This window comes from Myotis myotis, unplaced genomic scaffold, assembly GCF_014108235.1.
Source record: "Myotis myotis isolate mMyoMyo1 unplaced genomic scaffold, mMyoMyo1.p scaffold_m19_p_9, whole genome shotgun sequence".
NCBI lineage: Eukaryota > Metazoa > Chordata > Mammalia > Chiroptera > Vespertilionidae > Myotis > Myotis myotis.
The window spans coordinates 7,329,018-7,473,196 of NW_023416401.1; the positions used below are offsets into that span (position 1 = coordinate 7,329,018).

The 144,179-nt window shown below is 42.3% G+C and overlaps 1 protein-coding gene, 1 long non-coding RNA gene and 1 pseudogene across 4 annotated transcripts; 1 reads left to right on the plus strand and 2 right to left on the minus strand.

Annotated features, from left to right (window-relative positions):
• Positions 1 to 15,377: 15,377 nt before the first annotated feature.
• On the minus strand, positions 15,378 to 18,125 carry LOC118663809. The gene is made up of 3 exons (XR_004970147.1): positions 16,069 to 18,125; positions 15,715 to 15,774; positions 15,378 to 15,434 (listed from the first exon to the last, which is right to left on the minus strand). It is a non-coding gene; the product is annotated as an uncharacterized LOC118663809 (long non-coding RNA).
• Positions 18,126 to 19,065: 940 nt separating this feature from the next.
• MBD2 (methyl-CpG binding domain protein 2) lies at positions 19,066 to 69,784 on the plus strand. Of its 3 annotated transcripts, none has more exons than XM_036321822.1 (7): positions 19,066 to 19,274; positions 19,514 to 19,726; positions 36,961 to 37,120; positions 46,854 to 46,991; positions 62,455 to 62,545; positions 63,831 to 64,008; positions 67,988 to 68,114. In XM_036321822.1, exons 1-7 carry the CDS (start codon positions 19,081 to 19,083, stop codon positions 68,112 to 68,114), a joined length of 1,101 nt encoding a protein of 366 aa, XP_036177715.1. In that variant the 5' UTR covers positions 19,066 to 19,080. The 3 variants fall into 3 exon arrangements, with proteins under 3 accessions (XP_036177715.1, XP_036177714.1, XP_036177713.1); XM_036321820.1 differs by adding an exon at positions 69,327 to 69,784 and having other exon boundaries at positions 19,090 to 19,726; positions 67,988 to 68,110; XM_036321821.1 differs by lacking the exon at positions 46,854 to 46,991 and adding an exon at positions 69,327 to 69,784 and having other exon boundaries at positions 19,073 to 19,726; positions 67,988 to 68,110.
• LOC118663155 lies at positions 33,172 to 33,380 on the minus strand (annotated as a pseudogene).
• Positions 69,785 to 144,179: the final 74,395 nt, after the last annotated feature.

Here is a 144,179-nt window from a genome sequence, read left to right on the forward strand (position 1 = left end):
TTGTTAAGTACATACAGTTACATTTGAATAAGTAAAATGTAGAAAATCATGTGACTTCACTGTACTCCAATGGAGAAAGTAAATAGGAACTTTGCTAAAAGGGTGACAGGAGAATTCATTCTTTGAGATTACCTCATAAGTGATAATCACTAAAAGGAGGTCCTTTCGTTAGTTAAGCCATTAGACCCTGTTTTATAATTACGTTCAGTAATCATCGACCACATGCTTGCCCATTCATCTATCTCTAGTCTAATACATAGCTCAACAAGGAAATGCCTTCCTTACTTATAGTTGAGGGAATGGAGGCTCAGACAAGCTAGTAACTGGCTGAATCTAGGCTTCAAACTCAGATCGGACTGTCTCCAAATTTCTGTTTCTATTGGTTAACTTTGCAACAAATTCTACGCTTAATGAATTATGCCACAGTAAGATTTCAGTATATTTCTTTTGACATATTTGAACTATCCTGTTAATTTTAAGAGGATATGTGATATTTAATATGAAAATTATCATGTATAATTATATTTTCTCCAACATATAGAAATATATATGAAAATCCAAGGTCTTCTAAGTTAAGTTACTAGGTTTTGTTAGTAACAGAATGTATTTAGTAAATAAATTATATATTTCGTAAGTACATTAACTTAACTATATTAAGAGCCTAGAGTACCTTTTAATAATGTACAGGACTTCAGTACACTAAGTGTGTTTTTTAAAAGCCAGAAGAAAATATCAGTCATCTAAAGGAGTCCCCAAAGTTTACTTTAAAAGTCTTGGGCCCTTTATTTACCATTCGGAATTACAGTGAAAAATTCATGATAATATCCGTGGCACAAAGTTACCCTTTCAAAGCAGAGATAAATAATCAGCTCCACTCTGATCTCATTGAGTCCTACTAAGACATTGAATTACGGATTTTGGGAATGGAAAATATTATTCAGATGAGCTTTTATTCTGGAATGCAGATGCTCTATAATTGGATTGGTAGGCAAAGATCATCCCCTCGATAAAGAGAAAAAGAAAACTTTGTGGCTGTTGTTGCTTTCACCTTACAATTAAAAGCGACATAATTAGAGACTGTACTTTAGCACCCTGTTATAAGATACAGGTTTAAACCTATCCCTTATGTCATGAAACCAACAAGTTTCATTCCCTGCTCCCAGCAGCCCTTTTCAGTGAAGCTGAAACGCATTATAAGGGGTTCTGAGATGCTCTTTTGCCCGAGCAGACACTGTTCTCTCAAACTCTCTGATAAAAAGAGCACATCAACACTCCTTATTTAAGTTTTCCAAACTATAGCATGACCTAGCTCAGTGGTCGGCAAACCGCAGCTCGCGAGCCACATGCGGCTCTTCGGCCCCTTGAGTGTGGCTCTTCCACAAAATACCATGTGCGGGCGCGCACGTACAGTGCGAAGTTGACTTAAAACTTTAAGTAAAATTTATTAAGTTAATTTTAGGGAACGTTGTAGGGGCGAAAGAAGATGAAGTGTCGAGGATTGAGAAAGGTATGTTGAAATGGTTTGGACATATAGAGAGGATGAACGAAAGGAGATAGACGAAACAAGTATACAAGACGAGTGTGGGTGAGAGAGTTGGAAGGGGTCGACCTCAGCGAACGGACCTCAATCAGACTGAGGACGTTTTTAGCAAAGGCCAGCTTAGGAGTACCCTAATTAAGTTAATAACAATGTACCGTACCTACCTATATAGTTTAAGTTTAAAAAATTTGGCTCTCAAAAGAAATTTCAATTATTGTACTATTGATATTTGGCTCTGTTGACTAATGAGTTTGCCGACCACTGACCTAGCTGATCATTGTTTCTTAAACATTCCTGATCACAAGAACCATCCAGGTGCCAGTTTAAAATACCTTTTCCTAGGCATGTCATCTGCAAATTCTAATTTAATAGTTTGGGGTGGAGCCTGAGGACCTAAATTTTAGACAAATGTCACAGGTGAGCAGGCATATTTGAGGGACAAATTTTAAAAAATAAAGTATCTGTTACTCCTATGGAGTGTTATTAATGACAACTGGAAAGAGTAGGAACGTTGCTATTAGACAAACTTCAGGCTTCCTCATTTACGAATTTTTTAATTTCTCCTTCAATGTCTGTTTTAAAGGTAATCATAATATCTGTCTCTCAAATGTATTGTAAGTATTAAATATGAAGGAGCTGGGCTCTTGCTACACATTGTGTGGTCTGTGGACCAGTCAGTAGCAGTCACGAAAAGTTGTTAAAAATGTGAGACTCTCAGGTCCTGCCCCAGACCTGCTGAATGGCAATAGGCATGTTAAGAAGAAGGAAAAAGTAACTGTGTGTGGTGATGGATGTTCAATTTATTGTAGTGATCCTTCTGCAATATATACAAATATGGAATCATTATATTGTACATCCGAAACTAATATAAAATGTCAATTACATGTCAATAAAGGGGGGAATAAAAGCAAATTAAGTCTCCTTCCCAAAAAGAAGATGCCTGGATGATTCATATGCACATTAAAGTTGGCCAAGCGCTGACCTGGTCAATGAGGAAGTATTCAGGAAGTGCTAGGTTCTTTCCTTTTCATTATATTCACTGCACTAATACTTTCAATTCAACTGGGACTCATTGACTGTCACCACCAGTTCTCACTGTTGGTTTAAACCCATCAGGTCCACTTCCAGCCCTTGCACAGTGGAAAGGCATTCACGAAGAAACAGATGCATGGGCTGGAGGTTAAGCTACTGCAAAAGGTAACTGAGGATTTCATGTTCAGGGGTGAAGACGATAATGCGCATTTTTTAGCCTTCTCTAATGATTATTTCTGAACTGGTATGTGCCTCGCTAATACTTTCCTACATAGCTTTCATACCATTTAGCAGTTGATACTAGCAGGAGAGGCCTACAGCTAATAACTAAACTGGTCACTGCTTGAACAAAAATTTGAGGAAGGTTTCATAAAGACCTTGAGGTTTTTTTTTTTTTTTTTTTTTTTTAATCTTGTTTTGTTTTCACTTTGAGAGTTTATTACTGAGCCCTACAGAGTCTGGAGAGGAGAATTAGGTAGAACCTGTCTTACTGCATCAAAGACATTTTCAGTAATTGCCTGCATTGAGATGTACAGTACATGTTAGTACATGACAAATGAAAATGAAGACTCTATTTTAAACGCTGGGGGTGCACTCAGGAAACCATGAAAAAAAGCCTGGCTGCTGCATTAATATTTTAGCCAGAGTGCTTTTATTAAAACAGCAAATACATTTTGTTTGATGTTTAAAAGTAAATATTTATTTTGGGAAATAGGAATTATAATTCTAATTTAAACCTTAGAATTTTAATCTAATTCTCAGATTTTATTATCCTTATTATCTCATTGAATTCTCACATTGACAGATATTCCACAAAAATGTCTGGTGTTTCTTAAAAAGTGTGCTCCCCAGAAGGACTTATTGAAATCTGGTGTTTGTAAGTGTTCCACTGCTATCAGCGAAACTCGGTACTTGATATTAATAAAGGGAAGAAAGCATAGGGAAGTCAGACATTGCAAGCATGGTTACCTGGGAAGCTTCACCAGGAATCTACAGCTTCACATAACATTGTTCCTCCAAGGGAATGAACACCCCGCTTCCCGTATCCAGTACTGGATTGTTGGAGGCAGACGGGAGAGATAGGCACATGTGCAGTAGAAGTCAGGGTGGCACAGGGGAGGTGTGTGCCTGAAGTCTAGTCTGGGGAACAGTGGCTTGCCCTGGGGGGTGGACTCCACCAGAAGCACGTGAAATCTTGGAACGTTAATTGGTTAAAGAAGCTCTTGGTTGAAATTTCCAAAGCGTTCCCTCTCTCTTGTTCTCTCTTGCTCCATGACCTGCATTCGCCTGTGCATTCACCCATTCTTTCTCCATAGCCATGAGGCCTTAGCAGCCACATGGTCCATGGCTGTGCAGACGCCACACGCAGGATGTTTGACTGGACTGGACTTTAATATGGAGCAGAAACTATGGGCAGTGGCCTTTATTCTGGTCCTAGTGAAGTCAAGATTGGACTTCTTCTATGATGGGACGGCTGGAAAGGGGACATTGGAAAGCCAGGGGTTTATTTCCACCTGAATAAATATTAGCCATCTTCCCATGCATGTCTCAGGAAATTCTTTTCCTCGAGACATCGCAAGAGCTCTATCACGGATCTGTTCCTTACACAAATACTCATTTTGATTTTTCTTTTTAAACTGGTGAATACCTATTCTCAGAGGCTTCTGATTACACTGTGTTCTGCAGCTAAGCCCGCAGCCTGACTCCAACCACAGCCACACCTCTCCCGTTTTCTGGGCTCTTGAAGAAGTTGGTAATATGTGTTCTCTTTTATTATTCCTAACTTCTTGGGGAAAGATATGAGTCGTGAGAGAGTAGAGCACCAAGTTGGGTATGCGTAGAATTCCACACAGTAGGTCTTTGAATTTACTGACCATTCTTTGCCATATTGTGGAGGAAAAGCTTATTCCTCTCCATTTCAATGAAATAGATGCAGCAAAGGAAATAAGACATGCCTTGTTTGATTTTGAGAAAGTAAAGAAGGAAGAAGCTTCTTTCACTAAAATCAATGGGTCATTGAAGAATTAGGGCTTCAAGAAAGGGACTTTGTACCTAAACTCACAATATAAACCATCCTTCATGTTATGGGTTGAATTGTGTTGAATTCATATGTTGAAGTCCTAACCCCCAGTACATCAGAATGTAGTCTTATTTGGAGATACAGTCTTTACAGAATTAATCAAGTTAAAAAGTCACTAGGTAGGTCTTTCATCCAATATGACCAGTGTCCTTATAAGGAAAGGCAATTTCAACACAGACACTCATAGAGGGCGGATGATGTGAAGATAGCCATCTACAAGTCAAGAAAAGGGGCCTGGAACAGATCCTTCCCTCACAGAAGGAATTAAACCTTGCTGGCATTGATTTTGGGATTCTAGCCTCAAAAACTAGACAATAGCCCTACCTGGTTTGGCTCAGTGGATAGAGTTTTGGCTTGCCAACTGAAGGGTCCTGGGTTTGATTCTGGTCAAGGGCACATGCTGAGGTGCAGGCTTGATCCCCAGTTGGGGGCGTGCAGGAGGCAGCCAGTTGATGATTCTCTGTCATCATTGATGTTTCTATCTCTCCCTCTCTGAAATCAATAAAAATATAATTAAAAACAAAACAAAACAAAACTAGACAATAAATTTGTTTGAGCCACAGTTTGTAATACTCTGTTATGGCAGTCCTAGTGAAAAAATGTACTTCATGAGTCATTGGGAAGGGAAAACAGCAGTGGATGTTGTATCTGTCAGGATTAGGGCAGCTAAGCTATCTATTTATTATGTGCTTAGAGTATTAAAAAAGTACAAGACTACCGATTTAGTTTTTTTTCTCTTTATTTTAACTTCGTCTTGTTTTTAGATTGATGATAATAACTGTGTGTATGTTATCGTTCTATTGCCACAGTTCAGGAATGCTTTCACCTGTATAATTTCGTTGTCAGTATGAAGTAGTTTCTCATTCATTAACTCTGCTGATCTTCAAAGAAAACTTGAGCCAGACAGGAGCTTTTCAGATCACCCTCAAGAATGGGGCCAAGTACCAGGACAGAAACACCCCTATTACCTTCCGTCTATGACCTCTGCTGATGTCCCCATATCCTTATGGACCTGGGTGGTATTTATTCCCCAATCAGGAATAATTGTGGCAGATAACAATAGAAAGTACCTGTTCTGGATTGTGCAGAAATTGGTTATCTGGTGAATCAGGGAAGAGGCTTAACTAAGGCCAACCTTACAAGGAGAAGGTGAAATCCGAGGAGCACATCACAGATGTCATGTCCTTCCAGTATCTCCAAGTCCTGCCCAAGTGCCTGAAATTCCCACTCCTGGGAAAGGGTCTTGTAGAGGACCCTTATCTACACAGAAGTCACTGGGATTTCTGAAATGTATAATTTGTACTGGTTTTTATATCCCACAGGAGGTGGCAAACTTTTTTTCTAAGGGCCAGATAAATATCGAGGCTTTTCAGACATAAGGTTTCTTGGTGTCTCCCACAACTATTGAGGGTTGCTGTTCTAAGTGAAAGCCATCACAGCCAGCACATAAACATGGTGGTGGCTGTGCTCCAATCAAGTTTTATACAAGTAGACACTGAAATGTAAATTTCATGTAATTTTTATGGGTCAAAAATTATTCTACCCCCCCCCCCCACACAGCCATTTAAAAATATGAAAATCATTCTAAACTCATGGGTGCTAGCTACAAAAACAATCTGTTGGCTGGATTTGGCTCATGGGTCCTGCTTTGCCAACCTCTGATATAACATAGTTCTCCACCAAACAGTGGAAACCCGTGAATTCATATTTGACATAATTCTTAAGGGTCATCTAGTTCGATGACTTTGAGGGGAAAACTGTTTAGAAGCGGTAGGGACCTTTCTTCACATAGAACTGCTCAGTACATCCCCCCAAAACAGAAGCTGCTCCAGTTGAATGGGTGCAGGATGGGAGGCAGGCCGAGAGCAGCTCTTGCTTTGCTCTCCTGGGCTTGAAATACTTTTCCAGAATCCACATAACAGTCTTAAAGTCACTAATTTATAGTCTAAAACCACAGATTTTCAAGGAGTAGTCCAAGATGTCATAGCTACTTAGAGGACAACTGGAGACTATAATGCAGGTCTATTGATCTGTTTATGAAATAGAATAGGAAGTCTTTCTCAGCTCTATTACGAATCCTGCTACATTGTTTAATTGCTAAGTAACTATGCTCCTATTGCCCTCCCCCTTTTTATTAACTTTTAATTGTGAAATAATTTTAGACCTACAGAAAAGTTGTAAAAATAGTAGCTAGTATTCTCATATATATAGTAGGAAGAACTCTCCTGTATGCTTTCCCCAGATTCATTAATTTTAAAAAAGATATATTTTTATTGATTTCAGAGAGGAAGGGAGATGGAGAGAGAAAGATAGAAGCATCAGTGATGAGAGAGAATTATTGATTGGCTGCCTCCTACATGCCTCCTACTTGGGATCAAGCCTGCAACCCAGGCATGTGCCCTGACTAGAATCGAACCATGACCTCCTGGTTTATAGGTTGATGCTCAACCACTGAGCCATACCAGCCAGGCTATTAATTTTTAACTTTTTGCCATGTACATATATACACACATTATTTTTTTCTGAACTATTTAAGTAGGTTCCATATATCATGCCCTTTACACTTTAATATTTTGGTGTGTATCTCCTCAATTTTATCACTCATTTTGGCATATAATTTTGCAGCCATAAGCCTTTTTTATTGCAATTTAACCATCAAGTTTATATCTTTTCCTAGTCTTAATTCTTTCCAATATAGTACCTATTTGTTTATTTTTTGTATGCTATTGATTTTAAAATATTTTTTTGTCTATGATTCTCTTATTGTACCTGGCTAAGTAGTGAGAGTTTCCCAGTTCCTTGTCTTCCTCATGGCTTTTCCCCCTGCTGTTCCCTGTACCTTATCTCTACATTTCTGGTAAGGAGTGGCCATAAGTGAATCATAGCTTTGCTCGACACTACGGCCTCAAATGTACCCACCCAGAGCTCAGCAGTTATCTTTTTAATCCCTCATAATTACCCCTATATTCATATCACAATAGAGCACTGGTCATTTGGTTACTTTTATTTCTGATGTTTACTTTTATTTTGAGTTTAGCGTGGTCTGAGTAACTAAGGGAAATGTCACTAGTAGAAGTACGTAATTCATGCATATCATCATTGATTCCAAACAGTTTTGCTTTCTCTTGTGTTTTTGTGCAGTTTACTCAGGAATTTGCTGAGAAGACCTGAGTTCATGTTCCAGTTCTGCTATTTATCAGATCGGTTATATTGGCCAATCACCTAATTTTCCACGACCACATCTAAAATGATACCTAACCTCTCTGTCCTGCAAAGACTTGCCTTGTATCCACCAGGGATTCTTTTGAGGATAAAATGATAAAGTATATGTGAAAGAGCTTTTTAAGAAACAGCTGAGTATTTCAGAACAGTATATAGTTCAAGTATTCAAAGTTGGAAGGGGTCATAGAGATTATCCAGTCCACTGGGTCATTTTACAGACGGGGGAGCTAAAAACCAGAAAGATTAAAACACTCGTTCACAGTCAGTGAGCTGTTTGGCAGAACCAGGTTTCCTGGTTCCTAAACCAGTGCTTTTCAAGTCTCAGCAAACTGTCTTCCTAGACAGAGTCTACCTCTTCGGCTGCTCTCCGTCATCCTCCCACAGGATGCTGTGATGTGAAAACACAACCCAAAGATCTTGTCAAATATTTTAAAAGTACCAATTGTGTAGAGTTTAAATAAATAGGCAAGTTTCTATCTCTCTCCCCCCTCTCCCTTCCTCTCTGAATTCAATAATAAAAATATATTAAAAACAAACAAACAAACAACAAACATTGGACAACATGAGAAGAAAATAGGCAAAAGATTTGAACAGGTGCTTCACACACAAAAAAAAGATGCTTAACATCATTAGTCACTGGGGAAATGTCACTTAAAACCACTACACACCCATTACAAACACTAAACTTCTAATGACTGACTATACCAAGAGTAGATGAAGATGTAGAGCAACTGGAATTCTCACACATTGTTCATGGGAATGCAAAATGGCGGAATGACGTTGGAAAGCTGTGGGGCAGGTTCTTAAAATGTTCAACATAACGCCCATGTGTTATTCCATTCCTAGATATTTACCCTAGAGAAATGAAAACATATGCCCACATAAAGACCTGTATGTGAAAGCTCCGATCGGTTTTATTTTTAATCGTCAAAAGTTGTAAACAGCCGAAGCCGGTTGGGCTCAGTGGATGGAGCGCCGGCCTGCGGACTGAAAGGTCCCAGGTTCGATTCCGGTCAAGGGCATGTACCTGGGTTGCGGGCATATCCCCAGTGGGAGGTGTGCAGGAGGCAGCTGATCGATGTTTCTCTCTCATCGATGTTTCTAACTATCTCTCTCCCTTCCTCTCTGTAAAAAATCAATAAAATATATTAAAAAAAAAAAGTTGTAAACAACACAAATGTCCATTAAAAATGACTGGATAAAGAAATTGTGATACATCCACATGGTGGAACACTATTCAGCAATAAAAAAAAGAATGGATGATTGATGTTCACCACAGCCTGGATGCATCTTAAAAGGAGTAGCCGAGAGAAAGAAGCCAGACAAATAAGAACACATACCAGATCACACCATTTATATAAAGTCCCAGGATATGTTAATTAATCTGTAATGACAGAAAGTAAATCATCGGTGCTCTGAGGAAGGGGGTGGAAGCAGGGAGGGATTACAAAGAGGCAAAGAAAACTTTTGAGGCTGATGGAAATGATCATTATCTTGACTGCGGGATGTGCAAATTCTAGCTGCTTAGGTGTGTGTGGTTTGGTGCACTTTTATTACACTCAGTTAGACGGAGGGGAAACACCTTGAGAAGCCTAACACTTTAGGACATTTGCATTTAGGCTCTTCCTGGCTGCATTCCCGGGGAGGCGATTTTTGTGACTTAGGAGGCATACTGGTATACCAAGGAATGTTCTGTGTTTGGGAAATTGTATCGTGGGTTTTATGCAGCCTACAGTTAACGAAAACTACAGTTGACAGTTGAAAGAATGACATTGCGTGGTAAAGTGCCTATCATCAGATCTTGGTGGTAGGAGGCTTACTTATTCAGATATGAGTCTTACTCAGTGACACACGACGGGCTATTGTGTGTCTTTGAAGGAGAGCAGGAATGGCGTTTTGATCAGGTACAATGAACCCTGAGCTGGAGGCGGTGATGCCAGAGTGGGTGGGTCTATAAATGCTCAAATTATATATCAGCCCCATAAGTCCTATTACAGAAAGAGGGGAATTAAATTACTACTTAATCAGGTTCATTTACCAACTGTAGATCCAGCCCTCCCAATACTATCTTGTTCAAACTCTTTTGTGGCTTTCAAACCTTCTTAAAGTCATAGACTCTTTAATCACACAAAATCCCGCTCACAACACCACCCTAATGTAGATTAAAAAGATGAAACTTAGGACCACATCTTTATTTTATAAGGTTATATTTTAAATTCTTATCAATAAGTGCAATGTAACTAGAGAATAGTAACCTAATAGTTGCCATGTAGGTTTTGTGGACAACGCTTGCTGATTTATCAACTTCAGTATCCATTTCTGTATCTTGTTTGGTTTGCAGAGTTTTCAGAAATTCTACATTCATAAAGATAAGCAATTTCAATTGGTATATGTTTTAAAATCAGTGCCCATTGTAAACTGAATATACTCTTCAATTAAACTGACCCAGAAGCTTGAGAGGAATAAATGTTTGCCTCTAAGAGGAATCATTAATATCAAATAACTGCTTTCATCTCTTACCAAAAAATGCAGGCAAGAAGCACCGAAAATATTCAGTACGTGTTAAAATGATTTAATATGAACATATCACAACTTAATCTGCTGTGCATTTACTTGTTATTGCACAACTTTTACTCCATGGTAAGCACACAGAATGCAGACGTACCTGAGCCTCTCCTGATATTTCACAATAGTGCATACATGTTGTAACAGTGTTTTTACTTATACAATTTTATGTGCCCAGACATGTGAAGCTCTAAGTGAAAACTGAATAGAGAAAAAGCTGAGTCAGAACCAAGTAACGAACTCAATAGCCAGGGAAACAATACAAGTTCACGTATCTAATCCAGGTCAAGATGAAGGGGTTTTGTAGATGCAATTAATGTACCTGATTAGTTGGCTTTGAGTTCATCGAAAGGGAGATTATCCTTGGTGGCCTGACTTAACCAGGTGCACCCTCTAAAAGAAGGTCTAGACAAACCAGTTTGGCTCAGGGGATAGGGCATCGGCCTGCGGACTGAGGGGTCCCGGGTTCAATTCCGGTCAGGGGCATGTACCTTGGTTGCAGGCACATCCCCAGTAGGAGGTGTGCAGGAGGCAGCTGGTCGATGTTTCTCTCTCATCGATGTTTCTAACTCTCTATCCATCGCCCTTCCTCTCTGTAAAAAATCAATAAAAAATATTAAAAAATAAAATAAAATAAAAGAAGGTCTAAAGATCAGAAGCAGAAGCCAGAGACTCTTCTGTGGGTCTTAAATAAATCGGCCAACCTAAGTTCTACAGCTACATGGACGAAATACTGCTACCAAGCACCTGAGCTTGGAAGAAGAACAGAGCCTCAGACAGACTCTGGCCTCAGGCAACGCTTGAATTCGCCAAGAGCAGAGGACCCAGTTAAGCTGCGCCCCATGGCAACTGTGTGATAACGAATGTGTGTTCTTTTTAGAGGCTACCTTTGTGGTAATGTGTTATCCAGTAAGAGAAAATGAATGCAGGTGCTTTATTCCCAAGCAAATAAGTACTGTGAACTCTTTAGGGCTATCATTCAGTGTTAAAAATTCTTTAAGCTCAAAGAGATGTAGCTGAAAGTAATTTCAGATCAGAAAACTCAGGTAAGCTAAAGAAAACACAATATGAAGAGTCATTCAAAATTATATAGCAAGAATCTGAGGAAGGTAGTAAGTAACATCCTAAGCTCCATGCAAATATGAGTTAAGCCAACTGAAGATGGCCGCCAATGAATTAAAAGTTGATTTATAACATAATTGACTGTGTTTTACTATCATTAAAAATTTTTAGCTTATAGACTTGAAAATATATATGAGTTATAAAGGCAAAAAATATATATAACTTTATAGTGGAGGAGCTTGCCAGATACCACCTTAACCAAGTGACCAAAGTTAACATCACCAGTAATGGGGCACACTGGAATCCTGTGTCAGGGAACAGGATGCAATGAGAAGAACACAGCATCGCTTCTGCAATGTCCCTGCCCAAGATGCACCTTACCTAAATTTAATTATGAGGAAACATCAGACAAACCCCAATTGAGGGACATTTTACAAAATAACCAACCTCTTCTGTGGCCAACCTAAGTTGAGATTTCTCTCCAGAAGCTTCAAGGTCATAAAAAATCAACAAAACACTGAAGAATGTTCCACAGTTGAATGAGACTAAAAAGACACGGTAGCCAAGTGCCCTGTTGATTTTGGACTAGCTCCTTTTGTGATAAAGGACATTGTTGGGAGAAGTGGCAGGACTTGAATGGGAGTCTGAGGGGTATGGTCATAGATCAATGTTAGTTTCTCGATTTTCACGGTTGGCTGGCTGTTCTAGAGGAGAATGTCCTCGTTTGTAACAATTACACATTCAAGTATTTGGGGTTATAGGACATCATATTAGCAATTTACTTTCAAATAGTGAGGCCCACCTGGTGAAGCATTTGATGTGTAATCAATTGAAGGGCTTTGTCTGATTAAGATACAGTGAAAAGGTACCATAAGAACCTAAGAAGGGGGTTGTCTGATCAAAATGATAGAGAAAACATCAGGGAGTGTGGGCTGAAAACTCTAGTGATTGTAGGCCTGATACACAAAATTTGTGCAAGGGGCTCGGCCCTTGCAGCCGAGGTGGCTGCCTTGGCCCTCGCAGCCCTGGCTTCATCTGGAAGGTCGTCCGGATGGTCGGTCATTCTGCTATTCGGTTTGCTGTCCAGTCTAATTAGCATATTATGCTTTTTTAGTTCAAGGAAGAGAAGTCAGTAGTTTGGGTATTGTGCTGCTTCTATGGGGGTGAAAATGACATATGGCTTGATCTGCCTCTGGTTATGAAGAGAACTTTAATGGAATATTAACATTTGACAGTGTGATTATCTCTTTTATTACTACAAAACAATTATTTCAGTAGGGACATGCAAAAATTCCACCTGTAATGATCCCCCCCCCCAATTCATGTGAATTTTGAATGATTAAACAGCACATACTCTAAAATGAGATTTCTCTGGCAAAGAAAATTCACATTCTCATGATGGTAACAAGAGGTTCACATTCCAAAGAATGTTCAGAGATTATTCCCTTATCTCATCTGTTCCATGATAAAGTAAGGTTAGGCAAAAATGAGACCAGAATAAAATTATATTTCTTTCCAATCAAATTACTGATTTTCCTTGTGTTCCCCTCTACCCCTGCAATACACACCCCATGGAAATATCAAAACCTTCTTCACTTTATAGGAAAACTAGAAGCCTGGTGCATGAAATTTTGTGCACTGGGCAGGGGTCCCTCAGCCCAGCCTGCACCCTTTCTTAGTCCGGGAGCCCTCAGGGGATGTCCCACTGACAGCATAGGATGAGCAGGCTGCAGTCGGACGTCCTTAGCAGAGGCAGGAGAGGCTCCCGCCACCGCCCCTGCGCTGGCAGCCATCAGCCCAGCTTGTGGCTGAGCGGAGCTCCCCCTGTGAGAGCGCACTGACCACCAGGGGGCAGCTCCTGTGTTGAGCGTCTGCCCCCTGGTGGTCAGATGCTCATAACGACCGGTCATTCTGCTGTTAGGGTCAATTTGCATATTACCCTTTTATTATATAGCATTATATCAGTATCTTATCCTTCTATCTTATTAGACAATTCAGATCTTATAATCTAGTCATTATTCTAAATTTTGGATTAATTCATTTGAATATTTTCCAAACTTCTCAGAAAAAAAACACATGTTAACATGGCTTTGAAACATAATACTTAAAAATGACAATTTTCAGCACTCACATGATATACTACTAGAAGGTAATGTGTCTTTCTACTCTTGTTTTTAAACAGAGAGGGGCTTTGTTTGTTGTTTTAGCCACTTCCTCTCTTCTCTTCCTCTTTGACATTTTGCTGCCTCCCTTGTCTATTTATTCTTGATTATTCTTAATATATCCTTGATTATTCTTGGCCATGTTATAAAGACTAAGAGTAAAAACCAGGTCCACAGAGCTGGGTGGGGGGCAAGGAAGAGATCCTATGTAATCTGATCCTAATAAAGTAGTTTAGTCGATTAACTTTTGGGGTTCAATAAGAAGCCCATTAAGCTCTCACACTATATGATAACCTCTGGCCTAGACTTTCTCTTTGACAAAGGAGTTATTTTGGACATTATCTTTCTTTTTTATTTTTAAGTTTTTATTTTATTTTATTGATTTCAGACAGGAAGGGAGAGGGAAAGAGATAGGAACATCAATGATGAGGGAGAATCATGGACCAGCTGCCTCCTGCATGCCCCCTATAGGGGATCCAGCCTGCAACCCAGGCATGTGCCCTTGACTGGAATAGAACCCGGGACCCTTCAGTCAGCAGGCTGACGCTCTATCCACTGAGCCAAACCGGCCATGGCTGGACATTACATTATCTTTCTTACTCCTTTTCTTATTTCTCAATTGAATTCACAACTCAAGAATGATAGAGGGGTGCTTGGCCTTGGGCCCCTCAAGACTTGAAAAGTAGCCAATGAGTGTTTGTTTTTTTTCATCTGGAGAACTGCTATAGGGTGTCTATAGTAGGATGACCTTGCCAATGTTGCCGAAGCCATGCTGGCATCGCAGGGTGGGAGTTAGCTCCTGTGGTTAAATCTTGTAAGTTGGCGACGTTGCCAAAGGAGAGCATGCAGAACGGAAGACCAGGTACCTCAGGGTAGAACCTCAAAGAACACCATCATTTGAGGAACTATCCAAGGAAGAATATACATGAAGGCAACTGGAAAGTAACAGATAGGAGAATCAGAAGCGTTTGATGTTTCATAAGTCAAAGAAGGAAAGAAGTTCAAGAAGTAAGGCATCACCAGAGGTGAATATTAATTTTATTACATAGGAAGAAAGGATATGCAAATTAGAGCACTTTTTCCTCAAACTTGAGAAAATACATACTCCTTTTACAAGGAAAAAATCACTTTGGACTACCACCCCTCCATGCTGAGTTAAATTATTGTTCTAATGTTACTTAAACATGTGAAAATATGAAACTTGTTTCAACTTCATTATACTTCTGGTTTTTATGTAATTAAAAATTAAACAAATTTATGTTAAAAACAAGTAGATTATCAAATAAATAGTCATCAAATTAAATAAATTTACTATTCGGAATGGTCCCCCCCAGAAGCCAAATCACTCATCCCAAAGTGAATATGGTATCAATTGCAACTAGTCAGATAGTTTATTCTTGTTTTTCAAAAATTTTGTGGAATATATATCATGAAAGACTTAACACAAAATGAGACTCTATTTCTAAACAATTATTCCTGAGTTTGTATATTTACCTGCACTTACATATTTGTCTTTGACTCCAAATAAGTTGACTCCTCCCCATATTCTATGAAATTTTATATACACACGTTTATCTCAATGTCTTTTTAAACATTTTTTTACATATTTTTATTGATTACAGAGAGGAAGTGAGAGGGAGAAGAGATAGAAAAATCAATGACGAAAGAGAATCATTGATTGGCTGCCTTCTGCACGCCCCACACTGGGGATTGAGTCCACAATCCAGGCATGTGCCCTTGACTGGAATCGAACACCGGACCCTTCAGTCGCCTAAGACCATCGGAAAACACATATATAATTACATATTGTTTTTGTGATTAATCACTATGCTTTAATTATGTTCAATTTGTAACAATGAAACTGGGGGTCACCACAACATGAGGAACTGTATTAAAGGGTCGTGGCATTAGGAAGGTTGAGAACCACTGACTTAGAGGAAGCAGCAAGTTCACGGGTGAAGAAACCAGAGACAGTAGGAGCAAGTTTGAAAACAGTTAAGCAGACAAGCTCTCAACTGAGAAGGATGTGAGACATTGGGAAAGCCACTTACCGCAGGAGGCGTCCTGGCGAGATTATTTTCTGAGTTACTCAGTAACGGCTCCTCCTCCTCCTGCGAACAGCAGCCATAGTCAGCCCTTAATTCTCCTGGATCATGTGTCCTAGACTTCTGGTGCTTTGCAGAGACAATGAAGGTTTAAAACCCCCATTTAGCCTGTTAAATGGTGTCTTAGGGCCTTGAAACCTAAAGATCATTTTCTTTCTGCTGGTAGAACTGTGCTTCCTATTTTAGGAAGTTAGATCAAATAAGCATCTCCCCATGTTTTAATCCTAAATACTTAATAGTACCAGCCACTTGCCTATGGCTAACGTAACAACTAGCAGAAAATTAAAAAAAAAAAAGTACCAGACACTGTCTTCGGAAATAATTTCCTTTTGGTTCAAAATGCGCCTCTCCTTGTTTTCTCTTGCCTTTCGGGTAATTCACTCTTCTCAGTTTGAACTATGCAGTGTAAGAGTCTCTGTAGTCACTCCAAGTGGAAGGCAATTAAAAAAAAATCTTTATTTATCCTGCAGGTACTTGAAAGTGTCATCCGGCCTCCTGACATGCCACACCAGGAGCGTTTCGTCTTAGCTGGGAATTAGGTGAACAGTAGTTGGGCCAACTCAGTGAATCATGCAACCTGCTAATCGGAGCTGGAAACGTTTTGTGGCTGTGCCCTTATTCCACTGTAAGGTCTTGATACATTCTGACCACACTGTTTGAAAAAAGTAAGTTTTCCCAACATTTAAGTCCTTCTTTCATTTAGTATCTTATCACACTCAAAATTTCAAATGCAGGTTATATATTTGTCAAAATATACGGATCTCAGAACCAGCCATTATCTCCCAACAGTTCCCGAATTTGTCTTATTTTTCTCAATAAAAAATCCAAACGAACACTTATTTTTCTTGAAAACCACCTTTTCGTTAATGGCTTAGCCTCAAATTGACTTGGTAAACAATAAAAAGAATATTTTTTTGAAAACAAGAGTCTTCCAGGGGTGACAGTTGGTGTTTCAGCACCTGCTTTACACCTGGGAGGCTCAGATCAGAGGTGGTTAAGTCTCTATTGTTTGTTTAATGGACCAGATTTCAAACATAATTCCCTCTTGTCTTCCTCTTTTTCCAAATGGTGAGGCCAGCGAGACCTTTCCCACTGCAACGGAGATAAAATTGAAAAATGTTGTCACAACTGTACTGAGAAAAACAGTGTTGCTATTCTTCTTGGAGGAGTGATGTAAAATGCAGTTCTCCAGAATTACCAAAGTTTATTATTTGTCCAGTATTTTAAGGGAAACAAAGGGACCCATCTCAGGTATTTAGCATCTGTTCTCAGTACCTTTAGGCTCTCAATCTAGTTCCTGAATTTAATCAGTTTTCTTCTTTTATTGACAGAATAAATAAGTGATGTTTTGTCTGTTTGTTTCTTCCTTTTGCTACGTTGCTTTATGGCATCATAGCAGAAAAATTCAAGTGTGACCTAAAAAGCTTTCGAAATGTCTAAATGAGATTTTTCTTAACAGAGGGAACATTGAACTAGATCTACTAGGATTTAGCAAATGAAATCTGGTAGTAGGAGTCAAAGTAATTACCTTAAGTTGGTGATTTATTTATTTAAAAATGCTTTTATACTCACTGTATCATTTGATCTATACCCTTGGTAGACATAGCTTGGAAAGGTAAACATTTCCAAAAGTATATCTTTTCCCACCTATTGCCTCAATTACCATTTCTACCTAGATGTTTGCTTGTGTACCCTTTAGTTTTAATCAGGTGTAATAATCAAAGCCCTTTTTCTTACAGAGGGTTTGCCATCTAAACTTCAATCTCCTATTTCTCAGACTTTTACTCCTTCATCTGAGCCTTAATGTAGGTGTTCCTTAAGATCCAGTTATTGGTTCTTTTTTCTTTTCTTCTTCTTCTCTCTTTTTTTTTCTCCTTCAACTGTCACTTTCACAAGGTGCCTTCGGAGGTGCACAGGTAGATGCTCAACCACTGAGCCAGGCTGGCTGGACTGCATCAGTTTCTAATCAACTTGGCATTATTCATTAAAAGTCACTTATGAATGCGTGTGCAGGTCCAAATAAATTCCACACAGACTCCTACAAGTTTGTGACAATGGGTTAACTTTCAACATAAGGGAGTGTTTACCAAGCCAAAGGCCACTGATACTTGCCAAAGGCCATTAGTCGAGGGAGTCCAAATTAGGAGAAGATCCTGAAATTTGGTAAATTTTAGACGGATTCAGGGATTCTGGTCTTTTTAAGAATTTTGAGGTAAACCACGTACAGCTGGAGTTAAAGTTCCAAGTTGTCATTTTCTTACATACATTCAGCCTTACCAAGTCCTAGGACAGTGATAGCGAACCTTTTGAGCTCGGCATGTCAGCATTTTGAAAAACCCTAACTTAATTCTGGTGCCGTGTCACATATAGAAATTTTTTGATCTTTGCAACCATAGTAAAACAAAGACTTATATTTTTGATATTTATTTTATATATTTAAATGCCATTTAACAAAGAAAAATCAACCAAAAAAAATGAGTTCGCGTGTCACCTCTGACATGCGTGTCATAGGTTCACCATCACTGGTCTAGGAGGATCATCAGTCAGGCTTTGCAGGGTAGTGATACTAAAGCAGTGGTTCTCAACCTTCCTAATGCGGCGACCCTTTAATGCAGTTCGTCATGTTGGGGTGACCCCCAACCATAAAATTATTTCCGTTGCTACTTCATAACTGTAATTTTGCTACTGTTATGAATCGTCATGTAAATATCTGATACGTTACAAATTGAACATAAAGCATAGTGATTAATCACAAAAACAATATGTAATTATATATGTGTTTCCCGATGGTCTTAGGCAACCCCTGTGAAAGGGTCGTTGGACTGCCAAAGGGGTCACGACCCACAGGTTGAGAACCGCTGTACTAAAGGGACACTGACTCACTCCTTCCAACCGGCTGGCTGGCAAGCTTGGATGCAGAGAGACAAGAAAGGGCATCTGTAACCCCGTTCAATGAACAATCGAATTAGTGAATATAAAATATGAGACATATCTTGTTCGTTGTTCAGTAATTGACAAGCAAGCGCGGGTAAAACCACCAGGCGGGAGCTGAGCCATCTTTGAAGCACCGGCATCCGCATCACCTCTGACATCCCTCCACCAGGGACTCCGAGTCGACCCGCCTTCCGGATCCGCGCGCGGGGCGGGGCAAGAGCCGGAAGGGCGCGGCAGGGGGCGGAGCGAGTGCCGACGTGGGGGCGTGGCCTCTAGGGGGCGGAGACAAGATGGCCGCCCCTAGCGCTTGGAGGACCTAAGGGGCGGTGGCCGGGGCCACGCCCCGGGCGGGAGGGCCGCTCTGTGCGCGTCCGCTCTATGATGCTTGCGCGCGTCCCCCGCGCGCCGCTCTGCGGGCGGGGCGGGTCTCCGGGATTCCAAGGGCTCGGTTACGGAAGAAGCGCAGCGCCGGCTGGGGAGGGGGCTGGATGCGCGCGCACCCGGGGGGAGGCCGCTGCTGCCCGGAGCAGGAGGAGGGGGAGAGCGCGGCGGGCGGCAGCGGCGCTGGCGGCGACTCCGCCATAGAGCAGGGGGGCCAGGGCAGCGCGCTCGCCCCGTCCCCGGTGAGCGGCGTGCGCAGGGAAGTCGCTCGGGGCGGCGGCCGTGGCCGGGGGCGGTGGAAGCAGGCGGGCCGGGGCGGCGGCGTCTGTGGCCGTGGCCGGGGCCGTGGCCGGGGACGGGGACGGGGCCGTGGCCGGGGACGGGGCCGCGGCCGTCCCCCGAGTGGCGGCAGCGGCCTTGGCGGCGACGGCGTCTGCGGCGGCGGCAGCGGTGGCGGCGGCGCCCCCCGGCGGGAGCCGGTCCCTTTCCCGTCGGGGAGCGCGGGACCGGGGCCCAGGGGACCCCGGGCCACGGAGAGCGGGAAGAGGATGGACTGCCCGGCCCTCCCCCCCGGATGGAAGAAGGAGGAAGTGATCCGAAAATCTGGGCTCAGTGCCGGCAAGAGCGATGTCTACTACTTCAGGTACCGCCCTGAGGGGGGGAGGGGGAGGAGGGTTAGTGGTGGCGGGGTCAGGCCGGGGTCAAGGGTCAAGCGCTGCCCTGGGCCGGGGGGAGTCCAGCTGAGAGCTGGGGTGTCCTAGGGAAGCGGCACCGGCCGGCTGGCCTGGTCGTCGAGGTGCCTGAGCCCTGGGTGCGAGCTGAGCCCGGTGCAGTGAGAGCCCAGAGCCGGGCGTCCGCGGTTGCAGGTGTTGGAGACGGTGGTTGGCGAGGAAAGGGTTCCTCTGGCGGCGATGACCCGCCGCTGAAGGGTTAAAAGGAGGTGCAACTCATCGAAACTGTAAACCCCAGTCACGGTTGGCTCCGTTCCCAGCCGTCGCAGACGCATCCCCGCCAGCGTTGAATCATGCACACGTGCAGGAACGAGCCCCCGGGGAGCGGGGCTTCGGCCCCCTGGTGGGTCCGGGCCAGTGACCTGTCAAGTGCCTGCAGCCCTTTCGGTGGGTGTCGCAGGACTTGCACCCGTTTGAAAGCTAAGCACTGTCCTAAGCAGTGAGACTCCTAGACCCCAATTAGCCTCCCGGGGGAGGGGGGGCATGTGTCAATGTCTGGGGACGTTTTTGATGGTCACCCCTTGGAAGGGGCAGCGACCGACATCTGGTGGGTCGAGGCGAGGGATGCTGCCAGCTCTTCTACAGCACGCAGGGTGCGCCCCAGGGACACTGGCGCCACGGTTGAGAAAGCCGGGTCTGAATGATGAAGGCTTTCAGCTGGACGTCGTCCTGCTGTCCATGTCATTAGTTTGGATGGCCCAGGGAGATCAGGAAGATGCCTGTGGCTGTTGATACCAGTGGAATTTTCTTATCAACACATTGACTCACATTTCTTTATGAGTCTTCCCACTTCCAGGACAAAGTGGGAGCATGTTCTATTCAGTGGCTTTGCAGGCTGTGTTTGTGGGCTGATGGAATCATTTTTCCAGGAAATAATATTTGGGTGTTACAACCAGTTGTCAGCCATTTGGCCATTAGAATAATATTTTGAAGGGTTTGCATTCTTCTGACCTTGAGTTGGTTAATATAGTACCCCTGGGAAAACATATTAAAGTGTATGTGTATATGAATTGCAAATACTCATAAGTAGATTTAAAAGGTTAAAAAATATACGCATGAGTATGGGTATATACATATGTGCATACACAAGAATGTGATCACTACTGGGATCACATGTAAATATGAAGGCTGTATATTTCTGATAGTTGCTCAAGTATATGGATGAGTAGTTTCAGTAAATTCATCTCTTCAAGTAAAAAAATTAAAGTGGCTTATTAGAACTGTTTTGTCAGTTTATCTGAGACCACTTATCTTGACATCGTAAAAGATGAAAAACTTAATCATTCAAAGATGGTTATCTTGTTTTGAATTTTCCCATCATTAAATATTAAATGTACTTGAATAATACTAAGAAAGTAAATTGTGGAACAAATTCTTACTCCTCTCAAGTTCACTTGTTTGTTGTAGTGATACTCACATTGTTCCCTTTTGCGCATTCTTTCATTAACAGCTCCTTCTGTTTTTCTAAGCAGGTGGTATGCAAGCCTTCTTTCTGAGAACTTGGGGGATAGGAGGCTAGTCTATCCTCAGTAGAGCATATTAAACTCAGTTGCACTCTGTGATGTTTCTCCTGGGATATGGGTTGTTTGGCTTTGAGATGACGTATTTATTCAAACTAACTTTTGGTTTTTGCAAAGTTTTTTTTTTCCCCCCCTTGCAGTAGTTAGAAAAATTATTTCAGAAAATAGATTACTGCATTCTAATTTGTGGTCACTTAATATATTTTGAACGTGTTGTAAATTAAAAAATATATTTTTATTGTTTTCAGAAAGGAAGGGAGAAAGAGAGAGAGAGAGAGAAACAGCAATGATGAGGCCGAAACCCAGGCATGTGCCCTGACTGGGAATCAAACTGTGACCTCCTGGTTCATGGTCGATGTTCAACCCCTGAGCCACCCTGGTCGGGCGATGTGTGTAAATTTTTGACGTTTACTTTTTTTATACAAACTCAGTAGATATTTTATGGTAGAAAACTGATATAATTTAAAACAACTTTTCAAACATTCGTCGAAGACAAATCACAAACCAGTATAGTGGTAATTATTCTTTTTATGAGACAATACAACGTAATATGCTTTTTACTTGTTCATGCAAAATTAAAGGACACATTGCATAGATTTGTGCCACATGTTCTTGGTTCAGGGCTGGAAAGAGTGTTGTCTGTTCACTACCTACAAAGTGTGAGTTCCTAGGCAGGGTTGTAACACCCAGTCTTCATTTCCTTCTGAGAGGTTAAACTCTGAGGTGGGAGGACATGTGGTATGTGATACTGACTTCCACTTTCAGTGATGAATGTGGAAGGTCACCTACTTGTAGCGAAGGTGAACACATTTTTCAATCCGCAGTGTCACTGCTTTGCATATTACCATCCCTGTATACACCCGACCCGTTAAAAACCAGTAGCTCAAAACACCCACCATATCGTTCATAGGTGGTTAAGCGTTAACTCTCCCGTTGGCAGTGTGAACACCTGCACCAAGTTGTACACACTGATTCTAATAATGCTGACTCCTGAATTAGCCTGCCCCTAGGGAGGTTAATTTAGAGAAATCTGTGTTAACGCAGGGTCTGTCTTAACACTTATTAGTTGGACTTAAGCTCATCAAGAAAGCCTCACATTTTGGTAGAATGGTTTTTGGTTTCCTGAGACTGCCAAGTTCTAATAGGAAGGTGTGCCTCCGGTTGCCAGTTAAGCAGTATAATTATGCCTTCTGTCAGGACTACTGATAGTATAGTGGCAGTTCATATATTATCACCCAAAGTTTGTTTTTCAAAAGGGTGTGGTTTGATAAAGTGTTGGATCCACTGGTACAGTTCCTAAAAAAGTTCGTTGCCATTATTTGAACTCATGATTTGAACAATCATTTTACTGGCAATGGAACCCGAGACTCTTAGGTGCTCGGCTGACACTGTAACCACTGGACCACACTGGACAGGGCTCTCGACTTTTGCTTATACCTGGGTTAAACACCTGGGAGTCATGGGCAGCTGTTAGAGCTGCTGCTGTAATATATCATCTGGATGGATATTGGAAACATAATAGTAAACATTTTGACTCTTACCAAATTATGATGTATTCACACCTGATCACTTCTCTCAAAAGAAAAGACAATGGAACTAGAGGACAATTAAACAAAACAAAATAAAATAATCATAGGGAGCCAGGTGCATGAGGAGAGACTAGAGATTTCATCTTGATCTGGAGAGAAGAGGACTTGGACACAAAATAATTGAGGTCTATAAAATCATGAGATACATGATGAAAGTAGGAGTCTAGGGAAGGCAGTAGAGCACAGGAGCTAAGAGGTCTGGAGTTGGTATTCTAACTCTGCACTTCCCAGTGGTGCAGCCTTGAGCTTGTCACTCACACTTCCCAGGGCTGTAGTTTGTTCCTCCCTTTGTAAAGTGGTATGGCTGTACCTCTACCTGCGTTCTAAGGATTCAGTTCCAGACCGTTAAAATCAATACATAGAGCTCTTGAAGCTTTAGATATATTTAAGGACCAATAAGGAAAATGATTCAGTAACTCAAGATTTATGTGTTGAACATATGTAAACAGATTTGAAAAGATGTATAGCAATGTCCTGGCAGGGTAGCTCAGTTGGTTAGAGCGTCATCTCTATATGCAAGATTGCAGGTTCAATGACCAGTCAGGGCACATATAAAAAAGCAACCAGTGAATGCATAAATAAGTGGAACAGCAAAATGATCTCTTCTCTCTCTCTCTCTCTCTCTGTCTCTCTCTCTTTCTCTTTCTCTTTCTCTTTCCCTCCCTCCCCCTCCCACTCCAAAATCTAAATAGAATAAAATCTAAAAGTAAAAAAATGTATAGTAAAAGTTGTAAAACAAAATCTCGTTTGTTACTGAAGGCTAGTATGGTGCTTTAAGGGCATGATTTCTGAATCATTGAGAATTTCAAAGTTCAGCATCTCCCCCCCCCCCTTTTTGTCTTAAAAAAACAACAACTCATGTAGTCTTTGTTGGAAAAAAACTAGCTGAGTAAATCAAGGAGAGATCCATTGCCACAGTTCTTAAATATTAAAATGTCCGACTTTCAATAAATGGTCCTTCCAAAAAAATATATATTTTGGATCATTTGTGTGTCCCTGTATTACTTTCATGTTCATTTCCATAGAATCTGTGGCTTTCTCACAAATCTCTTCCCCCCCATGCACAGTGCTGAACACACGGATGCTAAATAAGTGTTTACCAGTTGATATGACAGTTAAAATTTTGTAAAAGAAGTCTTAAATGGCTTCTTAGCCGTTGTTTTATATTACCTGTGGTGTTGTGCTAAGATGGAATAGATTGAGATATTTTACTAAGTCCATCTATTTTCAAGTTCTAATTTTTATCATGTTCAGGGTATCATAGAAGGACAGAGAGCTTTTTTCTTTTTTAATGTTAGAGATACAGCTTTTAAAAAAATATTTTTAGTGATTTCAGAGAGGAAGGGAGAGGGAGAGAAAGATGGAACTATCAATGATGAGAGAGAATCATTGATCGACTGCCTCCTGCACGCCCCCTACTGGGGATCAAATCTGCAACCTGTGTATGTGTCCTTGACCAGAATCGAACCTGGGACCCTTCAGTCCGCAGGCCGACACTCTCATCCACTGAGCCAAACCAGCTAGGGCAGAGATACAGCTTTAAAAAAAAAAATTAGAGATTTAGTCTCTCTTCATAGCAAATAAGATGCTTATCAGAGATACTAGAGGCCTGGTGCATGAAATTTGTGTACAGGGAGTGGGGTGTGTGTGTGTGTGTGTGTGTGTGTGTGTGTGTCAGCCCAGACTGCACCCTCTCCAATCCAGGACCCCTTGGGGGATGTCCGACTGCCAGGATTGGGCCTAAACTGGCAGTTGGTCATCCCTCTCACAATCTTGGACCGCTGGCTCCTAATTGCTCATCTGCCTGCCTGCCTGGTTGCCCCTAACGGCCCCCCTCACCCCCCGGCCTAATCGCCCATCACTGCCTCTGCATGCTGGCCTGATCACCCCTAACTAACCCCCCCAGCCGGCCAGGTCTCCCCCAACTGCCCCCTCCCTGCCCACCTGGTTGCTCCTAACTGCATCCCCCTCCCCCTGCCGGCTTGGTCGCCCCTAACTGCCCCCCCCCTTGCTGGCCTGGTCGCCTCTTACTGCCCCCCCCTGCTGGCCTGGTCGCCCCCAACTGCGCCCCCCCCCCCCCCCCCCCCGCCAGCCTGGTTGCCCCACACAGCCTGCTGTTCAGTTGTTTGGTCGTCCCTCACCCCCCTGCTGGCCTGGTCATCCCAGGCAGCCTGCTTGTTCAGTCATTTGGTCGTCCCTAACTACCCCCCCTGCCGGCCTGGTCGCCCCATGCAACCTGCTTGTTCAGTCGTTTGGTCGTCCCTAACTACCCCCCCTGCCGGTCTGGTCACCCCATGCAGCCTGCTGCTTCAGTTGTTTGGTCGTCCCTCACTAACCCCCCTGCTGACCTGGTCATAGGCAGCCATCTTGTGAGGGCTTGAGGGTTAATTTGCATATCACCTCTTTATTATATAGGATTACGTAGGATAGTGAAAATGGTAGAAAAGATACTCATAAGGCACAGACACAGTAAGAAATCAACATTCAAATTTTACTGACTCTATAGTGTATATAGGATTTAGTATAAAGTGTATAGTGTATAGTATATAGTATAGGATCTTATGTAACTTAATTTTATGTGTATGCAGTGTCACAGCTCTCGTAATTTTGGCAGCTATTAGTATTATTTTGCTAAATGCTTTTCAGTATTATCTGAAGAGGGAGAGAAAGATGGAACTATCAATGATGAGAGAGAATCATTGATCGACTGCCTCCTGATCCTTATAGCCCCATGAAGCATAGTACAGTTATCTCCAATTTACATATGGGGAGTTAGGATGGGGGAGTGAAGGAGTGTGCTCGAGGTTGGACTGCTGCCTAGTGCAGAGTTGGAGTCCTGATGTAGGTGGTTTAACCCCAGAACTCTTACCCACCCTGTTCTGCAGCCTCAAATAGAGCTCCTTACTCATCTTCTTATTGCAACATCTCGTGCATAATCCGCTTGGGATACTACTCAAATAATGTAATTATGTATTATTACACTTGCATCTTAAAGTTGACAAAGGGTAAATTTTAAATCCTATTTGGCAGTGAAGACGTTGGACCAAAAGATGATCTTCTAGCCCTGTAATATTGAAAAGGGAAAATTGCCATTAATTAAAGCAGTTTCATTCTGGGTAATAGACGTGATCATTTTTGTTTAGAAATGTTGCCCTTTTCCTCCCTCCTCCCCCCTTTTTCAAATATTTAACTAGGTTGACCCTGTTATTTCTCAGATGTTCAGATAGGCAACACATTTCCTAAGGAGCAAGCTATAGGTCTTCATTTTAAAGCGTTCACTGAAATGAGGTGAAATCAGTTGTAACTCGCAGGCTAAATGTGGCACATTGAGATAGGTTTATATGTTCCTGCAAAAACACACGCTTCTTTCAGAGTTGACGTACAGTTGAAATAGACCTTGCAGACCAAAAATCTTTTAGTTGGAAGAAGGAAAGAAATGCAATATTAAGCATTTATTGCATAATTGAAAGTTTGACTTGCTTTTAGTTTGTTTGTTTTTTTCCTTGATAATTGTGTGTTTAAAGCCTGGACCCATAAATAAAAGACATATAAGTCTGGTGGAAATTGTGCTCTGATAACTCTTTGTCAGCAGTACCAGTACATCTTTTAGTCATGTGCTAGAGAAATTTTTGTTAGGGTGCAACATTGCCATCTGTCCTACGTCTGATTTTTAGAATCTGCCATGCAGAGTCTTACCTGCCATGACTCCCACCACAATACCTGCCGTAGAGGAAATACGGAGCTTAAAGGGAACTGACACACTCTAAAAATAATCTCCAACAAAATTGACAGATGATATTTTCAAATTGCTTTAAACATTCCATTTGTGAAACAGAATCATAAGTTGGTTTTAATAAATGGAACAGAAACAGGTGATTTGCAAGGGAAGTGATACTTTTTAAAAAAAGATTTTATAGAGTGACTAATAGAAAATTCATAACCTTTTATCCTATGTTTGAGATGTTCTCAGACTTGCATGATGAATTTGAAATACATCATCAACTCTCATTTCCTGGGTTTACTGTTTGGCTAGGAATATTCATACGCTTTTCAACTCTTGTTATTGATCTTTTATTGTTGTTTGCCACTTCCACGAAGAGGTGGCTAGGAAGGTGTGAAATGAAGTTTTACTTAATTTCATCAGAACTTCAAAAAACTAAAACTTCCTAAAGAAGGAAAATAGAAGTATGGAATAGAATGAAATTTGAATAATATCTGTCGACCTTATGATTTTGTCTTGTCTTGTAATTTAAGTTCAAACTAATTTGTTTGGGAACTTGATTACATAAGCTGTGTATGAATATAAGTAATAGCAAATGTAATTTAAAATTAGATTTTAAAATTGAACACTTAACATTTGTCAGGAACAATTGTGAGTGATTTGTAAATGTGAGGAAGAAGAACATCATCCTCTCAGAGATTTTTAAATAATGTATCTTGATATTTTTTCCTTGTTCTTTTTATGCTGGAAGAATCATAGATTAAGGCAAGGATGAATGTCCTTAAAATTCTTTTTAACATGTGTGCAATGATGTATGCATCTCTTTAAAAAGGCCTATCTTGGAGGCCACTAGCCTCTTCTTTTTTTTGAAAATATAGTCTGGTTTGGGGTATATTTAGCTATCTATTTTTTATTATGGAAAAGTTCAAACGTATGCAGAAGCAAAAGTAGATGGGAAAGTGTAATGAATCCCCCCTGTGCTGAGAAGCAGATGGAAAAGTGTAATGAATCCCCTATGTGCTCATCAACCAGTTGAGCATATGAATGAACAACTTCTGGCCAATCTTGTTTCATCAATATTCCCCCCCCTTTTTATTTTGAAATCATTCCCAGACATATTTAACTTCTGACTTTTCCACAGCAGTGTCCATTGTCCAGTTTAACCAAAACAGCCAGTGTTTTTCTTTTCTCTTTGTTCAGAAAGTGAGTGTACTTCTGAACAAGGAAGATTAAAAAAAAAAGAAGTATTTTTTTTTAATGGATCAACCTGGCTTTTTTTGTTTTTTTCTGTGATATGGCGATAATAGAACTTGCTACCAGTAACACACGGTATGTCGTTTTTGTTACGTAAATGCTAGTTTAAGGAATGAGAATGATTGGTACAATTTGAATTATACTTAAGGTCTTTTACTACTGTTTAAAATTGTATGGTGATTCCTTAAACATTTATGTTAAAAGAAAAAATGGAATGCTCTTACATTTTATTAGTATCCAAATTGTAAACAATTTTTTCCTTATTGATACTTAAAAAAATAGTTCTCCCCCCCCCCCCCCCCAGTAAAGAAATTCTATTTAAAAAATTTTATTGATTTGAGAGAGAGAGAGAGAGGAAGGGACAGAGAGAGACAGGCAGACAGACATTGACTTGTTGCTCCAACCCATCCTTGCACTCATTGGTTGATTCTTGCATGTGTCCTGACCGACCCCATCTTGGTGTAAGGGGACGATGCTCCAACCAACCAAGCTAACTGGCCAGGGCTAAAGAAATTATTTAATGCTCAAATTACTTGCCCAAACTTCATATTCTTAAAAAGAACTTTCCAGTTTTCAGAGGAAATATTAAGCTTGCATACTTTAATATTTATATTTTAAACATTATAGGAAATTTCAAACATATATGTAAAAGAGGGAATCACGTTAGAAACTACCAAGTAAGTACAAAGGTTGCCCATCTTATTTCATCCATGCCTCAATCTGCTACTCCTGACTCAGTCTGCATTATTTTGAAGAAAATTTGACATCATTTCATTCATAAATAATGACTTTAGTATGCTATTTGTGAAGATAAGATTTAAACTTGTGGAAGTTTTATAACCATACAGAACTCAGTATTTTGAAACTAGGATATAAGAGATGCCAACAGGCAATTCATAATTATTTGCCTGATACAGGGAGTAAGCTGTATGGTTTCGTTAAGGCTTATGGAAGAGGTACAGGTGGATTGGTATTTCTGGTCTCTTTGGAGTTTGCGGTAAAGTCATGCATTATGGACCAGGTGAAATACATGGTTCACAAAGGGCTGAAGAGGGAAACCATTCAGCCGGTTCAGGATAGAGTGAGTAAACCAATGTGGTTAGAGAAGAGGTCACTGGGTAAGAGGAGTGGAAAGTAGGGTTGAAAGGTTAGGAGAAGGCTGGAAGGAAAAGGATCTCAAATGCAGGTATTTGGCTCCCTTTTGCTAGTGAGTTGAAGTCCATTGTGGGCTTCATCGGATAGATTGTAGTGGTGTTCTAGGAAGAGCAATCTAGAGAATTTAGAATGCAACGAGACTTAGCAAATAGAAAATCAGCCTACCATGGTGATTTAGACCATGATAAATAATAATAAAAACCTAATATGCAAATCGACCAAACAGCAGAACAGCTGGTGGAACAACCGGTCACTGTGACGCGCACTGACCACCAGGGGTCAGATGCTCAACGCAGGAACTTCCCCCTGGTGGTTAGTGCACCATAGGGGGAGTGCTGCTTGGCCAGAAGCCAGGCTCATGGCTGGTGAGCACAGCTGTGGTGGCGGGAGCCTCTCCTGCCTCTGCTGCAGGCAGGCGGTAAGGAGCAAGGGGTCCCAGCTGCTAGAGGGTGCAGGCCGGGCTGAGGGACACAGCTTCCCCGACCCCCACCCCTCCAGTGTATGAATTTTGTGCACCGGGCTTCTAGTGATAAATAACTTAGGCAGTGGCAGTGGAAAGGAAGGATGGATTCGAAGGTGATTATGGAGGAACTGGATGTACTAACTGGTTAGAGATGAAAGATAATAAGTAAGATAAGAGTAGATAAAAGCTACCAGGAACAAACTATAAAGGAGGGCTCAGGATGGTTCATTTTAGGCAAGGTCTACATTTAAAGGTTGAGGGAGTGGAGAACTGACCTGTAGATTTTTCTGCATGTATGTCATGTAGTTTTAAAGCAGTGGTATTATTCTTTGAATTAATTGGTTTTCTGATTATATGTTTTGTATCTGAAAAGGGTTCCCTGACCTAATTCTTATGTGCATGTGGCAGCTTCCCCACACCAACAAGCAAGTCTCAGACCCCAGCAGGGTGTTCAAGAATTCAACTCAATTCTGACACTGTGTACCTGGGGATAGATCCCGTAGGTTAGGGGCTCAGTCCCACCAAGCTGCCTTCCACTTCAGATGCCAGGCACAAGCCCAGGTTGTTACCTGAACTTCTGACCATCTATAAATCAGAGGTTCTCCTCTATTAATTTGCTAGAACGGCTCACAGAACTGAGGCAAACCCATTCATTCACTAGATCATTGATGTATTACAAAGGATATTAAAGGATGCAAATCAGCAACTAGATGAGAAGATACACAGGGGAGGTCCTGAAGGAAAGAGCTTCTGTCTTGGAGCTTGGGGCATGTGGAAGCTTTCTGATGCCCCAACGTGGAATTCTCCCAGAAAATGCTGAGGAGCTAGATGTTTATGAAGGCTCATGACCCAGACATAACTAAGTCATTGGTCATTGGCAGTTGATTCAACCTGCAGTCCCTCTCCCCTCCTCATGTCAAGAGGTGGGACTGAAAGTTCCTATTCTCTGACATGGTTGCTCCTGTTGGCAACCAGGCACCATCCTTGAAGGATCCAGAAGTCACCTCAACAAAACAAGAGACACCACTAAGGGAATTCAAGGGATTTGGGAGCTGTGAGTCAGGGAAGGATGAAGACCACATGCATATGAAATAACCATTGTATTTCTTATAAATTGCAGTATCACAGTACCTAAGTCCAAAAAGATAACTTTAATTGCAGATGTTTAGTCTTAGCTAAAATTTGATTTCTGGAGACAATAGTTATTTAATGTTAGAGAAATCTCTTTTTTTCAATACTTATTCTTGTAAGTAACAGGTAAGCTTTAACATTTAAGGAGGCAGAAAAAGATAGAAAGTTGATATTTCCTTACTCTTAAACTTTTCCAGTGCAGCTTACAGCATTTTCAGTGTGGAGATTTTCATTCCCTGTGCTCCCTGATATTGTTGGAGGGTAGGGCACCACTGAGCATGCTCTTTATCTTTAGTCTCACAGGTAACCACCTGCCATCCACAGTGCTACTTGCCCCTCATCGTCCAGTTCATCCTATTCCACTCAGATTGTTGCCCTCCCTCACAGTTCATCCCGTTATAAATTCCTTTGACGATATATTTGTGTTTGCTCAGACCTCTGGTCTCCTCGTAATGGTTTGACTAAATATGATTATTCATACCAAAGTAACATGCAAAAATGTGTTCTGTTCTACTCGAGGAGTGTTTTCAAAGTGCAGTTCCACATGCAAACAGTGGGCCTTCGTAAGGGGCAATTAGTATATCCTAGACCAGTGGTTCTCAACCTTCTGGCCCTTCACTTTTTATTTTTATTTTTTTTAAAATATATTTTATTGATTTTTTTACAGAGAGGAAGGGAGAGGGATAGAGAGTTTGAAACATCGATGAGAGAGAAACATCGATCAGCTGCCTCCTGCACACCTCCTCCTACTGGGGATGTGCCTGCAAACAAGGTACATGCCCTTGACCGGAATCGAACCCGGGATCCCTCAGTCCGCAGGCCGACGCTCTATCCACTGAGCCAAACCGATCAGGGCCCTTCTGGCCCTTTAAATACAGTTCCTCATGTTGTGACCCAACCATAAAATTATTTTCGTTGCTATTTCATAACTGTAATGTTGCTACTGTTATGAATTTGTAATGTAAATATCTGATATGCAGGATGGTCTTAGGCGACCCCTGTGAAAGGGTCATTCGACCGCCAAAGGAGTCGCGACCCACAGGTTGAGAACCGCTGTCCTAGACTTTCACAGCATGTTAGAGTTGTCTAGCCCAGATAACTAAAGATAATTATGATTACAGGTGAATTTATAGGGTGACAGAATGTGAATACCATTAAAGTGAGGTGACTATTATTTAAGTATTACTGGTATCTCAATTAGCGTGTTTTTTTTTTTTTTTTTAATTTAAAAGCCACATGCCAAATAAAAAAAAATTTTCTTTTACTCTATATTTAGAAACCTCTAAGATAGAGTTTGGTTTAAACAGTTTAGTCAAAATGAAAGCAAGCAAAGACCGTTCAAGTGATGAAATGTTCTTATATGAACTGGAAAAATACAACTCATTGATTTTCACTAGATTATTTTCTTCAGGGCACTTAGTGGGTAGAAGTTAAAGGTGAGATCACAAGTTGGTTCAGGATTGGCATATCTATGGGGTAGTTGATAGGGAATGTTCTTTGTGGTCGAAAGTGAAAATATTAGTATTTCATTACTGGGGTTAGAAGTAGTCACTCTGGACAGAGAAAACTGAAAATGACTAATATCGTTCACTAGTCTACTAGAGCTTTAAAAAAAAAGTAATTTCCCTAAGTTACATTTTGATGCTCTTAGGTACATTAAGTCCTGGTGTGCTTGAGACCGGGACCCACAGCAGCCATCTTAGAGTGCAGGCACCTGATAACTTTGTCACTCTGGGTGCGACCAGAACTTAAATGACGTATCATTTTTGTGTGTTCATCTAGCATTTACTTTCTCAGCCACTTCCAGGGTCATGTTGCTACTGTGTAGATGGTCTATATGTGATGGGCAGAATTCCTGCATAACTATTCTCTTGGGGCCTCGTCTTTTCTATGATTGGCTTCATCTTCTGCAGTAGAAGGTCCCTGGTCTTAAAATCCACTGGGACAGCCAAGCCAACTTAAAGCGCGAAGCACAAGCGATAGCAGTTAGGGGAAGCAAATGCCTGTACCACGATTCTGAAGGCAATAGTGTGTATGACAGTACCTGTAGCTATTCAGTATAGATGCTTCATAGATGTCCATCTTTATGACAGGGGGTAGGGACTTGGGATGGATTAGATCTGACTGAATACTAGTTGATATTTCTACTTTCTTTTGATATGCTAATAGTTAAAACTTGATTTCCACCATTTTCCTTCCTTACTCATTTAGTTTATCTGTAGAGTATGTCCGTCCTTTCTTACAATGCATACTTCCGTTTGATTTTTAAAATCACTAAACATAGGAACTATTTGAAGCCATACTAAATTGCTCACTTAGATCATAGACTGCGCCATCACTTTTCATGAATATAGCCTCTTAACTGAGGTTTTCTTTTTTTTTTTAATGCCATTCATCAGTCATAGATTTATTGTCGCTTGCCAGCAGCTAGCAGGGGTGGAGGATACACAGCCACGCCTTCCTGCAGAGAGAGGTGCCACTGGCCCCCAGCAGCATTTACACACGTTTCACACAGGGCAGGTCCTCATCTCCTTGGCAGGCAGCTGCACGTCTGAGCCTCAGTTGTGCCCCTCTCCACCTTTGCACAGGGTCCTTGCACCCTTCTAGCACTCTGCCAGGGCAGCAGGGGCAGCAGCTTTTCTTGCAGGTGGTGCATTTGCATCGCTCGCACTTGCAGGAGCCAGAGCAGGTGCTGGAACCACCAGTAGGACAGGGGCTGGACTCAGGGTCCATGTCCAGCAGAGATGCTCCTGGAGAGGGTGAATTGGCTTCTCCCAGCAACTGGATGCTTAATGGCGTCCTTAAGTATTTAGATTTTTTTACTTTGGGAGAGAAATATCTACAACTGGGAGATCTCTGATGAGTTTTGTTCTGTAGAGGAATGTTAGAGTGAGGCTCTCGTATGTAGATACTACTACATAGCAGGTAACTGGCATTTCACCTGTTACATAAGGAACTACTTATTGCAGGAACTACTAATTTGTGAAATTAGTCAATTGCTTCTTTAAGAAATGACATTCTAGTTAGTTGTCTCTAAGCCATATCCTAAGAATAACAGTGCTTATTTTTTTTGGTAGAAGTTGCTACCTTAACATTTTCATCATTTGAAACATTAGTCTGTGAAAAGAAAATACACTCTGGAACTCAGCTTTTTATTGCATTTCCTAGAGGCCCAGAGCACGAAAATTTGTGCGGGGGGGGGTCCCTAGCCCAGCCTGCCCCCTCTCGCAGTCCGGGAGCCTTTAGGGGATGTTCTACTGACAGCTTAGGCCCATTCCCCGCAAGGAGTGGGCCTAAGATGCAGTCTGGCCTCCCTCTGCGGAAGGCGACGGGGCCGATCAGGGGAAGGCACTGCCACTGCTGGCCCTTGCAGCCGCCACGGCTTTGTCCAGAAGGACATTGGTCTGTCTTGTCTAATTAGCATATTACTCTTTTATTAGTATAGATGAGATCTTATTAGAGAGATATCTGATTGAAAATTTTCATTTTATTTTTTTGGAGAGGTTTTTTTTTTTGCTTCTGAGGTATGCTAAATAATTCATCAAAATCTTTTAAAAATATTTTTATTGACTTCAGAGAGGAAGGGAGAGGGAGAGAGAGATAGAAACATCAGTGATGAAAGAGAATCATTGGTGGGCTGCCTCCTGCATGCCCCCTTCTGGGGGTTGAGCTCACAACCTGGGTACGTGCCCTGACTGGGAATCAAACTGTGACTCTTGACTCATAGATTGATGCTCAACTACTGAGTCACACCAGCCAGACTGCCAAAACCTTTTTTACCAGTAATTGGTATATCTAATTTTAAGGACTATATGGCTATTTTAACTTAATTAAAATTAATTGTAGTTATATATGTGACATAATAACAGAGAAATCTTTACCAACTTTTCAAATTAATTTGGGTCTTTAGGTAATATTTCATTTCTTATGTGGACTAGATTATTCACGAAAATATTTTCCAGTTTAATTTTTTAAATTCCATGCAATATAACTTTTAAATAAGCATAGAATTGGCCATTTCAGTGTGTCTGCAAATGAAAACCATATTTTTTTACTGTTCAACTGATACAAGTTTTTTGCTTTCAGGAAGTTACTTTGTTTTGTGCAAGCCTGTATAAATTGTGTTTGAGGGTTTAAAAGGTGGCATTGTAATTTCTGGTTGTTTTGTTATAAAGAAGTATAATGGCAAGGATAGCAGAATTATTTCTAATTAGGATTGGAGAATCACAAACAGCATTATGGAGGAGATGACATAGTAGTCGGGCTTGGAGGATTTAATAGTTTTATGACAGGCATTGCTTATGCTCATCCTTTCATCTGGAAAGACATGCATATTTTCGTGACTTTGAGTTTGGAATTCAGGGTACCCAGGGCTGGTGGGAAAAGGGTCTAGGAAAAAAAAAAACATCTTAAACAGATTGAAGGGTTTTGATGTGTTATTAAGGAGGTGAAGCTGTATTGTCAGCATTGAGGAGTCTGAACATTTAGAGCTTGACACTGGATGTGTGGCTGAGGGATGAGGCATTGTGATTACCTTCTAGCTTGAGGATTAGGTGCTAGGTGGGCAGTGATGCTGCAACCCAGGGCAGTACAAGAAGATGAGGGGTGGAAGTTTGTGGTGGGGAGAGATGATTCAAGTTTTGGACAACATTGAGGGTTACAGGCTATTTTATTTTACGATACTGAGCATATTTTGAAATCTGGGTTAGAATGGGAGTTGAGGCTTGCTTATACATAATCTTAACGTCCTTTCCTCTGCTGTTCTTGTTGTCTGCTTTGTTCTATTCTGTTACTTCTGGTTGTTATTTTCATCTGTAGGCAGAATTCTATACATTGAATTGTGTTTCAGGAATGCTTACGTCATGTGATTGTGGAAAAAGAATGTTGATCTGATCTTCCATTGTCTTGAAGTTGGTGGCGGCAGAATACCAGAGTTTGTGACAAAGAGGGGTGTGTTGGTTTGGATTTGACCCAGAGAGAAGTTTTGCTGTTCCAGGGGAATATTTTATTGCTTAGTTTTCCAGCCTTTTCTCTTCTGACTTCCTGTTGAATTATTTTTCTTCTATAGTAGTCAGTTGGTACAAGTTTAAGTTCTAAATATAACATGTTGTCTTTGGTGAGAGGTATTCTAGAATTCTCACAATTCACTTCTGGTTATTTGTCCCACTGATTTTAATAGTTTATTCTAGCACATTTGGTCAGAAGATTTAGATAAGACTTTGGGGCAATGCCACACAGAGAATATTTTTTAGAACATATCAGTTTAGCCTTCTCTGTAATCCTAGCACTTTTGTGATTTTCCAGCTTTGACAATATTTCTTTTTTTGTTGTTAATCCTCTCCCGGGGATGTTTTTTCCATTGGTTTTTAGAGAGAGTGGAAGGCGGGAGGTGGGGGGGGGGGGGGGGGGAATGGAGAGCCCTTCTTTACAGTAGGGTTTTGGCTAACAAAACTAATGTCAGCATTGTATAAACACATTGGCAACCCCCAACAGTTTTCCTTTCAGTAGTTACTTTAGGGAGCATTAAATATTGTCAAAATTAAATTTTTTTTTTTTCTATTGTAAATGAGTTCAAATTGGTAGCCCAAAGATATATGGATTCTAAGTTTTGTGTGTGTGTGTGTGTGTGTGTGTGTGTGTGTCTTTGTTGTTGTTTTTGTTAATTCTTGCCCGAGGATGTTTTCCATTGATTTTTAGAGAGAGGGAAAGACAGAGAGAAACATCGATGTGAGAGAAACACATTGATTGGTTGCTTCCTGCACAAACCCCAACCAGGGCCCAGGCCGGAATGGAACCCAGGACCCTTTGGTCCGCAGGCCGATGCTCTATCCACTGAGCCAAACCGGCCACTGCTGTGTATGTGTGTTTTTAACAAAGGTGTTGGTTTCAGAAGAGTTTGTGCTGAAGTTCTTTCTGATTACTGCTGACGTTGTGTCTGTAGTATTTACAAAAAAGTAGCATTTCAAAAGTCAGTTTGGAAAACAGTTTGTGAGATTGAAGACAGTTGCAGGGTGCACGTTGTGCTGTGCAAGCGATTGTGTTGGGATTCTGTCAGTGGTTGCTGAGTGAGTGCCCATTGGGGTGACCTGTAGTAACACCTGCTACTACAGGTGGTGGACCTAGCGAAGTGTTACATTAGGTGGCACATGATCTCTTTATGGTGAAGTTACTGAGTTCCTCTAACACTCACATTTAACATGTTCAGTTGTGATGTAACAGTTGGGACCAGGAAGGACAGTATGAAAAAAGTTTTATGTAGAGTGTAGGGTAAATGTTGCTCTATTTTGTACAATTAACATTATCTTTCTTCTAGTCCGAGTGGTAAGAAGTTCAGAAGCAAACCTCAGTTGGCAAGGTACCTGGGAAATACTGTTGACCTCAGCAGTTTTGACTTCAGAACTGGAAAGATGATGCCTAGTAAATTACAGAAGAACAAACAGAGACTGCGGAATGATCCTCTCAATCAGAATAAGGTTGGTTAACTTACTTATGACATCTGCATTCTATTTCAAGAGCTCTCTAAACAACTTTCAAATATAACACTGAGATTTTAATTGTATGTCCAGTTTTTTGTTTTTTCTCCTCCTGCTAAGCATTTTGACTTATAAATCTGATTAATTTTCTGGTAGTGCAGTCCTTCCAGAGGAGGAGCCTATGTAAATTGTACACAGTTGAAAACACATTTCAGTATCTCTCTAGGCCAGCATACTTTTCGCATGTTGGGACTATTTACAAAATATTTCTTTGTCGATGTTAATTGTCCACCCCCCCCCCCCCGCCCGCCCCCTTAAAATAGTTCCTGTTGCCAAAAAGAGGCAGCATTTTAATGTGGCATGTATTCTTACCATATAGTTTATAGTTACCTATTCATTTTCAGGATTATGGTTTGAGAAAGGGGAGTTTTTATTTTGACTTGTTGAGGATAATGACTTTCAAGAATGTTCTCATCCTAATACAGTGATTAGAGATTTTCCCATTAGCTCTTATTTTTAGGTTTAGTTGATGGTTTGTAGTATAGGAATTTAAACAAGTAGCATTTGAATTATAATGTTAATTTAGTTGTATTAATGCACCCAATATCTTTACAAAAGCACCTTTAACCCCACCCCTCCCAAGGGCAACTTATCTTATAACCATTTTTTCTTAAAATTTCTTCCTGTAAATTCCATAGATATGTGTGTATGTGTGTTGCCACTACCATTGTCTCACACGGACGGAAAATGGTGAAGGGAAAGGAAGGGCTTTTCTTCCCAGGGATGTGGCTGACGTAGCCCTGCCTGCACTTGGGAGCCCCGAGGTGGTGGTGTCCAGGGCAAGGGCCTCGGATCCAGGCCCGTGGATTGAGGCCCTGGCTCTGCCACTTACGAGCTCACACAGACCCGGGCAACTTCCTTACGCTGTGATGGCCTCAGCTGTCTCAGTCAGGTAGTAGAGTCCTTCCCTTAGTGAGCATTGTGAGGGGTGAAGAGGAATTATATGAAAACATCTCCCCAAGTATTTGACCCATGTTAGTTCCTTTCCTGCCCCTGTGCACCTTTCCAAGCACTAAGCTACCTCAGTGAGCAGTGCTGCCTGGTAGCCAGTGCAAGGAACTTTCTGCCCAAGCTGTTTTCCTCCTCTTCTTTCACTTTTCCTAAAAGGTATGGGGTCTCTGTTTCATATCTCTTTATTCAGAAATCAGCTTCCTAGTTTGTTTACAATAGTTTAATTCCAAAAGCTGTTACGGAGGTTAGATTGCAGTGTTTCCTCGTCTGTAGCCTTGGTTACCTTGCACAGGTTCCCATGGGACATTGGCAGGTACCTTGTTTAGAGAGGCAGGGTGGGAGGCGGGGCTGAAATGGTGTGACTTTAGTTTGATAGTTAAGAAGGTGTTAAGATATGAAGAGTGATAGGAGTAGAGGGAGCTCATGTTAGTAAAAATTGGGACCTTGAGTAGTGTATAGGCAAAGCCGTGTGAGTTCAGCTTAAAGAAACCTTTATTCTAGGTTTATTTTGCTTCTTAAATATACGAAAACAGCCTTCTAAAAACTCTAACCACGGTGCTGGTATCTATTGAAGGGGCTCACATATTTATGGAATGAGTGGACCGCTTTCAGACTACCTTGTTGTTACCAGAATCATGGTTAAGCTACCCTAAGTGTCATGTGAAGATAAACTTCCTGATAGTTATGATTCACTAAAACCAAAACCTAATTCGTCTCTTTAGTTTGTGTGCTCCTTTGCGCTCTAGCCATGCGGACCGCTCCTGCACCGTGGCATGTGCTTTCAAGATTCTGCTTGCTCATGTGCTGTGTCCTCTGCTTGGAATGCGCCCCCTCCCCCTCTACCTGGCAAGCTCCTCCTCCTCCTCATCCTCATCGCGGCCCAGCTCCATTGTCTCGCCTCTGTGAAGCCTGCCCTGCGCTCTCCAAGCAGAACAGCCCCTTCTTCGTTGTGCCCCCGGTGCTTTGCTGTGGTGTTTGTGCTTGTCTGTCCGCGTCAGTACGCTGTGAGCTCCGTGAGGGCAGGGACCGTGTCTTCTTTTTGTGGATTCTGTGTGTGCTGTCCAACACCTAGCACGCGGTAGGTACTTAATACATGTTTGCTTCATGTTTATTTGATTAATATCTACCTCATTCCAGAAGTTCATAGTGGTCATAAATGTTTATTGAATAAATTAATGTACTGTACATTTTTTTTGGAAATGCCTTTCATTGTCATTGGTTTCTGAAGATATTCTATTAGTTTAAGGGAAAAAGACTAGAAAAGATTTAGAAGTCATCAACATCAAGTTGATATTTAAAGTCTTGAGCGGCTTTCTCAGAGCAACACTCTGCAGAAGTAGTTTTGTGCTGATGGGAATGTTGTCCCCACCTGCCACATGTGGCTAGTGTCACTGACTAACTGGACTTCTGATTTTATGTAATTAATTAAAGTTTAAAAAGCCACATATTTCTAGTGGCTACCATATTGGACAGCACAGTTCTCAATCCTCAATAGGTACATAAGAAAAACAGAAACTTTGCTTTGAAAGCTACATGTCATTTTGGCATTTATGCAAGCTTTTGTTTTTCAAAGAGGAGATATTTCAAGGTTTCAGAGGTAGTCTCAACATTTTAAGAAGAAGTTTGTTTCTTAAAAAGATTGTCTGTTTCTTTAAAAATTTAATTGGAGAACACTAGGATTGGATAAAGAAGAGTATAGTGATTCTTAGTGTAAGATGTGTTTAAGAAGTTTGGTTTTGTTGCTATAAATTCCTTTTATTTTAATGTTTCAGGTGTGTAAACACTAAACTCAATTCCATGTGTTTCCTGGCTCTTAACATTAAAATGTTTATCAATTAAAGCTACAAACTAATAAAATTCAAACTCCCTAACAATATAACATATGATGTATTTTACAAATTCCTTACAATATTTATATGGCATGGAACAAGTTATTTTTTACCTGGGCTTGTCAGTTCTCCTAATACCTTGGAAAGACTCAGTTCTTTCACTACATTTCTCTATTCACACCAATTTAATACATTTTGAAATAAAGAGCATCATCTTCTCTTGAATGGAATTCATTGTATAAGTCTGTCATTCATTTCTCAAACTATCTTGGTGTATGGTAATATGCAGTTGTGATTATAATTCACACAGCTTTGCATTCTGTACCCCTGTGTCCTAGGTAGTCAACCAAAAGATCTAGCAGGTGCTTGTTTTGAGTATCTTCAACAAAATACTAAAAATAAATTCTTTTAGAGAGTTAATATATCATGGGGACAGCATCTGTAGTTTGAGAAACAGGTGAGCTGCTGCGATGATGGGCATCCGGTTGGGTATTGGATTCTATAGAATAGGTGCAATATGGAGAACGGGTTAGGAAAAGGGGAAACTGAAGTAGAAAAAGCAGTTTGGGCTGATGTAGTCTAGGAAAGAGATGTCTTGAATGAATGCTATAGCAGGAGGCATGGAAAGGTGTGAGACTCAAGAGAATTAGCACATATAAGTACCTGGTGAGTGGAGGAAGAAGGACTTGATGCCTGCTACAATTCTGGCTTGAGACATTCGGGGCAGTGGTAGAAAAAGCTGCTGCTTTCTTAGAATTTATGTCCAATGTGACTATAAATGATAAACCTACCCTGTTAATTGTTGTCTTCCTTCTACCCCTAGAATGTAAGTTCTGAGGCAGGGATTTTGATGTTTCGTTAACCATTTGTACGCCATTAAGTGTCTGTAGACACAAGCGGCGGACCTTTTTAAATTAAATTCAAAATACCGTTAACAGTTAACTGGTTAATGACTGTATACCCTGCATGCAGTAAGTGCCTGACGGATAGTAGGCACTCTATTTGTTCAGTGACTGAATGAATGAAAGCTGCCTTAGCAGCAGCAGCACTATACTACATGTGTTACCTCATTTGATCTTTATGAGAATCTTACAGGTAGTTGTTAATCCTCATTTACAGATGAGGAAAGTGACCTTGGGAGAAGAGTCTGTTTCTCAGGTTGCGGCATGAATCTCTCTTGAGGGCAGGTAGTATATCAGAGCCAGAGAAATAAAATGCTACTTGGATGGATAAGTTTCATTAGAACATTTGGGAGGTAGAGCAACATTTTTACATTAAAACATTCATGGCTAATTTTTTAAAAAGTACAAAATTTGCATGAATTTTAAAGATAACATATGTAGATAGAATATACACAATTCGGAACTGTTATACAGTAGCTTTATTTAAAGACAGGCTGAGAAACGTGGTATTTAGAATATACCGTGTAAGCCCCTGCTGTTCCAGCTATGCTGTGTGAAGGCTTTCCCTGGTATCACCACATGGCTGGGTTCTAGTTGTTTCTGTGTCCTGAACTTTCACATATGTATGCTCCAGTTGATCTGAGCATGAACCTGAGAGAGGTACAGGGTCCTTTTTGCCCAGTTCTTTCGTAGTCAACCTTCAGTTTTACTGAAGGGCACATGTACACTTCCCACTTATTCACAACACTACCAAGGTACCAAATTGTCTCCAATAAGGGGACAATTTGAAATATTGGTGTTGGTATGGAAAAACGAATGACTTGACAACAGTGAAGTCTTTTTGCTCGCACAATTCTTTGCAACAACATTTACAGAGGACTGTGTAGAGGTTGATTTTTTTTCTTACTAGTGTAGAGGTCGATTATTACAATTTTTGATGGTGCACATTTTGTCCTGTAACTCAAAAGAAGTTCAAAAGAATTGAGTGACAGAAGAAAAGTCATTCTATTTACTCATTTATGTGAACAAGGGTTCTTGGTGGTACATTAAAAAAAGAATATAAATAGAATTGACACTAACTCTTGACCCATTTTAGCAATTAATAATATTCAAGGCCATGAAGTTATTTTTAAATAACTTCTTAATATATTTATTTGATTTTTCACCTCTTATATTTAATAATTATTTGTTAAAATGCAATTTATTATTTTTGGTCAGTAATATACAAATAATTGTAATAAACCAGAATAGATTTAGTTATTTTTATCATTAAGAGCTCTATGGTCATAGAAAGTTAAAAAAAATAATTTCATGAGATAAATGATCAATTAAAGGGTTTCAAATTTAAAATAGGAAATAACACTGGGAATGGAATTACTCAAAGAGAAAAAGGAGGGAAATAAAATATATAACTTCAGCTTGTTCATGTATAAATGGTTGATGGTGGAAATATTTAGATACTGCTGGATATATTTTAAAGTGATGCAGCAGTTTATTAAAGTGTCAGTGTTTAAATACTCCAGTAAGTGGATCCTTTGAAACTATTTCCATTAAAATATGAAATATTCTTGATGTCAACTTTAAAATGTAGGTGGTGTATATATATTTTCAAAACAGTTTTAGGGGTTAGGAATGCAAATAAAATGTTTGAAAACCACTGGTTTATGACATGCACTCTTCACCCATCTCCGGTTATCCTGTTTTCTAGCCTTAATCTAGGGAACTGGAAGGCTGCACACCGGTGTGGTCCCTTTCAGACTCACCTTCACTGTGTGGTCCTTTAAGTGTTCTTTTCTTTTTTTTTTTTTCTTGAGGATTTTATGTCTTCATAAGGCATATTGATTTGTCATTTTCTTGAGGTATCTTTGTCTGATTTTGGTACCAGGATAATACTGGCCATAAAACCCACATACCTGAACTTGTGCCCATAAAATTTTGCTGGGGTCCAACCCCAGCAGGTCCAGGGGTTCCCAAAGGTGTAGACGGAGTCGGCGAAGAAGGAATGACACGGAGACAGCGTTCAGTTGATAAGCAGCCTAGCCAGGATCTCTAGCCAGGATCTCCAGCCAAGTTCTGTTCAGGATCTCCAGCGAAGTTCTGGTTAGGATCTCCAGCCAGGTTCTGTGTCCATGTTCTCTTGCTAGGTTCTCCAGCCAGGTTCAGTAGCCATGTTCCCTCGCTAGGTTCTCCAGCCAGGTTCTGTCCAGGTTCTCCAGCCAGGTTCAGTCACCAGGTTCTAGTCAGGTTCTCTTGCCATGTTCTATCCAGGTTCTGTAGCCAGGTTCTGTCTCTAGGTTCTTCAGCCAGGTTCTCTCGCTAGGTTCTGTCTCTAGGTTCTGTGGCCAGTTTCTGTCCAGGATCTTTTGCCATGTTCTCTCCAGCGAAGTTCTTCTGTCTCTAGGTTCTGTGTAGGTTCTGTGTCTAGGTTCTGTCCTTTTCTTGTTTTTTATGGAAGGTCATTGAGGAAAGAGAAAGCATTTGAAATCTGCTTAATATTTGTTGTGATGTCAAGTACCTATAATTTTTTTCTAGATTTAATATCAGGCCAGCTTTTGTTTTCTTCATTAATTGGTATACTTCCTCCTTCCTAATCATGATATCTATATAATTTAATCTTTTTTTACCCAGGCCCCAGAAAACACACATCCCTATTTGATGCACAGCTGTAGTGTCAATTACTATTAACCTCTTCAAAAGGAAATTTTACTCCTTGTCCTTGATTTTCTATTTTTAAAAATTAATGTTTACATATTCTTTCTGAGTGTAAAAGAGCCACCTCAAGATATTTCTTGGAAAGAGATGAAGTAAAAGATTTAAAAAAATTATATTCTTGGCACCTTGGGCAATAGAATAGATCCTCAAAATTATTTGAGTTATTTGAATACTTCCAGCCTAGTATGCACATTATTGTAAAATACATTAAACTTTGATTTGAGGACTAGTCAGTATACTGAGAAAATTTTTTATAGGTTAGAAACTTTTAGTTGTAACATTAAAGTGTGTTTTTGCCAGTTTAATTTTATAATTTAAGGAACTTTTTTTTCTTATATTGAAAGGGAAGATTTCAAATATATGTATGAATAGTTTTAATCTTTGTCCTATCAAAAAAAGTGTTGCCCTGGACATGTTTCTCAGTGGTTAGAGTGCATCCCACTCCCCAGGGTCAAGGGCACGTACTTGGATGGCAAGTTTGATCTGTGGCCTGATTGGTGCCAAGGGGGAGGCAACCAATTGATGTGTTTCTCTCACATCAGTCTGTCTCTCTTTCCCCTCTCCCTCCCTTCCAGTCTCTCTAAAAAATCAATGAAAAAAATATCCTCAGATGAGAATTAACAAAAAAGAGCGCGCGCACACACTACACACACACACACACAACCACCCGCAAAAAAAAGTGTTTGCTTTATAGCTCCTGAGTTTATAGCAGATTGGTAGTTCTCAAAATTCAGACACACAACTGGGCATGAATTAAAAGTGACTGGCAGTTCTGAGGGGAGAGTGGTAATAAAATGTACTGTTTTTGTGACAGTTTCTGGGAAAACCAGTTAGTCCAGCTTTTCAGATTACATGATACTGTTTGGGAATACAAACTTAATTAGTAAAAAATTCTTTCTTCAGAGCTTTGGAGGCCAATTAAAAGGAGAAAAACCAAAAAAAACAAAAGATCAAGAGGAAAGTAACAGCACACTCTTGAGTAATCTCTTATACCACTGGGAATGAATTGTCTGTCTCAATGTTAGACAATAGAAGTCAATTGTATATTTTGAATATTTTTAGCCAGCTTTTCTAATTTTTATTTATAGAATCAAAAACATAAGTTAACAAAAAAATAAAAAAAGGCCAGTCTTACTATTGTAGCACCAATAGTTTTATGTTGCATGCTTCCTTCCAGTCTGTGGATTCAGAATTCGCAGTTTGGGGTAGTCTTTGCTGCCTCCAGTCATCCTTTGTAACAATGAGAATCCTACTGGCTTGACCTTGTTTGCTCATACAAGCAATTGAGGTATACTTTTGTGTCTCCTGATGCCATCTTTGTTCTAATATGAGCAGAATATATTTTTTTTATTAAAGAACAATTACAAAACCAAAGGTATTGTTTAGTGGTATATGCTAATTATAACTAATTAGTGACAGGAAAAGTTCTCCATAAGCATTTATGTGTGGAGCTCTTTAGGATTGAATATTGATTGTTTTATAGAAGGGGTGGCTTCACTAAGGGCCTCAGGATGCTGTCATGAATCAGAGGTTTCACAGAATTACTACCAGGAGAGCTTTTAAAAATACACATTCCCGGGTCTCACACTTTTAAAAATGACATAATAAGTGGTTATTTTGCAGCTTATTGGCTAGGTTTGTACAGTTCTAAATAAAAGTTTTTTTTTTTAATTCATAAAGATAAGAAAGCTAAATACCTGAGAAATAATATTGTTGGTGTTATTTAAGATGAATATAGCTCATAAAGGTAAGCACATGCAGTGAGAAAAAAATGAGTGAGATAAAGGAATAATGAGCATGCCCAGTGCATACAGAGGAGTGTGTGTGTGAGGGTTAGGGTGGGGGAGGGAAGTGGAGACTCATGTAAATAGTGGGTCCAAATAATACTGTAATAATTGTCAGGTTAATTTATTGTGATGCTTATTTTTCTAGACATCATTTAAGCAGAGGTCACAAACTCCATCCCCACAGGGCTCAGACAGGTAACACAAAGGGAGTTGTTGAGAAATTCTGCAAGGACCCTTGACACCTCAAGTGGGCAGCCATCGCTAGTTAATCGTGGCCTATTGTGGCTAAATCAAGTCCAGTATTTCTAGATCTCTGAGTTTTTTAAAAAAGCTTGAATTCTGGATTTCATGTGGTCTCCAGATTTGTAGCTCTCAGCTTAATTTACCAAAGACCCCCAAAATGGAGCAGAACATGACTATGGGTTAAGCTCGGTTTGTATGCTACCAATTTGCAGTCTTTTAGTAGAAATGCAGTTCCCAGGCCCACCTCATACCTACTGAGTTGAATCTCTGGGATTGAGTCCCAGTGGTCTGTGTTTCAGTAACCCCCCTGGGTGGTTCTGACGAAAGCTCAAGTTTAAGAAGCACTATTTTGGAGTTTGAAAGTTGAGATTATAATTTTTACATGGATCACTAGTGTAAAGATAAAAGTTCATTGACTATCCTATCATTTATCAAGTATATTTCTATATTAAAAAATAGCAAATGTGTGTTGTTTTTAGATATATATGACCTTTTATGTTTTTTGCCATTATCACATTTTGTTCTTTTACTTTCTCACTTCCCCTGGCCAGCCCACCCCACCACCCCTTAAAGTATTGCAAATGAACTTAATGGCGATTCTGTGCTTCATTTTGACTTCATAGAACACATTTTTCTAAATTGAGTTCTGTTTGCTGGAATTAGAACTTCCGTTTCTAATTACCTTTCTGTAAAAGGGAAAGGTTAATTTATGTGGTTTTATGAGAGCCTGGCCTCCTAAAAGCTGACCAGGTTGTTTGTATTTTAATGGCCAAGTACTAGTATGCCATCATTTTCTTCCATTCTCAGAACATAGAAATGACCACTGTCCTGGTTATTGTTCTGAAAGCTCCCCTTCCTTTTGTATAACCCAACTTTAAACATGATCAAATTAATTATGAATTTTATAGAGAGAAGTTTTTTACATTTAAAAGTATAAAGTTTTTATTATGAAAAAAATACAGGGTGGAGCAAAAGTAGGTTTATAGTTGTAAGTACAGGAAACATGAAGTTTATTCTTGTATTTATTGCATTATTTTCCATATGAACAACTGTAAAGCCAATTTTGCCCCACTCTGTATGTCTTACATAATAAAGTACTAAAACTGTACTTTAGAGTATTTAAAATACTGATTTTGAGAAGTTTGGAATAATCGGATTTAAAGTAGTGGATATTGGATTAATAAGAATTCATCTACATAATTATATTTATGTATAACATTTTTTAATGAAAACATGCTTATATCCACAGGGTAAACCAGACTTAAATACAACATTGCCAATTAGACAAACAGCATCAATTTTCAAACAACCAGTAACCAAAGTCACCAATCATCCTAATAATAAAGTGAAATCAGACCCACAACGAATGAATGAACAGCCACGTCAGGTAAGGATCTAATTAGTTCTCCAATTTCAGTTTTCAGAAAATTCTGGTATTTTTAGCAGATATAGTTTAAGTAAATTCTGGTTAAGATGGAATATATTTGGAAAGAAAATTGTTTTATATCCTAGGCAATTACATGAATGCTGGAGAAGAATGAATAATTGAATATTTAGGTACAATGTTCTAAGAAAAAAATTAAGTTAATTCCAAATGAATCTAATATTATAGACTACATTTTTGTGCTTTGTGTGGTAATGTACATCAGACTTGATTCTGCTCATCTTAGTTTTTTAAAGATTATCTTTCTAGGGATAGTATTTCCTAAGGGGATGAAGGATGCAGTTTGTCTTTAGTCTAAAAATCTTTTATTTGGAAACTACTTTTTGTTCTGATTTCTTACTACATGAAAGCTATCCCTCCCCTTTTGAAAAACAAACTTTGTAAATATGGTGAATTGTCCTGTGACTTCCACTTTTGTATAAATTGGATGTATTAGTCTCTTTCTTTATTGCCTCAAGCTGTATTCCACCAGAATCTTTTCTTAGGAAAAAGTGTTATCTGAAAGGCCTCCCTGCTGCTTATAATGCACATAGCCAGGGAAGGGAGTCTTCACTAAATGCTTAAACTTTCCAAGTAATCTTGCTTATTCATTCCCTAATGATGGTAAGAAAAAGTTCAGGTACTTTGTGAATTTTTAGTAGCAATTAGGGTGAGGAAATGGAGGGAGAAACTTCTGTGCATTTTTTTTCTCTCCTTTCTCTGCCTCCTCGCACTTAGGATGAGAAACACTGATTGACCTACACCGTTATCTTGTGCTCTCATATTCCCCTTTTAGATGTCTCGCTCCACTTTTTCGTTTGAATTTTGTTTTTCGCTAGTCCCTCAAGTGTCTCATCTCCAGGCTTGATAAAGGATTGGGCCAAAACTTTCAGACAGTTGCTCTAGGAGAAACTACATAAAGAAATTCAGTTCCCACATCCTCTGTAGTGTTTTTTCCTCTTCAGGTGAGCCAGGAAAACAGAAGATATTTGGAGCCACATTGGATCAGCATCTTGCTATAGATGTCTCAAGATTTGAAGTTCTAAACTTGCTTTACTGTTGGTCCCCAAGAGATTCAACAGGGGCCATGTAAGTGTATCACATCCAATATAAAAGATGCGTACCTGCATGTGCCTGTAGGCTCTTGTCACCACTTAGGTTTTCTCTGAGCCGTTCAGCTTTTTGTACCAGGCTTTTCCCTTCTGTTTTACTACGGTGCCCGGAGGTAGTTACCAGACTGGTAGGGTTAGTGTTTTCATTACAAAGGCAAGGACTCTGCCATTCTGAACTTTGCCCACCTTGATAAAGCCATTCCCTGTGCTTGTATTCTTTCTTACATACTCTCCAAAGTCTTGAACATCTTGTCCTTTGGCGTTTTGGTGATATTAAAATTGTTTTCTTGTAAAGATTTTTGTTGAAAAATTTGAAAGTATGTAATTTGCTAAGCAGTTTGCTTCAAAAAGCCCAAAAGATAAAGAAAGTGGAATAACTAAAATATTAGTCCCATGTTGGAAATCTGTGTTGTCTTATTGAGGACAGATTGTATTTAGTAGATTTTATTCTCATCTTTTCTTTGCCAAATCATCCTTAGTATAATCTACAAACCCAAATATTTTTGTTAAAGACCAATTGAGTAACAAATTATGGTCATTTTAACAGTAATTTAATTGTTTTCTGCACCTAAGTTCATCAGATTTGAAAAACGAGTAAATATATTTGCTGAGTGTTCATCTGGCTGTAGAGATATTGGTGACCTAGATTTTTGAAGTTGAAGTAACCAGATCAGTTGCTCTTTATTGGTGTATTGAGTAGTTTCAAGTTTACCTTCTTTTATTAAGGTTTATGAGATTATTCTCAAATGAAAAGAATGTAAAAAAACACACAAACCAAATCCTACCTCCCAAACCCCCCCTTCCCCAAAAAAGCATGCCATTTTAACCAGATCTTTTCAGGGTTTATCTATCTTGTAGCTTGCATAGACAGGGAGGGTTAAAATTATTTGGGAGGCTACTTTTCTAAGAGTTTGGACTGCTTTTTCACTTTATCCTCATGTCACCTGATAATTTTGGCTGGATATTTTTGATTATTCTAAGACATTAGTTGTCTTTTCCCTTCTTTATCTTCAACATAAGAATTGAGATAATATTTAACTACTATTTCACTAATGGGATTTCAAAATGTTGGATTGTGCATTGTGCAAATCTGACAAAATAGTAGAGAGACAACTTTTGTGTTAATGTTTTTAAAATTATGCTTTGTGATTCTGACTATTCCAGTTTAGACTCAAGTTTTTTTAGTAAAGGAAAACTGTTGATTTTAATTGTGTTTTAACATACATATGGCAGATGACTGCTAATCATGTTATTATTGAGGAGATAGTAAAAAATACATAGGTAAAAATGATTCTTCCAATTTTGCTACCTTTTGTATAGCTTCATTGAACTAGATTGGTAATATAAATTACCAAAAATTCCACTTGGAGAAGTTATTTTGGTCATAGAGTAACTAAATTAGACAATGAGGTTTCTATTTTTGAAGTTTCTGTAGATATAAATGTTTTTATTCTTTAACCATATCATGGTCTCTTAATAAGATATTCGAGCTAGTGGTATTATAATTTTAAAGTTGAATTTTCAGACCTAGAACTAGGATTAGATTTTTGTGTCCTAATCGAGGCTCTACCTTGAATAGGTTTGAAGTGCTTAATTTAGATGTGATGCAATCATAGAAGTTAATAACTCTGTCTGATGTAACAGACATCCTATGCCTAGATCTGGCAGTCTAATTTGAATTCTGTAAAATAACATAAATTATGAATTTCTAATGCATTGAGTCCTGGAAATGCTTTAGCTTTAAAAGTGCAAATTAGGGTATGTAACCAAATGTGCATTAAATAGAATTCAGCAGAAATTTCTGCCTACAGTTAAAATACACGGTAGAGATGGGATTTGTAAAACTTGGTTATGGTAGGGTAACTAGCCAGAGGGTTTTATATATACTATCATCATATTTAATGAGTGCTCTTGTCTTTTCGTTAGTGTAAAAAGAAATCTGGAGTGGGGTGGAGGGAACTCTCTCAGCTCTAAGACTGTTACCCCAAATAGACAGGCCATTGAGATGTCCTTGTTTGGACCAATATGTAAAACACGCCAAAGTCTTTTAAATCTAACTGAATTGTGATTTTGCTGTTAAAGGTGTCTTTCCTAGCTTTCTTCTTTCACTATCTGAAAAACTCACACTTCTGTTTCTTCCTTATTTCTTTGATGCCGTCATATTTGATACTTTCTGGTCTCATGCTATTATTCTCTTTTATCAAATCAAAGAAATTTCATCTTTAACCCATTCTTCCTTTTAATTATTAGATTATAGGGTACTGATAGCTTTGGGTGTTTTTGATAGTCTTTGAATATTAATTACATTTCTTACAGAATAGTCACTTTTTTATCAAAAAGTAAATATTTAAATCAGTGAAGTAGATTTAAATCTTCCATTTGATCCTAGATTTTTTCTTTTATTTTGTTTGTTAATTTTTCTTTCAAAGTATATGAAACTTTTCTTCTTTCCAGAAGTCTGCCTCTTTTAGGATGACTTTTTCCCCAGCTTTTTTGAGATATAATTGACATATAACATTGTGCTAGTTTAAGGTATACAACATGATTTGGTACACATATCCATTGCAAAATGATTACCACAATAACATTAGTTAACACATTCATCACCCACATAATTACCATTTAAAAGTATATTTTTATTGATTTCAGAGAGGAAGGGAGAAGGAGAGAGAGAAACATCAGTGATGAGAGAGAATCATTGATGGCCACCTCCTACTCCCCCCCCCCCCCGCCCCCTCCGCCCCGCCCGCCCTGGGATCAAGCCTGCAACAGAGACATGTGCTCTTACTGGGAATTGAACTGTGACCTCCTGGTTCATAGGTTGATGCTCAACCACTGAGCCACGCTGGCTGGGCTAATTACCATTTTTTTGTCGTGTGGTGGTGATGAGAACATTGAAGATCTCTCTCAGCAACTTTCAAGTACACAATACAGTTTTGATCATTGTAGTCACCATGCTGTACATTAGGTAGCCGGAATGTATTCATCTTATAACTGAAAGTACCCTTTGACCAACATCTCCCCACTTCCCCCACCCCCTATCCCCTGACAGTCACCAATATACTCTCTGTTTCTATGACCTTAGCTTTTTTTAGATTCCACATGTAAGTGAGATCATACAGGATTGACTTTCTTCACTCAACATAACGCCCTCAAGGTTCATCCATGCTGTTGCAATGGCAGGATTTCCTTCTTCTTTTTTTAATGACTGATAATCGTGTGTGTGTGTGTGTGTGTGTGTGTGTAGCTCACGTTTTCTGTATCTATTCATTTATTGATGCATACATAGGTTCTTTCCATGTCTTGGCTTTTGTGAATAATGTTGCAGTGAACATAGGGGTGCAGAGGAACAGATGCCATGTTCTGTGCTAGTTAAAAGCATGATTCTGGGTGATGTTGGAAAGCTGTCATGTAGAAAGGGTCAAATAAATAGGATAGACAGTGCTATAGGTGTTCAAGAAGGGTGAGGTTACTATAGTTAGGAGGTTTGGAGAAATCTTTAGGAAAGATGTGGGAATATGCTGAACTGTACAGATTGAGTGGGATTTAGAAAAGCAAATGGGAGGGAGAGGACATTCCAGTTAGGGAAAGTAGTGTGCTGAAAGCTGTTATATGGGAACTAGAGGCCCGATGCACGAAGATTTGTGCAAGAAAGGGCCTTCCTTCCCCTGGCTGCCGGCACCGCCTTCGCTCTGGCCAGAGCCGCCTTTCCGCCTTCCCATGCTGCCCAGAGGCCCGGAGCAGCTGGGGCAGTGCCTGAGTATGCAAATTAACCCACCATCTTTGTTGGGTTGATTTGCATACTCACGCCTGATTGGCTTGGTGGATGTCATGAAGTTACAGTCAATTTGCATGTTTCTCTTTTATTAGTGTAGATGAGCAAGGGATGAGGAGACAAGTTGGTTAGAGATCAGGGTTTTCATGGGAAGTAGTGGGAGCTGAGAATGTTGTCAAGGGTTTCCTTAAATAGCAATCTTTACAAAAAGTTCTAAAATATTATTTGCTTTACTTTTAAGAGAAAGAAATTTGAATAGATAAATAAAAGAAAAATACTCATAATTCCTTTTTTATAATATAACTAGAGGCCTGATGCATGAAATTTGTGCAAGGGGCTCAGTCCCTGCAGTCCCGCCCCCTGCCCACTGGTCATTTTGGAAGGTTGTTCTGCTGTCTGGTCTAATTAGCATATTAGCTCTTTATTATATGGGATTACAATAGAATTTTAGCATTTTATAGTCTTTCAAGATTTTAATGCTTCTTTTGAAAACATCATAAATATATGCATACTTTAAAAATTTTTACCTATTACATTATATACATTTTATCCATGCTTTATATAATTTGCATGCATTGTTCTAACAACTGTGTGTTGTGCTAACATGATTTACTTAACCATTTCCATATTATTTCCAATTTTTCACTATTATAGGTAGTACTCTAATGAGTAACCTTATGTATACATATAAGTTCCTTCCTATGTTGTACAGTGTTTCCTTGGCTAAATTTCCAAAAATATAATTAGTTGACTATTAATGATTTTTGAAACCTTTTAATTTGGTTATACCCAAATTAAAAGTCTATTGAAAAGTCCTGTTCATTCAGTTTCAGCTTTCCTTCTGTGGCACTGAGTATTACAATACTTTTTCTTTTTGGTAATTTCATTTTAAATTTGCATTTATTAGAGTAGTTGTGAAGTTGAACAGACTAAAGCATTTGTGCTAAATTTTGCAATTCAGATTTGCAAAATTAAGCTTTCTTAACAAGATTTGAACTCAATCTATACATTTGCTTTTCCCCATAGAAATTTAAACTCCAATTTTGTCATCAAATTTGTTAAGATGACATTTATTATTTAGAAGTTAGTCAGTTATAATGGGTTATGCTTTGTCTTATTTGATACTTATTGCCTATAATATGTAAAGTGTCCCCTCAGGAGTTCGACTGACCAGGAGTTCGATTGCTCGCTACGACGTGCACTGACCACCAAGGGGTGGCGCGGAACGAAGGAAGGCCCCAGCCAGCAGCTGGCAGCCACTAGGGACCCTACTTGTGCATGAATTTTGTGCACTGGGCCTCTAGTCTTATAATAATATTAATATCTTTTTTTTAAATTGACTATTGGTTTATTTTTTTTAAATTAAATCTTTATTGTTCAGATTATTACAGTTTTTCCTCTTTTTTCCCCCCATAGCTTCCCTCGACCCAGTTCCACCCCCCTGTCCTTACCCCCCTCTCCACTGTCCTTATCCATAGGTGTACAATTTTTTTCCAGTCTCTTCCTGCACCCCCCACACCCCTTTTCTCCCGAGAATTGTCAGTCCACTCCCTTTCTATGCCCCTGATTCTATTATATTCACCAGTTTATTCTGTTCATCCGATTATTTATTCACTTGATTTTTAGATTCACTTGTTGATAGATATGTATTTGTTGTTCATAATTTGTATCTTTACCTTTTTCTTCTTCTGCCTCTTCTTAAAGGATACCTTTCAGCATTTCATATAATACTGGTTTGGTGGTGATGAACTCCTTTAGCTTTTTCTTATCTCTGAAGCTCTTTATCTGACCTTCAATTCTGAATGTAGCTTTGCTGGATAAAGTAATCTTGGTTGTAGGTTCTTGCTATTCATCACTTTGAATATTTCTTGCCATTCCCTTCTGGCCTGCATAGTTTCTATTGAGAAATCAGCTGACAATCTCATGGGTACTCCCTTGTAGGTAACTGTTTTTCTCTTGCTGCTTTTAAGATTCTCTCTTTGTCTTTTGCTCTTGGCATTTTAATTGGTCTTCTTTGGATTCCTTTTGTTTGGGGTTCTCTGTGCTTCCTGGACTTGTAAGACTATTTCTTTCACCAGATAGGGGATGTTTTCTGTCAGTATTTCTTCAAATAGGTTTTCAATATCTTCCTCTCTCTCTTCTTTTGGCACCCCCATAATTCGCATGTTGGTTCGCTTGAAGTTGTCCCAGAGGCTCCTTACACTATCTTCGTATTTTTGGACTCTTTTTTCTTTTTGTTTTTCCAGTTGGGTGTTTTTTGCTTCTTCGTATTCCAAATCTTTGACATGATTCTTGCGATCCTCTAGTCTGCTGTTGGATCTCTGTATAATATTCTTTATTTCAGTCAGTGTATGCTTAATTTCTAGTTGGTCCTTTTTCATATCCTCGAGAGTCTCACGAGATTTATCAAGGGTCTCACTAAATTTATTGGCGGTTTCTAGAAAATTCTTGAAAAACCTTATAACTGTGGTTTTGAACTCTATATCCAGTAGTTTTCTTTCCTCCATTTCTGTCATTCGTGACCTGTTTCTTTGTCTCCACATTTTGGCTGTTTCCCTGTGTTGATGGAGTGGCTTTGTGTGCTAGGTGTCCTATAGGGCTCAGTGGCTCAGCCTCCCCAATTACCTGAGTTGGACACTCTTGGTTGCACCCCCTTGTGGGCTTTGTGCACAGTCTTGTTGTAGTTAATCCTTGATTGTTGTAGGTATCGCTGGGAGGAATTGACCTCCAGGCCAGTTGGCTGTGAGAATGAGCTGTGTCTACAGTGGGAGAACTTCTGTGCTGGAGACTCCCTTATGGGGCAAGACTTGCTTCAGTGGGGCTTTGGTGCTCACTGAGTCTGCCCCCTCAGTGTGTCCCTTATGGATCTGAGGAGTTGTAATCTGGATGGTCCCACTCTGACCACTTGGTAACGGGCTCTTGGATCTAAGGAGGTGCTAATTTAGCCTCTGCCTGAGGCTACCCAGCAGGAGCTACAGAGAGATCTGCAGATTCCTCTTCTTTGTTTGGGGTTTGGAGGTTCCCAGATGAGGCCCAGCTGTGAAGCAGTGCAAGCTGCTTTGAGGTCTTGGGCCTTCTTTTGTATGTTCTGGGTCTCTCTAACCCAGCTGCAGTTTGTTAGGTGATTTTAGATTGCAAAGGGCCAGGGCATTTATATGCAAAAGCCTCTGTGCACAGCTTGGGTGGGGCGCGGTCTCAGGGAATCAACAGGATGGAGCAGACAGCTATGGCTGATCCTCGGTCCTACCCTAAGAGGCCCCGCGTCTCAGTGTCCCGGTAATCTCTGCAAGCACCTCTGAGAGAAAGCCGCCCTCGAGTTCCGCCCGATGCCAGACAGTCCAGTTTCTCCCCGTATGAGTCTGGGTCCCCAGAGACTCACCCGGAACTGGAGTTCCGAGCCGTCGGGAGCTTGTGTCTCCCTCCCAGTTGCCAGCCCTTTCCGCGTGAGCCTCCATACCCCTGCACTTTACTTCCGTACCTCCGCTGAGTCTCTGTGCTTTTCTCTCTCCTTCTAGTTGTAGAATTTCCACTCAGCCAGCCTTCCTGTGGTTCTGGATGATGTCTGTTTTGTCTTTTAGTTGTATTTTTGTAGTGGTTGTGTGAGGCAGCAATTTCAGGTGTTTACCTATGCCGCCATCTTGGTTTCTCTGTACCTTTTTTTCTTAATGTCTATATTTGCTTGTTATTTCTTTGCTCTTTTTATTTTCAACTTTCTGAGCCCCTTTATTTTTATATAATGTTTCTTGCATAAAACATAGAGTTTATTTTTCCTCCCATCTGATCTGACAGTCTTTTTCTTTTATTGGTGAGTTTTCCATTACATTTATTGATAGTATGGGCATGTTTAGTCTTGATTCTATTATTGTGTTTATATACCGTTTCTAACATTGTATTGTCATTTTCTAGTATTTCCATCTTTGTTCTGTGGTATGGGTTTCCCATTTAAATCCATTCTTCTGATAATTTTGAGGATTTATAACCTGATTTTAGTTCTAGTGGTTGTTTAATGTCATATTTCACAGTGAGTACATGCTTCTATTTCTTGATTTACCAGTATTAAAAAGGAAGTAGTATCTATTGATATCCCACTTAAAAAACTAGGAGTTAACTCACATGATTGAAGTTAGTTTCAAGAAAGCTTTTCTAAAGGCCATCTCTTCTGATAAACAGTAAAGATAATGAAAGCTCTCTCTCTGTTGCAGATCACAGTTCCTGCCAGTGAGTGGGTTTGAAATCATTAATTTATTTATTCACCAGCATGTATTGCAGGTTATATTTACAGGTGCTGTATAAATGCAAACATCAGACATGCATCCTGTCCTCATAAAACTTTCAATATAATAATGAAAAAGCATACTGAACAAATGATTCCAAGTGGAAATGTGACAAACGAGTGAAATGAGGGAGCATGCCTGTGTCCCTGTGTACTGATTATGTATTAATGAGAAATTACTGTGAAAACTTTGCCTGTGGGAGCAACACATGAAAAACTTGTAGGCCTCACGAACGAGCACTCTTACTCCAGGGCAGTGGTCGGCAAACCGTGGCTCGCGAGCCACATGTGGCTCTTTGCCCCCTTGAGTGTGGCCACGAAGTTTCAGTTGCAATGTACGTGTGTACCCACACGGGTATTTTGTGGAAGAGCCACACTCAAGGGGCCACAGTTTGCCGACCACTGCTCCAGGGTCATCTGAGGGTAATGGTACCCCTGGAGGCATTTGGCGGGCGTTACGTGCCCACTCTGTGAGTTAGGTAGCATCATGAGAGGATTTAGACAGACAGCCACAGCAGATGGCAACCGCTCCCTCACCCTCCTCAGCTCTTTTGTGCATTTGCTTCATTCTTCCATCCTCTTTAGCCCTAAATGTTATCTGTTGCCTTAACAAGAGATCTCACTGTAATTTTCACCACCACATGAATCAAGTTTTTCCTTGGTTCACATCATCATTTTCTTGTCATTGTCTAGCCCTTTCTTCTTAGGCCACTCTCACAAAACAAGGGGCCAGCTTATGTTTGTCTTTTGATGTTTGGTGGTCATGGTATTAACTTAGTTAAGTTGGGTTTTGCTGACCAAAATTAGACAGCTCATATATCACATGGGGTTGATTTGGAGAAGAGCAGTGTACACACTGGACAGTGAATTCCTTCTGGGCAGGAAACTGCATCCCTGTGCACAGCCCTGCCCCAGCGTCTTGCATCTTTAGCTTTTCATGAGCCAGGGCCTATGAAGTGCACATTTTGTGGGTTTTGCGTTAGTCAACAAATATATGACAAGGTCCTTTGTTCTTTGATTAGATTTAGCCAAAGCCTTAGGAAAGTGAATAATATCTTTATTGTATTTAGCAGCAGAAGTATCCTGAGCAATTCAGTAAAATATTTATATTTTTCAAGAATTTTCTCATGTTTTTGTCACTATTTTGATAACCTTCTGAGACAGATTTAGGCAGTTACTGGTATTTCTATTTTGCTGGTGAAAATACAAAGAAGTCAAGTGACTTACCTAAGGCCGCACATCTGTTTAGTGGTTGAATCAGGAATACAGCTCCCAAACTGGTGCTCTTTCTGTTCCCTGCACTCCCTTCGCTGGGCCACAACTTCATCCGGCCCGATGCGAGTGCCAGCTGTGTGTCTAGCATCATGCTCTTGACAGATGAAGACTGTGCCAATTGAAACTCTTAAAATGGTGAGAGTTGAGCGTTAACTTTGGTTCTTCTATTTTACAAAGTATTAACACTTTTGTCTTCATATACTTTAAAAGGTATATTCCATCTTAGGCATTTTAAGTATTTGTTTCCATTAGAAAAATGCTAGTAGTCTTATTTCTTTGACAATTACTGTTAGAAGTTTTAACTTTTAATGTTAGGAAATACAAAACATATAGAGAACCATCAGAAGTGGCAACTTTCAGAGTCTTCTGACAGCCCGAGATTGCAACGGTGAAGTGTGGCAAAGGGGGCTTGAATCAATCAGGAGTTGGATTTGGTAATTAGACCAATTGTGACCTTGGGCAGGTCAGTGTTAATACAGTAGTAGGAGTGGAGTCCAGGTTTGAAGGAAAAAGATGAGTGGAACTTGAGGAAATAAGGCAAAGTTTCTCTTCCAGTGGAAGGGGGAAGGCAGAAATGGTTTGAGGGAGAATTGGTGTGAATAAGGGCAGTTTTCAGGTTATCAGAGTGTGCGTATATTGGTCACTTCAGGGGAAGAAGCCCCAGGAGAGGAAGAGGGGAGGGAAAAGGTGAGAGGAAAAGTTGGGCAAATTGATGAGACAAGATCCGCAGGAGGCAGGAGAAGCTGTGACCCAGAGTCAAGTTTGTAGTTAGAAAGGTAGTGGAATACTCACTCCTCGCAGTCAGGAGGTAGGTCAGGAAGTTACGCTAAAATGGTTCAGAGGAAGCCTGAGGTAAGGGAGGGTATTTGAAGAGGCTCAGGGCTTTAGGCTTGAGCTCCTAGTTTTCCTAGCCTGCTGTGGAGTCTTGACTTAGAAGCTAATAATCAGCTTATGCTATTTAAAAGATGAGAGTTCAGATATATAGGAAGTTTGATGGACTTTACCTAGTTTTATTATTGAAATTTCAGTGTTTCTTTATAATCATTTGTGGAAGATGCATTTTAAAGCAATAAACGAGGGCTAAAGGAAGTTTTAAGTTTTTGCATGGCTCACTTTGTTGAGACGCTTTTTCTCAGGGCTTTTAATTTAGAATTGGCCAGGCCCTACTGATAGCTACATACTAAGCATTTACGGAAATGGACATGTTCAAGATCAACCCACCAGTTCTATTTTGTTGTTGCACCTATCCTTGAACACCTAAAGTCATTCTGTGCCTTTCTCTGTATTAATCACAGATTTGCACATGCTTATGTTCTCAGAAAGCTCCTTCTAAAATCTCTACCTACAGGTGCTTCCTAGCATACGGGGTGGAATATAAAATGTCCTGTTTCAGTTGTTTGGGACTATACCTCTCCCAATAGAAGTGATATTAGAAATGGCCAGCCCACAAAAGACCATTGACTCTAAAGTGTAATGGAATTATTAAAAGTAATTATTGTGGCTTGGCTGGCGTGGCTCAGTGGTTGAGCATCGACCTATGAACCAGGAAGTCATGGTTCGATCAGGGCACATGCCCGGATTGTAGGCTCGATCCCCAGTGTGGGGCATGCACGAAGTGGCCAGTCAATGATTCTTTCTCATCACTGATGTTTCTCTCTCTCTCTCTCCCTCGCCCCTTCCTCTTTGAAATCAATAAAAAAATATATTTTAAATAATTACTGTGTATAGCTATGTTCCTATCAGGAAGTAATTAAATTTCAATTCCTGAGGTAAGAAATGTTTCTCCCACTTCTGCTTTATCTTACCCCCTACTTGTCTGGCAGTGACAGAGGCGCCCAGCTCCAAGCCACTTAGGGTGGTTCTTGTAAGGCCCAGGAACGAGGAGTTGGGCCAGAGACTCTTGAAAGTGGACAGAGGAGCAGCTGCAGTGATGGCGTGTGTCGGTGGAGGGGTCTGCCTGTGTTTCAGCTGGGAGCCGGGCACTGCCAGTGCAGACCTCCTGTCTCCTATCCTCCTCCCCTGGACCATGGTTCTCAACCAGACCTGATTTTGTCCCCACACCCCACCCTCCCCCATGCACCAGGGGCACTTGGCCATGTCTAGAGACATTCTTGGCTGTCACAAACGGGGTGCTGCTACTGATATCTAGTGGGTGTAGGCCAGTGCTGCTGCTGACCATCCACACACAGACTTCTCCAGCCCCACATGCCAGCCGCGCTAAGGGTAAGAACCTCTGCTCTCGACCATGGCTGCTGGTTCGAGTCTCTTTCCCCTTCTTGCTTGGCTGCAGAACAAAAGTGTAGTTTGTGTTCCCTAATTCTCTTCTACCTTTGTTCTTGAAATATTCTCAAAGAGTCCTTTTGAGGTTTTTCTAAAGGCTTTACTGTCATCACACCATGGAAATAGATGGGCTAAAAATAACAAGAAAATTACAGTTTCAGGACATCTTAATTAAAAGCTATCCATGTTATCCGCCAGACCGTAAATAGAACAAACTTCAGCTCCTCTTCTTGGCTTTAGTCTAGTCTTCCCATTGTGGTTTCCTCTTCCCTGGGCTTCCCTCCTTCTTTACCCGGACTGCTCAGCTGGCGAGAGCCTGGGCGGGAGAGCCTGGGCCGTGATCCCTCACCGGTCCAAATGAGGAGTGGCAGGAGCGCTGGAAATCCTTGGGCTCTTTCAGCAAGGAGTGAAGGGACGTTTCCTTTGTATTGCATGTCCCGTTGCCTTCCTTCTTTTAAGAAACTCACAGAACGAGAAGAGTCACAGCATCTCCCTGAGCAATGCTGCTTCGGCACAGCGGTCCTTCCGCAGCCGCGCGTCCTTACCTCCACGGCGAGCTGGTTTCTCATCATTTCCCTTTGAATTAGTAGAAATTTAAACATTAAGAATTAAAGATTATAGAATGTAAAAAATGTAACTTTTGATCATTTAGAATTGGAGTTGTTAGATGTAAAATATTATTAATCATATCTGTACATACTTTCCATACTTTGTTTTTTGGTAGTGTTGATTTATTTTTTTCAAATTAAATTATGTCTATATAACTTTTATTATAAAAGTACTTGCTAATCTTATACTCACTGATTCCTCTGAATATGTTTTCATTAGAAATTAACTGGCTTTTGTTTTCAATGTCTTTTTCTGTAGTTGTGATATTCAAAGCTTAGTGATGGTATCCCCTAAAGAGGAAATAGAAAGCAGGCGGGGTTTCTCGGGACATCTGTCACACTCATCATTTATAACCTTCACCTGACTATCTTTCACCCAGGATGATTAATGTATTTGTGTCCTCATATATGTTGACCACATATTCAGCTGATGATGCAATGTGTAGAGAGATGTAAGGAGATCTTACTATATACCAGAGGCATTCAAAGGGCAGTGAAACATTCTATTGCAGGTATTCTTGGTGCCGGCAATGAGGTTGTTGTAAATACAACATACTAGTATTCTGCCATAATACAGTTATTTTACTGTGTTTTTGCATTTGTCTGGCGAGGGGATGAGGCGCAATATTATCTGATACTTTTTGTGTATCTGGGAGTCAGAATGAGAAGCCCCAAGAGTAAATATAAAGCTTGGTCTTTGCTGTGTGACAGGTCTTTACCTGTACTGGCTTGTTTAATCCCCACAATAGTCTTATGTGGTAGTCATTGCTGCCACAGTTTACAGAAGAGGAAATTGAGCCTTTTAAAGCTATAGAGCTTCTGCAAGGTCATATTTCTAGAGCTGGGGTTTCAGCTTGGGTTTGTATGTCTCTCAAGATCCTCATTCTAAGTCCAGTGACTCCCATATTTAGTCATTCACACAAACATTTTTTCAGTACCCCTATGTGACAGGCCTCAGGGATCCAAGATTAAAGACAGATACGGAGTCCTAAGGAATTTTTTTATCTTTTTTTTTTTTTTTTTTTTGGCAGTGGTATATATGAAACAGACTAGAGAAAGAGGAAGGCTTGAGGACAAAGATACTATGTTATCTACTGTTGCATCCACAGGGCAAGCACTGCACATAGTAGAAGCTCAGTAAATGCATGCTGAGTGGATCAAAGACAGTAGTGAGAAGCAGTAGCTAATAGGAGAGAGAGTGAAGTATACAAAGGATATGAAATCAAACAGCAGAATTGTCCTGATCCATTCAGAGTTGGGATAAGCAAGTGGCTACTCAGTAGCCCCACTGGGTGTAAAGAGCCTCTAGTGCAGTGATGGCGAACCGATGACATGCGTGTCAGAGGGGACACGCGAACTCATTTTTTTGGTTGATTTTTCTTTGTTAAATGGCATTTAAATACATAAAACAAATATCAAAAGTATAAGTCTTTGTTTTACTATGGTTGCAAATATCAAAAAATTTCTATATGTGACACGGCACCAGAGTTAAATTAGGGTTTTTCAAAATGCTGACACGCCGAGCTCAAAAGGTTCGCCATCACTGCTCTAGTGTGTTCACTGAAGCCCGAAGAAGTTTCCATAACAAATGATCTTTCACACTCCCTCCCATCCCCCCCCCCCCCCCCCCCGCCTTAAAATATGCCAAAGGCTAAACGTGAGTGCCTTGGAAAATCGCGTAGGTGAAGGGCTCTTTCCCTAATGACACTGAATAAAGCGGTGTTACATAATGTAATTTGTTTTCTTTCCCCTGATGAAATATAACATTACACTTTCATACCAAGTGAATCTTTAAAAATGTAAGTTACGTTCTTTGGAAGATACCTTATAAAGAACTATCTGTAGTGTATAATGTAACAATCTATAGTACTGTAACAGGTTACATAAAGTAATAAAAACAACTTTTTTTGAGTAATATCATTTGAAAGAATTGTGATGTGTTGAAGTAATTTCTGTTTGGAGTACCATGTAGCTTTTTGTAAAGAAAAATATGGGGAAATTAGGAAACGATTGAAATGATTTCATTTTCATTATTCAACAGCATCGATGCGCTACTTTCTTGTTCCGAGAATGTGTCCATTAATAGTGATATTTTGCTTTACAGCTTTTCTGGGAGAAGAGGCTACAAGGACTTAGTGCATCGGATGTAACAGAACAAATTATAAAAACCATGGAGCTACCTAAAGGTCTTCAAGGTATTACCTCAGCTCAGTTGAGCGGTGCCCACTGTGTGCTGGGCTCTGCGGAGGCTGTGGAGGCAGGATGGAGGGGTGGTGTGCCCTGCTGGGTGAGGGCCCTCTTGCGTAAACCCAGGGGGAAATGTACATGAAACGCTTGTATTTTGCAAGGATGCTTTAGGGCAGCGTATTACCTAAGATTATTTTTCTGTGTAAAAATGTTGGTTAGGTTTCTCATATAAATGAACTCATGTGCTGCTTCTGGAACCAAATGCACTGAGTGGCAGGCTTTCCCAGGCTTCCTGCTCAGAGCAGCATCTGCCCCCCCCCCCCCCCCCCCAGCACCTGGTCTTTCTTTCTGTTATGGAAGGAAGAGCCAGCAGCTCTCCCCCTGCCTCTCCCTCCACAAACTGCTGCTGCACCTCAGTCCTGCAGCAGCAGCACGTGGGGTGGGGGTGGAGGGCTCAGCTGCTAGGTGCCTGCCGTGTCATGTTGATTCCAAGTTCCAGAGAAGCATCCTTTTCCAAGCAGGAGAACTTCAGCTCCTAAATCTTCATGTAATGTGGATTGCTTAAAAAAATCCTCATCATCCGTTGGTTAGAATGTTGTCTCATTGCTCTCTGCTCTTGGGAATTGTTGCTTTAACAAGTTTATGACTAAGCAATGCATTTGAATGTGGCCCTAGGGGCCAGTCTCCCAAAAGTAGTCAAGGTGTGCAGTTATTAGGTGAATCTGTGAACTTGGATATTTTGTTCGGTATTTTGAAAAAAACCGTTAAAGCTGCAGGCACAGCATGCTTGCATTGGCTTCTCCTTTGAAGTCTTCAAACAAGGAAGGTAAGTGTCGAGACATTGCTGGAAATTAATGTTAAAAGCTATAAGAGAAAGCTATTCCAGGAATAATTTAGGAAAATATTAAGGGGGATACTTGAGTATAAAATGACTTCAGAAGGAACTTAGATCATTAAAATAATTGACCTTGCTTGAGGAAATGTAGCCAACTTCTAAAAAGTGGAGAAAAATTTTTGGAAAATATATTTTAAAATTATGTTAAAGTTTTATTGAATTGCTCGGCTATTTTGTTACTGTTTCTTTAATGTTAATTCATTGGTGTATAATAACTATTAAGTAGATATTATCTAATCCTTTGCTGCTTTGGCTTATATCAGTTTAATATATGACCTACCCCCCCAAAAAAGTATATGATCCCAAATGAATATAAAAATAGTGGTTGTTTTAGGTAACATAGGTTTGTCAAACGCATTTAGAAATTTCCCTTAATAAGTCCATTTTTCTGATTGCAGGAGTTGGTCCAGGTAGTAACGACGAGACCCTTTTATCTGCTGTTGCCAGTGCTTTGCACACAAGCTCTGCTCCAATCACAGGGCAAGTCTCCCCTGCTGTGGAAAAGAACCCCGCTGTTTGGCTCAACACATCTCAACCCCTCTGCAAAGCTTTCATTGTCACAGACGAAGACATTAGGTAAGGCAGTTTCACTTAACTTCAAAACCTTGTTTTTTACATCTGGTAAGCGATGAATCAATCAGAAAGTTATGTATGTATATTTATAGAGCTTTTGTGAAGCCAGTGGGAGGTGATGTAGGACATTTGAAACATGTGAAAAAAGTAGAAGTGTGTGGATAAGGGTATCATTGCAGTCATGTCCAAAGGACAGGTCAGTTGCCCTCTACTCATCCTTTTTGTAGTGTCTTTTGTAGTCTGGCTCTTCCTTTCACTTGGTTATGCCTTTTGTGATTGCTTCCTGCATTGTTTTGTCTGCAAAGCAGTCTCTCTTCAAAGCAGATGATAGCCATGCTCAGTTATATTTTCAAAGTTAATTTACTTATCTTGATTATGTTTACTTCAATTTAGAGATTTATTATCTCTATTTCAGCTTGTTTTAAGGAAAGATTTAAGGTGGCTCCAAAGAGAGAGGGAGACAGAGACACACACACATACACTCACTCACTCAAAAGCAGGGGTCCTCAAACTTTTTAAACAGGGGGCCAGTTCACTGTCCCTCAGACCGTTGGAGGGCCGGACTATAGTTTAAAAAAACCTATGAACAAATTCCTATGCACACTGCACATATCTTATTTCAAAGTAAAAAAACAAAATGGGGACAAATACAATATTTGTATTTGCATGTGGCCCGCGGGCCGTAGTTTGAGGACCCCTGCTCAAAAGTCTAATGAGAAACAAATGTGGAAGGTGACACACAGGGTAAACCAATAGAACAGAGGGTACAAGCTGCATCTATTAACGTCTTTTACTTTTTCTGAGGCTGGACCGGGACTTAGGTTTCTAGCAGTTCATAGGGAAAGAAAAGCATACAGCTTCAGTTGATAATGCCCAGGAAGTATAAGCAAACTGTTGTTCAGGAGAAGCAAAATATTCCAGCTATGAAGACTTCACAGACATTCTGATGAGGGACTTGTGAGCTTTGGTCCCATTACTTATATGAGAGTGTGGTAAATAGGGCAGTGGGAGTGCCTCCCTGTTTCCCTCTTCTGAGTGTAAATGAGAAGCTTTACTGGGTAGTATTTCTAGACAAAACCAGCAGATGGCACTTTTGAATCGTGTAATTTACAAATACGTTTTACATTTGTATTTTTTTTCTAAATCCGTGAAAGTTGTCATGAGAGTGTTTTTTAAATAATGAGTCTAGCCAGGTCTATAATTGGGTTTACACCTTTCTGGGTTTACAAAGCTGTAGAGCGGTTCAGAGTTGCATCATTCAGATGCTTTGCTCACATAGACTTGATGATGTGTTGTTTTTTAAGGAAAACAAAATGTAAAATCAAGGAGAGGCATCAACTTGCTTTTTGGGTTATTCTTACCCTTAAGGAAGGAAATTAGTCAGGAGACAAGTTGTTTTCTGACTTGGAATGAGTAATCGGCAGGATTTCAGCAGGTCGTTATGGGTGTTGATTGAGGCAGCCTGAGCAATCCCCTGGGAATGCTGATGGCTTCAACACCAGATCTTTTGATAGTGAAGGAAAGATCTCAGAGCCAGATCGGGATGATTGCCTTCTAAGGCAGACTTGTCTGACAAATTACCCATTTGATTTAATTGTCATAACAAAGATTATTAAACAAACGTTTCTTGTTGAATTAGTACAGATTCAAAATAAATTACTGCAACTGTAATTGTTGCCCTTTCTCCAATAGTGTAGCCAATATTCTGTTTATATCTTCAATTAGAGATCTCAACATTAAGAATATACTTTTTCAGCATCCTTGATAATATTTTCATCCATAGGTATATTTGTTTTCTAATGCCAAGTAACAAATAATAAACTTAGCAGCTTAAAACAATGCCCGTTTATAGCTCACGTCCGGAATCTGAGCCAGGCACGGCTGGATTCGCTGCCCGGGTCTCACAAGGCTGAAATCTAAGTGTCTGCTGGACTGCATTTCCTTCGGGAGCTTTGAGTCCCCTTTCAAGCCCCCATGGTTGTTTCAGAATTCATTTCCTTGTAGTTGTAGGACTGAGTTCCTGTCCTCTTGTAGACTTGGGGTGTGGTGGGGGCTTCTCAGCAGTTAGAGGCTGATGGCAGCTCCTTGTCCCTGGGTCCCTCCGTGTTCCCACCACCTTCTTTCAGGAAGGGCCAGCACCTTTCAGGGCTCTTCTTACTAGGTCTGACTCTTTACCATAATCTCTTTTGATTAATTCAAGGTCAGTTGACGAGTAAAATAATCGGTGGTTTATCCCATCATATTCACAAGGTCTGCTTGTTCTTAAGGGGAGGGAATTATACAAGGATGGGATGGGGTCAGCTTGGGGACTGGGTTAGAATTCTCCCTACCCCAGTGGGCAAATGCTTTAACTTCAGCTTTCGTAAGTGTGGGGCGTAATTCTCAAGGCAAATATGAGAGTCTAAGATACACTACTCCAGCCAAGAGCACCATTCACCCCATTTTCTTTGTCTTCCTAATGGGATTACTCTGGGGCGGCCGAGCACATTTCCATCCTCTATTATTAGGAGTGAGAGGCTGCCAGTGAGGTCCCTGTGTCATTTGTCATAGACCTCGTGTCACTGAGCCCTAGGCAGGACTGACTCTATAAGAAAGAAACACTGTGTTCCTCTTGACGGCTGCCCTACATGAAAATCTGACAGGCTGTGCAGCTCCGACTGACTCAGCCACAGCCTCCCTCTCTTTGAAAATTCATTTAGAAAGTAGAGGTCTGTACCATTTAACGCTTTGTGCTGTTTTCAGAGTTAAAGAGAGATGACATAAGGTTTTTGTGGCTGCACAGTATCTGTTAACTTCACCACCTTGAGGGAGTCTCATGAGATACGGAGGCATGTGGGCTGGAATAGGTAAATGTCACTTTCCAACTGGCTGAGTGCCCAAGGATGAACATCGGGGAGTCTCAGGGCGTCTTCCGGAAACTTCCTGGGTGGGCAGTCTGCGTTTGTCTTCCTCCATTACTGATGAGGAGCCTTCTTTTTCTGTTCTTGTCCTTTTCCTGTCCTGTCCTGTCCTGTCCTTGAGCCTCAGTACTCCTTGTCGCACCTCTTGGCACTGGGCTTCTCCTCTCCCTCAGCAGCTGTCCTCGCCAGCTTTCTGGTTTCTAATCGGGGCTCACCTCCCACCTGGCCGTTGCCTCCCCCTTGTTTTTTCTAACCCTTTAATGTACTGCTTTCTCCCTCCTCCTGTGTTTCATCAGCCTGGCCACCCCCGTGGCCTGCATGTGACACCGCGTTGCTTACTCGAACTGTTTGAGGAATCCCGCTCTTGCCTGTCAGGAAGCTACTCTCCATTTTTTTCTGCTCTTTTGAGATAAAATGCATTCAATAGCCTTCTTCCGGTGCTTTGTTTTTCATCTCATGGCTCAGAACCTTCCCCCTCCTATTTTTATGGTTTGCGTTACTAACTCACTTTGGAGGCTGCAGTCGCCAAGGCACAGAGGCTTGAGGCATGTTCTAGTAGACCCACTCAGCTTGTCGCTGTTGAAGGAGCTTTTCATTTCTGTCCTTGGTGGAGAGAGCGTGTGGCCATGGTTCCTTCCTGATGGCCTGTTGCCAGCAGGCTTGGGCGCCCAGGGGACAGCTGCCCTGGCCTCCTCACGGCCACAGGCCACAGTGCCAAGCTGAATGCAGCTTACCCCGCCCCCCCTCCCTTTCAATTTCTCAGCGCTTCATCAAACAAGTGTCTTTTTATTCTGTGTTTTCCATGTTACTTCCTATTCTATCCCTGCTTCCGAGATATTTCTAATTACCCTTTATAGGAATAACCCCAAATCTTCACGTAGTTGAAATTCTGGAAGTGGAAGGAAAGGCCACTGAAACAGATCCACTCCCCCAGAGCTCTCTGTGAGGTGAGGGCCGGGCGGGGTGGTTTTGTGACTATAGAAGCAGCGTCTGCAGTGTTTTCCCAGGAACATTCATGGTAGCAGCTCCCTATTCCCATTGCTTGCCACTGACACATGCTTTCTGATTCTGTTGTTTGAAAGGAAACAGGAAGAGCGAGTACAACAAGTGCGGAAGAAATTGGAGGAAGCCCTGATGGCCGACATCTTGTCCCGAGCTGCTGACACAGAGGAGATGGACATTGAAATGGACAGTGGAGATGAAGCGTAAGAATGTGGGCAGGTGGACTCACACCTGAGAGAGGGAGGCTTGGCCTCGGGATGGTCTCTTTCCTTCCGTCGCCTGCCTCACGGGAATGAAAAGGCTCCACCTTGGCCTGGGTTGTGCTCTTGTGGGCCCCTCCTTGGGGTTAAGGACCACGTCAGTACTCGCAGCCTTTCGTTCTCATTGTGTGGGGCAGGCACAGCCCTGCAGCGCTTGCCAGGGACCTCGCCTTCTTCCTTAATGAAGGGAGAAGCCTGCACGGTCCCTTAGAGACTCTGCCAGGGAGGGAGACATGGCCACAAGAGGTGGAGGTGGCTGTCATCGCCACACATAACTTTCTGGGGTCACTGTCTCCCCTTTAAAATTATGGCTGCAAAGTAGGCAAAATCCCGCCCTTTTTCTAGATTTTGTTTAGCGTAGATTCAATGCAGGGAGAACGAGGACATTTCAAATTATAAATAACTTCCCTTTAAAAGTACAGATTTTGATCCTATCCTCATCTCACATAGCAGCTTCATGGACTTTGATCCATTGGGTATATGTTCTCTTTAAATGATTACAGTCAGGTCTCAGCGTGCTTCTCTGCTTGCTTCCCCAACGTCTCTCCTGCTTCATTCCGCAGGCCTTGGCTTACTTTCCACCACTCAGAGCTGATTATTGATTTGTGTCCTTTGAAGCCAACACTGAGGAGGGGGAGTAAGAGAGGGGCGGGAGGGAAGGAACGAGCGGAGTGAGTCCCAGAGTTGTGGCCCTGAAATTGGCTTTGAACCCTTCAGTCTGGGGATGTGCACCTCGTCCTGCCGTCACCCTTGTTCAGTGCCAGGTCCTGGGGACACAGTGAGGGACGCAGCCGCACAGTTCCTATGCTCACAGAGCCTACAGTGCAGCCATCTTACATGAACGCTCACATAACGATGCGATTACCAGCTGTGTTATGTGCTGTCAGAGGAAAAACAAAGGTCCTGTGAGGGCTGATGGTGGGGGCCTAACGCAATGTGAGAGTCACAGGCCTCCCTGAGGAAGTGACATTTCTTTGAGCCTGAAAGATGAGGGAATGTGTTGAGCACTTTTTATGTATAACACATTACAACTAAATGCTAATCAAAGCTTTAAAAATGTGGTGCTCAGTGAAATTTAGCCCCTAATTACTCTCCTAAGTTTTGCTGACTGCACCTGCGAAATCATTGACTGACTGAAGTTTTTATGTTTTCCTTACAGGTAACTTTGGCTGACGTTCCCCAAGAGCAAATTCCTAGAATTGAACCAAAACGTTTCCACTGGGTTTTGCCTGTAAGAAAACAAATGTACCCAAGCACATACAGCTTTTTAATAGCACTAACCAATGCATTTTTAGATGTATTTTTGATGTATATATCTATTATTCAAAAAAAAATGATGTTTATTTTGAGTCCTAGGACTTAAAATTAGTCTTTTGTAATATCAAGCAGGATGAAGCTGAGCTTTGGATGCCAGGTGCAATCTACTGGAAATGTAGCACTTACGAGACCGATCTGTCTGCCCCAGTTTGAATATGAATGAGTACCAAATAAATTCCCAATGAAAGATTATTGTGACTTCACTGTATATAAGCAGATTTTTATACTTTATTGAAAGAGGACATCTGTACATTCTTCCATCATCACTGTAAAGACAAATAAATGATTATATTCACAGACCGATTGGGATTCTTTCTGTTACAGAACACACCCACCCGTCCTGGGCCTTCCAGGCTTCCATTCAGCTGTGATCCCTGGGCCTTAGGTGCGAAACGGAGCTGGGAGGGAGGCGGTAATACATTTGCAACAGGCATCGTGAGGACTGTGTGTTCACCAGGATTCTCAAACTTCATCCAGCGTGTGTCCTTTTCCCCCTTGCCTCTGACGAGTGCTTTTGTTTGTTCTGTGAAAATAACTTTCTTCCCTGGGACAGGAATCCGTACACAGTGCCCTTCGGTGTTACTGGAAGCCCGCGTGTGTTGTTTTTTCTAGATCGTTTTGCATGTTCCAGTGTCCACCAGCTGACTAAGTGAACGGTGCAGGTCAGACCCTCGGCCGAGAGAGGCAGCTTTGCTTCTAGGCAGGGTTGCTTCATGGGCCAGATTGCCATACTCTACTAGTCAATACCCGGCCTCCTGAGTACTAACAGTTTTTTTTCCCCTGCTCAGACTCATAAGTGTAACTTCATTTCCACTTAAATTCCTTGATATATTTAATTACTAAAATCGGCATTTGTTATTGAATTTTACAAATCAAAACAAGTTAGTCTGATGCTAGGGAAAGGAGGCCGTGATTATAAGCAAACTTAAGCACATTTGGAGAAATAGAGCAAAAATAATGTCTTTCTTTGGACGGGTTTATGTACTCCTTAACTCTGAGTTCTTTTAAAATTAGACCCAGAAATGATGTGGTCAAGGATGTGACCACTTCCATTAAGTGTCACTTGTGCAGCTGTTGCCATGACCTGTAGCACCCTTCCGTTCCCGAGGAAGGGAAGGAAGAGAAAAAGTCAGTAACACGTACTGGCTAGGCTTGGGCTGCTGTCTCTGGACCTTATGCCAAATTTCATAAGAAGCTTGTCTTGGAATTCCTGATTTACATTCAGCGTTGATCCCTGGGCCGCCGGCACCAAGGTCTTGGAGCAGCCCTGTTGGTGGATGAGCAGGGACACATGCAAACGCTGGGGAGACTTGGCAGAGGGGCTGCCCTGGCCGACACTCCCCATGGGGTGTCAGTATGATGTTCATGTTGATTTCCTTTTGCGAACTGGTCGGACTAGTTAGAATGACGCCCAAAGGCTTTTCTTAGCCTCTCCCAAGTCCATGGTTCTTAATTGCGATCAAGTTTGGGTACTTTGATCTTGGTGAATGTACGTTCTTTTTACAAAGCAATTCAACCAAGGTATACGCATTTTCATAAACAGCTTTTGTAAAAGCAACACCGCAATGTGCACATGTACAAAATGTTTTCGTTCTTCTAGACTTTGCTCAGGTGGAGAGCAGGTGTGACAGCCATTGCATGGTGTCCAACTGGGGACCAGATCATAAGTCCAGGTGTTCCCAGGATCCCCACAGGACGACACAACCAAAATCAAACTCCTTGTCTCATCCTCACAACTGTCACCGTCTTGCATTCCCTAACCCATGTAAAGGCAGATCATCTGGTCCAGTTGCCAAGGCAGAGCCCAGAAAGGATCCAGCCACTCCAGCATCCCATCATCCTGTTAGAACTGATAACCAACCGCACTTCTCGCGTTTGCATCTCGTCTCCATCCCTGCGGCCCCTGCCTTCATGCAACCTTGCCTCTCCTCTGGGCTTTCAGTGCATTCCTTTAAAAAACTTTTTTATTTTTTACCTGTCCCCCTTCCCTCCCCATCCTTCCTTTTTCTCCTCCATAGAGCCATCAGAAATGGTCCTTAAAGCAAATGTGACGATATCATTTCCCGTCTCAAAATCCCTCACTTAGCTGTATTTATAGGTTAGAATAATTTTTCAGAGTGAGCACTTCGAAGTGAGGAGAACCTGTGTTTGAACCCTGGTTTGCCATGTGTGTGACTTGTCAGGTTACTTAATCTTGAGTGTGTTCCTCATCGGTGACACAGGAATAATACTACCTACCTCAGTCGTGGTGAGGGCTGCATGGGATCCTGTTTAGTGGGTGTTGGGCACAGTGCCTGGTGCACAGTGAGTACTGCCGTGCGAACACATTAGTGTGGTCCCTCAGGTGTCACTTCCAAGACAACCCTTATCCTCTCAACACCCCAACCCCCGCAATACTTATTTTCTGCCTCAGCACTCCGTTTATGTCCTTCGATGAGATTGTCTAAATCTGGGTTTGGTTTATTTGTTGGCTTCCTGCCTGTCTCTCTGCTAGAATGTAAGCTCCACAAGAGCAAGGCTGCGCCTGTCCTGTCCCTGTTCTAACCCCAGCCGTAGCCTGGCCTGGCGCACAGTAGGCACTCACTCGATGGCCTTTGTTGAATAGATGGAAGACTGATCAACAGGCTCTTCATGGTCTGACCCCTGCCCACTTGCCTCACTCCTCCTGCACCTTTGGCTCAAGAAAAACTGCAGGACCTGCTCCTTCCAAGTGCCCCTTGGGCCTCTGTGTCTTGGCACCTGTCATTCTGTCTGCCCGCCTGTCTACATGGCAAATTCCCGACCTTGGGTCCCGTCTCAGCTCAGTGGCTACCTCCTCTGTGAAGCCGTCCCTGATTTCTCCAGGCAGATGATCTTTTTCCCTCTTCCAAGTTCCCACTGCACTTTGTAAATACCTCCAGGGAAGCACTTTACTGTATTGTATTATACATTTTTTTGCATGTCTGCTTCTACTTTGAGATTGTAAGCACCGTGACAGCAGAGATCGCATCTTTTCATCCTAATGTCCCTAGAACCTAGCACAGTGCCTGGCACATAACAGTTCGTCAGTAAATACTTGTTGATTGGGTTTGTAATTGAACAAAGAATCTTGCAGTTGGAAAAATGTTGCAAGATGTGCGTGCCCTCAAGGAAAGGAGTGCCCGTGGTGGCTTCATTTGTTCTCGAGAGGAGACCTAAAAAGCATTATGTACTTTCTTTGAATATAACATTACTTGTTTTGAATTCTAAAAATAAGTTGACTAATATAGATCGTCATAAATGATTACAAAAGATTAAAAAGCTTTGTGACCTCTCAAATGCTACAAAGTCCAAAATAAATATTTGCACTATTAGTATTTCCGTAGTAAATGCTATGCGAAAATGTACAGCAATAAATTTTGAAGCTTTAAAAACGTTTGTGTAAGTCATCTTCAATGACTTAACCCGGAAAGGACATCTCTGGCCTGGGTTTCCCAGACACAAGGGGATCCAGACTGGGATGTAGGGTCCCAAAGCTCTCGGGGCTTCTCCAGTGACACTGCTTTGATGGGCTACTGAGATGCTTGCTCAGCCCTTCTGGGGGCTTTTCTAGTGAACAGAAGGCCTGAAGGCTTCTCCATGGAATCAGGTGCAGGCCATACGAGGCCCCGTGAGGCCATAGCCTCCAGGCCCCCACAGGACGGCCATCGCTCCCTCACCCTGCCGCCTTCACTTCCGGGATGCGGATGTGTCGCCTAGACAATGTACATTTGAATGGCCTCTGCCAGGTCCACAGTGGTCATGTACATAGGGCACGTACAGCAGGGTTAGCCAGGAATGGCTGAGGAGTTGGGAACTGGAGCAGCGGGCTGTCGGTCTGGACCCCTCGAAGGGCCTGGGGTGGACTTTAAAACTGGAAGCTACACACTGATTTTTCTGGAGGGACGCATGTACTAATAAGTTGCTTTGTGAATTATTTGGCTTTTGTTTTTATGGCCGGAGGACAAAGGTGTTTATTTCCTGTCATTTACAAAGCGTTTTATAATTTGCAGAGCACCTTCACCTCCATCAATGTCATGTTTGAGTTTTAATCTATGACTAGGCCATGTAATAGGCACATGTTATTACTCCCATTTAAGGGCTGAGGGCTCTAAGAACCAGGCAGGCTAACTGACTGCTCGAGCTGAGGAAGAGAGAGGGATTTGAATGGAGAGGCCTTCTGCTTCTAGAACGTGCAACTTTCCAAACCTCTTCCCCACTCAGGCCTCACGCTGCCCTTCTGTGACAGAACAGCACAGCTTGGTTTATAACGTGCAGTGTGACTGTGGCTTATATAGGGCAGAGTGATTCTTTATCGGAAACCTGGTTCTTTTATGTGTGAATAGTCAAAGCTTTTGCAGGGGCCTCTTCTGCTGCGAACTCGTCACTAGGGTTGCTCATCTTTTATTAGAGGTGGGACAGCTGCAGCTTCCTAGCCTCACAATGCTAGGAGTTATTTTTATCTAGGGGGGTTAGCATTTTTCTTCCTACTGTAGGACTTGCCGCTTTTCCATCTTTCTCCATTTTCCTCTCCCATTTCTTCGTTTAACCATTCATGAACCTGACCCGGTGAGAAGTCTGGCAGCAAGATGCCACTGGACCCAGACCCTGGGGAAAGGCTTCAAAGTGGGGTGCGTGCATCTAGGGCATGTGTGTGAGCATTCATTGGGGCGGGGGGGAATTTGACCTTTTAATATTTGTTTTCATCTTGTCCTTGACAGATTTTAATTTTTGAGTGTTTTATTAAGCACGTACTACATTAGGAGAGCAGTCCATGTATATAATTTACTAGAGGCCCAATGCACGAAATTCGTGCAAGGGGCTCGGCCCTCGCAGCCCCGACTTCGTCTGGAAGGTCATTTGGCTGTCCGGTCTAATTAGCATATTACGCTTTAATTATAGATACCTATCCATAGGTTTGGGACACATGCTTCTGTGTTTGAAAGGGCTAATTACTTAAATAGTTTTGAGACCACTACTCCAGGGCAGGACTCCCCATCTGAGGTTCATGGACCTCTGAAGTCAACTTGCCATCGTTGGCCAAGTTTTGCTACGATGTGCCCTGCTCTGGGGGTGGTCACGTCCGTGGCTTCCGTACAGTTCTTAAACGGGGAAAATACATCACAGTGGTACATGGCAACATCCTTCATAAATGGAAGCAACCCCTTTCCTTAAAACAACAACGCCGGTGATTTCTTTGGGGTTGGAACCTGCTCTTGGGGGAGCTATCCTGAATTTTGCTGCGTGGACAGATACTGCTCCGACAGAGAGAGACCCAAAGCAAGAGCTGTGTGTGCTGGGGGGGCCATGGCCAGCTGTCCCAGTGCCTTGCTGACCACAGCATGGTTTACACTGAAGGGCCTTGTCCCCAACAACAGCCAGTTGTGTGCAAATAGAAACTTAAGGGAAAGAAGGCACACAGCAACACGGCAGAATGTGCTCTTTATGACAGGAGTGGATGCCTTCTCATAAAACCTTCCTTTCTCTGTCCCTCCTCTGTCTTCCCCAGAATGCAGCGTCACTCAGATAATGTTATACATGAGAAAACCCCAACCTTGGTGCTGTGCCGAATACTCTTTAAAACGATGATTGTGGTTTATCAGAGGCCGCTGTGAGGAGAGTGAGTTAGTCACTTAACACTGAACGCACGCAACCCTGGGGTCAAACGCAGCATTACTGTCTGATCTCTGCTTCATGTGTCTGACCCCAGGCGAAGATCTCTGTTTTTAAGAGCTCATTTGATTAGATCAAATAATCTAATATAGAGAAGCCAGGATACACTTTCTTTAAAAAAAAAAAATTTATTGATTTTTTACAGAGAGGAAGGGAGAGGGATAGAGAGTTAGAAACATTGATGAGAGAAACATCGTTCAGCTGCCTCCTGCACACCCCCTACTGGGGATGTGCCCGCAATCAAGGTACATGCTCTTGACCGGAATCGAATCTGGGACCCTTCAGTCCACAGGCCGATGCTCTATCTCAGCCGTGGGCAAACTATGGCCCGCGGGCCGGATCCGGCCCATTTGAAATGAATAAAACTAAAAAAAAAGACCGTACTCTTTTATGTAATGATGTTTACTTTGAATTTATATTAGTTCACACAAACACTCCATCCATGCTTTTGTTCCTCCGGTCCAGTTTAAGAACCCATTGTGGCCCTCGAGTCAAAAAGTTTGCCCACCCCTGCTCTATCCACTGAGCCAAACCGGTTAGGGCTAGGATACGCTTTCTATTCTATGGTTCACAACTCTACCTGCATCTGCACAGTCCTTTTTGCTGTGTTACCCCAACTGTGTTTCCAGTTTCTAGGAATTACCATATGGGCATTATTTTATTGTTACTGATTTCAGAGAAGAAGGAGCGGGAGAGAGAAATAGAAACATCAATGATGAGAATCACTGATTGGCTGCCTCCTGCACGCCCCACTTTGGGGATCCAGCCCACAACCCAGGCATGTGCCCTTGACCAGAATCGAACCCAGGACTCTTCAGTCCATAGGCCGACGCTCTATCCACTGAGCCAAACCAGCTAGGGCTTTGAGGGGCAATTCTGTTTGCTACAGATTACAGAAAAACCAGTCTCAAATGGTTTAAGAAATGAGGAAGGTTACAGTAAATGCATATGCAAGGCAAGCCCAGGGCAGGACAGATCCCTGCAGACCCTCAGGGCCTGGCCTGCTTCCGTGCAGTCCTCTGGCCTCCCTCCCGGTATTCCCTCCATTCTCTCCTCAGCAGCAAGATGGTTCCAGGGGACATGTCAGGACGTGACAATGGTCAGAGGGAAAAGATAGACTGTTTCTTCCTTTGCCTGCTTTTTACAACCCCCCCTGCCCAAACATTTCCCCTTACATCTCATTGGCTAGAATTGGTACCATGGCTATTCCTAAACTACTGGTTGAGAAAGGGGGTTGGGATTACACCAAATGGCTTATATTAATCATATGGAAGTGATATGACTGTTGGGAGTCAACCACAATACCTGCTTCAAACTGCTAACTAGTCTTTTGTGTAATAGGTCCTCACCCCCCTGTTGGCCCCCTGGCTTGGGGCTGTCATTTTTACTGGTTTCTCTGTAGAGTTAGCTTCTTTTTCTCACAATCAGTTCAAGTCCTAGATTTTCTTTAAGCCCAAGAGCATTACATTTCTTTTCTGTCTAGTGCTTCCCTCCCTCCAGTCTATCCCTTCTCAGTAGCATGACTCTACCTGGCACATTGTATATGACTCCATATCGCCTCTTCCTCAAATTTCTCATCTTTTTTTTTTTTTATGGTAGGTTTTGTTTTTATTTTATTTATTTAAATTCTTTATTGTTTAAAGTATTACATAAGTCTCCTTTTTCCCCCTTTGACCTCTCCCCAGCTACTCCCACCCCCAGGACATGCCCTCACCCGCCCCCCCCCCCCCCCACTGTCTGTGTCCATGGTTATGCTCATATGCATGCATACAAGTCCTTTGATTGGTTATGCTCATATGCATGCATACAAGTCCTCTTACCACCCCCCCAACCCCCGCCACCTTCCCTCTTAAATCGGACAGTCTGTTCGATGCTTCTATGACTCTGGCTCTGTGTTTGTTCATTTTATGTTGTTCATTATATTCCACAAATGAGTGAGATCATGTGATATTTATCTTATTCCGACAAGCTTATTTCACTTAGCATAATGCTCTCCAGTTCCATCCATGCTGTTGCAAATGGTAAGTGTTCCTTCCTTTTTACAGCAGCATAGTATTCCATTGTGTAGATGTACCATAGTTTTCTAATCTACTCATTTGCTGATGGGCACTTAGGCTGTTTCCAAATCTTAGCTATTGGTAAATTGTGCTGCTATGAACATAGGGGTGGATATATCTTTTCTGATTGGTGTTTCTGATTTCTTGGGATATATTCCCAGAAGTAGGATTACTGGGTCAAATGCAAGTTCCATTTTTAATTTTTTGAGGAAACTCCATACTGTTCTTCACAGTGGCTGTACCAGTCTGCATTCCCACTAGCAGTGCATGAGGGTTCCTTTTTCTCCACATCCTCTCCAACACTTGTCGTTTGTTGATTTGTTGATGATAGCTATTCTGACAGGTGTGAGATGATACCTCATTGTTGTTTTGATTTGCATTTCTCAGATGATTAGTGACTTTGAGCATGTTTTCATATGTCTCTTGGCCTTCTGTATGTCCTCTTTTGAAAAGTGTCTATTTAGGTCCTTTGCCCATTTTTGGATTGGATTGTTTATCTTCCTTTTGTTAAGTTGTATGAGTTCCCTGTCTAATTTCTCATCCTAACTGGGTTATACGTTCCTCCAGGACATGAGCAAGGACTTTTCAAAAGAGTCAATTTGGGGATGAGATTGTCAATTTAGTACGTGACATTAGCTGCAAAGTTTGAACGCACAGTCTTCTTCAAGACCACTTCTGACACTAACGGCAAGTTCAGGGGTTCCCCAGACCACCCTCAGCTATATGCATGACTATGGCTGATTGCAGGGAAAGGACGCAGACTAACATCGGCCAAAGGAAGAGCAGAGTCTGGGGGGTTCCAAATGTGAAGGCTCCACTGTCCTCGCCCGTTGAGTGAGGACACGCTGCCCTCCCAGCATCAGCGTGTGATAATATGCACAGGGTGTTGCCAGCCAGGAAAGCTCACCTGAGCCTCCGTGTCCAGAGATTTTTGCTGGGGCTGCACTACGTAGGCATGACTGATGGGTTGATTGACTGATTGCCCATGTAGGTGAAGTGTCTCCAGGTTGACTGATACAGCTTGACCCAAAGCACCCACTTCAAGTCACATGGTTGTGACTGGCCCACCCTAAAATGTAGTGTGAGTAGGCCCCACCCTAAAAGACACCTCTTAACTGTGGCATACATTACCTTCCAATAGCCAGTCTTCTCATTGGGCAAGGCCAAGTTCTTTCCTACATACTTTGCGATCAGAATTTTAGTAGCAGATGCTAACTTGGTTATTACCAGGGTCTTCAGCAAAGCTCTGTTGATGACCCAATTCATATTTAGATATTCTAAATGAAAATACTTAAAGAGCAATGAGCATTTGGTGCCATTCCATTAAAACTTTACTTTTCAATTCTACCCTGGCTAATCTTATTTGCACTCATTATACAAAAGAAGCAAGAGAATCTCTCTGCTGCTCTTTCTTCACAAATTATCTAAGCTAATTAAGGCATAATTGCTTTATTTTTTTTCTTAATCTGCAGCAAATAAATGGTGTAAGAATAAACAACCAGGCCACAGGCTGAGGAATCTTGCAAACACTTTACCTCCTGGAAAGAAAAAGCAATGCTCCTCATTAAACTTTGGCAATAATACTTAATTATTGCAGCAATTACAGAGTCATAGGTCTTCCCTACCTTGAACTTAACATTTTAGACTTTTTTTGAACCCGTTCTTTTATTCATGTCATATTAGAACTTTCTTGGTTAAAAGGGCTAGAACTACTCAGTGAGGCTGTAGGACAGAGAAAAGGTCTTGACACGTATTGTTTGCACAGTAGAGTCATCATATCTGGGCAGGGGCGTCCTGAGGTTCCAGCACACGCAATGAAAAAAAAATATAGTCAAAATGTGGAGATATCTGAGCATTTTCTTTTGCCTTTCAAGTACATGCCACTCTCCAGGGTTGAGTGGGAGTGGATGGGAGGGAGGGTAGAGAAGTACTCCTGCATGCCTGAAGGTTTAGATACCATTCTAAGTTTTTAGAAAAATATTTATTTTAAAAATCATATTAAATTCAGACTTTTGCTATGCAGCCCTATGAGCGTTGACAGATGGATAGAAGCCCATGTCTACCACCATAATTGATGTAGAAAACTTCTATCACCACCACCCTCCCCAATCCCCTTGTGCCGGGAGCGGGTCCATCCTTGCTGTTTCAAGGGACCTGGCATATATGGCATACTGTTCTTAATATGTTTGCTCACCTTCTTGGCACTATGTGTTTTAACCAAGGTCTCCTCTCTGAGAAAGGTTGTTTCCCCAGGTAGGGATTTTCCCCTGAAGTTAGGGAGGGAATAAAACCCCTCAACTAAGTGCCAGGTGGGTAATTAATCACTTTAACTACGAACAATCATGCTTAAGCTACATAATCTTTACTCCCTGGAATGGAGATAAGAAACGCCCTAACCTTTGTAATAGAGATTGATAGGATTGAATCAACTGGTATAAATACAGATATAACAAGACAGCAAGACTCAGAACTTAGGACACAGAACTTAGAACACAGAACTTAGAAGACAGAACTTAGAAGACAGAACCAAGAGACACAGAACCTACATAGAACCTAGAGACAGAAGAACTTCGCTGGAGAGAACATGGCAAAAGATCCTGGACTGAACCTGACTACAGAAATTGGCAAGAGAACCTGACTAGAACCTGGTAGCTGAACCTGGCTGGAGAACCTAGCGAGGGAACATGGCTACAGAACCTGGCTGGAGAACCTGGAGAACCTAGCAAGAGAACATGGACACAGAATCTGGCTGGAGATCCGAAACAGAACCTCTCTGGAGATCCAGACCAGAACTTGGCTGGAGATCCTGGCTGGAGATCCTGGCTAGGCTGCTGATCAACTGAACGCTGTCTCCGTGTCATTCCTTCTTCACCGACTCCGTCCACACCTTTAGGGACCCCTGGACCCGCTGGGGTTGGACCCCGGCACCCTTGTGCTACCCCTTTGTAGTTAACCCCTTCCTTACCTTAAACCTTGTCAACACTCACCTGTTCTCCATCCCTATATTCTTTTCCCTTTTCCAGAATGTCACATGAATGGAGTCATGCAGTATATAACCTGTAAGTCTGGCTTCCTTCACTTAGCATAATGCATTTGAAAATAAGTCATGTATGTAAAGTTCTTTCTTTTATTGCTATGGGTGTTTGCTTATCCATTGTTATTAATTTATCTGTTGAAGGACATTATTTCATTCTGTTTAATATCAAAACTTAATAACCTTACATCTTAAGAGACTTGTTTATTGTTGAGAGAATCAAACAAAAGAGTAGCCTTATATTCTATGCACAGTGAAGTCCAAATTCAATGTAAGTTCAAAGCACATCTGAAGCAATTGCTCTGTTTTTAATCATTCTGTTTCTTGCTTCAAAGAGTTGCCTTCCTTCACCCTAATATTTTCTCAAGATTGTGCTGGATGTAATAATAAAAATACAGAATACTCTCCAAATCCAACACATGAGTGAGACATCATCTGTCCTCTGACCTAACCCACTGTCATATGGGATGCTGTTTGCTTGGTTACCATAATCTTTATGGGGCTGAAAAAAAATTAATGATATTCTTACAAAATCATAACTTGATCCTGACATTTATTTTAACATTTCCCTATCAAGTATTTGAGTGATCTTTTTCTTTTCTTAGGTACTTTCATTCTGAGTCATCAGAATTTCTTTGCCTATCTTAGTATTAAACAAATGTGGATAGGAGGGCTTTCTGGCCAAAATATCTGCCAGAAAGGGGTGAGATCGTTGAAGCTCTGTGGAGAGGCAGACGTACCAGACAGACCTTGGTGAGCAATAGTTCAGTGTGGAACTGATATTACAGTAGCATCTTCCTCATTATAAGTTTCAATTTTAATTTCTTTCCTTTGATGGCAGACTCATTACTTTTCTTTTTTTAAAAAAAAAAATTATATTTTTATTGATTTCAGAGAGGAAGGGAGAGGGAGACAGAGATAGAAACATCAATGATGAGAGAGAATCATTGATCAGCTGCCTCGTGCATGCCCCACACTGGGGATTGAGCCCGCAATCTGGGCATGTGCCCTGAACGGGAATTTAACCCTGACCTCCTGGTTCATAGGTCACTGCTCAACCACTGAGCCACGCCAGCTGGGCTAGTTTCTTTGTTGCGTTGGGTGGTTTTGCTGACAGGTTTTGTTTAGCCCTAAAGAAAAATGCTGACGTCTGTTTTCATCTCCCCTGGTGGTAGAAATTGGCAGGCTGGGCTAGTGAACACGGGGAAGAACTCTCAGTTTGACCCAGTGATGTGCTTTTAGAAGATGCAACCACTTCTGAAGCTAAGTGTGGGCACACACATGGGAAAGAGAGAGGATAGGTGGGGAGTAAACCCAGAGTCACCCCCGTGACCACATTAAGGTGCCACATTAGAAACAGGAGAAGATCGCAGTGACTGGGCCTTCCTGGCACATCTTTCTGCTCGCGCAGAGGGAAGTGCCACGTTTCACACTTTCAGGATAACTGTGTCTCATGTTACAGTCCATTTTCATTTCCAGGGAATATAAAAATGAGCTGGAGAACTTCCAGAGGACAGCTCATGATATAGGAAATAATAATGCCAGACACAGGCGATTATCTCATTTTAGACTCACACTAACCCACAACAGAGATAGCACTGTCCCCATTATGTAGATGAGGAAACCGAGTCCTAGAGAACCTCCCACAAGGGCACCCAACTAGTGGGCATCAGAGCCAGGGCTTGACCTTGGGCAGCCTGGTGCCAGAGTCCACGCAGGACCCCACCGTCCCCTCTCCCTTCTGTCTGTGTGGATTAGGTTAGTATGTTCACAGAAAGAACAGCATGGCGGTCATGCCAATCCTAGAGGGGAACGGATCAGGTTAACATCCGGTAAAATACCCAGAACCGGGAGGAATAACATGACCTCTAACAAGGGCAAAGTGTGAAGCTTGAGGAGAGTAGGGAACTTGGGAATTAGAACAGAATGAGAAAGGTGAAAAAATATGACTTGGGACAGAAATACAGGGAAGACCAAAAGTAGGTTTACAGTTGTCAGTATGGAAAGTAATACAATCATCTATGTATATAAAAGCCTAAGTGACTATTAGGGTGGAATGACTGGGATGACTGGAATGACCGGTTGCTATGTCGTGCACTGAGCATGCAGGCAGGCGAGTGGTTAGGAGTGCGCAAGCAGGCAGGAGAACGGTTAGGAGTGAGCAGGCAGGTGGTTAGTGGTCCTGGATTGTGACAAGGATATCTGACTGTGGATGCCCGACTGTAGGAATCTGGCCTAAACCAGCAGTTGGACATCTCCCGAAGGGTTCCGGATTGCAAGAGGGTGCAGGCCAGGCTGAGGGAATCCCCCCTGCCCCCCGGCCCCCCGCACAAATTTTGTGCACTGGGCCTCTAGTTAATAAATAATACAAGAATAAACTGTGTTTCATGCACTCACAACAGTAAAACTACACTGAGTGGCCAGATTATTATGACCAGCCAGATTATTATGACTACCCCATCAGTACTTCATTGACACTTCCAAAAACACTGAATATTGAAAACCTCCTAAGCAAATACTCTCAAGGTTTTATTATTATTATTATTATTATTATTTGCATAACTAATTCACTTCATTGTACTGATGGGGTGGTCATAATAATCTGGCCCATCATAATAATCTGGCCACTCAGTGTATTTTTACCCCACCCTGAATATATAGTATACACACAGATACAGGGAATGATAAAGAAAAATGCAAAGAGCCCTGCTGGTGTGGTTCAGTGATTGAGTGTCGACCTATGAACCAAAGTCACTGGATCAATTCCCTGTAGGGAGCATGCAGGAGGCAGCTGATTGATGTTTCTCTCTCATCATTGATGTTTCTATCTCTCTCCCTTCTCCTCTCTCTCAAAAATCAATAAACACATATTTTTTAAAAAAAGAAAAATGCAGTCAATGGGGATAAAAGGAGACATATATAATACTTAAAACAATAAAGAATTAAAAAGTATGTTCACAAGATAATGGATATAACTTGGGGTTTATTTTTAATTTTACAGTTCATTAGATTGTAAATAAATATAATATGGTTTTATTTAAAAATAAAAAAAAATGCAAAGTAAAATCTTATGTCAAAGTTGATAAAAATAAGGGCGACAGTCCCCTGTTGAAAGAAGGCACATTAGGATATTTGAGAAGATATTGCTGCTTCGGCATTTTGCATCCCCGCTGAGACGGCTGCTTTCTTTCTTTAACGCTTCACTCTCCTAGCCTTTGGTTGTCGAGGCAGCCTCATTACCTTCATTTTTACTGGCTGTCGAGATAGGTTCAGGCGGACCAAACCGAGGTAATGACCCAGCAGGGTAAATGGGAAACTTTCTGTACCCTTGGGAATAAGTCATCAATTTAATATGTTTCCCAAACACTACATTCTTTCTAAAAATAATATAAAAATGTATGCAAGCTAGTTTCAGAATTGTTTTTATTCAAGGAAGTGTGGGGTGAGCGCTGCCAGCTCATTCATCAATGTCCACAAACTACTTCAAGTGAAACGTGCTCAGAGAAACAGGCCTGGCTGAGCGTCCAGAATAACCCGCAGGTGGTCTTACCGGCCTCTCTCAGCGCTCCGTCCGGCTCCTCCCGAGAGCTGGGGTGGGACTCTCGCTCTGCCTCCATCGGGGGGACCTGTTATCTGCTGGGGTGTCCTTCCTTCTTCCCCTCTCCTCTCCTCTCTCCTCCTCTGTTTTCTCTCTCATCAGTCAGTGCCACAGCACCTACAGTCGAGAATCTGTGTACAGCTTTCGACTCTACCACCGGCCCTTTGCACCCGCCGAGCCAACCAACCGTGGATCGGAAAGAGTTTGTATTTTCCACCCGAGTTGGGGAATCTGTGGTTGCCAATGGGAGAATAGTGTTTTTGACCCTGATTGATTGAATCTGTGAATTAAAAACCCCGGATACACAGGGCTCATCCTATTTATTGAGAAGACCTGCGTGCAGGTGGGTCTGTGCGGTTCAAACGTGTGTTGCTCAGGGGGCCAACTGCATACGTCGCCTTTTTTTTTTTTTTGTAATTTGGGAAGATTTACATTCTCCCAGTTTACCGGAAATTGTAGATGTGACGACGAAGCCTTCCAGTTCGGCAGCAGGGATTGCTCTGTTGCTCTTTTGTCATTAAAAACACGCCTGGGAAAGGGGCTGTATCTGGGGACAGGCCGTAGGAGCCGCTGCGTCAGGAGTCCTTGGAGATGGAGGTGGGGGCTCCGCAGACTGAAGGTGCCGGCTCGACTGTAAGGTGGGTCCCTCTGACAAGCGCTTACATATTTATGCGTTTCTTTTGCTCCGCTTCTTGGCCTTCTCTGTGAGTGACAACTGCAGAGGGAAACTGGAAAATTGTGAATAATTAGGCTGCTTTGTGGGTCCAGGAAGGAAAGCACAAGACCCTAATGGGCAGAAGATGGTGTGCACGCTCCTCGTCTGTGAAAACTGTCCATCCAATTATTTCCGCGAAGTCACCCATCAAATCAGGTCCACGACTAGATTTATCAGTAGCAAAGACAGCCTGAGACGCCAGACAGTGCCTGGGGCAGCATGGAAAGCATCGCTGCAATTTTCATGAAACGGGCAACGGGTTTAGTCACAGACATAAGCTGTTGAGTGACATTTTTTTTTTAATGTGTGGTGTCAAATCAGGTGTCTAGCTTAGAAATCCGGCCCCAGCCCCTCGTAGGTATTCATTTTTGAAAAGAAAACAAATTCCCTGTAGAGACGGGCGCAGGAGGCCTTCTCCCACAGTCCCCGGGCTAAAGAGACTCCCTGCGACTACATCGCTCAGGCTCAGCCTCCTAGCAGGTGCGTGCCCCCGAGAGGTGAGAGCTCCGTGGAGATGTTCATGGTTTCTCTGCTGAGGAGAGGGGCTTGAGGGCAGCTGTCTTGGAGGGGAGGCCATTACAGCCCCACCTCTCACCTGCTCAGACCCAGACACTCAGGGGAGGAGGACCTGGGTGCCACGCAGCTCCTCCCATTGACCCCCGTGACCTCTCCAGGGCAGTTGGCATGAAACGGGCCATTGGTTTAGTCACCGACATGTCTTGGGCATGAGACGTGCACTGACAACTTTTGCTTCATTCAGGTGGTTTTAACTGAGAGCACGTGGCTAATTGAAAAATTAAAAAAAATTAAAAAACAAAATAAAAACCTTTTAAATGGTCAGACAACAACAACAATAACCCACCATCATAACATCAAAGGACAAATGGCGAACTGGGGGAACAAAGTCTTCACATGATGTTGAGAGAGTGGGCGAGCTATGGTGTTAGAGCGAGCGCTTCCAAAGGCCCTGGTATTTCCCCCCTTGTCCCTGTTTGTGACACGCTGTGGATTCCCTGACCATCACTGCGGGTCGCTGGCCTTTTAGGGCACATATCCTGCCCCTTTGGACTGACCGATGGGCTCTCTGCCCTTCCAGGGTTAACTCCTTAACTGCCACCTTGGAACTCACCCTCACAACTACCCGGCCCTGAAGTCAGACAGGCGGACGGGAATCTCAGCTCCCGCAGTTTCCTGCGCTTATTTCCCTTCCTTCCCCCGCTGCATGGGACACATCCCTGCGTGGCCTGTGAGCTAAAAAGCCAGATTTCTGTTACTGGAGTGTGTCCCCGAGGTTTCCGGGAGAGCCAGACAGTGTCCCCTCACCCTGCGGCCACAGGCAGCACACCTTCCCGGGAAGGGTTGGGGGTTCATCGCAACAGGACTCAGCCTCCTCTCCTGGCTGAGAACGAAGAAGGCGAGGAGAGTGACTAGACAGAGGTGGGCAAACTTTTTGACTCGAGGGCCACAATGGGTTCTTAAACTGGACCGGAGGGCCGGAACAAAAGCATGGATGGAGTGTTTGTGTGGACTGATATAAATTCAAAGTAAACATCATTACATAAAAGGGTACGGTCTTTTTTTCAATAGTTTTATTCATTTCAAACGGGCTGGATCCGGCCCGCGGGCCATAGTTTGCCCACGGCTGAACTAGAACAACCTGGCCATCCTAGGTCACACCTTCCCGCACCTCCCCGCAGCCAGCAGCCCACAGCCCACAGCCCGGGAGGCCTGGGCTGGCTGGTGGCCAGCCAGCGTCTCAGCTTCCACAGGGGCAGGAAATCAGAGACCACCTTTAAGCTGCAAGCAGTTGTTTCCAATCTTCCCCACTAACATTGTAGCCAGTGGAATGGCGGGAGCTGGGGCAGGAGACACAGGCAGGACAGATTCTGCTTCATGAAGGTGGTTTTAATGGATAGCACCTGGCAGCCAGATCCCGCTGCTTTGCTCCTTCTCACACCCCTTTGGATGTTAAGAAAGCAAAGCAACCTTATTCCTTTTTTCATTTATCTCCCCCTCTCTCCCCGCCCCCTGCACCCTGGGCCAAATGCCTAGCACCTTCTGAACGAAAGGGAGAACCTGCAGGGGTCAGTGTGGTATAAACAATGGCCAGGGCCCGGCTCTGAGCTGAAGCCCGAGGTTTCAATGACAGCTCTCTCCCTGTTTCACTCTAATGAGGGCCCGATCCATTACCTCACGCTGAGACGGCTCCAGAAGTAATCCCCTAGGCGGCCATCTCCCGCTGATGCAACTTTAAACATTGGCCATCGAGGCGGCTGTCACTGGAGTTTAGGACTGAGCGGGTGGCGTGTTTCTGTCTGCGGCTGGTCACCGTTGCTGTTTGACCCTCGCAGGTTGTCCCTCCCACTGTCCTTTCAAAGCTTCATCCCGGGGTGGGCAGGGCTCTGCTGTCCTTTCGCCTCATTTAACTCCCTTTTATTATTATTTTTCTTATAATGAAAGAGCCTCTCTCTCTCTCTCTCTCTCTCTCTCTCTCTCTCTCTCTGTCCTTTTATATACAATATGTCCTTTTGGCCTTTGTCTTTCCAATTTGAAAAGACAAAGTTTCTTTCCTTATGTTATCCAAGGAGAGTTAAGCTGTCGGGCAAGGTGGGGTGACGGTGTGTGTGTGTGTGTGTGGGGGGGGGGGGCGGAGAATGACAAAAGGGCACAGCACACACGACAGTGGTAGGTCGGGATGGAGCGCGTCTTGAGATTCCTGGGCAGACGCGGTAGAGTGTGAAGAGGGACCCCGGGATTTCCCGCGGGCATGGTATCTCCTCAGTGATGTCATTTCAGCTCCTCCCGCATACTCCTCCATCCTCCTCTGTCTGCCCCTCCACACCACGGACACAGAGCTCAGTCAACTCACAAACAGCCAATACCAGCGTCCTTTTCTCAGCCCGTAATCCTCCATGGTTTCCCCGAGGCACTTGCCCCTCCTGGATATTCCTTTCTGGAGTGCTTCCTGGCTGTTCTTTGGCATTTTGTGTCTTTGGGATGCTGCCCCCATGTCTAGCCTCCTCATCCTGCCCCTCTAGCAACCCTGGGAATCATCCTGGCACCTGGCATCTTCCCCGGGGGCTCCAAGAAGACATGGCCGACTGATCACAGTTGATCTGCTGGGTGATGCCTCCTCTCCACCTGTCTTATTGTGCCTCTTCTATCAACCTGTTTCCATTTGACATCATCCTTCCTTGGATGATGTCATCCCTTCCACAGCTCCGGTACTCATAGGGAAAGAGGCACAGGTGAGAACTCAGGAGCCAAGTTTCAGATGCATGGTGGTAAGGGAATGATTAGAGAAGGGAATGATTGGATATCTGAATGCAAAGCCCTGTTGAAATAGACTTACCTGGCCAGCGTGGCTCAGTGGTTGAGCATCAACCTATGAACCAGGAGGTCACGGTTCAGATTCCTGATCAGGGCACATGCCCAAGTTGTGGGCTCAATCCCTAGTAGAGGGCATGCAGGAGGCAGCTGATCAATGATTCTCTCTCATCAGTGATGTTTCTATCTCTCCTTCTCTGAAATAAAAAAAAAGAAAAAAGAAATAGACTCACCAGATGAATCCCAGTGGTGGGAATGTGAAATACAATGAGAAGCTGACGGGTCCTTGCATGTTTGAGGTTCAGACCATGGAAGATCCTCCAGGGTTTATTCTCTGTGCAGCCTGGCTGCTCCATTTTTTTAAATATATTTTATTGATTTTTAATATATTTTATTGATTTCAGAGACGAAGGGAGAGGGAAGAGAGAGATAGAAACATCAATGATGAGAGAGAATCATTGATTGGCTGCCCCCTGCATGCCCCCTACTGTGCAACCCAGGCATATGCCCTTGACTGGAGTGGAACCTGGGACCCTTCAGTCCGCAGGCTGAGGCTCTATCCACGGAGCCAAACCAGCTAGGGCCTGCTCCGTTCTTAACCACAATATCTAGTTTCTCCCAGCCTTCTGTTTCCTTCTTTCCTTTTCTTTTTTTAAAATATATTTTATTGATTTTTTACAGAGAGGAAGGGAGAGGGATAGAAAGTTAGAAACATCGATGAGAGAGAAACATCGATCAGCTGCCTCCTGCACACTCCCCACTGGGTATGTGCCCGCAACCAATGTACATGCCCTTGGCCGGAATCGAACCCAGGACCCTTGAGTCCGCAGGCTGACGCTCTATTCACTGAGCCAAACCGGTTAGGGCTGTTTCCTTCTTTCTTCATCGTGTTCATTCACCAGAACCGCTGCTGTTTTATGTGGCCTGTTGGTGGGTCAGGACAGGCTGAATTCCATGATGTTGTCCAGTCCACAGGTCCCCAATAGTGGCCAAGGCTATGCCCTTGTCTTTATCAGGTCACCTCAGCTTGAGCTTAAAAAGACGCTTAGAGTAACAGTAAATGCGCCCCTCCCGGCTCTTCCCATCCCTCCAATTTCAGGGTCTCCAGCTGCCAGCCATTGCCAGGGGTCATCTCAGAGTACCTCATGTTGCTCATGAATAGAAGCCTTTCAGCCACTGCAAGGCATCCTCGTGCCCTTTGTGGTTCTGGGGCTGATGCTGGCGAAGCTGCTCTTTGTCCCCACCTGGGAGTTTTGCTGTGTCAGCCCCAAAGGGCCCTCCTAGGGTGCCTTGTGCGGGAGCCCCGAGACTGCCAAAGCCATTGAGCTCTGGGCCCTTGGTGCGTTGGTGCGTACTAGGCACATAGATTGGGGGGCAGGCTCTCCCCAGCTCTGTGTCACCCGCCTCCTGATTCCCAGTGGTTCCAAGGCTCCCCAGATCACACTGAGAGTTGATGCTGCCCTTTTTATAAGTAGCTCTCAGCTTTCAAAGACCCTGACAGGAGGCCAGAGCTCCTGGGGCCAGAGGGCAGTCTGAGCGAAGGATCCCAGCAGGACTCAAGGCAGTGATGCATCTCAGAGGGAAGGGGGTGGGGGGAAAGGATGGGGGGGGGAGGGGGCGGCAGAAAGAGATTCACCAAAGACCTTAATGCATATCCCATAACCCATGGACACAGACAGTAGTGCGGTGAAGGTGGTGGTGGGGGGCAGGAGCGGGGTGGTGGGGTCAATGCGGGAAAAAGGGGACATCTGTAATACTTCCCACAAGAAAGATTTTAATAAGGGATTTCTTCCCTTGGATTCTTGGACCTGGCCATGGGACCACGTGTCTGGGTCTGTGGTCTTCCCTAGGGTCAGCCCTCACCCAGGGCTTCCCCGTGTCTCCTATAAGCACACCTCTGCAGGGTGTACCCCACTATTCCGAGAGGCACCCCGAAGGTGTCTAATATCGAGGCAGGATAAAGGCAGCCCTGGGGTTGGGCACATTTCTGCTGCAGGAACCAGAATAGCAGGGCCTGACATGCGAACCCCGTGTTTCCACCAGAGGGCAGACTTGTCATGTCTGCTGAAACAAGTTATGTTTTACAAAGAAGGCCACCTAAATAATAGTAATAATAATAATAATAATAGCAATAAAGCATCATAAAAATTAGGTTCCTGCATCTTTCTCTGAATGGCTTCATATTTACAGGCATCTGTAGGGTATGGTAGTGTATGTAATAACAATCTCTAATCTCAGTGAAAACTTAATTCTTAGCGTGGTTTTCCTTCTCCATTTACTTATGGTGGTTTTTATGGACATGGAAAGGGTATTTAGTTATAGAAATAATTTTACCCTACGTCTACTTGGAAGCATGAAATATACATCCCACAGGAAATGTGTAAGACTTCACTAAATATAGATTTAATTGGTGTGCCACGGCATGTCTTAAGGAGTTTTGCTCTGGTACCCTGTTTTTCCCGCTATATCGTTGAAACAACAATTCTGCTATCATGATTTATTTCTCCTTCCAGATTTTTTTCTCCTTCATTTTGGAGAAGAGCTGTCTGCCATTTCCAGAGGATACCGTGTTTTGTTTTAAGTATTCTTTTTGCGGGTTTACTTCTTCTGCACAGGAAGTGGGGTCCCGTGGAGGCTGTGGCTGGTGTGCGGTGTGAGGGAGCTTTGCTCTAGACCAGGGAGAAGTGGGAGCCTTGGAAAGTGTGTGAGATGCGTCTTCTTCGGGACGGAATCCTCTTTGGCTGTTGGGAAAAACCAAGATGTGGAAATGATCCCGTGGCCCAGTTCAAGGGAAGTTCTTTCTATGCCTTCCTGTGGGCCATGGCTTTAGGGCATCGCTACAATGGCACAGCTACAGTTTTTCAGTAAATATGTTTCTGAAAATATAGCCTCATGGTTAACTTCAAAGTTGATACAGTGTTTAGAGCCCAAAGGTGTTCTGAGGCTAATTGTGCTCCTTTGGCCTGAGTTCAAAGGAGAAACTTCCCATATTCAGCACTGTTGTTCCAGAGACATCTCAAGACAGGGAGCCGGTGTAACAAACATGGCATTAATTTTGTTTGAAAGAATGAGCAGAGGGTGGCTCCGTGGAATACTGCTGCCTGAGACCAAAGCTAAAAACCTTTGATCATATCCAGTACGTCCTCCCTTCCCATGGCGGCTATAAAATGTGGAGACTCTGCTGAAAATGGTATGTAGCTGCCCCCTGCTCCAAACAGCTGCCCCCGTCGCACCCGCCGCGCCCCCCCCCCCCCCCCGCGCCCTGCAAAAGTGGGGGTGGGGCTGTGCTATGGAAGAAGATTTGGGGAGTAGGAAATGTTGTCTCAAGTGACTTCCCCTTTCTCTCGGAGACCTCAGAGACATTTTGCCTGGATGTTCACGTTGCTGATACACCGCATAGTACAGCGTAGGCTTCTAACCGCCTGTATTAGAGACTTGGCTTTGCTCCTTGGTACCCACAGGATGGTCCATGGACTAGTGGCATTGGCATCACCGGCACTTGTTAGAGATGCAGGACCTCTGTGCCTCACCACAGACCCCCTGAACCAGAATCTGCATGTTAACAAAATCTGGGGACTCCTGTGTGCATTGAAGTGTGAGAAGTGCTGGCTGCGTCTTTCTTCCTCCATCCCTCCCTCCGTCCTTCCCTCTGTCCTTCCCTCCCTCCATCCCTCCGTCCTTCCTCCCCTCCTTCCCTTCTTCCCTCCCTCCTTCTCTCCTCCCCTCCTTCCTTCTCACGCCTTCCCTCTTTCTTGTTTTACCAGAAAGATTTTTCTAGTTTTTCTCTTTTTAAAATAGAAAAAGTGTTTTCTTCCTAGTCTGCTATTTCCTGGGATTCTGGTCTACCTGGTGCAACTTATCCTGAACTAGAAGAGCTGCTCTCATACACCCGATGACTAGAATGCATCTGGAGATAAATTGTTGCCAGGCACTGCTACTTATTTTTAACATAAAATATAAGGTGCCGTTTGCATTTCATGATGCCAAAACTACAAGATATAAAACATAAAACGAGGAAGTGATTATTCACATTATAAGAAAGTATCTGCTTTATAAGGAAATTTACTGAATTCTTTCTTTAAATTGCCCTGGGGTAGAATTGAAATAGAATTTGACTCAAATGTTGATTCACATTCCGGTTGTTGAGATAGCATATAATGCAGACATTGAGACATGGTTGCACACAGAGTCGTTTGGGGCACATTAGTAATACGTTTCTGAAAAAGCTCTTGCCCATCCTCCTCATTTCTTATTCCCATTTCATTATAATTTTTCTAAGTCTGCAAAATGGAATGACTTTTTTTTTTTACTCATCTACCAACCCATATAACTCTATTGCTTCACATCCCTACGAAGCCAAAGACATCACTGAGATTAAATTAGTAGAGGAGACATCTAAAGATGAATAGTAGAAAAATGACCCTTTCTTTAGCCGGAGGAGTAGTACTAGTGGTATTATGCGTGGTTTGAGCCTGTGAAATCCTCTCTGGTAGTAAAATTCTGCCAAAGGAAAGCAGATACATTCCTGTATTTCTCAGACCCCAAAATATTATCTACAACTGCAAACCCCATTGGACAGCCTCTCTGATCACCACGCCTCTGTGTTCATATCTCTGTGATGGCACTTCTATTTCTTTAGTGCAACTGGCGTTTTTGTTTGTTTCTCCTAGGAGCTTCTGGAGGGCAGAAAGTTTAATTTTCCTCACCTTTGTTTATCCAGTGCCTAGCACATAATATTATTTCACACAAGCTTGTTGGATGAAAGACTCCGGACGCTAAGATACAATTGCTGATACCTTTAGGAAGAAACAAGAATTTGATTCTGAGCAAAGCACCTACAAAAAGAGGGTGAAACACTGATCAGTTCTCTTTTGTTCATAGAGGCAGCAGTAACGTGGTTCATTTAAAATATCAGGTAGCGCCCAGCCAACGTGGCTCAGTGGTTGAGCATCGACCTATGAACCAGGAGATCACGGCCCAGGTTGTGGGCTCAATCACCAGTGTGGGGCAGGCAGGAGGCAGCTGACCAATGATTCTTTCTCATCATCGATGTTTCTATCTCTGTCTCCTTCTCCCTTCCTCTCTGAAGTCAATAAAAATATATTAAAAAAATATCAGATAGCATTTGGCTTAGAAATTGTGGCTCTATTTGAATATTAAAAACTATGAAGCATTGGAAGCACTAAAAGCAACAAGAAGAAGAGGGTGAGAGGATAAGGAGAAAGAGGAGAAGGAAGAGGAAGGGGAGACGGAGAAGGGAGTCAGAGCTGAAAATGGTTTCCCTGTGGATAGAAATAGGGGCTCCCAGGTGCTTCTCACGGAACATGGAATACTTCCCACTCTGAATGGTGATTCTCTTTAAAAACCCCATACTGATGTAGCATAGGATTTCAAGCATAGTTGGTGTCAAGAAGAATTTGGAAGGACAGAACACAGAAGGAGATAAGACATAATGGAAGGAAATCGATAAAGATAATTGAGCTGGCAGAAGCCATGCGTTAGCGCCAGATTTCTCATGATCAGGATAGAATTTCCGTTTGGGGTAGGAAAGCAGAGGACTCATCATTAGCGATTCTTGGGATTACAGGACACAGTCCTCTTCCTCCCCCTTGAGAATCAGCTGACACTTGGAGATGTAAATCTTGGGGGAACATTCACTGTACTCAAATCTGCCCCCAGCCCCATTTAAAAGTGTGCAGCCATTTAACTGAGCATGCCGAAGTGAAACTAAATATACACTTGATCGATTCCCTGGAATGTCAGTCTCCTTTTCGCTTCGGTGATGCATGGCTGGTTTATGAGAACGTGCCGTTAGCTAAGACCTGGAGGGAAGAGGAGTTCTGGAGACAGGTGGCTGGGTGCTCAGCGTTTTCTCACTCTGGGGCTTTGCAAGCCGTTTGATCTCTTGAAATTCTGTAAGGTGGAGTGCATCTAGGGACCTTTTTTTTTTTTTTTTATGTGGCTGTCAAAGGTGTGACCAAGATTGTTATGGAATGTAGCGTGAGCAGCTGACAAGTGGTAAAATAGTTGATCTCTCTCTGCTATGGGCTGTCTTAATGCTCTATGCACTCTCGGAGGAGATGGGAAGCAAAGAGATTGATTTTTGCTCTGTTTGGGGTGGGGTAGGCTTGAGTTGTATCGACAGATGCTTTTTCCCCAGGGAACTGTAGGGGGAATGAATGCAGCTCCGGGTCAGACAGGCCCTTTGTCCAGAGGGTTTTAACTAGGAGTGCACAAGGGAAGCTTCTTCCGGCTGACATTTTATATGATGAAGAATTACCACCAGTTGGTTGAGAATGTTGGCTGTTATTCTTTCTTTTTGCATAAGATGATTTATAACCTTTGGGATTAGTCAATAACGCAAGGTCACCAATCCCAATCATCCAAAGATCAGAACCCCTGCCGCTGGCTGGAGGAAGGGGGAGGATGTGTCTCCTGATGTGGCCAGGCCCCTCAACGCCTGCCAGCCCATCTGGAAGGATGACATTGGTCTGTAATGGTTGGTTTCCGTGGTCCGAGGGTTCCCAGCGGGGAGCTGTTTGGAGTGCGTGGGGTACTTCCTGGAAATATTTATAAAAGAGAAACCAAACGTTAGCATATTGGAGAAGGTACACAGCCAGGACTGACCCATGAATAAGCAAAGAGGAAGGCAAAGTTTACCTTCAGCGCCTGGGGTATTCCCTTTGGGTGTTAATCTCCCTTTTCTGGATTCACCGTTTGGCCTGGGAGTGCCAACTTTTTTTTAAAAACCTGAATGAAAAATTATCAACATGTTTCCACATAAAAAAATATAAGCCTTAGCGGGGTGGCTCAGTTTTTCTCTTCTCCCTCTCTCTCCCTCTCTCTCCCTCTCTCTCCCTCTCTCTCCCTCTCTCTCCCTCTCTCTCCCTCTCTCTCCCTCTCTCTCCCTCTCTCTCTCCTTCCCCTGGACATAGCAGTAAACTCGGAGGACTGGGGCACCTCAGTGCGGAGTCCTCTCATCACTCAAGCCAGCACCTTGCGATCCGAGTGCATTGTCCTCACACATTTGAAATTGCATCTGTTTCTTTGTATTATTATAGCGTAGATGTGGAACACCTCAGGTGAGAGAAATGTTTCAAGAAAAATGATGGCCCGGAAAATTGCCTTAGGGGAAAAACACAAAACAAAAATAAAAGTTGTATTTGAAACAGCTGTTAGCCTGTATTTTCCTACGTGCCAGCTATTGTTTTAGAGAATTGTCTTCAGAAAATGAGCTTAAATGATTTTTGCAGGCTCAGAGTTCAACTTAAGTAGCTTGAAGTTCCTTGCATAATTATATGCAACAGATTTAAAGAACAACAAACACAAAAAACCCCAAAGAAATCACACATTTCTTTTCCTTCTCTTCTCTACTCACGTTTGCCAGTACACAGCTTAATTGAAAATGCTACATTTTTGTGCTTTCTGTTTTTATTTTTTTTTTTATGGCTCAAATCCCTTGAGATGATTTTGTGCAATTTAAAGGCTGTTAGGACCACATTGCTATTATTTATAACAAACTTTCATTGGCTGGTTGGTAAGGTCCTTACTGCGACTGAAGTCATCTTTCTCTTCTTAGGGAAAAAATAAGCACTGCTGACAAGACAGTTAGATCATCAGGAGAAAATGGGGCAGGTGGTTTGTTTTGTAAGCAGCGCCTGTTTAAGAGATACATTTTTAGTAGGAGCTTCCGGCGCTTCCGGCGGTATTCCCTCCTGCCATATTTCCTGCAGAAGCTTACAAAGGGGAAAAATGAAACACCTTCAGGTTTTGCCTCAGGCTCCATGTCTTTCTGGCATAGATCTCCGCCTAGGCCAATGTCACTATTTTGTTTGGAGTTTTAAGGCAAGAGACAGAGAGCTATTGAAAAGACATCATTAAACAAGTCTTATAGGCAGGAATGTGCTATTTTAAAAAGTGAAAATGAGGTGAAGTTTTGTTTTTGAACAAAATTAGCTGGTGTAGTGTCAGGAACACCAAACAAGGAGTCAGAGTTGCTAGATTCTCTGACGGGCCGTGTGTCTTTGGGCAAACTGTTTTACTTCTCTGGGCTTCAATAAACTGGCACATGAAACAAGGGCACGAGGCTGCACCCCTGGCTTGTAAATAGTTCTGATGACCACTCACAGGAACAAATACACCCTACATTATAAACCAGCATGTATGTATACATGTATGAGTAGATAGAGAAACATAAATAGAAATGTTGTGAAAACCTAAATACTCTTGCTGTATCTCATGCTCTGATGTTTTTCAATCTATTCCATTCCATTCTCTCTGATTTAGAGGAAAATGCTGGTTGAGACACATTGAGTTGATTTCACTCACAGGGAACTGCAATCAACAGTTTCATAAACACTGGGTTAAAAGCAGTGTTTAAGGTCTTTTTTCAGCTAGAAAAACTCTGAAGTAGGATAATGAGAGATCATGGGATTGCTCTTAAGACAGAAAACACCATTTTCCCGTGAATGAGTAGCTTTTTTTGTTTATGAGATTTGTCAGCGTATGTGAACTAATCACCTAGATTTTTCCAGATGAGAATGTCATTTTTTTCTGCATTTCAGGTGGGTTAGCTCCTGGAATCCTGTGTGTTAGTGACTGCCACAGGGGCCACCAGGCCAGCTTTGGGTGAAATCATGACACAGGTGACGTTTGTTTGCAGAATCTCCCTTTGCTAACCCCCTGCTCCGGTTCCTGCTTCATTCTAAAAGGTCCACGAGGTAGACCTTTCTATAGGTGGACATGGGTCGGGCATGTTCTTGGGGAGCCAGCTAACTTCCCAGCTTGTTTGCATCTGAGGATTTACTGGTAGGACGGAGGCCAAAATCCATTTTGAATGCTTGAGGGCAAACGTGTGAAAACAAGAATCAAGTTCTCCAGGCTAGTCAATTTCCTCTATTGAAATATTTTTGATGACTACTCTTTCCTGCTCTCATTTTCCCGAGTTCTTGGAGCTAGTGCAATCTATACCATTGCTTCTCAGAGTTATAGGTATGCCATGTTGATGGGTATGCCCTGATAAAAGCATCCAATGAGGCTGAGACATGATGCTATAAGAGAGTTAGTGCATTTATTTACTCCTAATGAACATTGAGGGTCTCTGCTAAGAGGATCAATATTCACCATACTCACCTGACCATGAGACTTTCACAGTCTCTTCTAGACTGTAAGCCCAGTGAGGGCAGGGAGTTTGTTGCTTTTCTTCAACTAAGCCCTTAGCACCTGACAGATGCTCATAATTGTTTGTGGAGTGAACATGGCTGATGGTAAACTATTTGGCGATGTTAAGATATCATGAAAAAGAATGAGTCAGTCTGAAGGCGTTGTCTGTGCCTATTCAGGACAAGTGGAGTCTTTTAAAAAATACATATTTTTTTATTGCTTTCAGAGAGGAAAAGAGAGGGAGAGGGAGAGAGCAACATCAGTGATGAGAGAGGATCATTATTCAGCTGCCTCCTGGGGATTGAGATCACAACCTGGGCATGTACCCTGGCCGGGAATTGAACCATAACCTCCTGGTTCATAGGTCAACACTCAACCACTGAGCCACACCGGCTGCACGACAAGTGGAGTCTTAACAGCACCTACTGGCGAAGTCTAGCTGGAAGGAGTTCTAGCCTTTGAGCATTTCCAGGTCCAAGGACAGGGCTGTCTTCCTACTGGAGTAGAATGGAGTGGACTCTGGCTCCTGAGCACTGATGCGTCCACTGTACAAGATGGCTGTGCTAAGCCAGGCTGGTACGTTAAAGACTGAGGGCATGGAACGCTAATCTCTTTCTGTTCAGACTTGGTACTCGCTGTGCCTCATTTGGTTCCCGCATAGGTCTACATAAAGGGTTGGTGGGGTGATCATGCAGCACAAGTATTTATTGCCCATTTGAGGGTAATTTCTTCTTGCAAATGAGTCTTGTCTACCTCAAGCTTGTGTTTGTTTTTAGCTATTTTGAGTCTTTCTTCCGGGGCCTGGGCATGACCCTGGACACTGATGGAAACTGTGTACTGTTGCCCCAAAAAAGGAAGCTCAGGTCCTACCAACGTCTCTGAGATGACATCCCTGCCACAGCATTCCAGACTTCCAGAATCATTCATGTCAGACACAGTTATATACCTTTAAGGTGGGCCAGTGCTCCCCAAAGTGTGTGCCCTGGCCTTGCCCTGTTGTCACCGCCTGGGGCTTCTTGGAGACACTTTGGAAGAGAACTAACTTATGTCACATAAAATATGTGATTTCTCCTGATGGGGAATGTGCCCTAGGAGTTTGCAGTATTCTCCATCATGATTCCCTGCAGACTGGTGACCTGAGCACTAAAAGACAAGGCCTCTGTCCCTATCACTCAGTACACAACGCTGAGCCTCTCACAAACCTGCCTTCCTGGCTCCCTTTACCCTGCTCCTGCTCCCTGGCGAGTGGCTGGAAAGGTTAGGAGTTTATGAAAAGATGTTAATGGCTGAGAATCCTCTACTGGATTCTCTCTTCCAAATAATTGCATGGTGGAAAATCTCCTTCGCTATCGTCCATCAAAGGAATGACTCATGTTTGAATTTTATTTCATTTATCTATTTATTTAAAAAACATATTTTTACTGATTTCAGAGAGGAAGGGAGAGGGAGAGAGATAGAAATATCAATGATGAGAGAGAACCATTGATCAGCTGCTTCCTGCACTCCCCACACTGGGGATTGAGCTGCAACCCAGGCACGTGCCCTGACTGGGAATCGGACCGTGACCTCCTGGTGCATAGGTAGATGCTCAACCACTGAGCCATGTCGGCCGGGCTCATGTTTGAATTTTAGTTCAGGTCTTGGGGAAAAGGTCTGGAAGAGTCCTGTGCAAGGAGCTACTAACTCATCCAGGAAAAAGGCTGGCCCTGTCTGGGCATTTCATGATTCACAGGTAATAGTGAAATTGTGGTATTGAATTAGTTTAACTCCCTTACTGTTATATTACACGGATGGCCCAATAAGAATGAAAAATAATCAGCATATTGACTTCTCTGCTTAGGCTCTGACAGGAAGAGTGGAGTGCACCACCGTTGGAAATAAGGGTTATGTAGTAATTACAATAATAATAGTAACAAGGCTTAATTTGCATAGCAGGTTGCAAGCTTGACAGATTGTGTATATATATACATTGCATATTTACATTGTTTATGTATGGGAACATATAGAAACTGTTTATTACATAGTCCTATTTAACCCATCTATGAAATAGGTCTTCTTATTTTACAAGTGAGCACATCAAGCCTCACTGAATGTGACTCACCCGTCTCAATGCATCTAGGGCAGTGATGGCGAACCTTCTGAGCTCGGCGTGTCAGCATTTTGAAAAACCCTAACTTAACTCTGGTGCCGTGTCACATATAGAAATTTTTTGATACTTGCAACCATAGTAAAACAAAGATGTATATTTTTGATAATTATTTTATATAGTTAAATGCCATTTAACAAAGAAAAATCAACCGAAAAAATGAGTTCATCGGTTCGCCATCACTGATCTAGGAGGTGGAAGAGTTGGGTGTATCGTTTTTGACTAAACGCCTGGCGGATGTTGCTGCCCAAGTAGGAACTACTACTTTCTGGCAAACATTTTAGTGATGTGTAACATATGTAACTAAAAGGTTCATGTGGTGAATTTTCATGAAGTGACCACAGCCGTCAAACCAGCACCAGGAACAAGTCCAGTTCCTCAGGGGTCCCCCTCACGCCCCATCCCATGTACTGGGTCTCCCCGCCTCAACCCCAGGGAAAACCATTGTCCTATCTTTTGACAGAACATATTACATTTGTGTGTTTTTGATCATTAGATAATTAAAACCATAAAGTGTGTACTTCTTTACCCTATGTTTTTTAAAAGGAAGTATTTGGAGCTTATACATATTTGAGTGGAACGTACATATTATTTTAGATGATTTTAATTTATTCTCTCTGATGAGCCCTTTTGTTCTCCCCTGATGAGTCGAGAAGGGTGGCTTTGAGATGAGGATGAATACACGTCTGTCAAAGGGAGGTTATGCTTGATTTGGAGCTCGTTTGAACAGGTCAATTAATCAGATCGCGGTGGTAAAATATTGCCACTTTCAGGAATCATTGCAGGTGGTATTAAATTATAGAGTCTAGTCTTGATGTTTATGAATAACTCATAATAAATAAATAGACTTAGCATTTCTACAGAGTGACTAATAGAGTTTGATTTATTCCCGTGGGCTGATTTACTGTGTTCAATCAGCTGCCAGGAATGGGTGCCAGGGAAGCATGCCAGCAAGCAAAGTCAAGAGGAGGCATTTCTATTAAGGGAGGACAGGGCATTGCTCTTAACAGATAAAACCCTCAGACCTTTTACATAAACCATGTGGGTCTCATCAACTTGGAGAATCTCCTCTGCTGGGCAGTTCGCTTTAACAACTAGGCAATTTGGTTTGCGAACACATCTAGAGAGCTACCATTATGGGTTAAGAGGAAGACACAATAGGCTGTATCTCAGTGCCTCAGTTTCCACATCTGTGAAATGGGGATGATGATTACATTTGCCTCACAGGTGTAAGGAGAGCAAGGATTAAATGAGAGAATACATGGAAAGCATTTAGAATTGTACCTGTTGCATAGTAAGCACTCAGTATCAGCTCCTAGAGACAGGCGAATGTTTAGGTAGAGTATATGGCTGCCCATGTGATGTTTGAGGGGCTTCAAGAGAGTTCCATTCACACAAAGAATTTCTGACAACCCCCATGATCCATAAGAGATTTCCTATTGGTTTTGTTAAGCGTCAGGGCGACACCTCAGAGGGCAAAGGGGTCAGACTAACACATTGCCCATCAGTTCAATCTTTTCTATTATGTTTACTCCTTCTTCCTCGGCCTTCTTATTCGGTAGCTTTGTAACAGCTGCTAATGCTGACTGTTTGCTGTCCATACACAGACATGCCCTCAGCTCTATACACTTGGATCCAGTTGTCTATGAGGCAACCTCAATTGAATATGCTACAGGCACCTCTATCTGGACAAACGTGACTTCACCACCTCTCCCCCTTCAACGGGATTCATTAATTAAGTAAGTAAATTACTCATTCATCATGAATATGCTAATTGCCAGTACTATGCTAGGCACTGGGAATACGGTGAGGCACACCTCTGTGCCTTTCTCTTCTTACAAGGACAGCGGCACATTGGATTAAAGGTTTATGACTTCCTCTGAGCTAATTACACCTGCAATTAAGCTGTTTTCAAATAAGGTCACATTCTGAGGCACTGGGGTTAGGCCTTGGGCATGTCTGTTTGGGTGGCACAGCGATTCAACCCATAACCATTATATTCCTACTGCTCAGGGATAACCACCTGCAGCACTTTATCATCTATTTTCCCCACATCTTTTGAAAAATGCAGATGTATTCACACATGCAGTTTCTAACCAAACTGAGATGATACTGTATATGCTGCTTTGCAAGCCTGCCTTTTTTTTTTTTTAAGTTAATGATCTAAGATGATTAACTTTTATTATCTGATTTCTTGGATCTCACTTTGCAACTCTTGCTTCCTGGCTTATTTACTGTGATTTTTAGCCCTTCTATTGGAAATGTGATGCTATAATGCTTTTTTGAGTTGCTAAGCATATTTTCTGATTATTAAAGAAACTTGCTGGGTTCCCTGTGGGGCTAAAAGAGAAAAAAGAAACCGATGTGAAGGCCCCGTTTCATTATGCACCGTCCATGCAAGCATGTCTTCTGGACGCTCCTGCCCTCATTGACATTCAGAAATTGCGGGCCAGGCTGAGCTCCCACGGTGCCCCCAGTGGAGGAGGCCTGAGGTTAAGCGAGACCCTCCTTTGAATCTCTCTGATCGGATTCAGCGAGCTGTGTGCCTAATGAAAAGTCCCCTCTAAAGGCTCATTTGCTCAGAGGAACTTGTCCTTAGCCTTTCTTCCCTCGCCGAACGTGAAACGTTGCAGGGAAAACGCCAAGGAAGGGAGCTCTGTTTAAGCTTATGCTTTGATTAAGCACAACCTAGATAACTGCACGCGAACTAAAGTAAAATGAGGCATGTTAGGGCGGAGAGGATGCTGTTTCATCTTTCCTTTCCATTCCTTCTCTTCCTTTTTCCCTTTTGCAGCTGACCCTGATGCTTTCAGAAATAGAACCATATTTGCTGCCAAAAAATAAAAAAGAATAATATTTGCGATGGCAGCAGTGACTGAATAGGAGCGGTCCATCTGGGCTGATGGAATATTGACCCTCCCCTCCCACCCCCCGATCAGCTGTGTAATCCCTCTGAGACCGGGGTTTGACTCCACATGTTTTATAGAGAGAAAGTGTCAATCACCAATGTGGGAGGAGATATTAGGAATACACTTCCTGCCCAACTGTATAGTTTCCTACTGACCCACCAAGACGCCTGAAACTATGACATTATGTGCTTCTTGGGTTGATGTCACCAAAAGAAAAGCAGGTAGTTGAGCCCCAAACAGGGTCCGTCTGGGAGGAGTGTTACTGAGGTGACCCGCAGAAAATGTCTCTATGTGGACTCAGGGTCTAAGTAGGAGACGTATTCTTATTCATTGACTCCAATAGTCAGAACAAGGTCTCATGGAAGACTAACACGGGAAGGTATTTCTAAATCGCCAAGTTGTGAGAAATCTGGTGAGGCCAGGGGTGTGAGGGCTGACATCTAGGATGACCCTTCCCTCTCAGCTTACAGGCACTGGTCGATAGTCATAAGGAAACACAGCTATGGAAAAGGAGGGGGACCCTATAATGTGGCTCCCAGCATCTACTGCAGGGCAGGGTGGAGTTGCTTGAAAGACAGACCAACATCGCAACTAACAAGCGTAGATCTAACCTGAGAATAGAGTGAAGCTGAAATGGTGGCAGGGATTTAGGGGTGATTGGTGCATAAGCCAAAGTTCCAGTTATGCTTCTGCAGTATACTCATTGGATGAGCCTCTTTACCCTGTGGAATAAGGGGTTTCCACCAGTAAAAGGAGGATGTCCCCTTCAACCCTAAAACTTGATTCCATTTTGTTGGCACTCAAGCCAGAGGCCCCTGACGTGTGGCTTTCACCCCAATTAGAATGACACCCCCTCTATCCTTCACCAGTGATGAATGATGGGCTTACAGCTTATTTTTGTGTGTTTCATTTTGAAAAAATTGAAGAAAAGCTTTGACAAATTGGTTTTAAGTAGCACTTGCAGATTGTGTGTTTTGGTAGAGATGGATGGTCGTGGCATGGATGTAAGGAAGGCTCATCCTTCCAGTGTGTTTCTAGGTAAGGAAGTGAGAGAGGCCATCGGATCCAATGTCTAGGGGACGGGCCCAGCTCTTACCGCTCCAGACAGGCAAGAACCACGTCACCCCAAAGTGCAGGTGGAGAGCCACTCGATGGGGCTCTTGCTGATTCAAAGCAAAAGGGGGACCCCAAGTGGTGACAGCTGGTCTAGCAGCACAATCCCAGAAGCATGATGGGGTGCCTTAGTGGACAGCCAGTAGCTTTGCTGATTTTTAGGATCTCTGGTGCTGCTTTGCTCATTTAAAATTAAACTCAAGAACTTATATACTTATATGCATAGCCTATGGACACGGGCAATAGGGTAGTGAAGACCTAAGGGGGTGACTAGGGGCTGGGAGGAGGGGGAGGAAATGGGATATAGCTGTAATACTACCAAAAATTAATTTTTTTTTTAAATTTTAAGGGGACAGTATCCTCTTGGTTCTCTCTGTAGTCACTGTATTCTCCCTCCCTCCCCGCCCCTACTTCCCTGTCCATCTGACTCCAACCTGCCTATGGGAATGGAAAAGTAGCCCCCTGTTTAGTGAAGTGCTAATACTTTCCAGGTATCTATTGAGGGTGACCCAGGAAACTCAAGAGGAGACATTCAGGGGACAACCTTGAGCTGAGGTCCGCTGGCATCCTTGGATAGCAGTAGGCCCTTCGAGCTTGTAGCCCTAAACAGCAAGTGGGATCCAGGTTGGCGTGTTTTGTGAATCCCCTACCAAACCTGAACTCTTCTTCAGTGATGGGCAGAGTACCACACTTCTGTCACTTTGTGTATCATCGTGATGTGCTTGGGAAATGTTTGGAACTCCCCGAGCCACGTGGATTTCTGGGTTGAGGTGAGCTGTGCCGGCTAAGGGCGTTCCTCCCTGGGAGTGCTGGGGAGCATGTGTGAGCCGAGCTCTCAGCAGCCCTAGGAGATGGGCAGCAGCGCTTGTCTTTCCCAGTTACTTCCGCACAACTTTCTGGGCCCAGAGTCCGGGGCTGGGTGTGCGGTGCATTCACTGGAAATGTACTCAGAGTCTATTTTCACTTGCTCACATGCTAGGAAGTAAGTCAAGGTCCACTTACATAACAAGTATAATTTAGATTGGGATTTTAAAGAAGAAAAGCTTAGATCACCCTACAAGCCGGGTTGTTTTACAATGTACAATGATAGCCTGCCCATCTCTGAGTAAAAGCAACGGCCCGTTTATCCCATGCTCTACGGGTTCCTCTATGACACCCCCCAATGCTCTGACACCTACCCCGGATGTGAGGCTGATGTAGGGGGTCACTTCCTCCTGCATCATTAAGGTCACCATCTTCAATTCTATTTTGCTCAGTGGTTGCCCTGCTTAAAAAGACCTGTCTTCTGAGCTTCCATGAACTTCCTGTCAGCTCTTGGGCTTTGGGTTGGGAAAGCAAATACAGGTCAGGCCCATCCTTCCAGTATGTTCTGTCTCACCTGCTGCAGAGCCTGTGTGTGTGGAGGGAGGACTCTGCTTCCAGAACAATTCTCTCTGCATTTGAGGTGCTAATGTTTCTTAGCTCAACCAATAGCAGCATTGAAAGAATCAGCTGAGCTTATTGTTATTATTTTTTGCCAGCCTAATGTGTGGGAAATAGAATTTATAGGAAAGAAAATAGGGATGAGATTGTTTCCTTTATAAAACAATTTCACATGGGATTCCTTTTAATCACAACCATGAATGCAGTACCTGATTCATTGTTAAATTAGCTAGACTATTACCAAAAAAAGCGATACACTCTCACCAGGGAAAGGGTCCCTTAAGGACTCGGAACAAAGTTTCTGCTGTCACAGTTTCATAAAGGCGGAAGTAGTCATAAGTGGAATTATCCAATGACTTGTTAATTATTAGTGGGAAACCAATGGCCCAGTATTGCCTCCCACAAAAAGCTAAGAATACCCCCCAAAGAAAAACTGAACACAGGAAGTGTTGTTGCCTGCTTACACAGAATGTTGTAAAACGTCACTGTCTCTGTTAAACAGCTGTCAGAGGCTTGACTGCATCTGTTGCGTTGACGACATAGAGAAGCCAAGAAACTACATTTTATTCGACAGCAGGACCAGAGTGAGCCATGTTTTGACACCGAGATGAGCACCTCCCACTCCCGGTGGGGAGGACCGTGATGCTGACGCAAACATGGGTGCATGTTCACTCTCATTCATGATGGATTTGAATGTTCATTTCGGTGGTTTGTTTACTATCACAGAACCTGAAACGGAAGATGGGACGTGGCTATTTTTCACACCGTCTACAGCATTGGGACAGCGCTTTTTCACACGAAAATATGGTCACGTAGAGAGCCTGGCTCGTAGAAAACGCTAGACGTGGAAAAGCTCCAATTTTCAGAGGAGAAAATAGAGACCCAGGTAAGAGCAGCCAGTGTATTGAAAAGTCTGATTTTAGGAAGGGACCAGGGACACAATGGTTCTATTTTTCTATAGTCATTGCCTTGCCTGTAACCATGCTCTGCCGAAGTTCCCTTTTCCAGTCCTCTGTGACATCTCGGGTGCATCCCAGAGCTTCCCAGCACTTTCAGTGATGAGCAACCCCAGCCCAGTGCAGGCCAATGTAGAACAATCACTGAGGTTGAATTGTCCATCCTCTCTCCTCCTCACGTGGGCCAGGTTGGTTCTCGAGGACGTGAAGAGGGGAGAGAGCCCGGCCAGCTGTGAAACACGCTCTTCCTCCTCTCACGGCTGCGTCCCCTGCTCCTCAGGGGTTGGAAATGGCAGGAGGGAGTAGATTTTTCTAAAAGCTTAACTGGGCAGGGCTCTGCAGTCTGTGTGAGTGTTGATGCTCAATACTCTCTCCGTGGCAGATGTCCAAACGCTGGCTCCCTCGGGGCAAACGTGTGAGTGTTTTGGAGAATTGAGCGAGGTTGTGTTGACATTGGCTGTGGATAGTCCTTTGCTGTGCTGGTGGTTTACTCCATAGACTCTTCCTGTGGGGTCTCTTTGCCTGATGACCAGTGCTGTTGGGTGGAGTATTGAGAAGTTTGCTCAAGCCCATTACCATCTGGGGTGGCCACTGTGCCCACGGACACTCACCATCCGCGTCCCGCTACGCCTTGGGAGTGCTGGTTGCTTTGTAGCTGACTTGTCTCTATCCTGCCACTGAAATGCAGGGCATATCATCCAGTCTTGTCTAAGCAAATGTCCAACTGGGGAACCAAGGCCAGAGTCCCCCCCCCTTTTTTTTTTTAAAAAAAATTGATTTTAGAAAGGGAGGAAGAGAGAGTGAGAGCAAAAGAGTGAGTGACAGAGAGAGAAACATCTATGTGAGAGAGAGACATTGATTGGTTGCCTCCCGCACATGCCCCTACCAGGGATAGAACCCGAAACCTAGGTATGCGCTCTGACCAGGAATTGAATCTATGATCTTCCGGTGCACAGGACTGTGCTCCAACCAGCAGAGCCACACAGGCCAGGGCCAGAGTCCCTTTCTTGGAAGTCCTCTAGCTCTTCGCTTGGCGCTGACACTTGCCACAAAGCCAGTGATTCAGGACTGAGGAGTTTAGGTAAACTGCAGGAGCATAACACAAACTTAAGTGATACAGTCACAGTCAGGAGCCTGAAGCACAGAAAGATGGAAAGGAAATCGAAGTGTACTGTAGCCGAAGGTGAGTTACGTTCTCTTAGCTGTGTGGGGATGGTCTTGATCGAAGCCGGTGCTGCGTGCTGCCACTGCTGTTACAGAGGCCAACTTTCCCAGCACCTCTCGGTGATTTATTGCTGTTGGTAATCAATGCACTGCAGTCATGAACAAAATGTAATGGACTGTGTTGGCAGGAGGCACGGCTGTGACTGTCCCACTTAAGGTTTCTAAAGTCAATGCAGTGGTGTTCTGACCAGCTGAGAAGCTTTAATCTTGCTTAGAAAGAGAAATTGTAATATCTCCTTGACTGTGTAGTCAAGCCATAGCATATTATCGCCCATTTTCTCAGCCACGTTGTAATCACCTGCCAAGCATATAAAACTCAAAGTGGTCCTTAGCGCCCCCTCCCCCATTGATGAGTTAGGTTTACCATTGTTTCATGAATCCTCATGAAGAGTTTTACAAATGAGATGACGTATTTCCATACACCATGAATGTTCAATGGCTTCCTCTATTTTTTTTTTTTTTAATATATTTTATTGATTTCCCACAGAGAGGAAGGGAGAGAGATAGAGAGTCAGAAACATCGATGAGAGAGAAACATCGATCAGCTGCCTCCTGCACATCTCCCACTGGGGATGTGCCCGCAACCCAGGCACACGCCCCCGACCGGAATCGAACCTGGGACCCCTCAGTCCGCAGGCCGACGCTCTATCCACTGAGCCAAACCGGTCTCGGCAGCTTCCTCTATTAATTAAAGAATAGCTATGGAACATCCTTTTTTAAAAACGTAGAGCTTGTGATTAGAATTTATACAAAATTTCATCACTTCTCAAACTTATCAATAAGAACAACAAAGAAAGGTATACTCTAGCTGAGATGCTAGTTCAGTGAATTACACTTATATATTTTAAAAAATGGGCATATTTTATTCCTTAGGATATGCTGTGATGTGAAATTTACAGAAATGTGATCTATAGACACATGGGCACAAGAAAGAAGCCAGGATCTAAAAGGTGGATCAAAGACATATTTAAGTCAATTGTGTCTGTGACCAGTGTGTTAACATCTCTGTTTACACAGCGCCGTCCCAGGCAGTGATTTGTGTTGTTGCTTGGTGCATAAAGACATATGGTTGGGTAAGGCTATAAAATGTTTTTGAGGAAAGTCACTACATTGCATGTCGTCATAAACCTATATTTTGGCAAGCAGAATGAGCCAATTTGTCTACATGATTAGGACAAAACTCTAGCAAATCATCAAGATACACAGGAGTTGGCAGCATGGGCATTTTTGGTTGCTTTATTTTTGAAACATATTTGTTTTTCCTCAAAGGGAGAGAAAAACCTAAAGGATTGAATTGCCCAAAAATAAAAAGGAGGGAGGGAGGGAGGGAGGGAGAGAGAGAGAGAGAGAGAGAAGGTTAGGTGGCTTCTCTGCCTCCAGTGAAAATGACTTCATCTGTATGCAGCATGTTTCATGTTCTGCTGCAAAACCAAACTGTTAATTAGGGGGAAATGTGTGAATGAAAAATTTCTTCCGAATTATGATTCACAGTTGGGAAGGATAAGCATTTAAATGTTAATGACAAAATATTCTTACTGTTCTCCCGGAAAATAAATCCACATATGAAGAGATCCTTCTATGATTAAAAAAATTAAATTTGCATCAGGATTCTACTTAAAACTCACCTATGAAATGTCAAGGTCACGCACCGACCCTATTCTGTCACTTAAAGTGGCTTTCAATACAGTCTGATTAAGAAAAAGACCATCTAGACGGGAGTGAACTAGAGGTTGACATTTCTATTCCTATCAATTTTGTGGGCTGTTTCAACTTTTAAAAAAATTTAAAACTTACAGAAAGTTTGCCAAGAACTTTGGTATGCCCCTCACTAAGATTCTCAACTATTTCTATTTTTACTACTTTTGCTTTATCCTTCTGGCTCTCTTTCTACAGATACATGTTTTTTCCTTGAACCGTTTGAGGGTACACTGCTTGTCACCTCTAAATACTTTAGAGTGTATTTCCTACAAAGACTGTCCCTTGTAATGCAGTACAGCCATCAGAATCAGACATTACACTGATACGTTGCTATTACCTAATCCACCAAACCCATCCACAATTTTGTAACTGTCCCAATGGTTTCAAGATCCAATCTAGGCTTACCCATTGCATTTAATTACACTGTCTTTAACCTGTTCTTCCATTTGGAACGGCTCCTCAGTCTTTTATCTAGTATGGTTTTGACTTTTTTGGAAAGTACAGGTCAATTGCATTGGAGGACGATCTTCACTTGGGTTTATTTGCTAGATCCTCACGAGTGAGATTATGCATTTTTGTCAGGAATACTTTAGATATGATGTTGTATTTTGCCCCACAATCTCACATTTCAGGTGACATTAACTTTTATCATTTGGTTAGGATGGTGCCTTCCAGGTTTCTTCAATGCAAAGTTCATTAATAAGTGTTTTGTACTTGTTAATTAAAAATTAAGTGGTAATAGTTTTGATTATGCTATGAGGTGGAACTATATCATGGATCCTTATTTTATCCAATGGGTTATAATCAATTACTATCATCATTTATTTATTTACTCATTTATTTTTTAAAATACATTTTTATTGATTTCAGAGAGGGAGGGAGAAGGAGAGAGAGAGAGAGAAAATCATCAATGATAACAGAGAATCATTGATCAGCTGCCTCCTGCATGCCCCACACTGGGTATTGAGCCTGCAACCCAGGCATGTGCCTGACTGGTAATTGAGCTGTGACCTCACAATTGATGCTCAACCACTGAGCCACACCGGCTGATCATTATTTATTTTGATGCTTAAATTGTCCCAGATTTGGCTAGTGGGAGCTCCTTCAAGCTGGCTTCTGCACCCTTTAGACATATTCCCATATTTCTTAGAGCACTTCTGTACTTTCTTCCTTAAAAAGATGTTCTGGGTGCATCTAATATATTTCCTTTTGAGCTCTGGTTCTTTTTAGTGGAAAATGGTCTTTAAAAACCAGGATATGGGTGCTACACATGCTTATTGCTACTGAGGTGCCACTCATTTTTACCCTCTCAGTGGCTAGAGCATGGAGATGAATGTATGCATATGTATACATACATGTATGTGTGTGTATTCATTTGGTGGTTTTAAAAGTGTAGTCCCTAGAGCAGCAGCACCAGCATCACCCAGGAACTTGTTAGAAGAGTAAATTATCAGGCTCCACCACAGACCTCCGAATTAGCGATTCTGGGGTAGGGCCCAGCAATTTGTGTTTCAACAAGCCCCCGACCCCGACGTTACTGCTGATGCACCTTAAGTTAAAAAACTACTGATACATTGATAAATTAAATATGTGTGTGTGTGATGCGTGGATCAGTAGTTTTTAAACTTAAGCATGCATCAGACTATGTATGTATGTATATATATTTGCATCTATATTTCTATATCTTTATATATATATATTTTTAAACCACGAGTTTGTTTTGATACTTCCAATTCCAATCCAAACCAGGGGGCTTAATCTAGACCAGCAGTTCTCAACCTGTGGGTCGCGACCCCTTTGGCGGTCGAACGACCCTTTCACAGGGGTCGCCTAAGACCATTGGAAAACACATATATAATTACATGTTGTTTTTGTGATTAATCACTATGCTTTAATTATGTTCAATTTGTAACAATGAAATTGGGGGTCATCACAACATGAGGAACTCTATTAAAGGGTCGCGGCGTTAGGAAGGTTGAGAGCCACTGATCTAGACTATTCTTCCCCATATTTACCGCTCCTCCTTTGACAATGAGAAACTTCACTCTCAGTATTCTCAAGATGTTCACTTGTTTGATCAGTTCCCCTGCAGCTAAGCAAACTCTTGGCCTTGGCAGGGAAATCATCTTCCCTGACTGCCTTCTTCCCTTGGCCCCAAACTCTGCTGGCCACCTTCAGCAAATATTACAGAAAGGGAAGGAGGAAGCTGTGTTAACTTGTAAGATGACGAAACACTATGAGAATCACGTTTGATCATTGTATGTGATGCCAATGTTAGTTGATATTAATTGGATGTTCAGTCTTGATTATCAATTGAGAAATATCAGTAAGTCATTCCTTCGTTAGTTGGGCAGTGTTATTTCCTCTAGGTTCAGTATCATTTTTAGTCATTTGTTCCCCCTTTCCTCATACCTATTATTATTATTAGTTTATTGTTCTCAGCAAATTGAAATGTGTAAACATAAGTCAATTTAGCCTATAATCTTTCTTCAATAAACAGAGATCTGCTGCATCAGCAGTTGATTCTTTCAATTTGTTCTCTTTCTTCTCCTCCAGCTCTCCTACACTGATAGAATTTTGAGTAGCAATTGCCATTTTTGTGTGTGTATTTATTCAAAACACATTACTGAGACAGTACCATAATCTTCATTGGGAAAAGTTGAGTCTGAGGTGCTTTTGAGCTGCTCAAATGTAGGGTCTAGTTGGCTGTTGGGCATACAGTATAGTACTCAGAAGAGAGATTTCTGGGGGTGGAGAAATAAAATAGTGAACCATCTGCATACATCTAGGTGGCAATTAAGGCCATGCACTTGAATGAGATCTCCTAAGAGAAAATCTAGAGCAGTGATTCTCAACCTTCCTATTGCCACGACCCTTTAATACAGTTCCTCATGTTGTGGTGACCCCCAATTTCATTGTTACAAATTGAACATAATTAAAGCATAGTGATTAATCACAAAAACAATATGTAATTATATATGTGTTTTCTGATGGTCTTAGGCGACCCCTGTTTAAGGGTCATTCGACTGCTAAAGGGGTCACGACCCACAGGTTGAGAACCGCTGATCTAGAGTGAGAAGAGAGGGCCTGGGACAGATCCTTAAGGAAACCTAATACTTTATGGTCAGGGAGAGGACAGCGAATCTGAAAAGAAGATGGAAAAGGATGGTCAGAGTGTTAGAAGGAAAATTAGTAAACTGTGTGTCATATTAATCAAAGGAAATGTTTGAGGAAGGAGAAAGTTCAATGATGCTTGCGGGCCAAGGAGCTAACATGTGGTTATATGGCCTTTGTACAGGATGTTTCCGTGGAGTAATGGGACTAGAAGGAGCCAGGTTGGGGCAGGTCAGGGAGTGAGTGGGAGATGAGGAAATAGAGACAGCAGATAATAACTATTTTGAGGGCTTGGCTTTGAAGAGGAATGAAAAGATAAGAACTGGGGTGGGGGTGGGGTGCAGAGGGAGGAATAATAGCCCAAGTGAGCTGTTCTCCTTGAATGGGAGAGAACTGAACATGTTTAAAAGTCATTGGGGGAAAACTCTGGTTGAGGAGGAAGAGGTTGAATACATAAGGGGAAACTAGGTTGTAATATGGAGTTTCTGTGAAAGTGGGAGGGGATGGGATCCAAATAGAGTTAGGAGTGGAATTAACCTGGAGCAGGGATGCGGGCTGGGAAAAGAATGAAAAAATGAAGGCAGATGTGGTCGGCTTTTTTTTTTTTTTTTTTAATATATTTTATTGATTTTTTACAGAGAGGAAGGGAGAAGGAAAGAGAGTTAGAAACATCGATGAGAGAGAAACATCGATCAGCTGCCTCCTGCACACCTCCCACTGGGGATGTGCCGCAACCAAGGTACATGCCCTTGACCGGAATTGAACCTGGAACCTATCAGTCCGCAGGCTGACGCTCTATCCACTGAGCCAAACCGGTTAGGGCGTGGTTGGCTTTTATATTTGTTACTGGGAGGGTGTGTAAGTGCTTGCCTGGTGGCTTCCAGTTTCCCTGTAAAGTAGGAGAGTTGGATGCTGAAAATAAAGGGAGAGCTTGAGGAGAAGAGTTCAGAGATGTGAGGTGAGCAAAGAAATTTAAAAATAGGTACATGAACTGCATCATAGGACTAATTGGCAGAGTTGAGGTTGCTTTGAGTTGGGGGATTATGTATCTACTAGAGGCCCAATGCACGAAAATTCATGCAAGAGTAGGCCTTCCTTCTCCCGGCTGCAAGCACCAGCTTCCCTCTGGCACCCGGGACCCGTGCTGGCTTCCCTTGGGCTGCCCACAGGCATCCGGGACCCAGACTGGCTTCCCTCTGGCCCTGGCTTGGTCAGGAAGGATGTCCGGAATGACGTCTGGAAGATGCCTGGTCTAATTAGCATATTACCTTTTATTATTATAGGTTCCCCTCATTGTGGAACTTTTCAGCAGCATTCAGGGGCCTGGGTCTAGGTTTGGATAAAGGGGATACTTGTGTTCACCTAGGATTGAAGGCAATAAAATGACAGAGGACCTGAACTCTTAGGGTCATCTCAAGGGTATTATCAAAGTGGTGTACCGTGTGATCTAAGGTAAATAAGTGAAAAAAAAAAAAGGGCTTATGGATTGGGGGAAGGCAGCGGAGTCAGTGCTCTGGAGGTTGAAGTAGGAGCAGCTACGTGGAGAAGAGATGAAGTCAGAAAGTGATATATCCGAGTTAATGATTTTGGAGGTGGAGCTGTTTTGGATATAACTATGCAAATGGGTGGCTGGAGACCAGGGGTGGAGGAGGTCACTGGAGACAAAGAGGTTGAGTAAGAAATAAGCCGTGGGGCCTTCCATGTGGGCAATGAAATCACCCAGGATGATGGCTGGGCATGAGTTAAATACTTCAGCAAGGTATCCAAGTCTTCAATGAATGAAGAAGAATGGCCATAGTTATCCATTTTAAGATGCACAGATTTTATTTCACATTTTCAATGTTTGTTAAGTATAGATGCAGCTTTTGGCTATTGATGGGTTTATTTATTTATTGTGGTAATTTTTGTTGCCCTCTCCCTTTTCCTACCAAGCATTTACATAAAAGACTCATGAAGCTTATAACTGTTGGCTTCTCTAAATTGATGAAGTGTGATATATATAACATACATGTTATACATATACAATATAAACAGATTGGCTGCTCTAAATTGAGGAGGTCTGAGATATATAATATATCATATGTAATATTTGTCATACATATAGCATATGCATCATAAATAAAATAGTTAAATCATATCAAGCTCTTAACACTTCACTTGGCAAATAATAAGCACTTGGTAAATGGTAGCTATTTTGATTTTTGTATTAGAAACCTCACTGCAGTCCATAACAAAAGAAACACTAATAGAAATTATTTTGGGCAGCTTAATAACTAATGAAATGGGCTCTTCTAGAGAACATCTGTTTTAAGTCATCTTCAATAAGAAAAAAATCACACAAGACCCTTGAATTGGCTGCTTGGTATTCTTATCGTCTCTGATTTTGTTTAAGTCAGTTGCCAGACTAGAGAGTTCCTGTGTTTTTGTAATACTTTATAGTATTTAATTAGTAAAGAAATGTAAAAAAAATCCCTTCCTTTAAATATTATCTATGAAGTACAATGGCTGAGAATTCAACCTTGGGTGTCAGGAAGCTCAAATTTACAATCCTTGCTTCCTACCAGCCTAAGCTCCTCCTGAATTTATGCTTTACTGTGGCAATCATTCACAATTACCTGCAGAGGATATATGGTATCTCTCTGTGTACAATGCACACATATTTCTAAAGCCACCTACAGAAGCGACAAAATATTTGAGTTCCAGGCATTGTTGGGGCCATTGTCTAATGCTGAATTTCTTAACTCATTTGTACTTTGCTGTTCATCAATAACTTTATATTAATGCAAGGTTTTGTGCAGGATGCTTTTTAGGTCCTTTTTATTAGTTGCAGAACATGCGGAGTGCTATAAATAGTGTTGTATTTGGAGGACAATAACTTGGGCAGATTCAGCTTCCTCATAAACAAATCTTTGGTCCCTGTGTTTACCCATATTTTTCTTCATGAATAAGAAGTCTTGTTAGGGTTATAGAATGTATATGGTGCTAAACTCTAATTTAAGGAGCCACACCATGATGCATTCTTGGGTTTTATTTCTGAACTTCATATTTTATACCAGATTGTTTAATATTTAAGATGCCCCAGTTTTCGAATTTCAAATGAAGGGTGTGGTCAGGGACAGTATTGGAGTGTTAAAGGTCAGCCTCTTGGAATTTTGACATGGTCTCCATTTGTAGGTGTAGCCAGCAGTAGGCAAGCATATGAGGCAGGTAAAATTTGTCTTATTTGTCCAAATTCTGAATTGCTTTTCAGTCTTAGGACCCCATTTCTCTCTCTCTCTGTAGGAATGCAGAGGCTCTATGCTCACTCTATGTTTTTCCCACCAAAACTATCATGAATGGATCCATATTTCAATTCCACTATGGCTTGTTTCTCAGCATGCAGTCTATGAAAATTTACATTAGAGTTATTTGAGAGGCTTTTAAAAAATATAGATTCCCAGTATTATTGCTGTATCAGGATATTTGGAGATAGAGCTTGGAAATTTTTGTTATCAAATTTCCCAGGTAAATATTAGGCATGACAACTTTGAAACCACTAATTGAAAAAATGATCTCTCCAAGGACATTTTTGCTTTTTAATAGGAATTTCTTAAGTTGTAGAATACAACTGCAGTCATGCAATTTTAGGCACTTTTGTGTTTTTGGTGTTTTTCTGATGCCCTAGAAATTAGACCATGGTAGATGGCATGGGATTTTTTTTACATTTCTTTACTAATTAAATACTATAAAGTATTACAAAAACAGGGGAACTCTCTAGAATCCTGGGGGAAATCTAGTCCGCCTAAATTGAATACTTTAGCTGTTATACATAACAGGAAAATAAATTAATTGGCTATTTTATTAGAAATCTGATATCATATACAAAATGATTCTCCAGTTAGAAAGTAGCATTTTCTTTTTTTTCCTCAAGAGAGGAGAAAACTTCACAAAAATCGGATAAATTCACCTGGCTGTTAAGGTGAACTAGTGTATCTTTTTTGAAACCAAAAATGCATCTTTAAAGTAATTATCAGGAAAATAATGAGGTTAAAAATCATTTACTTGAAATATCCAGAGTCATGCCAATGATAATTTTTAGGGAACTCACATTATTCTGATAAATCCCTAAATGAACTCAAATCACTTTATGACTTTTTGGAGGACGGATGTTGACTTAGATCAGTGGTTCTCAACCTTCCTAATGCCGCGACCCTTTAATACAGCTCCTCATGTTGTGGTGACCCCCAACCATAAAATTATTTTTGTTGCTACTTCATAACTTTAATTTTGCTACTGTTATGAATCGTAATATAAATATCTGATATGCTATATGTGTTTTCTGATGGTCGCGACCCACAGGTTGAGAACCGCTGACTTAGAGACATAAGAGCTGGGAATATGCTTTCTGAGAAATTCATAGAATTTTTATTTTTTGGGAACTTCAAGGAAGGAAATAGAAGTTCTATAAATTCCTTAGAAAACATATTCCAGGTTCTGTGTCCTTAGGTCAACATCAGTCAAATGTTGGTGAATTAGGTCAGATATTACCATTTTACAATGATCGCAGTACAATGGCACATAACCGGGGAACTGGAATTCATCTCTCTGTGAACGTGTTTAGAATGAGCGAGGCACAAAATCTTTATAAAGGCGCATTTTTGACCTAGCCATTCCCTAGATCTCTGAGTGGAAAATTGATGCTCTCTGTGCCACCAGCCTACAGAATGTTGCCTTCCTCTTCACGGTTGGCAGGTAGTATCATCAAACAAAAATGTTTTTGGAAGGATTTGGGATCTTGAGGGGAAGGAGAATTGCAAGAGAAGGAGCGACAAAAATGGGGGAAAGAGATTAGAAAGAAGAGTTTGTACACAGTTTTGCCTCCGGCTGGCCCTGTTGCCATCTGTCACCAGGCTGTCTGCATAATGGCCCTTTCTGCTTTGGAGAGACTAAGAAATATTTAATGATACTGAAAAGTAGAACATATGAATCAATTTCATAACTTCATTCTTTACTTATTTTTAATCATCTTCATCCACTCGTCTAAAAGTAATTATACATGAAGAAATAGAATTGGTGAATTTAAATAATAACTAACTTGGGGGGGAGGCCCTGGGTACATTAATTTTATGGTGAGCCATTTGCCTCTGATAATTAGTTTGCTGATACTGATGTTCTTAACAAATCATATAAAATAAATGAGGTTGAAAGATACACTTTTCCAAATTAAAAATAAGATATAATATGCTAGTATGAAACAGTGGAGACTGTGTATTAGATTCTGGAAAGGAGGAGAGGGAGGCTGATTTAAAGGATGTTTTATGTAGAGATGTAGACTCAAATAGTGATAACACTTTATACTTAGGGATTGATGAAAAAAATCACATAGGGTTCATTCTAAGAAATAGCCAGGGGGTAGTTTATTAAACCCAGTTTTTTCATGATAAAGTTCTGGGAGGCTATACCTGTGTGAGATCAACAGAATTTTTACAGATAAAGACAGCACCTCTGCCCAAGCAAAAAGTAGACTACATCCTTTAGTTCTATTTTCAGATTCTCCCCCCAGTTTCAATGTGATCGTATTTTACTCGCACAATAAAGAGCTATGGAAACTTTGGTATCAGACCCTCATAGAAGCTGGCAGACCTTATCAGTAAGTATAAACATAGTTAAGCTTTTAGCAGGCTAATCAGCTAATCAACCATGTCAAGTGCACCTGCATATTTCTTTTTTTGGTTTTATTAAGTTTTGCTTAGTGTCTTTTGCAACTGTTATTTGATGCGTATACATTTAGGGGTCATGTCTTTCTTGATGAACTGACTCTTTTATGATTATGAAATGTCCCTCTTTATCTGTTAGTTCTCCCTGCCTTGATGCCTACTGTGTTTAATGGCACCACCGTGGACTTCTTAGGCTTAGTGTTTACACAATGCATTTTCCATTAGTTGACTTTCAACCTCGTTTATATCTTTATATTTAAAATGCATGTCTTTAAAACAGCATATAGCTGTGTCACTTAAAAAAACGCCAATTTCATATTATCTGCCTTTTAATTGGAGTGTTTAGTGAATTTCTTTTCAATGTACAGGCACACCTCATTTTACCATGCTTTTCTTTATTGCACTTTGCAGATATTGTGTTTTCTGCAAATGGAAAGAGTTTGGCAACACTGTGTTGAGCAAGTTTATTGGCACCATTTTCCCAACAGACTCAGAAGATGGTTAGCACTTTTTAACAATAACATGTTTTTAAGTTAAGACGTATTTTAAAAAAGACAACCTAGATATGTACTCTGACTGGGAATCGAACCCACAACCTTGGTGTATGGGACGACACTTCAACCAACTGAGCCACCCGGCCAGGGCAGAGGGCATAAAGGAATTTCTTGATAATAAAATAGTGAAAGGGTAGACAGGGAGGATGGCAGTGGGAGGCCTGGACCACAGGTCAGTATGAGGGATGGAACTCTGGAAGACGGATCACTAGCTGCAGCTTCATGGGGTACTCGGGCCAATGTCAGAGAAGAAAGGATGGGATTAACTGGTCTACAGTATCTGATAGAGCTTCGTCAGAATAAACGCTGGTTGCTTACTAACATGGATACAGCACGTCAGTATCACCTGCAGGTTCCTCCAGATGGTGCTGAGACTAGGAGGTGAGGCTGGACCTTCTACTTACTTCACAGTGACAGTGGGAGGAGCTAGCACGAATCAGAGCTTGGGTTCTTATAAATGAAGAATATACTTCACCTGACAGATTCGGCCTAAAAGTGGGTTGCAAAAAGGGGGTGGAGAAGATAATTCTGTTTACTGTCTTAAATGCCCAAGGACATCAAGGTGCCACCAAAGAGGGAAGAAGATACACAAAGGACTTAAACATGAAATCATATTTGAAATCAGAGCATTTATCACTCATCTTGCTTTCCGGTTCTGAACCGTCCCTCCACTGAATGGCATGTACTTCCTTCCTCCCTCTCTGTTCCTTTCCCTTAAATTTGAGTCTTGGATAGACTGTTTCATGCTAAAGCTGTGCCTTCTGCTAATCACATGGCCCAGACTCAGGAGTTAGGGAATTCAAGTCTTGCTGTCACTGACTAAACAACTCACGAATTAAGTTTCAATTTCTTTTTTGAAAATAGAATTCAAGTTCTCTTTTATAAACATTTTAGTTTCTAAAGGCAAAGTATTAAAGGACTGCTTCATAGTCATTGGATTTTAGAGCCAGTAGGAACTGTAGAGACCATTCTTACCTTTAACAATCTTTGCAATTTCATTTACTTTCAACTTCTAATTATAGTTGCTTTTATGCAAACAGAGCCGAGTGTTGCTGAAAAGTATCTTCTGTTTTCAGCAATGGATATTTTGCTTATTTTTATAGGAATTTTTTTGGGGAAGGGGAAGTTGAATTGGGGCCTGAATAAGGTTTTTGGTTTTATTGATATTCTTTTTAGTTACAGAATATTTGCTGGAAGCCGGTCCATCCTTGCTGCTTGACACAGTCGCTGCAGGGAAGAAACATCTGCACAGCATATGTTTCAAGGGACCTGGCGTATACAGCATACTGTTCTTAATATGTTTGCTCCCCTTCTTGGCACTATGTGTTTTAACCAAGGTCACCTCTTGGAGAAAGGTTGTTTCCCCAGGTAGGGATTTTCCCCTGGAGTTAGGGAGGGAATAAAACCCCTTAACTAAGTGCCAGGCAGGTAGTTAATCACTTTAACTACGAACAATCACACTTAAGCTACATAATCTTCACTCCCTGGAATGGAGATAAGAAATGCCCTAACCTTTGGAATAGAAATTGATAGGTTTAAAATCAACTGGTATAAATACAGATGTAACAAGACAATAAAACATAGAACCTGGCTGGAGACCCTGACAAGAGAACCCTGCTATGATGATCAACTGAATGCAGCCTCCGTGTCATTCATTCTTCGCTGACTCCATCCACACCTATGGGAACCTCTGGACCTGCTGGGGCTGGACCCCAACAAATATTGACAGCATGACTGTCTCGAGAAGTTACTGAGAACCAACTGCAAAGGATTCTCCCTGAAACCCTTCTCACCTTGATAATTTGTGCTAGAAAGAGCTAAAATAAAAAAAATCCCAAGATACCTAAGATATTCTACCATAGAACACGGTAAAACCCTTAACATCTTAGGTATCGATTTTAGCTGGTTCCATTTAGCTCCTCCTTCATTCAGGTGGAAGAAGGACTTTCCCTTCCATACCTCTATCAGATTTCCAAGGCTCTGCTTACTTCTGGAAATTACAAGTATAACTTGATTTGTCCACCCAGTGTAAGTCAGATGGGCACGAAACAAAATCTTATTGTGCGGACAGGTGGTGCTCTTTCGCTGCAGGTGTGGGAAGCCGGCTGGATGCCCACTGGAAGAATAGTGTGCAGAGCAATGGATGGAGATCGGGGCCTGGTGATGGATGGTGCTTGTTCCATGGAAGCCCTCTGGATGCTGAGTCTGCTTTAATTTTCTAGTCTCATCTTCCTGGGCTTCACCTACCTCTCTCAACTGCCTCCGGTCTGGGGTCTGTGCTGGGATTGGTGCTGGCAGCCAGTGGGGGAATGGTTGAAGAGATTTATTCATGTTTTCTACAAAATGTAACTTCTGCCGTGAGGTGGTTTTGTTCTTGCTGCTGTTTGTTGTTGTTGTTCTCCTAACCCATAGACTTTCAAAATTCAAAAACCAATAAGGGCTCCTTTTTCCCTTGGCTTTTGCCTTTAAATTCGTTCCCAACGACAACAAGCACAGAATAGTTTAGCTGCTTAAATGGGGAGCTAAAGCAAGGAAAAAAAAAACACTGGGCAAAATCAGATTTACTAACAATGTCAGCAAACCAGTTAAAATACTCTAAAAGCAATAAAAATAAGCTAAATAATGCACCTCAAAAAATGCTAAAAGTTATCTGCCTCTTTATAAATACTGTTCAGTATCTATTGGTGTTTTATTTACCTTAAACTGTGTCTGAAATACAATCTTTGTAAAAAACAAACACAAAAACAGTTGAATGGTTGAAAAACTTAAAAACAACCATTAAGTAATTGTTTGATATGATTCATTTTTCCTTCAAACTGCTTTTGAGATACATTTGTAAATTTTATTGCCATTGCTATAAATTTATAGCTTAGTAGTTTCTATTTATAAATTTCTTAAATTATATTTCTGGAGTAGACTTAATGGGCTAAAAGGGTTTTTTTTTATGGTTTTCAGCTGTGTGTGTGTGTGTGTGCCCATGTGAATGCATGTGTGTGTAGACTTTTGGTATTTATACAATGATCTCTCACTCAAAATTCATGAATAAAAATGAGAATGTGAAGACATTTGTTAGAATATAATTAGAGCAGGACACATTATATTTTACTACATGTATGTTTATGTGCTATTGCTCGCTATGCTTCCAAGATTTAAGATAATGCTTGGTTCTAAAAACACTGAACAAGTTTCCTTAGGCGGCAGATTCTCGGGTGGGCCTTGTGAGACCTGGTGTGATCACTATGTGTGCTAAACTCTTTCCTTAGGTGTAAGGATTTTCTTGGACTTTAGGTGTCTTAGTATCATTTCAAAGTCATATACTCATTTGGCTTGGGGGAGTTGATTCTGGGAATGTAGAACTAATGAGAATTAGTACATGTGGTGTCTTTAGGTCATGAACTTCGGGCACGTCAATTCACTGGCTTGGGTCCCAGTCTCTTTAGCATACAATGGAAGGGTTTGAATGCCTAACGTCCTCTCCAGCTCTAAAAGTCAACATTTCTGTCTCATTTTATATAAATATAATAGAAAGAACTAGAGAGAAGGATGGTGTCCTGAAACACCATGCGTTTCACTTGGGCTTCTAGGCAGGGTTCCACTGAAATCACTTTGGACAGATGCTCTATCTAAGCCTTTCTATAAGCTCTTCAGGGACCATTCTTGATAATTCCTCCTGCCATCTAGCTCTATTGAGAATTTTATAGTGTCTGATGATAGTAATATTATCCTACCCTTTGGCCCTCATACTGCAAACTCCAGAAAAATAAAATGATTATATCCTCTATTATTATTATTTTACTATGAAATTGTGCAGGAGTAGGCCTTCCTTCCCCCAGCTGCCGGCACCGGCTTCCTTCTGGCACCCGGGACCTGGGCTTCCTTCGCAGCCCTGGCTTCATCTGGAAGGTTGTTCGGAAGGACATCCAGTCTAATTAGCATATTACTCTTTTATTATTATAGATATTTCTGATGTTTTATTGACGTATTGAGGTTTATAAAGCAAAGGGTTTAAATTTAGCAAACAATAGGTTATAAGTAGCATAGAAGCATGGGTTCTTACTATATTCCTATCTCACAAATATTTTTGGTTTAGTGACTAAACATATTTGAAACATAGCCATGAATATTTTCCAATCAAGACATCTGTTTCAAGTGGGAATGAGGTACTTGAGGGAGTGCATTAGTTTAGAGTGGCTTCTCATTTCAGGCCAACTTGAACCACTTGCCTGGGATGAGTTGTAATTTTATCCAGACAAATGGTAAAAACTTGTTTTTAATATTATGATCATTTGAGTGGTTTACCAAGTAGGACTCTTATCTGTCAAATATTATATATCTGATATCACTAAATATATAGTCATGCCTCTGTGGATGTCCAATAATACATTTGCAGATGATGAGGATGAATGTATTTTTCTAATATTTACTCGGGTAAGATCACAATGACCTAAAATTGTTTATTTTTCTCAGAGCTAGATTGTGAAACTAAGATCAATGTGTTGAGCCCTAGTTGGTTTGGCTCAGTGGATAGAGCGTCAGCCTGTGGACTGAAGGGTCCCAGGTTCCATTCTGGTCAAGGGCATATGCTCGGATTGTAGGCTCGATCCCCAGTAGGAGGCAACTGATCAATGATTCTCATCTTTGATTTTTCTATCTCTCTCTGAAATCAATAAAAATATATTTTAAATTAAAAAACCAATCTGTTGAGTATTGAATTATGCCATGAAGAAAGGCAATATCTTGTCCTGAAGTTGATCTGTACAAGCTTATTATTATTATTTTTTATTGTGGTGAGAAACACATAACATGAAATCTATCTTAACCATCTCTAAGAATACCATATAGCAGTTTTACCTATGTAAACAACAGTTCAACAGATCTCTAGAAATTTTTCATCTTGCAAAACTGAAATTCTATACCCATTGAACAACAGCTTCTCTTGTTCTTCTCCCTAACCCCTGGCAACCATCCTTTTACTTTCTGCTTTTAAACAATCTTATTCTTTTTATACCTAAGCCTTCACCCTCTGCTCACTGCCTAGTGTCTATAAATGATGCCGCTATTCGCCCCGTTCCCTCGACTCACATCTCTGCAGTTTATCTTCAGCTCCTATATTGATTTTATCATGCATGTAAGGTAACTGTCCAGTTGTGTGCTTTGAATAATCTCATCATTTTGCTTTCCAGGACAATATACTGTCCACTCTGCAAACAGCCTCACTCTCAGTGGTAACCTGCCTCAGAGTTTCAGAATATTTTCTCGTGTTACCTTTGAAAATGTTCGATGTGGAGCCGTGGGTTACCAGCCACCTTCACGTGTGGCCTGAGGCCATTTTTTCCAGCCACACGTTGACAGATAGGTTGGTCTCTGCAGCAGATAGAAGTAGTTAAGCCCCATGGAAGGTTAAGCCTATGCAATCCTGACTATATGTTTGATGGAGAATAATAAGGTCTCAGCACCATTTCAAGGTTCTCAATCATTTAAAATAGATGCTAGGTTTGATATGGTAGTCAGTCTCCATCAGGCGTATCCAGAAAACCTTGAATCACTCAATTCAGCAAGCCTCTGCTTATGGTCATTCAATTCAACAAATCACTGCTCATGTGGCACTCATGATAGCAATTTGAGTGGCGAGCAAGCTTTAGAATGGCTTTGTTCCTATTGAGGACATTTCTCGTGAGCGTTTGAAGGTTGACGAACTTAGTCCGAATCCTGCAGGGCATGTTGGGTGCCTGCGGTGATGCTGCTGATAATTTATGTTGCATTTTTACTTGATAGGGTTTATACTTCTTTTATGATTCCTCATAAACTCCTCATGAAGTACAGAACATGTATAGGAGGCTTTTTCTATAAAGGAATAAAATAAGGATTTATAAAGCTTTAATATTTTTAGATAGTAGAGGTAGACATTTTATCTGGGGGTCTAGCCTCCCGAGACATTTGACCTTGTGAGTCAGCATTTTGTATAATCTATATGGAGATGAAAGGCTTCCTTACTGAGTCACACAGGAAAACCATTTGCATCTATTGGCTCTCTAATGCAACCGTTTCCAGACCAGGTTGCATAAGAAATAGCAGGGGGTTGGGGAAGAACTATGAAGATGCAAACTCCCAGGCACCGTTCCCTCAGATTCTTACTCATTCATCCACTGGGTCTAAGAACCTACGTAACATTTTTTTCATTGTTGTAAAATATGCATAACCTAAATTGGACCATTGTAATTATTTTTAAGAGTACAGCTCAATGAAGTAAATTCACATGGCTGTGAATTCAACCATCCCTAGTATCCAGCTCTGGAGTTGCGTAATCAATCTTTTTTCAACAACACCCTTTGTGATTTTGAGGCAAAGAAATCCCACCATATCTTGTGACACATTGATATAAAGCAATAATAGTGCACAAAAGATTTTTTACACGATCAGGTCCAACATTTAGACAACAGATCAATCCCAAGCTTCTAGATCAGTTATCTCAGTTCCTAGAACCCAGCTTGTACCATTGCCAAAAATTATACCAATAACATAGGCAACCACTGAGCCATGCTGGCCTGGCAGATCTTTTTTTTTTTTTGAATTCAGCAAATTCAAATTTTCATTTCCTATGTCCACCACGCCGGTACTAGTTTGTGTGTGGATAAAAGATTTTTTACACGATCAGGTCCAACGTTTAGACAACAGATCAATCCCAAGCTTCTAGATCAGTTGTCTCAGTTCCTAGAACCCAGTTTGTACCATTGCCAAAAATTATACCAATAACATAGGCAACCACTGAGCCATGCTGGCCTGGCAGATCTTTTTTTTTTTTTGAATTCAGCAAATTCAAATTTTCATTTCCTATGTCCACCACGCCGGTACTAGTTTGTGTGTGGATTCCAATTACTGATGAGGCGTCTGTCTTCTCTTGTGAGTGGGCATCTTTAGCTTTACACTCAGGAGCTTCCTAGGCCTACACAAACCTGTCTCCTAAGAAGAGTTTCCTTCCATAAGTAATGAAGTCAGTCAGGCCAAACTAGAGACTACGTGGTGGCAACATGACTCGACTTTGTGGACAAACATGAATTTAATGGTTATTCCACAGAGCAAAGGGTCGACACTAGTAATGCACAGCTGGGGCCACCTCCATTCTCTGCAATGCAGGCGTTCTCACCCGGGGACAGTCCACATTTCGGACCGGATCATTCTTCTGCGGGGAGCTGTGCCGGGGTTCTTGTCCCGGCATCAAGAAGGGTTCAGGAATTCTGGAGAAGGCTGTGCGTAGATGTTAAAGGGGAATCCAGAGACTAATAAAGAGCCCGGAGATGAGATATAATTTTGAAAGGCATTGGGGGGTCAGAGGAGCTTAGCTAAAGGAGCTAAGATCCAAGATCTTAAGTCTAAGGTCTTAGGTTCTCTCCGGCCCCAGGACCCCATGCTTTTTATTAACACAACTTGTCCTGAGGAGAAGCAGAGATATACACTTCAAAGGGTCAGGGTTTAGTACAGAGTCCATTGTCAGAATGGGGGAATTAGCCTATGGCTGTTCAGGTGTTTGGCCAGTAGGAGGCAATAACATGTAGATTAAGATGCCTTTTAGCTGTCTGGCAGCCAAGAATCAATTTAATGTATCCTATTCAGGTTTGGGGAAATGCCTTTAGCCATTTCCACCAGGTGACTATATGTGTGACTCAACCCTGTTGAGTCCCCAAGTTTTATCAACCTGTTGATGAAACTGTTGAAATTATGACCGGCTGGAATTGGTCTCCGGCAGAGCTGTCCTGTGAATTGTAACCTAGTTAGCAGCATCCCTGACCTCTGCTTTCTAGATGCCACGCGCACCCTCCCACGCTGGCTGTGACAGCCCTAATGTCTCCAGACACTGCAGACGTCCCTAGGGAGGCAAAGCCACCCCTGGGTGAGGACCAGGCAGTAGTTCCTGCAGAACTCTAGCTGATCTGCTCAGCTAAACCTGGGAAGATCTAATCCCACTGCAGCTAAGGACCTGCAATGCCGCCCCTGGAGAAGTAGCGACAGAGGGAGGGTGCCACCACACTGTGAGGCCACCAAGGGGGGGACCTGCCTCCTCTTTCCGCCCCCCCACCCAACCCATGGGGCAAAGCAAAGGGAAGAGTGAGGAGCAAGTGGGGGAGAGTGGACCAGGCCCTCCACCCTCAGCTGCTGGCACCTCATTTCCAGCCCGCAGAGCAGAGAGCTTCGGTTCTGAAGTGAGTCTACAATTTTAAAATGAAAAGGATTGCTATTAAGAAAGTTAAGAGGTAAGTCTGAGACCGTGGTAAGATTCGTTACCCCTCCAGGGGCACAGAAAAATCCCATAGAACATAATGGGGGGGAGTTGGAGCCGAAAAATCAAATCAGTTCCCCTCATCCCCAGTGGAACAAAATCAAGCAAAAACAACAAGCATAGATTCTTCAACATCTTATTTTTATGTAGAGCAGCTAGCCCGGAACCTGGAGTGTGTTGAGAATGCAGCAGATGTTAGCTTTCATTACTATTAATGTTATGAATTTGTCAAGTTTGGGTTTATTAGCATTTTGTATGTGATTAGCAACACCAGAATTCTTTCTTGCAGCTTGCTTCTCAGTTATATATTGTAATCAACAGGAAACAATGTAATGGCTCCCCCCCCCCTTCAATGCAGGATGGGGGAGGGGGAACGCGGGGGAAGGGGGTGGGGGGTTTGTGGGGAGGGCACTCCCAGGTGGTGTGTGTCCTGGGAGACCTCACAGTGGGCCCTCCCTGTGGTGTAGGGCTCAGGGCGATTTCCCCGGAGAGGGGGGGGGGATCGTGGGGGGAGGGGGTGTGGGGTTTGTGGGGAGGGCACTCCCAGGTGGTGTGTGTTCTGGGAGACCTCACAGTGGGCCCTCCCTGTGGTGTAGGGCTCGGCGATTTCCCCAGAGAGAGATGAGCTCTTAACCGGAGTGGCAAACTCACGGCCTCCTATTACACCAAGTCTGGGTGGTGGTGAAGCTTGAAGCGGGCTTCCTGTTTTTAGTGGAATGCTCTGATGTAAGTAAAAAGCTAAACGGCAGAAAGAAACTGCAGACGTTGAGCACATGCATTTGGTTAACGTGTTGTAATAAGCTGGTTTCAGTTCAGTAGGCCGTTGGTCCTTAGCGATACACGGAATGAATATTATCACCCGGCAGCCAAACAGAACAGAAACAAAGAAAATGTTAGGACCTGTTTAGCCTTGGCCAAGAGGAGGCCATGATAGGGCGTTCTCCTCCTGCGATAGTTGTGGTCTCGCTGACTTCCCCAGCTGCTTAAGATGTTAATAGCTCCTGGGAATACCGACAAGAAGTAAAACCCAAACAGAACAATTCTCAGAAAGAGGAAGCTAGAACGTAAATCTAAATCGCCGGAGACAATGCCGCGTTTAATTCCAGGGGTTAACAGTGTGGGAATTGGCGTCACATCCAGTGTTGTAGGTCCAAATGCTGCACTCCTCAGAGAAACATTTCAGACTCTCTCCCCTCCCTCATTAATGATCCCGATCAGCACATGTGTATGAGTAAGAAAAACACCCCATAGGGTCCCTACCCTCAAAAGCCTGCTGGGGAAGGAAAGAAGCTAAAAGATTAAGTTAGAGCTGCATTTTTGGATAATACTAGTAGCTATAAGAACCTATAATAACTCGTAGATAGAGAAGATGTCGGCATGACAGGTAATTCAAAGCAAAGTGAAAAAAGACATACAGTAAATTGAATGGATAGCTAACAAGCGGATTTGTTTGGATGCTAGGAAACAAGATATAATAGTTAATTGGATATTTTGTACAAAGGAGGTACAGAAAAGCTTGAACTTGGAATAGTAAGAAGAGAGAAGAGAAAGCTATAGAAGATTCCGGAGCAATTGTGTAGCTGCTGGGAATGGAGGGGAACTGCCTCCCGTACCTTCCTCGGGCCCCTCTCTTCTGGGGCCTGTCCTCTCAATGCACCTTCCCTCGTGGCAGTTTCAGTCATTAGCATTTTAGCTGAAATGACTCTCAGTCATGTAATGAGTTCCTCGGGGCTCCCTGCACACGCTCCTCTAACTGCATCAGGAGAACCTGCGCTCATGGCTGAGCGTTCGGGCTGTGTGTTTGCATTAGTTTCTTAGCAGTGGTCTCATCCGACCTGCAGCCATCACTTCTCCTGGCTCCCCATCCCCCTGCACCCCTGTTATTCCCAACAAAGCTTTAAGAGTTTCACTGAGAGCACAGCGGAAGGCCTAGCGCAGAGTACCTGCTTCATAATGGCTACTTGGTCTGCAATAAAGTCTCTCCAATATGCCTACGACTGCTCATATCTTCTTCCAATACCTGGCGCCCATGGAGGTCAAGTTCCTGGCAGGGGAGCTGCGGCCCAACAGGGGTCTCCCAGATAACTCATTGCAAGTTCCTGGCGGTGGGGGAAGGTACCAGAGACCCAGGCAGATGGAAGGTAGATAGGGCTCTGTGCCCTTGCTTCCCAGGCACATGAGGCTCTAAATCCCAGAGGGAACCCCCACTACAGGGACAGGATTTAGTGGGGCCATTTCTAATGGACCCTGGGATCTGGCTCCTCTGGGCTCAGGACCCAGGTATGGTGGGTCTGAAGGTGGCTGGTCCTTTTTGGGTAGCTCTATTTGGGCTACATCACGTATTATCAACCACCCTTCAGAACAGAGCGACCACCATCTTTAGAATGAGGCACCCAGATTGGGGTCAGGGAGTGTTCGGACTAAAACTCTGAAAAGGAAGATGGTGTTCATGGTGGGGGTAGGAGAGGATAGACCAGTGGTTCTCCAGGGGCAGCTCCCAGACCAGCCACAGCAGGATCACCTGGGAATTTGTAAGAAACACAAGTCCGCCCTGGCCGGGTGGCTCAGTGGGTTAGAGCATTGTCCCATGGACCAAAAGGTTTCAGGTTCAATTCTCCGTCAGGGCACGTACCTAGGTTGTGGCTTTGATCTCTGGGATGTGCGTGAGAAGCAACCCAAAGGATGTTTCACTCTCACATGAATGTTTCTTTCTCTCTCTATGGATCTCTCTCTCTCTCTCTCTCTCTCTCTCTCTCTTTCTCTCTCTGTCGTCTCTCTTAAAAAATAATGAAAACATCCTTGAGTGAGGATTAAAAAAATAAATGCAAATCTTTGGGCACAAGCACACCTGCTAAATCAGAGACTCTGGGAACAGGGCCCAGCAATCTGTGTTTTATGACACTCTCCTGGTAATTCTGATGAACATTCAAGTTTGCGAACCACTGCTGCGCATTAACTAGCTCCCTGTTAATTAATTTGAGATTGCCCTGGTGGCCTTTATGTAAGCAACAAGTGAAACCAGAGTTAAAAACCTTAGATAAATCACTTCTCCCAAACTTCTGCTATTGAAGAAAAGTTTATATTTCCCTCTATTACATAAAAGATAGTATTAATTGAGAAATTCCTATATGCTTGGCAACGTGCTTAGTATTTCAGCTACACTATTTCCTTGAATTTTCTCACCTTTTTGATTAATTAGATGCTATTTTTATTTTCATTTTACAGATGAATAGATGAAAGGATTAAGAATCTCATTAAAGGTTTTGGAGCTAATAAGTGGCAGAGCTGAAATTCGAACCCAGGGAATTTCACAAAAATGAGCTTGGCCTTCTTAACTGCTAAGCTGCGCCAGCTACAGATTCTTAATTTCCCATCACACTCCTCCTGCACAGTTTGGTGATGTATATTGATTAGTGTTTTCTTGCTGTGGGTTGATGTAAAACTGGTGTTTTGCCTGTCATTGCTAACTCATTGCTCTTGAACCTCTGTAGAGCCAACAATTTCAACATTTTTTGCGCGCGGCTGAGCTCAGAGTTTAATGCTAAGTGGACTTCATACATACTCTGTTTTAATCTTGCACTTGCTAAATTTATGTTTTCCATTACACCTGTAAATCTTCCCTTGTCTTAATCTGAATGATTTACTATTTTTCTCTCAAGGACTTTCTTGTGTTGTATTGGCACCTCCTATTATATTTTAGGACAAGGTTTAAAAATAATGAGACTTGGTGATTTTAAATCTGCCCCAAATATTGTTTCGGGATACACATCCAATTAGTCTTTTTTTTTCCTGTGGTAAGTTTTCTGTAATTGGAAATGTTGAGATGACGCTGTTTTAAAGTCCAAGTGTGAAAATACTTCTATGCCCCGGAAGTCCTCTCTTTTGTGTGTATCAGTGATGGGGTGTGGGTCGAAGAGACTTGGCACATTAATTTTAATTCAGAAGGTGCCGGGAGCCGGTCCATCCTTGCTGTTTCAAAGGACCTGGCATATATGGCATACTGTTCTTAATATGTTTGCTCACCTTCTTGGCACTATGTGTTTTAACCAAGGTCTCTGAGAAAGGTTGTTTCCCCAGGTAGGGATTTTCCCCTGAACTTAGGGAGGGAATAAAACCCCTCAACTAAGTGCCATGCGGGTAATTAATCACTTTAACTACGAACAATCATGCTTAAGCTACATAATCTTTACTCCCTGGAATGGAGATAAGAAACGCCCTAACCTTTGTAATAGAGATTGATAGGATTGAATCAACTGGTATAAATACAGATGTAACAAGACAGCAAGACTCAGAACTTAGAAGACAGAACTTAGAACACAGAACTTAGAAGACAGAACCAAGAGAGACAGAACCTAGGCACAGAACCTACACAGAACGTTCTCTAGAGACAGAAGAACTTCGCTGGAGAGAACATGGCAAAAGATCCTGGACAGAAACTGGCCTCAGAACCTAGAGACAGAACCTAGCGAGAGAACATGGCAAAAGATCCTGGACTGAACCTGACTACAGAAATTGGCAAGAGAACCTGACTAGAACCTGGTGACTGAACCTGGCTGGAGAACCTGGAGAACCTAGCAAGAGAACATGGACACAGAACCTGGCTGGAGAACCTAGCGAGGGAACATGGCTACAGAACCTGGCTGGAGAACCTGGAGAACCTAGCAAGAGAACATGGACACAGAACCTGGCTGGAGATCCTAACCAGAACTTCGCTGGAGATCCTGACCAGAACTTGGCTAGAGATCCTGGCTAGGCCGCTGATGAACTGAATGCTGCCTCTATGTCATTCCTTCTTCGCCAACTCCGTCCACACCTTTGGGGACCCCTGGACCTGCTGGGGTTGGACCCCAGCAAGAAGGGATTCCAGAGAGACAAGTTAATTTTCTAAACCAGTCTGGAGAGCTGAAGCTGGGAAAATTCATTCCAGGAAAAATGTCATACTCTGCTAGAACAGTTGTGAGGTGGTAGACTCAGGAGTAAACTGGCCATCAACGTGTGGTAATGTTTCTAGAGTTGTGGCTGATGTGCCAAACATGGCATCTTGCTGATTCTAAGGCAAATCATGCTTTCACTTTTTATTTATTTATTTTTTAAAATCCTTACCGAGGATACTTTTTAGAGAGATTGAAAGGGAGAGAGAAGGGGGAGGAGAGAGAGAAACATGGTTGCAAGAGAGACGCATGGACTGCTTGCCTCCCATACCCACCCCAGTTATCAAACCTACAATGGAAGTACATGTATGTCCTTGACTGGGAATTGAACCCTCGATCCTTCAGTCCGAGTGCTGACGCTCTAACTACTTAGCAAACCCGACCAGGGCATGCTTTCACTGTTTAATATTTATGAAGTCAGAATACACGCTGTAGTTGAACATATGGTAGGATGTTAGCAGGGAGGTTTTGGTTGATGCTAAAATAGATATTACATATTTAAAGTAGATGGTAGTAGAAGGAATCACGATTGTTTTTATTTTTAATGATAATTGTGGCAAAATAACAGGTGTCAAGTTTACCATCTTAATCATTTTTAAGTGTATAATTCAGTGGCATTAAGTACATTCACAGTGTTGTGCAACCACAACCACCATCCATCTCCAGAACTTTTCCATCTTCCCAAACTGAAACTCTGTACCCACCAACGACTAACTGCCCACCATTCCCTCCCTCTAGCCCTTGGCAACAACAAGTCCACTTTCTATCTCTATGAATTTGTCTATTCTAGGTATCTTAGATAAGTGGAATCATACAGTGTGTGTGTGTGTGTGTGTGTGTGTGTGTGTGTGTGTGTGTGTGTGACTGGCTTATTTAATTTACATAATGTCCTTAAGATTCATCTATGTTGTAGCTTGTGTCAGAATTTCCTTCTGTTTTCAGGTTGAATAATATTCCATTGTGTGTACATACACATTTTTATTATTTATTCATCTGTTGGTGGGAACGTGTTGCTTCTACCTTTTGGCTATTGTGAATAATGCTGCTATGAACACGAGTGTATACATATGTTTAGAAACTTGCTTTTGATTCTTTTGGGTACATACCTAGAAGTGGAATTGCCAGAACCCTCAACCTAAGTATGTGCCCTGACTGGGAATTGAACATGCAACCTTTTTGGTGTATAGGATGCTGCTACAACCAACTGAGCCACCTGGCCAGGGCTGTCTTTAAATTTTTTAGAAAAGTATTTTTATTGATTTCATAGAGGAAGGGAGAGAGAGCTAGAAACATCAATGATGAGAGAGACTCATTGATTGGCTGCCTTCTGCATGCCCCTCACTGGGGATTGAGCCTGTAATCCGGGCATGTGCCCTGACTAGGAATCAGGAACCGTGACCTCCTGGTTCATAGGTCGATGCTCAACCACCGAGCCATGCTGGTCCGGCTGTCTTTAATTTTTTCATGAAGTAACACACCATTTTCCATAGTGGTTTCACCATTTTGAACTCCCACTTACCATGCACAGGGTTTCAACTTCTCCACGTCCTCACCAACACTTGTTATTTTCTTGGTAATTTGACAGTAGCCATCCTACTGGGCGTGAGGTGAAGGAATCATGACTCTTAATGATCTTCCTCACACGGAGGGTGTAATAAATGGGCAGGGATTAGATATTTGGGGTTGACTTAAGGAGGAGGGATCTCAGTAGAGCGCTGCTGATTTGATCCATTGGGGAGAACAAGCCAAAGTAAAACCCACGGAAAGGTGTAAGTTGTGCTTCCTCTTTTCTCTGAGGCCAACACCAGCCAGAACTCTGTTGGGAAGGCGGGTGAGTGGGATGCATACTGTATACGCAGCCAATTTAATTCTATTCCAAAAAAGTGGGCTTTCGGTAAAGTCATGTGACCATCAGTGATTGAAATGGAAACTTCTCTTTGTCAGATCATAAAAGGTTAATCATATTAAAGCTAGAAGGAATCTTAGTGTCTATCCTGAATTTGTTATTTGGAAACGGAGGCTCAGAGAATGCAGGTGACTTTCCCCAAATTCCAGTTAGTAGACACTACATCACAGACAATTCTAGTACAACAATAAAGCAATGACTCCTACGGCATTGTTCTCTAGTGATGCCTCTCCTGATCACGGCAGAGGGTCAGACATTGTGAATTGAAGTTGAAGGGCAGAGCAGGAGAGTTTCCGGGCTAATTATTTCTCAGTTGGGCTGCTGCCACCTTTTTCTGTGAAGAATCAGACAGTAAATATTTTAGGCTTTGCTGGCCAGACAGTTTCTGTTGCAACTATTTTACTCTGGCATTGCAGTGTGAGAGCAGCTGTGAACAATATGTAATAAGTGGGCGTTGACTGTCTCAATAAAACTTTATTTGCAAAAACAGTACGTGGGTGGAATTTGAACCTTTGTGAAATTCGTTTGCCTACCTCAGGTGACATGCTTCTAAAAGATTGACCTTTAGGTTGCAGTTCCAGAAAAATGGTTTTGAGATGGACCACAGGAATGTTAGACCAGGATTGAGGATTCGCATTCCCCAAACCAAAAGTTAAAGGCACAGCTTCCCACTTTACGTGGTGTGGTAACTACTCTTTTTACCCAGTCAATTTAGCGTGGCAACTGGTACATATAGTATATTAGGCAGGTTCACATTTTGTTTCACTAATCTAATCGGTCAAGCAGTCAACATAATGTGTGTTTGCCAAGTCATAACCTAGATGTAATTCAGACAGATAATCGCCCAGGAACCAATCTACCTGAAAGTTAGTTTACCTGAAATCTTCATTTCTCAGTGAGCCTAGTATGGGAACAGCTAATTAAATTACACTCCGAATGAGGGCACAGCTTGCCTTGGAATTCATTTAACCAAATAATTAGGAAACTTCTAAAGTTGTTGCAGAAATTGGTAGCGGGAAGTCATTTGCAAATTGCCTAAGCGTTCATATTCTAGAAGACACAGGCCAACTATTTTTGGCTGGAAGTCACACGACGGGCGCGTGGCGTGAAGTCTCAAGGAGAGGAACAGTGGCTTGTATGCAGGGGAACTGCTTTCTAAAACTCTCAGGAGGGAGGGCAAGATCTCTGTTCCATTTCTGGAGCAATCACTGAGGCTGCGCTTAATCATTTTGATTGATCAGCTTCCACTCGTCAGATACAATGACTTTATCTTCCCAGTATCGGACTGTGTTAATTGAGCGTCTTTTTCTGCTTGGAAGCTGACATCCTTAATGACAGTTCGGACCGATTCTCTAAGTTTTCAGTCACTTTTGGAAATTAAAGTAGTCTCATTCTGTCATAGGCACCCCTCACTGACACCAGAGATGTATTCCCGGACAGGACAGCCTCCCGAGCCAGGGTGTGTGCTGGGGAAGGGCCTGTGTGGAACCCAGGCCTGGGAGGCTAGGGTAGGTGCATGTCTTGGGGCAGAACAAGGAGGCATCTGCCTGCCCTGAGCTGGCAGGGCCACAGTATATTTAGTGGGCAATGCAGCGAAGCCTCTTGACCACCCCCAGACCAAGTACTGTTATGCCCAGAGTTCGGGGTCCCCAACAATCCACCACCAGGGAGCCCCCTCCGATGCAAAAGCTACGAGTCTTTATTGATCAATTCTAGAATTGGCTCCCAGCCTCCATCCGGCGCAGCGGTGAGGCGAGAGAGCGTGTCCCAGGAGAACAAAGGTTATATAGGGCTAGCTATTTGGGGTGGGCTTTAGGGGTGACGTGAGTTACAGAGATTGGTCAGGGTTTTACAGCATAAGGGTCAGGAAGTGACCATCACATTCTGAAGGTTGGAGCCGTCCTCCACTATAGCCTTATTAGGACCTTAGCTACATTTCTGGAGCTTCATTGGTCCACTCAGGTGGGTGGTTGGGAGAGTTAGGACAATACCAGCATTCTTGTGGTCACTCTCAGGGGCGGGGGGGGGGGGGGGCGCAGCTTGGGCTGAGGGCCCAGCCTTGCAAGACAAGATAGAGGAGAGGGAGAAGAGTATGTCTCTGTTTCGTCCTTGAAGAGGGAGGAGGGTGTATTTCTGCTCAGTTCTTTCAAGTTCCGTTCTGTCCCTTCAGTACCATCCTCACCCTTGCAGACGATTGCAATGCCTGGGAACTCATCCTCCACCATGAGTTGGGGTCATGGGCCCATGGAAAGGGGAGATTTCTGACTCTGGCAAGGGCCCCCATTTTTATTTTCAGTGGGACCCACCAATTATTTAGCTAGAGCTTCCAGTAGGTGGTCCTCTTGGGGAGTGTTGGCCAAACAGCTTAAGCCACTTCAGTAGTGACCACTTCAGCCACAGCCAGGCACATACTTATTATGAATAATGGTGAGACTGAAGCTGTCCCCTGGCCCTCGCTTTCCCCGTCCTGCCAGATCTATCCTGAACCTTCCTCCCCACTCTAGCTGCTCAGTGACTCACCAACTTCCAAATAACCACCAGCCCTAACTCAAGGGTGGGGTGTTTAGAAGGCCCCACACCATAATCTTGTAAAAGGGGATTGGGAGGCATTTAAAGGCCCATTCCCCTTCTTAGGTGGGAGGTTGTTCCAGTGCTGAAATGCCCCCCAAAGCCCTCTCCTCCCTCCTTGTCCTCTTTCCTTTCTCAGTGACGAAGGCTGGGAAACCATTTAGGCCTTTCTGGATCCCGAGGGGACCCATGACTCACCTGATCCTTGGGCCTTCTTTTACCTCCTCCCTGGAGAATTTTGAGACGTTGTTTTCATCAGGGCATGACTCTGCTTTAATTCCTGTTCTTTTCTGTCACCTCCTGGAGTAGAAAAACTTTGTCAGGGCCTCTCCCCATTCTGTTAACAAGTGTTCTCCTGGACTCTCAGCGATAAAGGAATTCGAGGTGGGCTGGAGTCGGCAGGCTCGAGAGTCTCAGCAAACCACTCCCTGTCAATGCTGTTCACATTCTTGTATTCACTTTCACTCCTCTTTGAACAGCTGCGGAACTGCCTCCCCCTCCATTGTGTCCAGCTTAAATTTGCTACGCATTTTCCCTTTATATTTTGTGAAAAGAGCCATAATGATTTTTCCACGAGTTTCTAAGATTTTCACTAACGCTTAAGCTAAGCCTTGGTTTTCTTGTGGGTAAGATGGGAAAAATAAAAATCAGTCCCATTCACGTTACATGGTATTTGTGAGAAATCAATAGGATAATTTTAAAATCCCTGACAGTTTAAGAGTTCTGTAATTTTGAGATATCCATAACCTAAATCTAGGTAAAGACAAATCTTAGACATCTAGGACTTCTCTCTGGGCAACAGCGATTTGAGGGTGGGGGCAAGCAATACAAATCAAAGCCACAAAACCTTTATAGGTTCAAGTTAATACAGTGGTTTAATGAAAATGGTCATTTCTTGGTGACGTTGTAGTCGCCTGGGTGGGAAGGGCAGGGCAGGTCTATGGCTCTAATTGCTTGGCGACCGTACATGGGTAGGGGTAACTCATCTAACTCAACCTCAGATGAGGCTGACGACTTACGTATCTGCGGTAAATAAATGTGTTGGAGAAAACAGAATTGGGTGCTTTTATGTTCTGAAAACCTTGATGTGATTTACATTTGGTCCTTTTGAAGTCCACCTCATGTTTCTGCTGCTTTGATCCTTCTCAAGTTGTTTCTCTAAGGAGTTTATTCATAGTCCTTTTTTTTCTCTAATCATTCTCCTGTTTTATCTCTCCTACTTAAAAAGAAAAAAGAAAAAAATCCTCCTTCAGATCCAAACCATCTCCCCGCTCCCACATGTGCGTATATTCTTGGGTGCAGGCTGTCCTGTGGGTTGGACGACGGCCCGGCCTTCAGTTGTCTGCTCTCTGGACAGCATCTAGTGACAACGCCGGGCTGACTTCTAGGGACCTGCTCCTCTGCGGTTGTTTACCAGCTTCCAAGTCCATCTGGTCTTGCCCACGGGAACCTTGACACCATCTGCACAATTGGAATGAAGCAATTTTTGGTCTGAAGAGGAGAAAAATAGCCAGTTGAAGCCTATTTGGGAAATGTCATGTTTCATGCTTCAAGAGGACAAATGGACGGAGACACGCATTAATAAGTTCATGCGTTTGGTGAACTTCCTGAGGGGACCCAACTATAGATATAACCTTTGAGGGCACCGACTCTTTTCTCTTCAATTGCGTAAACAGACTAAGGAAATCCACCAGATGTGCTGCTGTGGCTGTACCCCGGGATGGGTTTTGACGATGAACTGACATTAAGGTTGTGGCTGAGGCCACCTTCCACCATAGTACAACGGGGGCCACTGTGCTTGCTTGTGTATGTGGCATGTAAAAATGATAATCACCCCAAATACTGATAATCCTACCCTAGGACAAGAGATGATAATAATAATAATAATATAATAATAGTAGCTAAAATTCATATAGTGCTGAGTGTCCTGCACCGCTCTGAGTACTTTAAATATTCACCTAATTACCTCAGCAGCCCTAGAGGGTAACGATTATGTTCTCCCAATTTTAAGGACGAGGGGACTGTGGCCACAAAGAAGATAAGTAAGGTCCAGGGCACCTGGCTAGTAAGTGGAAGGGCCAGGACTGGCAAGTAGGCTGTCTTGTATCGGTCAGTATTGTTGGAATTGGTCACTAGGCTAGAGGAGGTCACTATAGACTTTACTAAATATATTTTAGAGAGAGGGGAAGGGAGAGGGAGAGAGAGAAACATGGATGTGAGAGAGAAACATGGATCTGTTGCCCCCCATATACTCCCCAACTGGGGATCAAACCCAAACCCCGGGTATGTGCCCTGACCAAGAATTGAACCCATCACCCTTCAGTGCATGGGATGATCAGCTGAGCCACACTGGCTGGGGCCAAATGTATTTTTTGTTTAGTCCTCATTTAGGACCATGTGCTGGCCATTCTCCATTTGCCACACCAGGTCTGTTCTCCTCCCTCTTGGTCCTGCGCTGGCTCAGAGGGGCTTGCCCTCTCCAGCGTGCACCCCTGGGCTTCCTTGCCTTCAATTTCCGTTTGGGTTTGGCCAGTGGGAGGCACCAGAAAGAGATGGGAGGCTGGCATTTACTGGTTGTGGGCCTGATTTCTCCCCAGTGACTGCCCGTTTTCTCAGGTCTGGTAACAGTCCTGTCTACGCCTGTGTTTAGACTATGGGGCATAGAGCCATCCAGCCTGTGTGAGTCCGGAGGGTTGGGAGGGCCTTTGAGTCCTGTCTACCCCTTGGTAAGAAGCCCTTCATTAAAACTTGACATTTGGAGCACACTGTCTATTTCTGTAGGAATTCTGACAGGGACAGGCTTCTTCTGAGGGTTCACCTACTTGAGTCTATTGTACTCAGAAACATGATATTTTTAAAATGAGTTGGTAGAAGAGGAATGAAAGAAAAAGTTAAAATTTAGGGCAAGACCAGGCAGGACCTATTATCTTGGCTTAGAATGGACAATAATAATACTCTCATACTTGCAAAACGTCTGATTCTTTTCCAGGTGCTTCTAGATGCATTTGTTAATAACAACTAGAGCCAACATTCATAAGTCCTGTGTTCCATGCACCCTATGAAAGGCTTTACATCAGTTATCTTCTTTAATCCTCAGAACAATCTCAGGAGGTAGAGCCCTTATTATTCTCACGTTGCAGATGAAGAAAGGGGGGGTTAGAGATCAGACCACCTGTCCAAGGCTGGGCAGAGAAGACGTTGTGCGGCGGTCTTCCACTCAGGCAGCTGACATGGGAGGTCATGCTCGGTGTCAAGTTCTGTGTCAAGTTCTTAAAGCGACTTGGGAAGCAGGCCGGGCAGGTGTAGATTCCTCTCCTTTCTTACAGTTGAGGAAGCGGAAGCACAGAGTGTTAGGTGATCTCTGCTCACAGAACTAATCCGTCTGCACTTACAAATGGCAGAACGGGAGGTTAGTGGGAAGCTGCTGTGGACACCAAGCAGCCATCAGGGCAGCTTGTTTGTGCGAAGAGCAGTGGGCTCTGGGTTAAGAGATACGTGTTTAAATCCAGACTGAGACTCCCCAGCTCCTTGACCTTAAGTAATTCAGCCCCTGGGCCTTCATTTATTCTCGTGTAAAATGGGAGAAATAATTCCTCCTTCACAGGGTGAGCGAGGATGATACAAACTAATGACAGAGACGTTCTCATCACGGTAGTGGCCATATGTTATGTATGTGTATGCATGTTATACACACACCATATGTCTATATGCACACACATACTATAACAATACATGCATGATATATAACATGTGTGACACACATGCCATATGTATATGAATTATATGTGAATGCATGTATTGTGTTGTATTATGTATGTGCATATGTATGCTATGTGTTATATGTATGTTACACATATCATGTTATATATGTGTATAAAATGTCCATACAAACTATCAAAGGGTAGAGCCATAAATTGAGGAATACACATGGAAGCAAGGGATATTTGGCTCCTGACAACCTACCCGGCATGAGGAGCTGAATCCCATGTAAGGGTAAGAACTTCTAGGGATGTCAGCAGTGGGCAGGCCGTGCTTCACCCACCCCTGGGCAGGCACTGAACGCCTGCTTATGATATCGAAGAGTTTGGATTTTATATCAATGTGAGGTCTTTATTTTGGAGATGTGCTTCATGGTAAGACTAACTATATTCTAACAATACATAGCCAGGTACACCTTGAGGCAAAGCGTTCTTTGGTAGTACATAAGGTATATTTACATGAGGATAACGATTTCATAAACCAAATAACTGCATCTCTTACAGGGATGCCTTGGTCTGAGTGGTTTTAGGGTCTACTCTTCAACACATTTTACATGTGAGGCCTTTCTCAATCATCCCAGCAGGAAGTAATTTCTCACCCCTCTGAACTGTGGCGGAAGTTATCATCTGTACCATTTCTCTGAATGCAAATTTCCAAATTGAGAGCTCATATATTTTTAAAAGTTCTGTGTCCTTTGGTACTGGATGTGAATGTGTTCTGAGTGAGTTAAGTGACTTTCTGATCCACGTGGTGCCACGGGGTTTCTGCTATTATTTCAAAGCATTGCTCATCCTCTGTGGGCCAGGGGCTCAGCTGGGCACACAGGTACACATAATTACAATGATATACTAAGTCCTCGATGAGGCTGTGTACTAGGTACAATCAGACCTTGGCAGTGACATTAAAAACAAATGTGTTGTTCACACAACATACTGGTAAATGATTCACCTAGGTTATTTTCCTACCTAAAAACCAGAATAAATGAATACAGTAAAGAGGCCCATAGCTAGGATACCTGGGGAATGGAGTTTTTGGTTTCTGGGATTTTGCAGTCAACGGAGAGTTAACCCACATGGTGTTTGTGGTTGTAAAAATGCAACGTAAATATTGTCATCGCTGAAAACACTCAAAGCTCCACTAGGTGGCGACATGTCTCCAGGAAAGCAGAGCTTTCAAATCCAGTCCAACTGGAGTTCAGGGCATTCTTGCCATCATGACATTTCCCTCACTTTTTAGGGAAGGACATGTCTGGAATATATTAGTCACTCAATTCACATTCGTTGAATAAATGTCAAATGAAAAGTTTCATTTTTAAAGGTTCAGTTGAAAATGAGAGATCACCAGAAGTTCAGCCAGAATGTATAAACTGAAATCTCCGAGGGAGGATTTAGCACATTTTTACAATGCTTCACTTGTTTTCAGAAAGAAAACAATAGAGAAAAACAAACACAAATAATAGGGCGATCAGCAACTAAGTACACAGTTTTGTCAAATGAATTTTGCAACCATCAGGGGAGGCAATGTGACTTGCAAATAATGCCTTTGCTTGATTGCACTGTTTGACTTAATTGTTCTACGTTAAAAGTGGTACAAGCTTATTGTAAAAGTATAGAATCTATATATAGAATAGAAGTGAGTACCTCTTCACCTCTTACCCCCAGGTACAGCCCATTCATCCAGTTTTTCGGCTATGCATTTACAAGCGTATTTCCCTTGTAAGAGACACTGAGTATATAAATGGACAACGGCTGATCAGCTTCAAACTGCTGGGATTTGATAAATAACTGCCAGTTTCCCTAATTTCTGTCCCAGCTTCCAATTCAGGATTAACCAGAGAAAGCCACAACGACATGGATAAATCTCAAAATAATTATGCGAAGAGATGTAATAGAAAAAAAGAGTCCATATCCTAGGACGGCATTGATATAAAACTCTGCAAATGCATATTAATCTAAAGTGATAGAAAGGAGGTGAGTGGTAGCCTGGTTGAGAGGTAGGCATCACCATGGGTACGAATGTGTTCATTACCTTGTGTGTGGTGATAGTTTCAGGAGTGTACACCTGTGTTAAAACTTACCAAATTAGCCCTAACCGGTTTGGCTCAGTGGATAGAGCATCGACCTGCGGACCCAAGGGTCCCAGGTTCGATTCCTGTCAAGGGTATGTACCTTGGTTGCGGGCACATCCCCAGTAAGGGGGTATGCAGGAGGCAACTGATCAATGTTTCTCTCTCATTGATGTTTCTAACTCTCTATCCATCTCCCTTTCTTTCTGTAAAAAAATCAATAAAAATATATATATTTTTAAAAAAACTTAACAAATTGTACATTTTAAACATATGCAATGGATTTTGTGTCAATTATGTTTTAATGACGTTTAACTAATGTGTCAAAAATGGTGTGATGTCTGAGATCTGCTCTAAAATATTTCTTGGTGGAGAGAGAAAGTAGGCAGGACTAGAGAAAAATGAAGATTGGCCATTAGTTGATAATAGCTGAGGGATTCATTATCCTATTCTGTGCACTTTAATATTTGAAATTCTTCATAGTATGCAAAATATTGTAACCGATGCTTTGTACATAATGTATTTGTGCCTCTTTGCAGGTTTTTCATCTAGAATAGGGACTGAAAGAGAAATAATGGGTGTGAGATTTTGCATACTTTATTTTCATGAGAACTACCAACTTGTATTCTTAAAAGTTTGTCTTTCTTTTGAGAAGAAGGGAGCATGATCTCTTGGGAGTTGTTGTTTTCTAGTTTTTTAGTTGGAATTGAGATAAAATTCAAGGGAATTTGAGGCTGAAAAGCTCTGATTTTCAAGGTAATGACTTTAAATATCTGTGATTAACTAAAGTGAATCAAAGAGCATTCTGAAACTTTTCATTCTTTTTGTCACAAGTCTTTATGCAGGCAGCTTTGGAAGGCAGAATTGATGTCTTTTGCTCACTGTTCCTTCCATTTGTGCTCTTAAAAAAATGCCACTATTTGAAAAATCTGATTATTCAAGTTTTGGTAGTGTTGAGTCTTGTTTCTAAATGACATCTAGTATTCAACACTCTTTACTTGGATATATTTGATCTCTCTAAATATTTGTGGTATATGTTATTATTATTATTATCATTATATTTACAATTAATTAAATGGAGACACCTAGAATTGAAATAATTTGCCCAAAGTTATGCATCTAGGAAAAACGAGAGCTCAAATACAAACCCAGGGACTCTGGCTCCGGAGTTCATGTCTTTAATCACTGTCTTTTACTTCCTCAGGATTTAATTCTCAGTGAGCACAACAAGGGATAGAAAACTCTTGGTCTGGGACTTCTGTTGCTGAACATGGAGTATTCTGATGTCTCCGTTCTAATGTCTCCCACAAGCACGGCTGTGGCTTGTGCTATGTAGCTTTTATGCACCCTGGCACCACCTCTACGGGGGAGCCATGTGCATCCTAGATATGGTTGGTACTTAATACATTAAAACTGGCAGATGTGTTGGTGCTTAATACATTAAAACTGGCAGATGTTCTAGAAAAATCAGCTGGCTATCATTTTCCTATAGCTGGACATAAAGTCACACGCGAGGGACTCATTTTTTTCCTAATTGCACAGTCACCATGTGGGCGAGCGGTGGCTGTGATCACTTGAGTATTGCCCTGTAGACATATGAGTCTCATCCAACTTCTTGGAGTTGTGCTCAGTGGTCTTGGAAGGCACTGAACCAACATATGACCACAGTGTTGAAAGAAGAAAAATCCATCCATCTACATTATTCTAAAAAAATTTTTCATCGAGTTAGCAAAGGTTTAGGAATAAGGTTAGGCAATTATAACTACCAGTTTACATTTCTAATTAATTCAAAATGTACAATTTCCCTTTTAATTATTTACTTTTATTAAAAGTATATTTTTATTGATCTCAGAGAGGAAGGGAGAGGGAGAAAGAGATAGAAACAGCAATGATGAGAGAGAATCATGATCGGCTGCTTCCTGCATGCCCCACACTGGGGATCGAGCCCATGACTGGGAATCGGGAATCAAACTGTGACCCCCTGGTTCATAGGTCTACGCTCAACCTGAGTTATGCCATCTGGGTCAATTTTCCTTTTACTTATTTCCTCTTACAGCCTGAATTTTCTAGTCAGAAAATTCAGACATTAGGTAATGTACTCCACTTCTCCTACTGATCCCCCAGGGGAGTTCCTCCGAGTGTCAGAGAGCTAGTTCCCAGCTAATCTTTTAGGATCAGTGTGCTTCTCTTGAGGTTGGCTTTGTCTGTGTGCCTGATTGCCCCTACCACATCACAAAGTCCTTGAAGGTATATTTATGATGAAAACTTCTTTATATATCCTAGTGGTACCCCGAGGAGTGCCTTGCACATCACCTTCAGATATGTGTCAAGTTGCATTAAACTCTTGTATGTCTCAGAATTTGAAAGGTCATTGTTAAGTGGGAGAGTCAATGACTTCTTTTGCCCTTCTCTAGAAAAGTGACATTCAGTTAAAAGTTCTGTTTGCTTTTTTTTGGGTCCTATTCATGGTTTCTTCCCTCTCTAGTGTTTATTTATAGGTGCTGAGCTCTGTTCACATTTGCTATCATGCCTCTTCCTTTTCCACATACCATTTGTTCTCCAGTTTCTGTTTATAAGTTCCCCCCACTGAAACCTCCAATGTTAATATGGGAACTCGTCAGTCACCGACGCTGCCATTTTATCAGAAAAATATCGGCCCAGGGGAAGCGTACAGGGCTAGAGGACAGTTCCCTTCAGCCATTTCACTTCCCTGGATTAATGTGGTATTATACAGGGCGATTGAGATAACACAGGATGACTTAGAAAAAGTCACCAAAGGTGACAAAAGTTAGTTCT

What these genes read in the sequence shown, in the direction of transcription:
- MBD2 (XM_036321820.1), top strand. Translation starts at nt 19,191, where the DNA reads ATGCGCGCGCACCCGGGGGGAGGCCGCTGCTGCCCGGAGCAGGAGGAG. An exon ending in AGCGATGTCTACTACTTCAG is followed by an intron (nt 19,727 to 36,960) that starts GTACCGCCCTGA and finishes TCTTTCTTCTAG; the next exon opens with TCCGAGTGGTAAGAAGTTCA. An exon ending in TGAATGAACAGCCACGTCAG is followed by an intron (nt 46,992 to 62,454) that starts GTAAGGATCTAA and finishes TTTGCTTTACAG; the next exon opens with CTTTTCTGGGAGAAGAGGCT.